General features: G+C 40.7%; 2 protein-coding genes across 2 annotated transcripts; one reads left to right on the plus strand and one right to left on the minus strand.

Annotated features, from left to right (window-relative positions):
- Positions 1 to 11,712: 11,712 nt before the first annotated feature.
- Positions 11,713 to 110,233, plus strand: ube2f (ubiquitin-conjugating enzyme E2F (putative)). Its single transcript, XM_034208767.1, has 10 exons — positions 11,713 to 11,925; positions 15,122 to 15,295; positions 16,953 to 16,982; positions 21,778 to 21,843; positions 34,882 to 34,949; positions 40,853 to 40,923; positions 41,224 to 41,281; positions 61,621 to 61,653; positions 63,543 to 63,605; positions 107,292 to 110,233. Exons 2-10 carry the CDS (start codon positions 15,181 to 15,183, stop codon positions 107,340 to 107,342), a joined length of 555 nt encoding a protein of 184 aa, XP_034064658.1. The 5' UTR covers positions 11,713 to 11,925; positions 15,122 to 15,180; the 3' UTR covers positions 107,343 to 110,233.
- LOC117541560 lies at positions 54,554 to 56,110 on the minus strand. Its single transcript, XM_034208765.1, has 2 exons — positions 55,802 to 56,110; positions 54,554 to 55,513 (listed from the first exon to the last, which is right to left on the minus strand). The coding sequence occupies exons 1-2, from the start codon at positions 55,933 to 55,935 to the stop codon at positions 54,952 to 54,954; spliced, it is 696 nt and encodes a 231-aa protein (XP_034064656.1). The 5' UTR covers positions 55,936 to 56,110; the 3' UTR covers positions 54,554 to 54,951.
- Positions 110,234 to 144,179: the final 33,946 nt, after the last annotated feature.

A 144,179-nucleotide genomic window follows, 5' to 3' on the forward strand; every position in this document is an offset into this window, starting at 1 on the left:
TAGTACATGTCATCACATAAATCAAGCTGCCTACCACTTCACGATACCTCTTTTGATCAACAGATTCACCTTCATTGTCAAATTGTTGTTTATACTCGCATGGAGTCGATCTTGCCTTGCAGTCAGACATGTCAAACCTTTGCAATATTTTCATGATGTACCTTTTCTGGTTCATCTTTATTTCACCACCTGTCTGTGTGAAATCAATGCCTAGAAAGTTCTTAAGTTTGCCAAGATCTTTCATCTTAAATTTGGCTCCCAAAATGTCTTTTACATTTTGGATTGTTTGACTGTTACTTCCTGCAATGATAAGATCATCAACCCAGATTATCAAAAATAATCCTCTCACCTTTAGATGTTAGTTTACTGTAAACACAATGGTCAGCCGGATTTTGAATAAAACCATTTTCACTTAGATAATCATGGAGCATTTTATTCCAATTCCGTCCTGATTGTTTCAGACCATACAGTGATTTGTTAAGTTTACAGACCAGTTTCTCCCCCTTCTCTGACTTAACCTCAAATCCTTCAGGTTGTTCCATAAACAACTCACAGTCTATAGGAGCATGTAAATATGCCGTTTTAACATCCATTTGATGCAATTCTAAATCATGTTGTACTGCGATTTGCATTAGACTACGTACAGATGTCATATTTGCAGTTGGAGAAAAGGTTTCCTTATAATCAATACCAGACACTTGACTATAGCCTTTTGCTACATACCTGGCTTTGCATGTTTTAACTGGGTTCTCTTTCACTGTGTAAACCCATCTGCCCCCCACTGCATGTTTACCTTCTGGCAGTGTGGTCAGGGTAAATGTGTCATTTTCCCTTAGTGAATCCATTTCCTCCTCCATAGCTTTAGCCCATAATTGAGAATTTGGTGATGTCATAGCCTCCTTCAATGTTTGGGGCACATCACAAATAACTCTATAACAGTAATCAAGGGTTAGTTCTCCTTGGTCATCAGATTCGACTTTACACTCATAATCCTTCAAATATTGAGGAGGTTTTCTTTCCCTTTGTGGATAAGATGTACTCTGGAAATATTGAGGAGGTTTTCTTTCCCTTTGTGGATAAGATGTACTCTGGAAATATTGAGGTTTTCTTTCCCTTTGTGGGTAAGATGTCCTCTGGCTACTTTGGCCTTCACCTGTCTGAAAGTTATCACAAATCTCAGTCTCATTTTCCTGTGACTCTTTTGGGATTACATTTGCCTTTTCAATTTTTGGTAGGTGGTTTACAGCTCTCCTCATACTGAAATCTTCATCATCCGTTTCCTGCTCTGTTTGAGTCTGACTCTCAATGACACTCTTGGTGATGAATTTGACCAACCTATTTTTGAGTACTTTTCCTGTGTCAGGATAAAACACCAAATAAGCAGGGCTGTTCTTATCATAGCCTACAAAAATACCCTTTTCAGATCTTGAATCCAACTTTTTCTTGTTTTGCTTGTAAGCATAGCATGGTGACCCAAATGTTCTCATTTTTGAAAGGTTAGGCTTCTTTCCTTTCAACATGTAGTATGGAGTCTGTCCTACACGTTTGTTGTAACACCTATTTCGAATGACAGCAGGTGGTTACTCACATGACACTGACTGAGTTCTCAGAGTGAGCCAGCAATGATCCCTTTATTAGAACCAGCTGTGTGATTGACAGATTGACAGATATGACGTCAGCATAAGAGCATTCAAGAGATGAATCGTTCACAACAGTTCAACAGAATATATTCATGTTTCAACCGCACCATTCCTGGTTCATACGCTGCTTTGCCTTTTTTTTTTTCACATGAAGCAGAATAATTTAAAAAAGTCCCTTTCTTTGTCCGTGTCCTTGTTTTCATCTGCTATGGAATCTGCAAGCTTGCTGGTCAGTTCAGAACCTTGACCAGTTCACAGGGAAATCTGATATCAGCCACATTTAAGAAGACAATGAGAACAACCACACAGATTAAATTGTTTCTGAGAACTACATCATAATTGAGAATAACACTTCAACCCGGAGAGACGTGATGTAAGAATTACATATTTATTGTTTACACGTCATATGAATGAAATTATTGCCATGATAGTACAACAGGAGAATGTAATGGTGTTTGGCGATTAGGCCCCCGGTTTGCAGGATAATCATTCAGGAGGGAAAGCACCGCTCCGATGAAATCCCCGGGGTCTAGACACTGGTGGTGGTGATGAGTAGGTGAGACCAGTCTGAAGGAGGAAGGTTTAGCTTTGTCCTGAAGGAGACGGGAGGCGAGAGGGGTGGAGGCGGGTTGCGTGTGATCATCTGCAATGACAACTGACAGGGAGGAAGAGCAGGTATTTAAGGCATTTAGCATGTGCAGCGATTGGCTGCTGAGGCGTGACGCCCTCATATTTAATGAGGGGGGAAGGGAGCCATAGAGTGACGTGTGAGTGACTCGAGTTAGGTCTTCCTTATTGAACTTGCGCTAAAGCTTTCATTTCAACCCGGAGAGACGTGATGTAAGAATTACATATTTATTGTTTACACGTCATATGAATGAAATTATTGCCATGATAGTACAACAGGAGAATGTAATGGTGTTTGGCGATTAGGCCCCCGGTTTGCAGGATAATCATTCAGGAGGGAAAGCACCGCTCCGATGAAATCCCCAAAACCAGTGAAGTATGAATACTGAGATGAACTGAGTTGCTTACCTTGTGGGGTGACTGGTGATCTGGGGAGGAGAGATAATAGATTAACACGTATATGAGCGACACTGTGCCGGAATCACTGCCGGAGCTTACTGGTCATGCTGAGACTCTGACTGCCGAAATCAGTGCCGGTCTTATCTGAAAACGACCTGCGGGTCGCATGCCTGGCCAGCAGGGCTTGACTACGCCGAGGAGCGAGCGGTTTCGTTTTGTAACGGTGGCCCAACGTCCACGACACCGAAGTGTACGGTAGCCTTCCGCTACGACACCGAAGTGTACGGTGGCCTTCCGCCACGCCTGACTTCGCAGGCTATATATATATATATATATATATATATATATTTCTCTTTATTCTTTTTCCTTTGTTTTGTAACTGACACCGAAGTGTACGGTGGCCTTCCGCCACGCCTGACTTCGCAGGTTATATATATATATATCTTTTCTTTACTCTTTCCTTTGTTTTGTAACTGACACCGAAGTGTACGGTAGCCTTCCGCCACGCCTGACTTCGCAGGCTATATATATATATATTTTTCTCTTTATTTCTTTTTCCTTTGTTTTGTAACTGACACCGAAGTGTACGGTGGCCTTCCGCCACGCCTGACTTCGCAGGTTATATATATATATATATATATATATATATCTTTTCTTTACTCTTTCCTTTGTTTTGTAACTGACACCGAAGTGTACGGTAGCCTTCCGCTACGACACCGAAGTGTACGGTGGCCTTCGGCCACGCCTGACTTCGCAGGCTATATATATATATTTTTTTCTTTATTTCTTTTTCCTTTGTTTTGTAACTGACACCGAAGTGTACGGTGGCCTTCCGCCACGCCTGACTTCGCAGGCTATATATATATATATATATATATATATCTTTACTCTTTCTTTATTTCCTTTGTTTTGTAACTGACACCGGAGTGTACGGTGGCCCGAGTCCACGCGGACTGCAGGAAATACATTTTACACTGATGCGTTTGAGCAAGGCCTGGGAATGAAATACCTGTGTGCCGGAGATGAAGCCCGTTACCTGTAGTTGCGGCGTGAGACGAGACATTATTCCCTGTGGGCGGGGCCCGCGGAATTAGGACAGGAATGCAGTTTTGAATATCGGGAACCTTAGTGAGACATGTATACTTGTGAATGTGTTTGAGCCACCACCAGTTATATGTATAACTACCATAGTTAGGGTCTGAGAGATCTTTGGGAAGCCCGTACGGCGCTGATGTCCGGACGAATGAAGGTTGTGAAGGCGGAGGAGGACCACTGTCCTAGTTGTTGTAGGGATGAGGTAGAGAGACCTTGATTAGCAGCAGAGGTGGCTGCACCTATCCTGAAGGAATGCCCGGGTATGATATGGGTGATAGGCTGGATTTAGTGAGAACTTGCTTGGGTAGAAATTGACGGGGCCATGACCCTGCGAACCACTCTCCCTGGAAGAAACCCCCCCAAAACCCATGGATGGGCGGTATCCGTGAAGACCTCATTGAGTCAGAGGAACGCACGAGGCCATCGTAAAATAAAGTAATTCCGTTCCAGTGGGCGAGCAGGAGGGACCAGAACCGAAGGTCTGAACGGCAGCCTTCGTCTAAGAAAACGCAGTCATGGAGGTTGTCGACCGCTGATGCTGCGTCCAGGAGGCGGGAGATGAACGAGCGCCCCTGGGGGATGACGTGCATGGCGAAGTTGAGGTGTCCGAGAAGGGAGAGCAACTGTTGTTTTGTGATAACTTGTTGCTCGCAGTATGACTTGGTGATGTCCTGGATGCGCTGCGATTTGTCTGAGGGGAGAGACGCCTTCATGTCTATGGAGTCGAGGATGATGCCTAAGAACTCTAAGCGTGTGACGGGACCTAACGTTTTCTCTTTGGAGAGAGGGACACCTCACTCCTGAAGCAGTGTTTAAGCTTGGCCAGTGAGATCCCTGAGCTGTCCTGTGGCGGGTTTATGGGGAGGAAGTCGTCCGGTAGTTGAAGGACGGAGGGGATTCTGACGATGTTCAGCAGGATCCAATAGAGCGCTTCCGAGAAGGAATTGAAGATGCAGGGGCTGCTTCTGCACCCGAAGGTCGTGCGAACGCGAAGATAGAGTTTGGACTCCCACTTAATACCGAACAAGTTCCACTGAGACGGATGAATGGGGATGATTTGAAGGCATCGGTAATGTCCGCTTTGGAGAGCCGAGCTCCGTGCCCTGTGAACTTGATCATCTTTATTGCATTATCCACTGAGGCATGGTGAAGGGAGAACTGATCTGGAGGGATGATGCTATTGGCGCTGCAGAATGGGCCGGAGCAGGGAGCGGACAGATCGAAAATCAGCCTTTTATTTACGTGTGGCTATTCCGATGGGATTTGAACAGAACACTGAGAAGGGGGAGGAGCTAAAAGGACCGATTATATATCCTTTGAGAAGTTCTTTGTCGATGAGCTGGGAAACTATGTTGGGTTCTTTAGCGGCTGACTGTAAGTTTCTTGCTACGAAAGTCACTGTGGGAGATGGGAGGACCCCTACCCTGAAGCCTTGGGAGAGCCCTGACGGGAGATAGTCAACGAACACGGAATCTGTAGATAGCGCAGCTGCTAGCTGAGGGATGTTAATGGGAGTGGAGGGGTGATATTCCAGAATGTTTTATTTTTTTTTAATGTGTTGATGTTTCTGGCGCAGAGCCACTGTGACGGCCCGTCCACACGGTGGCGTGCGTTACAGCTTCCAAATGCTTCTGCCCATTCACTTTGAATGGGGTGACGTCACTTTTAGTAGAACTGTATTTTGGGAAGCGACGTGGAGCGTTTGCTGGCGTTGCTTGCTTCAAAAAGTTGAGCAATGTTCAACTTTTGGCGCCTCGGCAGAAGCGTCAGCCAATGAAATCCCGTTTATGCAAATCTGCCGGTACAGCGCTAGCCAATCAGACCGCGTGTATGTTGGGAGAGACTACGCAGGTAATTCCTCATATTCCAAAAATGTGAGGGAAAATTCATTATGGCGGTAGTGAATCACCCGGTGCTGTATGATCAGTCTCTGTTCGTCTACCGGGATACAAACTGCGAGGCATGGAGGGAGGAGGCAGAGACAGTGGGTGAAACTGGTAGGTTTTCGCCTGTTGGGGATTTATTTTTATTTTTTTTTTTTTTTCCAGTTTACTTAGTTTTAACATTGCTATTGCTTTGTGTGTCGGGGGCAAGAGATTCATGTGATTGGTTGTTGCTGCTGTGCGGCCCAGTAGCGTAGGCAGAAATTTACTTTAGGGTGGGCCTGTAAAAATATAGGGTGGGCCAGATTTTTCTTCTGCGCATCGGAAACTAACCACGATCCCGCCGGTACCGGTGGCAGATTACTTTTAGAATACTTCCTTTCCTCTTCTTTTTCTTCCTCCCTCCTCTTCTTTTTTTTTCTCCTTTTCCTCTTCTTTTTATCTTTTCCTCTTCTTTCTCTTTAGAATACTTTCTTTTCCATAACAGATGGGTATGTTTTGGTGAACGGGAGACACGTATTTTACTGTTTTAATGGCTTATGAAGAGCACGAACACAACATTTTAGTGTCATTCTTGACAGCTCTCTCATCTGCACCGTACATAAAAAGAAAAACTCACCCAGACTGCATTCTTTGTACCGTCTTAAAACCTTTCCTTGGAAAAGTGTATGCATTGTAAGGTGTCCTTGGGTGCTTTGAAAGGCGCCCCTAAATAGAATACATTATCGTTATTATTTATTATCTGAAACGATGTAATCACTTTTAAAACGTTTCCCAGTTACTTGCCCCATGCATTCGGCAGCAGCAGGCCATTCAGTTAGATTTGATCCCGTTATGAATGTCATCATTTCGACAATAAATAAATGCTACATAAACGTTATCTTCCACGTTTTATCTAAACATCTCCGTTTCTACCTTCCAATATGTTTTGAAAGAGAACTCTCTCTCTCTCTCATCTGCGTGCGGGGCGGGGCCTCACGGACACGCTGCATCTCTCGCTCGCAAATACGCTGCAGCGCTGTGCACACGGTTCTGCCGGTAATGAATATTACATTGTGAGGAAACTTTCCACCAATAATTCCAATAAGTATTCACTTCAGGTTTACGAAAGTAACTGCACTCAGTTTACTCGTTTTTTCAAATGTAACGCCAGCTGAATGTACTGATTTTTTTTTTTTTTTTTCTTTCTTTTTCTTCCGATTACGTAACACCGTTACATGTATTCCGTTACGACCCAACCCTGTGTAAGGGTCGAGTGCAAACGTTTTCGTTAAAACTAGTACCTGAGTGCAACGGAAGTTGAAGCTCCTGTGGCGGAGTCTTCCAGAGCCTGGAGGCGAGCATCGATAGCTATCATGGAGCTAGCCAGGGATTGCAGGGAGCCGGCCGCGCTACTCTCCATAGGGGTGTGTGACGCTCCCGGACTGGCGAGCCTGAGAAGGGGTGGATTTTTTGGAGGGGGACGGGATCCTGGAGGGCTCGACTTCCTGCCCTTTTTTACCTCCGCGGCTGCGGCCTCGTCCTGCTCTCTGGGAAGCTGGCTGGAGCTGCTGCCCCGGACTGGGGAGCTACGCTGGAGACCTGGTCCGAGAGCTATCGCCGCTGAGAGAGAGTGAGGCCTGGGGCTGTGGGAAAGCCCTGCTGCAGGAGCCGGGCGATGAGGAAGTCTTCCTCTGTTGATAAGCCGCTGTGGGGAGCCGAACCGGGATCGGAGACTTCCAGAGAAGGTTCGTGTTCCGAATTGTCCGAGTTGGACATCTTGAGCTAGTTGTTTCTTACGGTTTTTCTCACGAGAAGCAGTATTGTATTGCAACTACCATTGCGTGTGATCATCTGCAATGACAACTGACAGGGAGGAAGAGCAGGTATTTAAGGCATTTAGCATGTGCAGCGATTGGCTGCTGAGGCGTGACGCCCTCATATTTAATGAGGGGGGAAGGGAGCCATAGAGTGACGTGTGAGTGACTCGAGTTAGGTCTTCCTTATTGAACTTGCGCTAAAGCTTTCATTTGTAGGAGCCAGGAATGGCAGAGTGGGGGATTCTGTTGTACATTTAATAAGGGTTATAATTGTTTATATTTTGTCATGGCTTTCAATTCTGCCCTTTAGGCTTTAGCTTGGAGAATCACTAAAAGTTCAAGAAAATAAATGTAAGTGTGTTATTTTTCACATTGGTTTAAAGCAGATTATGTGTCTATTACTTTATGATACACAAAATAAGAAAAGCATCAACAAAAAATTGCAGAAAACACCTGTTTTGTTTTACATATTGTATTTATATCCTGTGATTGTAGATTTGAAAAGGGTAACTGATAGCTATACATTTATATTAAGGTCACCTATTTACAGAAAGTGTTTCGCAATACCATTATATGGGCTTCAAATGGCACATTTCGTTTGATATTAAATCTATATATTTATATAACAAATAATGGAATATGCATTATTAGAAATGTAAACAACACAACCTCATATTTTTTTATGATTAATAATATTGCATGACCTTTTTTCATCAGTGAGTGACTAATAAAACCCTAATATTTGTATAGCCCGCATGCAAACAGCAGATGTTTTCATTACTTCAGGAGAACATTTTTCAAGTCATCATTGTTATGCAGACATCAAAGTTAAAAACTAATTTAACATTTTTAAAAAGCTGCCCAAAAAGATAAACAGAAGTCTGAAATCCTTAGGGTGCATCTTCCGTCACTTAATTACTCCCCATTGGGTAGAGAAGCACGACAGTCTTTTCATATTACCCTCTTTACTCTGCTGTCGGGCTCCGAGACACAGAAGTGACAGAAATATTTTATTTCAAAGTGAATGCCTTTATTTTCAGTACTGTGTTTTCTATTTATTATAGTCATCTGAGGAGAGGGTGGGGGATTTTCCCAAAAAGTGCCCTTCCTGTAGAATTCTTATGATCCCATCTGGATTTATGACATTTTGTTCTCTATTCTGCTTAACATTTTGAGTATTCAGCTGATCCAATTTAAATGTAAGAGTTTATCTGCTCCTTTTTGTTACAACTTAAAACCCGTCCTACAAACAAATCGATACAGATGCTTGCTTTGTCCTTGGTCGGCATCCATTGAATTACAAAAGCAATATATAAAGCACAGCACATGAAGAGAAGTGAGTGAACATAACACGGTGCTTGGGGGGGGAGAATAAGAAACTCAGAAAGCCTGAGGGCCAACACCTGTCTAAATATATATAGATGAAAAACAATATAATTATCTGCTGTAAGATTAATAGACTCTTCTTTAAAAATAAACTTTGTCTAACCAAGCAGGTCACCTAAGAGCATGTTCTTGTTTACAGTGACAGCCCTCCTGCCCCTCGGGTCCAAAACAATTGGCTGAGTGAATCACAGTTTTGTCAAAATACTTTAGGGGGAGAGGGGGTTTGCTCCAAGAAGTCGATGAGCTGTTCTGTCAAACTGTGAGGCTTTGTTTCCCATTTTGCAAATGGTGCTATTTTTAAGGCACGATGTCCATGTAACAGCGACGTGCAGTCAGGGGAGGCAGGGGAGGCAGAGCCTCACCTGTCATACTCCAAAGTAACGGAAAAACAACTAAAGAAAAACGAAATAGTAATAATAATAAAATGTCTCCACTGATCTGTGTTGTAAATGTGATTTATGTATGATTCCAATCGCTTTTTATAGTCAAAATCAGCAAATTGGCCGAGCTCCGCTACAACTACATGGGAGCGATGAGGAGGGAGGCAGGGACGAGCTCTGCCTCACGTAAGCCCACAGTAACCGGCTGGAGCGCGGGCACTAATGTAGCGCGGGCACTTATTTTGTGAGCGCGCTCAAGCCAGTTACTGTGGGGTGAGGTGAGGCACAGCTGAGCTCTGCCTCACCTCAGAATGCGTCACCCCACAGAATATGTCTGGAAAGCGGGCCCTAAGTGCATGCCTGTTACCATTGATTGATTGATTGATTGAAAAGTTTATTAACAGCTTGTATATTGGGTACAGTACAGTACAGCTCAAAACATACAATTGTTAAGGGGATGCAGACCAGAGAAAGACTTTCGTCTTGTTTACATCAGGGTCCCCCATTTCCAATTCATCATATCATTTGAGACATATTTGACATACAGATGGCTTATTTACAATTTACATTATTTCACACACAGTGACGTCACGAGCTACCCACAATGCAACACGCGCCATATAAATATATATAAATGCGCCATTTTCCTGGAGGTGCTAATATCCTGGAAGTGCAAATATAAACAGCTAGCTAACTAGCCAGGCAGAGCGCAGTAGGTTTTTTTTCTGAATTAACGACCGAAGAAATCGCTGCATGTCTTTGGATTACATCTCTGGACTTGAGGTGTGTGCTTTAGGTCGTTACCAGCGTAAACTAGAGCTGTGTGGGTTGTTAGAGACTGCCTGCAGATGTATGGAAAAACGACAGTGGCCTTCGTCGATTTTGGCTGCATCTACGTCTAATTTCTGGAAACACCAGGTGAATACCCCACTTGTCACAATAATATTATCATGCCACTGCATATATGTGGTATTTTAGAGTTGACTAGATATTGATTAAGGCAATAGACTATGATATTCAGTACAGGAAGCTTAGCAACACCTAGACGGTGTACGGGTGTTTGCACCTCGCGTAAAACGGCGCAGACCGGAAGTACGGTGTCGTGCTCGGCCCAATACCCGTATGTGTGTGTGAAAGAATACAGGTGGTTTTTTACATACAGATTGCTTATTTACAATTTCCATTTTAGATGAAAACCATCTCACTGTATGTCACCAATGTAATGTTTGTAGATCCCTTTATTACATTTATCCTCGCCATCCATAGTCTCTAAATAACTTATTTCACGTATATGATATTTAGGCCCGCTGGTCTCATCATACAACGGCAATGAAAAAAGCACCTGGAGAGGCAGCCATAACCTCTGCCGCACTGAAGGGGGCGCACGTGAGCCCACATGTTCTTGTTGCTACTGTTATTCTACGCAGAGACGGTAACAACAAACTAGACTTTTGTTTTGAAACTAGAGGGAGATAAGGAGGACTTTTACAAAAATGTAATGGAGATTGTTGTCCAGAAGGATAGCATGGACTTCATCTTCAAGTCAAGGTAAGACCACAATTGTAAAATGAACATGGGATCTTACTAAGAAAGAACAATCCAATATTTATATTTGGGGTATCCTTTTGTTGAACAGTCTGTTTAAAATGAATCGAAGCATCAGACTAAAAAAGCTTTTGAAAATAACCGAACATTTCGATTAAGGTCAAAATATAATATTTGTAAATCTGACTGAAAGAGTCAGTGCCTCACCAGCCATGAACGTCACCGCTCGTCACTGCCGTGTAATAATGGGTGGGTTAAGTATGTGGATACCCCTTCAGCATTATATTTAATCCTTTCTAAAAGTAATGTAATTTTATTGTGAATCCGAGAAGATGTTATTACTATTAGATAACAGATGCTACAAAATGCTAAAAGACATATTATAGCACAGCTACTGTTACATATATTTTACTAATACAGATATGATCCATTACGGATCATTTCACCAATAATTGAAAAACAGTACACACACAAGGTGTAGCACAATTCTAGAAATGTTTTTTAGATATATGTTTTTCATTACTTTTTAAAAATAAATGAACAGCAGGAGACATTAATGTGTGATTTTGTGAAGCACTACACTGTTATTCAATATTTCCCACAAATAATCACCAACATTATTCAAAAGCATATTTTAAAATTATTCAAAAGCATATTTCTTGACATATATATATATATATATTTTTTTTTTTTGTTGCAAAACAGTAAAGTCCATAAATAATACATTGTATAATTTAAAATAAATATTTTAAAAAAAAATTACGTCATGTAAACGTTTACTGAAGTTACAATTTCAATGCAGGCATTTTAATTATAGCATATTATTTTTGCAATGTTTTATTAATTTAACTTTGTATTTTCACGATAGCTGAAAATGCTAGAACAGAACTATCTGCTATGCGGAACTGATTATCAGCCGCCATGTCTACCCGGACAACAATAACAAACGGCATTCACTGCGCTTCCGTTGCCCATGACACCGGAGCGAAGTTCTGACAGCTGATTTCCCAATCAGTTTAAATCCACTCCGAGTCCCAAATAATCACTTTTTAAAGTTATTTACAGTCCGACGTGCCTCCTATAACCTCCGGCTGGAGTCGCAGACAGCGCCTTGAACCGAGGAGTGCGGATTATTATGGTGTAGCAAGGGGCGCTAGCTCTGAGACAGAAGGTAAAACACAGCGCTCAGAAAACACACAAGCTAACACCGACTAGCACACATACTTCATCAATAACTCGCGTGCGACTTCACTGAATCAAAACGAAGTGACATATCCTCGTGCACTCAAGCACACGTGCGGAAAATAAGCCTTAGCTGAGACTGTTTTAAAGCTTGGACATAGTGTTTTAGCTAGCTGTTATTAGCTGTAGTGTTAGCGGTTTGTTATTGCAGTGGGTTAACGAGTTAAAAAGTAAAGTGACGAAGCTATAACTTTACCTATACAAGTGTTTACATTAGCATTCATATTAATTTTAGCTCCGCAAAAGGTGTTGTCGCGAGGAATACGCACTTTTACGTGTTTCAGTATCGAGTTAGCTGTACTAATTTTGTCCACCGTGAGTTACAGGGTGTATTTATTTACAGAGCAACTGCACTTAACATCACTCTACCAATGTATCCTTTATATTGGTTATGTAAATAAGCTTAACATACTATTCCAATGTGTGTACACTTGTGTGGTAGAGCCAGGGTCTGATTACACAGCAGATCTTTCATTACTGTATTTGCTAGTTGTATAAGCCTATTTCTTGCTTCTGCTTCATGGCTCTGCCCCTACCCCTGCAGCTACTTGACTAACATCCAGGTACTTTGTGTCAGTGACTGACAGCTCAGGCTGCTGGGCTGTGAGTCAGACTCAGTGACACACATTTGATGGCTCTCTGATACCTGATGCCTTCACCCTTTGCTGCTTCTGCTCCCCAAATGAGCTCCCCCGGTGCTCACTGGTCACACAGTCATCAGAGATGTTAGTGATCTGCTCCCCTAGAAAGGTTAAAATACCTTCTGCTGGACTACCACCTGCAATGTTAAGTGTAATATTGGGCAGAACAATTAAGGAAACAGGATAATAACGCAGATGTGCATTGAGTGACTGATACAAGCAGTGTGTCATACAGTACATTTCTTTGGAAGAAATGATGTCGCAGCACCAGGCAAAGAGGTTGCAGACTTCTTTGAAAGCTTGAAATTCCCTGAAAGTAGCGTTTTAAATGGTCATTTATTGGTGATTGTATATGTTTACATACTGTACTGTATCCTGTTTGTTTCTATTTGTCTTTGTGTCCTGATCCATTTATATAAAAACCTGTCTGAAAATTGATGTCACAATGTTTTTTTGGGTTGTGCAACCAGTAGCCAATAACCAACCAAGGTAACGCCCATCTTATCACCTGAGTCTCCTCCTAGAGAACCATCGTGTTCTTTTAAACACAACACTCCTCATAGGGGTGTGGCAGTTAATTTGCAATTAAAGCTACAGATACTGAATCAGCACTTTTTAAACAAGGCTGAAACAGAGGGGATTATGGGATGCTGCAATGAGTACATGACGTCAAACCAAACACTTCACAGACATGTTTTGTATTTATCTGATAGCTATAATATATTGTTGAAAAAGAGTATAATAGGGGACCTTTAAATGATTCTGTTATTAATTAATTCAAAAATAATATATACCATATTTTGATACATTATCTTTCCCAGGCTTAACCTGACATAGTTTTACAGCAACTTTCAGCACATGTCAAGCTTTCAAAAACATTGTTTAACAGTAAGACATTTGCAAGGTGTGAATATTTTCATCTTTCAGTTTAAAATGTCAAACATACAGTATATGATGGCTTCCTGCTTAGTGTCTAATAGGGAAGTTGGAAGATTCATGATGTTGAAACACTCTTGTCCTCCATTACTCTGCTGTTACCGTTATCTGCTGAATATCATGCAGTGTGGCCAAATGGCTGTTAATTCTATCAGTTCTGATGCTTGTCACTGTAGGTTGCCTTCTGCCAGATAAATTACATTTTTACGATATGATATTTTATCTCTTTTCCGGCAGATGGTCTAAATATAACTCTTTAAACATATATTGCATCCATTTTATTTGTCGTAGAGAATAGAGAAAATGGTTATTGCTGTGTGGTATTGATCGCCTCAGTTTCTAGCTGCATGTAGTCTCATATAACAAGTCCATAACTCTTTTGGCACCACACGTCTTTTCTTAACGGGGAGTCCTAATTGCAATTGACTCCTCTAATCGATGTCAAGCTCTCAATTATACCACCGTAATTAAATGTTGTCATAGCTGTTAGTTTATTGCTATAGGAAGTAAAGGAAGGAGTATAATGAGACCTCATTATTTCCCTGTGGCTTGCTCGTTAAACACTTGCTATTTCTGTCCCTATTACCCCTTTGCCTATATATGAGACCAGGTTAGTCTGAATATATGCATGATTGAAACGCTGAAACTTAATGTAGAATTACAACATGATGTGATTTTAAGATCTATAAGTTAACAGCTATGCTTTGGCCTTATAGTATACAACATACGATGTACCTGAAAGACCCTTTCCTTGCTCTATTGTTGTTTTCATCCATCCAGCTTTGAAGTATCTATATCTGCTTAATCTGTGCAGTGTCATGGGGGCTGAAGTTGTCAAGCTGTCGAATCAAGACCAAGCCCCAAGGCAGAAAGCAGGGCTTTGAAGTACATTTTCTTAATAACAAAACAGTGGTACTGCAACTTCTGTGATATCATAGGGTCAAAAAAGACTCCTTCCCCTTGAATAACAATGTGAAAGGGACGTCTGTATATCAGCATATCATTATCTTGAGATAAATCATCTTCACAGTACGAACTCTTGAAAAGCCCTCATTTCAATTATTAGGTTCTAAAGTTGTGAAATGTGCTACAGCTGAATCCAGTTATTTTCCAATAATTGGACTGAGCCGAGACCGACTGTGACTGAGTGGATTGGAGCCGGGCCTAGGGAAAACCCAAGTGCTTACGCTGAATGGGCCCAATACATGCAGAAGATCGCTGGAAGGTCCATGGAAGATCCCTTTTTTTCTTGGGAGAGAAGAGAGTCAGGCCATTTTACATTAATTTGCCACTGCGAATCTTTCGCTGGAATGAACGGGCCATGCCTCTAACGCTGTATCCAGTTGTCTTTATACATCTATGGTCTACTCTAGATAGACGACAAAATGAAATGAATAGAATAGATTTCACAGTTTACCTTGTGTGCACGTCTTTGTAGTAAGAGAGTAAGCCAGAAGAGATATTGAAATGATTTTTGAAACTCTTTGTGTTTCCCCCCCTTTGTTCTCCATTGACTGATGTATTCTCTATGTTCCTTCTGATTGTCAGGCTTTTTAGCAGCACAGTGCAGCGGTGGGCAGACCGAGGCAGACCACAGCAGCGCAGCCATGCTTACGTTGGCCAGTAAGCTAAAGAGAGACGATGGAGGGAAGACGGGCCGTGCCTCCGGGGCCTCCGACTCCACCCACAGGGTCTCCATCAGGGACCGCCTCCTTACCAAAGGTACCGGTATTTTGTCAGCTCGAATAATGAAAACAAAACAGACCCATATTTGGGGATTTACTCCTGGTCAATAACGTTTTTTTGGGTTGTTTTCAATACAGGAATATACATTTTCACGCTCCTCTTCCTCCATGAATGTTCAGTTCATTTTTCTACATTTCTATTTCTCCCTTTTCATTTATTTTCACTCTGTCCATGGCCTCTTGCTCCGTCTGTTTTATTTATAGGTATTTCTAGTTGCCTTGGGAAGCAGCTCCAACACATCTGCCTCCTCTCTCTGTCCTTTTACATTTTAAAGGACTGTCCTTGTCCTTTTCAGTTTTTAGCTCTATTGTTTTGTCTTGCCTCATGTTTACTCTCTTCTGGATTATCACCTGTATTTGTTTTAGTCTATACATTTACTTAAACAGATACTCCATTGGAGCGACTTAGGCCCCGGCCACACGAGGACGCAATCGGCTAAACGCATAGGATTAACGCAAACGCAATTGCCATAAAGCTTCCGTCCACACGCAATATTCACCGGATAGTGTCTGTCCACACGAGACAGCTCCGTTTAGCTCCAACCGCTGGAGAAGCTGCAGTACATATGCCGAGCCTGTACGTGGCGCTGTAACTTCCTCCACAAAAGCAGCGAAGAAGCATGGTTGTCATGGTTGCACTTCTGTTTATTCTCCGCGGTGGGGGCCGAGGGAACCGGGCAGAGTTTTTCGCCAATCAACGTGTATTAAAGTTTAAATCTTCCGTCAAAATTATAAAAGTGCCGGTCAAAGGTCTTCTTTGTTATTTATTGAGCTTTAAAACAAATGAATAACGAATCTATATAATATAATAATAAAATACACGGAGCCTCTCTTTTTCCTCCCTCTCTTTGGACAGCGTCAGTGTCTGTTTCATGCAGCAGCTGATCCAGTAATGAGTGACCCGGCCGACAGTAAAAATAAACATATTTATAACTAGTTTAGGTAGTTTGAGAGGTGTCTCCGTCCTGTCAGATTAGACTTCACTCGCGTTTATGTCCATATCGAGAGAAAAATAAATAATCTGAATTCAGTGTGCAGTTTACTTTGACGCGGGGGTGAGCAGCAGAGGTGGGGAGAGGCGGGGCTATTGCGTCATCATTATCAGAAAATGATCGTATAGGGCGTACACACGGAGCCGTTTGACCCCCCAGAGCGTTGCGTATGCTGTTCTATCCACCTTGGGACCCGTTATCGTTTCCGCAGTCGTTTAGTGCCGTATTCAGTCGTCCTTGTGTGGCCGAACGGTCTATATGACACTAAACAGTAACGTAAACGACCGTTTTCGTCCTCGTGTGGCCGGGGCCTTATTTTTCCTTAGGTACTGAGGTAAGGTTTTGGTTAAAGGTCAATACAGTTCTTGGACAGGAAACTGCTTAATGAGCTGGCTTGGGACCAGCACTTCATACAAGTCAAGCTAAGGTTGCCTGGCTTTTAGTCATTTCTGTTTGAGTATAACACCATAATACGTCTTGTGAAAAAAAACCTGACCTCTGGTGCATTTTTTGTTTTACTTGTCTTTCCTGCTCTTCCAGGAAACACACTTGTTCTATTATCTCAATCTGTTTTGAAAAAGCAACTGATACTGTATCCGTTTGTCGCTCCTTAATTATGATTCTTTCTTTATCTCTCTACAGAAGTTTCAGAACTTGAAGCCCATCTCCCTAGTAAGTATGCTATTGTTATTGAATTATTATGTTTTTTATCGACCAAGAACAAAGAATAAAAATACAAAAGAGAACATATTATACTTGCCAGATTTGAGCTAATAGCTAATTACCATCTGCAGCCCCTGGTCAAGTGCGTTACCCGTTACATGCACACTGATTTTTCTTACAGTTTGTTGAGTCAGACACATTCTTTCTGCTTTTTCTATCAAAATAGCACAAACTTTGGAATGTATCACTTCAATACACTACATTTCAGTGGCGAACCGTGTCTATCACAACTGGACCTTTTGTAGACACACACACACCCCGCCGCCGCCGCCCCTCCGCGGCATTATAATGTCCGTCTTTTCACTGAATTGTCGTCTTGAAAAGGGTACTCACAACAATTCCGCAACAACTTCATCTTCACCTGTTGCACTTCAACGTTAAAAACAATAAAACGGCATGAATTGCTTCGTCGCATTCATCTAGAATCCTCTGTCTCGAGCCAGTTAACTAGCGGGCCTTCTAGAATACCCTGGAACCGAGGGAAACTCTGAAAGAATACGCCCATTGGCTACAAATCAATATATGATTGGTTGATCAAACTGTCAGTCCAAACGTACGCTCTCATTCAGTGCAACGGCCAGGGCATTCGATCAAGGATGTAGAATACCTTGGTTGAAGGATATTCTACCAAGAGACCCAGAACAAGATCTGATTGGTTGCTTTCTTTTCTAACACAAAACCACTGAAATGCGTAGTGCATGGTCCGAGAAGGACAAACAAATCAACGTAACACTGTAATATTACAGATCAACAACACAGATCACGATTCTCATTTATTCATTTTATATACATTTTATTTATATAATTAAATCAATTTTTTGTTTGTTTTATCTGAGTGTTCCAGGGTATTCTCTGAATACCTTGAAGGCCCTGACGGTTCGCCACTGCTACATTTACTATCAGCACTGATTTGACCTCGACAAAAAAAGGTGGGAAACTTATTTTCTAAAATAGGCCTTATATTGTTTTGCATTTATCTGTCCACGTCCACATTTTTTATTTAAGGCTATTCAGTCTGAATTATTGACTGATCAAAAAAAATACATAGGATATTAGGGGTGTAACGGTATCCGTATTCGTCCCGTACCGTCACGGTTCGGACGTCACGGTTCGGCACACGCAGTCACACGACGAATACGCCTTTTTTTTATGAGTGGGAAAAAAGTCTGTCATTCAGGGCAGTATCCACTACACTATATATAATCCAGGGGGCGGTATTGCGCCTAAAAGCTGTTTGCCAGCCGCCCTTAAACAACAAATGAAGAACAAGAAGAAACACAACAACAAAACGAACAAAATACAAGAAGAAGAAAAGTTAGTATGGCGATTTCAGATAACACAGGAGCTAGAACCCACCTGCTTCTTTTAAATCAGCTGTGTGGGAACATTTCGGGTTCCCTGTGGACTACAATAACGATGGAGTGTACGAGTGGTGGATCGGACGAGGACGGTGTGTCGCCGTTGTTCTACAGTGGTGCGGTATGCTAATGGTAACACACGCCAAACATGCTAAATCATATCAGAAGGCATCACCCAGATTTGCCAATCACCGGAGCCCGGCAAAAGACAACAGCAGTTCAACAGCTGATCCCTGCTGTTTTTATAAACCAATAGAAATGAAAGCCGTGAGACCAAAATAAATAACGGAAGCTTTTGGCATATGTTTTTCAACGACTTAGCGCTCTTGAAACACTTTCTTATTATTTATGATGTCATATTTTCAAGACATTCTTTTTAGCTTGACAGCTTGATGAAACCTTTTTGTTTGACATCAGCCATTATAGATAATATGGCCATCTGAGTGTACTGTGTATGGTTTGTTTTTAACTGTTTAATACAGTTCATTATTCAAAAAAGAATTCTTTATTTTTAAACTGAAACTTGCACTACTGTTCAATCATAAATAACAACAAACCTGGAATTATGCATTTGGGACTTTTTTTTGCTTTTTCTTGTTGTACCGAACAGTACCGAACCGTGACCTCCAAACCGAGGTACGAACCGAACCGTGACTTCTGTGAACCGTTACACCCCTATAGGATATACAATGGTGCAGTGATGACGTATTTTTGTAGGCTGATGTTAGTGAAGTTAGCATCGCAACCTTGACAATAAACAATAGGCGCTTTCACACCGCAGTACTTTTCCCACAAAGGTTCATCAAAACTTAGTTCATGAGAACTCTTTAGTTCTCATGAACTAAGTACAGATCGCGTTCACACCGGAATAAGTCCCTGGGGGAGGATTAGGCAAATGAAGTGACATCACTTCTTCTTCTTCTTCTTCTTCTTCTTCTTCTTCTTCTGCTTTGGGTTTACTGGCAGGCCGCAAACAACTTCACGGCGTATACTGCCACCCGAAGTCCCCGGCCGGAAGTCCCCGGAGTTGCGGACTGGCTTCAGTAGAAGCTGCTGGGACTCTCAGCAGCTTCTACTGAAGCCTTCCGAGTAAATCACCAGAACGCCGACACCTCCTCATCTCCACGCTCCCATGTTTTCTTTTGTGTTGCCATAAGTTAGTCTCTCTTCGTTTGTGCGCTGGGCTAATGCTAATGCTAATGCAAGGATAATAAAATGGCGGCTTCACAAAACGTTTTGGGAGTTTTACGGGGCGTGGATTGCAATCCGCCCAGCCAATCAGAAATAGGAACCTTTTTCTCCCACGAAAGAAAAGGGGGTAAAAAGGTTCTCATGAACTCATTTTAGTTCCGGATTTCGGAACTATATCGGAACTAAAGTGGGAAAAGTACTGTGTGAAAGACCGGGTGAAAGACCCGGTGTGAAAGAGCCTAATGGGATCTTTTGGGGGGACATTTAGATACTAATCACAATATTTGAAGCGTAACTGCAATAACCTAAAGAAAAAAGCATTTAATGTCCGACGTCATGATGTTTAGTAGTTTTCGGACATTCACAATTGGGGTATTTACTCACGTATTTTGTCATAAAACAAAATGTGAAAATGTCTTAAGACAAGAGACATGGAAGTGGTAAAAATACTAACTCTGTTCTGGGTTTTAACAGTCATGCCTGCACTACTTTACAGTATAACTAATTGTAAAGAGTAATTTCATCAAACAACTCTGATTTTCCAGATCACCCGGCTCTTCCACATAGATGTTTTCTGTATTGAGGCTTCACGCTTGTTATACTTCTGGCCTCAGGATGTATTTGATCAAACAGACTGTGACCCCCAAACTGCTATTTAGTTCTGATTTTTAATTAGAATGTATATTAAAGTTTATCGGATCTTCGTTGCTCAGTTGTCTGGTTATTATTATGCATGAGGGCTGAATTAATTATCATTGCTTTGGCTGAACTCAGCATGTTGGCTGTTGTTAGTGGTCTGATGAGTTTCCTCTCTCAGCTGAGGACCATGAAATCCAGGGAAGTAAACACGTTACTGTTACGGATCCCACAGTGTTGATGAGAAAGTAAGAAGAAGACTTGCTCAGCTGGAAAAATTATTTTTTGTAGAAAAGACATGTGATAATATTGGATCAAAGCTAATGTTTGCACCTAGTTACTACAGTGCTTTTTTTTTTCTGTATGGTTTTCGTTTATCAAAGCAAATGAAATCAAACTTTACTTATACAGCACTTTTCATACACAAAGGTATGGAAGAGGATTAGGGCCAGATGTCAAATAAAATTGAGATCTAACCAAAAGTGATTTTTTAAAAATGATTTATTTTCCATGATTCTGACTTAGAAAAACATTTCAAAAAATGTCACAATTCTGAGATTATAGTCGGAATTCAGATTTTTTTTCATTTAAATGTGGTCAGATCTCCAAAACCATCACATGGGGCCCTAATCCTCTTCAGTACACAAGTAACATGAAGTGCGGTACAACTTAAACTTACGGTATAATGAAAGTATTAATAGACCTGACAGTTCTAGATGGTTCATAGGTTAAAAGCTCATTTGATAAATAGCTAGGACCAAAACCATTAAGAGCTTTAAAAACCAACGGAAGTATTGTAATGATTAATTTAAGGTTAGTTCATTTTTATAGCACACACAGGCAATTCAAAGTGCTTTACAAAACGCAATGACACGCTTTGTATTGTAAATACAGTTGATGCTAAAAGAGGCACAGGTGTTAAATCATCTGAAAAGCATTGGCAAATATATATGTTTTCAAGCTTTAAAACCCTTTTAATGCCATCAACCTGCAGAAGAAAAGCGACTGATTAATTGTAATCAAACAAATAAACACAAACTTGGGGCATGGAACATGCATACATCTACTCAATAGTCTTGTTGCAAACTCTATTCCGATTGGTCAGTTAAGGTATTCTATGGTCTGTTATTTAATTGAAAAGGACAAAGTTGATTTGATCTACGTTGTTCCTTTACATTTATACCACACACGTTATAGAAGTCTCACTATATGTGGTAGCCTTATGTATCATTTTAAACTGTGGATTCAGTGAAAAGAGCTGATGTAATGTTGATTTAGTAAAAAAATAATTCTAGCACACGATGTCATTTGTCTAGGGTGCGGTACATGTGTTTGAACAGCAGGGGGGGATGTGGTGCCACATGGAGACCCCAGGCATAAATCCTGCTAGCTGTGATGACAGAATGAACACAGTGGCTCGAGATGGACTTTAATAAAAATACAATAAATTATTGATGTTGGTGTCATTATTTGACACAGAGAAAAGTAATGGTTGATCTTCATGGAGCTACTGACCCTTGACCAGACTAACTAAACTCCTGTCATTTGTTTTTGTTCAGGTACATGCAAAGCCAGTTTCCCAGATGAGGACAAGCTGCATCATTTTCAGCTGGCAGTGTCACCTGGTAAGAGAAACATCATCCGTCAGTCCCTTTACACACATAACTGCTCCCTAATGAGAAAAATAGTGAATGTCAGTTTCGTTTCCACCCCTGCAGTGTTAGTATTGTGTGCACTTATTGCAGCAGTGTTTGTGGCTGCTTACTAGTTTTGTGGTTTTTAAACACATACAAAAACCCAAATAGAATCAAACATCACATTCAATGGTTATGATACACCACACTTATATATATATATATGTTGTAGGGAAACCCAGCATGGAACTTGAACCAGGATGTTGACACTTAAATGTACTGGTCAAACACTATAAAAAATGTAATATTTGTTTAATGTCGTAAAAATAGCTTTTCAGTTTTTTATACTAATATCACGTCATTTGGATTCGATTAGAATCACAATACTTTATTTATCCTGGGGGAATTCGATTTTTGTAACAGTTGTTCCATTTCTAAATGAAATAAAAGTATAACAAAAAACGGAATAATATAAACGTAAGAAGTTAAAATACGAATTTCTTAAAAAAAAGCAATAAAATAAAACATTTCATATATAATAAGAAGTTAGAGTAAGATGTCCAAAAAGTTCAAATGAAACTGCTAAAAACTTTTTTTATAAACATAAGAAGTAAAAGTTAAACTGTGCAATGGTAATGGTACAATATATAAAATGTATATTACAATATATAGAGGGGTATAGTATTATTACATTACACTGTATTTAATTGACTAGTATGACATAAAGGGCGGCATTCTGAAAAGTTGATTCATCATTGGAGACGACTGAGTGCTTTTTTCCACCAAATTCCTGCACTTTTTCTTAGTTATGTCATTGTACAGAGGCTAAACATTTACAAACTAATTCTAAAAATGACCTAACCACAAATCTACCGGAGGGCAGCATAACGCCGGGCGGGAGCGTAGAGCAGTGGTTCCCAAACTTTTTGTGCCCAAGGCACACCAAAGGACAAGTACAAATCTCAAGGCACACCTATTGTGCAAAATATCCCTTATAACACGTGTTATCACTCATATCATGTAAAATATCTGTAAATGTGCATAATTATTTACTAATGCCAAATAAAATGTGACAAAGACAACTATATTATGAAATATTTTAGAAATTAATTTGAAACTTTATCAAATTAGGCTTCATCAAAGCAGCAACACACTCATTTAAACCAGACAGGTCACAACATTAAAAATGAGGCAAAGGAAATTCAGCACAGAGAACTGTCAATTGAATTGTCAAAAAAAATTGTCAAAGAAGCTGCATTGTCCATGGTCCTGAACTACAAATTATAAATTATAAATGTATTACTTTAAAAAAAGTTATATATTACACTACTTCGTTACTATCTACATAAAGTAACTCGTTACTTTACTCGTTACTTTACTCGCCGAGCACGTACGAACTGCGCATGCGTGAGTGGATATAACTTTCCTTACCAGCAGGCGGCGGTAGTGTGTATTTGTCATTCAAAACAGGCAACAACCGGAAGACAGAGAAGAAGAACAGACTATGTGATATAAACAAACAACAAATAGCTGTGCGGTAGCTTCACCTTAGCATGTGTTCTTTGCAGGTGTTTGACGTGGTGTTTCCAGCAGTGGATAACAGCTTCTGGCCTGGACACAGTTTGCACCTCACCGTCACATTCCTGTCTATTCTTCGGACGAACTCAAAATAATGGGCATACCTCCACCCCTCGAGAGTTATCGCTGACTCAGCCATGTTTATGCAGCACTGCACGTGGAGATGTGGACGCGCAAGTCGCACAGATTACGTACATATAAACCTACAAAGTACTGATATAGTAAATTAAAAAATAATTATTTTTGTGTAGTTGTATATTGCAATAATAACGTATGGTTGTCACAAAATCCCACGGCACACCCGGACTTGCCTCACGGCACACCAGTGTGCCGCGGCACACCGTTTGGGAACCACTGGCGTAGAGTAACGGCCCGTCCACACTACAGCTTCGACAGTTTCAAAAACGGTTTCCAACGCGTCTGCCCATTCACTTTGAATGGGGTGACGTCACTTTTCGCCGAACTGCATTGTGGGAAGCAGAGCGGAGCTTTCCTGGCGTTTCAGGCTGCAAAAGTTGAGCAATGTTCAACTTTTGAAGCTTCTGAAGCTTTCGGTGGAAGCGTCAGCCAATCAAATAATATGCCAGTCCAAGCTCTAGCCAATCAAACTGCTGCTTGTGTGTCAGGGGCGGGAGATTCATGTGATTGGTTGTTGGTCGAGCTTCAGACACGCTCAGCTCCAAGCTTTTTTTTAAGCTGTAGTGTGGACGGGCCGTAAGACAGCCTGACTCGTGTCTGTTGTCAGCTCGGCTGCTCTCAGCTCAGATGCAGACTGTCAATGAAGGCTGCTAAACTGCCATTGAACCAGACGCTGGAATGACCTCCTCCACTGCCGTCCGCTGGGATTGACTCTTCAGCCGACAGCGCTGTCAGCAGAAGCAGAATCAGAATCAGAATACCTTTATTAGTCCCACAGAGCGGACATTTGCAGCATTACAGCAGGAAAGAGCCACAGACAGCTTAGTGTTGCATATCTTAAATGCGTTAAAAAAGTACTAAGAGAAGAGAGGCTCTGTGGTGTGTGAGGATTTTAAAACTCAACTGTCACCACTCTTTTTACTTTCTCTGATGTGTGTGAATCACAGGCGATGAACAAAGGCATTAGAACTTGGGTCTTTTAGCTAAAAGAGACTAGAGGGTGATATAAGGGTTTAGTGGGGGGCAGCAGTTCTGAAGTAAAGAGTATGAAGAAAACACTTCAGTACTTACAGTATGTGAAGTGTTTATAAAAAGTAAAATATCAATCAATTTTTATTTATATAGCCCAATATCACAAATGTTACATTTGTCTCAGTGGACTTCACAGTTTGTACAGAATATCAGTATGACAATACGACACCCTCTGTCCTTAGACCCTCACATCGTACAAGGAAAAACTTCCGGAGAAAACCCACAGTTTAAAGGGAAAAATGGGAGAAACCTCAGGGAGAGCAACAGAGGAGGGATCCCTCTCCCAGGACGGACAGACGTGCAATAGATGCTGTGTGTAAATTGAAAAGATAATACATTTGAAACATAGGTAGTCCAAATGTTTGGAAACGCATGTGTGTATAATAGGAAGATGAATCCACGAGGATATCCATCCAGGACCTATGATCCAGGACCACAGCCACGATTCAAGATCCAGGGCTCGCGATGCAGGACACAGGACCGCAGGATCATCCATGACTCCGGATCCCGGCGTATATAGACACCAAAAAGAAAGAAATTTGGGGAAGCTGGGTTAATCGGAACATGAGAGTACACAGGTATAGACAGAGAGAAGGAAGAAGTAAGATGTCCCCCGACAAACTAAGCCTATATCAGCAAAACTAGGGACTGAATCTAATCAGCCCTAACTATAAGCTTTATCAAAAAGGAAGGTCTTAAGCGCACTCTTAAAAACGGATAGGGTGTCTGCCGCCCGAACACAAACTGGAAGCTGATTCCACAAATGTGGAGCTTGATAAGAAAAGGCTCTGGCTCCCATTGTACTTTTAGAGACTCTAGGAACAACCAACAACCCTGCATTCTTGGAACGCAATGCCCTAGTAGGACAGTAGGGTATAATGAGTTCTTTAAGGTAAGATGGCGCCTGCCCATTAAGGGCTTTGTAGGCGAGAAGAAGAATTTTAAATTCTACCTGTGTTCTATAGGGAGCCAGTGTAAGGCAGCCAGAACAGGAGTAATGTGGTCCCTTTTCCTAACTCTGGTTAGTACACGAGCTGCAGCATTTTGAATCAGCTGAAGCGACTTGACTGACTTCTTGGTACACCCTGATAATAAGGAGTTACAATAATCCAGCCTTGACGTAACAAATGCATGGACTAGTTTCTCTGCATCGTTTTGAGGCAAGATATGCCCTAAAATATTTATAGATATGACAAATTAAGAACCACAGGCACATTACGTTTTGTGTTTATATAAATATTTAGTATTTTATTTTGATGTTTGTATGAATATTTAATATATATGTATAAATGTATATTTATATCTTTTTTTTGTAATCTTTATTATTTTGCCTAAAATATGAGAATTTAAAATAAATATAATAAAAACATATTTATAGCTATGACAAGCACTAACCACTGCAGGCACATGATGTCTTATGTTTATATAAATATCTTTATTTTATTCTGTATTCATTTATTTGATCTTTAATTTAATTCAAAACATTTAGCAAAACAATTATTATTACATATATTCAATTCAATTCAAACCTTTATTTATCCAGGTAAAATCCCATTGAGATCAATGATCTCTATTTCAAGGGAGACCTGCAGCAGGAGGTTCCACAATATATATATTCAAATATTATTTTCTTGATTCTGACGACAAACTCGAGGATAAACTTTTACAACAAATGTGAGAAGTGGAAAATAAATTCTCATTTTAATGCGGCACAGTTCTCTGAATACTGAGTGCTCAGCAAAATATTGTCTTTTTATTTTTCTTAGCCTCAGCCTCCAGGGAGGACATGCAGCCACAACCACTGCTTTCTCATTGTATGCAGGGTTTGTGTGTACACATTGTTTGGGAGTATGTCATTTATGATAGAGTGGGGGGGACTGCAGATCTCAGTAAGCCAATTTGTGTCTTAAAGTATTCCCTTGAAAAGGCACTCCAGTCTTCTCTGGGTATTTTTCGACGTTACTGCAGCACCATCATTATTCCCCACGTCCAATAAGCTTTGCTCAGCAGTGTTCCCAGCTAAATGGGCCATCTGTCGAATACTGTACAAACCGAGAAGACTGGTGTGGGACTAGCCGAGTCTCTGGAGGCTGTTTTACCACTTACTTCCTGCTATTATAAAATCTATTAACACCGCTTAGACCAGATAGAAATTCATTGAGGATAAATGTGTAGAATTGTAAATGTTAAAGATTGAAATCATTATTAGGTTTAGATATGATAACAAATATTTGAAGAATGAAACAATGTTCGCCTCATTTTGCTGTTGGCCTTTGTTTTCTCCAAATTAGTTTAATGAAACCGTAGAGCGGAAAGTCAATATTTACTGGCATACGTGACTGAAACAATCCTTAAATAATACAGCCATTTAAGAAGCTTGAGCTACCGTATTTATGGTGTTTATACTATTTTAACTTACATGTGTTTTAAGTTTGAGCTCATTTTAAAAGAGCAAATCCCTTTTATTATATTTTGTCTTTTCTTGTCTTTTTATATAGTTACTTAGTTAAGTACTCAATTCTGATTGGTCAATTCAGACATTTCAGTGGTTGTTAATACTCGCTAACACACCGTGGCTTTGGATCATGGGACTATATTACTGCAGTCATATCAATCCGCAGAAAGAAGTTCGGTCAATGTAATGCCTGCTGTGGATAACACACATTAGTTTTCATTCATCAGAAACAATATGGAATACTTTTTGAATATTCACTTTTATACTTGTGGAGAGCTTGAAGCTTTGGATTGATGATAGCTAAACTGTCCCCAGTAAAGAAAAAAAAAACAACGCAAGAGAAGGAAAGAGGTCAACAGACAGAGCAACGTCAGAGAAATCAAAAGGATCAAAAGGAAGTAAACACTTAAGGGAACACCGTATGCGTTCTGGTTTAAAGACTGGTTCATGAAAATAAAATCCACTGTTGCCGCATCTCCAGCTGTTGGTTGGCCGTCGGGCTCCATGATCGTCCCGGTGTTTTATTTTCATTAATGACCCCCTCTTCCCACATTATCCGTTACTTAGAACAAGTGTTTTGTTGAGCTCTAAGAAAGTTCACGCATTATATTGTTTTCATAAAAATGTTCTACAATTTGAATTGAATTTATTATGGCAAAGTTCTTGATATGGCATTTAAAGCTGCATTTTGAATGGGTGTCCTATTGTTTCAAGAGAGTTACTAAAGTCCCTGGCCTGCATAATTTTTTTGCCAACTAAGTTGTTTTGACATTTTGATGCTTTGGTAAGCGGTAAATTAATTGAAAGTTATTCTAAAGCTATTCTAGGCCATGTTTGTGAGTGTGTGAGTTAAGTGCCAGTTAGTGTGTATATCTGTGATTCATCCATCTTCCTGCCACCCGAGTCAAGACTGTTTCTCCAGCTTAGATTTCACAAAGGTCTTTGTAAGCAAAATCTGCAGAGAAAAGCAAAGATCAGCAATTAGAGACGCGGGTTCGGTGTCATGTTCTTAAAGAGGAGTTGATAAGGATATTGAGTTCTCAGAGAATGACACGCTCAATTATTCAGAGCCTCTGTCTCCCTCTTTTCACTTCCTTTCACTTGTTCTTCTCTGTTTATGTGTTTCTGTTCTCCCTTTGTTTCATCTCTCTCTTTTGTTCTTTTCCTTTTGTCTGCTCTGTCTGTTTCCCCTTGACTGAAAGCCAAGCAATACTGTTTTAGCACAGTTTTTTTATACTACAGCCTGGCACTACGCTACCCTTGAGCTAAAGCTAAAGGATCAAATTACAGTGTTAGATCCAAACGACCTACTGTATGTGCATATCAAAAGTGCATTGCAGGAATGAGTCCTTATACCTGGAAAGGAGATGGCTTTCCCAGTTCACTCGTCTTAGAGTCAACGTCTTGACTGTTTTTTGGGTGTGAGGGAGAGAAACTCCCTCTTGGGGGAACTTTGGGATTTTAGCCTTTGCAGGCCATTTACATGCACAACAATCAGAATCGGTTTAAGGTGTAAACATACAAGGAATTTGCTTTGGTATATGATGTGTGTACAAAGACACAAAAAGAAGAATATTTAGCAAAAGAAAATTAAATACAAATAGTACTGTTATAACAGCTATTTAAATCTTCCAAAATGCGATAGTCATTGACATTGTGATGTTAACTTAAGGCTTACACAATATGTCATCACTGCACCACTATATAATAATATTAAAGGGGACCTATTATGCTATATTTGAAAAATATATTGTAGGGCCATACCTATACAAAACATGTCTGTGAAGTTTTTTGCTTAAAATACAAAACAGATCACCCATTGTAGCCATGCCTTCTACTGCTCATACCCCTCTATTCCAACCCTGTTCCAAAAAGGCTGATTCTGTGACCGTAGCTTTAAATGGAACAGCTGCTGCTAGCCACGTCCCTTTGTAGCGTCACGCAGCTTTCCCCTGCTAAGAGAGTTTTTTACCGGGAGAAACTCAGCTAAACGCTGCCGTGATTAAATGTCATATTATGCTCCAAACCACTTCAAGCATTATTTCTGAAACAGTATGGAGCTCAAATGTTTCTCTCTCGCAGGGTTTACCGCAAGGACATTACGTTACACATATTCTCTCCAGTACAGCGATAGCTCTGAGTGTTAGCATGCTTGCTAATGTAAACACAGACCATATTACTCCCAAAACACGACACGCATTGTTTCTGATACAGCACATAGCTTGACATGTTCTTTCTTAAGTGTTTACCGCTAGAACAGTGCCATTATATATAACAGCTTTACTCTAAGTGCCTCCTGCAGACATCCTACTGAATACACAGACACACAGCTGCGAGAGGGGATTCAGCTAGACGACTGTATACGGAGACGATAGGTTGGGACGTGTCAAGTGTGCCACATTTCACCAATGACGTCATAGGAGCCAAATCCTGGATCTGCTCGTTTGCACCCCCGTTTTTTTGTTGTTTGCTTTTTAGAGATGTGGAGGAAAAGAGAGAGGGTTGTATTTTCTGAAACTGTGTGAGTCTCCTTACACACTGGGGACACATATGTATTTATAAAAGACATTAAAAAGTGAATTTTGCACAATAGGTCCCCTTTAACTAATATGCTGCAACAGAAGCCTTTATGTGACCTTTCAAGAGGGAAATAGAGTCAACTAAATTATTCTCGATTTTTCTTCCAGCTGGTAGAGAAAAAACTAGAACACATTTCTAAAAACACTAATCAGTTACCATATATCACTTGACAACTTCTTCAGGAGGAAATTAGGTATCCAAAAATATCACATCAATGTTCTCTCAAAGACCGAAGATGCTAATTAGAACGCATTTTTATTTGCCAATTTCTAATTGAAGTGAGACTGATGGCTGAGAGCAGAATATTGTTTGATTGTATTGTTTTACACTGTGTTATGTCTAAATATTTAACCAAAAAGTTGTTTAACTAACATCAATCTAACATTTGTTTGCTACATAAAAAACAAACACGGAACAATATTCTTCAAGCTCAGATCATCTGGAATGTCTCTTTAGTTACTCCATTTAGATTAGTTTCCTTTTCCCATGCAAACGCTCTGTGTCGTGACCCCTCTGCTCCGGACCCCTGTGTCTCTGAGGAATGGGGACAGCAGCAACACTTTGGGGTGAACACGTTCTCACATCATTGTTTCGAATATTAGAAAAACAATTATGAAGACTATAGACATGCAAATTATATTGTCTTTGAGTTTTAGTTGTGTTGTTGTCCCCATTGCTACAGAAACCTGCAAGCGGTTACAAACAAAAATAATCATTATAAATGGCCATATTATAAGAAAGGAAGGAGTGTTACATTTATGGCAAAATGCATAGCCCTAGTTTAGTCCTTCTTTTATACACACAATGACCTCATTTTGGCAACAAAAAAAAGCACATAAAGAAAGACTCAGTCAATACTTTGTGTAAGGATCTTAGGTAGCAATCTTATCTTACAGTTATTTGAAAAATATCTGTAACACCTTTGGTTCTTCTTGCAAGTTGTGAAGTTCAAACTTGTGTTAACAGCTTTTCCACAGAGTGACGATGTGTGTCATGTCTGGGCTTGGGTATTCATACGCTTATTATAGTTATATGGCTTTGTAAACCTTCAAACTTGAGATGAATTATGCTTTAGTTTGTCTCGTGTCTTTCTAAAACAGACTCCGCCTTGGACACACTTTGCCTTGGTCTATTTGTGGATTCCCTATTTTGGAGCAGAATCAAAAGCATTTACATTTTGGCTTGCCAAATGGACGCTTGGCCAAAAAAAGGAAGAAAATAATAGTAAGATAATTACCCCCTACACATTGGGGTTTCAGTGATTATGCCATTGTTGGAGGTTGGTGGTGCTGGTGGGGTTGTTTTTCTGTTGGAGGACAGCTAATGAGGTTACACAGGCGGTCATCAAAAGTTCATCTCTGCACAGGTGTGTGCATGTACGTGCTCATGTGACAGTTACAGTACAGCTGTATGGGTAAAGCGTGTTTTATAGCCATGCTGCATTTCAGTATTATTTGTATTGCAGAGTTTCCTGTATTGGGATGCCCTCAACGTCCTGGGAAATATACACTGAACAAAAATATAAATGCAACACTTTTGTTTTTGCTCCCATTTTTCATGAGATGAACTCAAAGATCTAAAACATTTTCTATATACACAAAATAACCATTTCTCTCAAATATTGTTCACAAATCTGAAAAGATCTGTGATAGTGAGCACTTCTCCTTTGCCGAGATAATCCATCCCACCTCACAGGTGTGGCATATCAAGATGCTGATTAGACAGCATGATTATTGCACAGGTGTGCCTTAGGCTGGCCACAATAAAAGGCCACTCTGAAACGTGCAGTTTTGCTTTATTGGGGGGGTCTGAAAAACAGTCAGTATCTGGTGTGACCACCATTTGCCTCACGCAGTGCAACACATCTCCTTCGCATAGAGTTGATCAGGTTGTTGATTGTGGCCTGTGGAATGTTGGTCCACTCCTCTTCAATGGCTGTGCCAAGTTGCTGGATATTGGCAGGAACTGGAACACGCTGTCGTATACGCCGATCCAGAGCATCCCAAACATGCTCAATGGGTGACATGTCCGGTGAGTATGCTGGCCATGCAAAGTATAAAAATAACAAAAGGTAAAAAGGTAATATAGCTCCTTATGTAGGACAACTCTCTGATTGTAATGGCCTTATATTGTCAGTACCACAAAATACAGAAGCTTCCTTGTTTGTTGCTGTTTTTCCAGATAAGCCGTCCCATTCGGTTTTGCTTTTAATAATGGATTCGTCTTTAAGAAATCTGTCACAAACCATAATTACCTGTCATCTCCAATCAAGCCTTCTACCATCACTGTACTTCCTTGTATTCCTACAGGGGACATCACAGTTATGCTAATACATCTTGGTATGATGGCTGATTTCTTGCTCAGATTTTTTTACTTGGATGCACTTAAGAAGGCAAAATTGTTTATCCAGACAAAGGCTACATTTACATTTTAAAGGTCCTCTCAGACTGCTTCATATTGTGGGTCTTTCAATTGAACGGTAGGATTTGTTTATTGTGTAAAAACCAAGCAGATCACCCAAATTATGTCGTGATGCATATTCGGGTGATGTTCTTGAAACTGCCTCTTAGGTATTTGAGTTGTTCCTCATTTACAGTGAGTACAGTGAGCACTATTCATCCCGTAGCCGTACCTTTAGCAAATGCCAACAAATAGCCAAAACTAATGGGAATTTTGTGCCTTGCATTCTTGGACAAATATTTGGGTTCGCTTCCATTAAGCAACTAACTAGCATCTTTCTGTTTGGAATTGTGTTGTTTTGCGTACTTCTGTACTTAAAGTTGAGTTGAGTGCATATGGCAATATCAGTGTGTATTAGTACAAGTTGAGTGTGGATAACATTATAATATTTGATATCCTTGTGATTTTTGTTCCACTAAGTACTGCTATACTGTTGTGGGATGAACGTTTTGGTTTGGTTACTGTTAATTTAGCAATATGTAACAGGGAAACACCAATGTAACGGCCAATTGGGCTTATTCAGAGTTAATGTGATGAAAGGCTGAAAAACAGTTGTACTTGTTTTCCGAAAAACATAAGCATTTGTATCTGGCTCAGCTATATTGCGAATCTTGGCATTGTTTTGTTATCGGCTGAGAAATTTCACATTGGTGCATTTCTGGTTGGTAAAGATTTGGTTATTGAACAAACTCTGCTAGCTAGCTTGTCAACTGTCACAGGTATGCAGGGCTGTGCTGGAAAAGACTCATTGTTCCAGTAAACTGAAGACACTCATTCATTATTTCTGACCTCTGACTGACACTTTTAGTCAGTAGATGCTTTCTGTCTGCTGTCTTTCTTTCGCCCTTTCAGTTTGTTACTTTTTGTTATTCTCTTTTTTTATATCCATCCAGCCCTTGGTTTGGATCTGTAGCGGTTTCTTTTGTGAACCTTCGTACTGCCTAACTGCGGTATGTCTTTTTCACAGTGTTTCACTCCCTCTATCTCTGCACATTAATAATACAGGGAGGACTGTTTGTGCGGTCTAATTCAATTGTACCTCTGTCTTTGTTGCAGTGAATGGTATCTGGGAGGGCGGTAGGACAGCTCTTTTACAAAGCAGGCCTTATCTCAAATTGCTCAGTGTTTGAGAACACAGACGATAGTCGAGAATGAGAATAGAACAGCATGCCAATGCTAAATGGGTGTAAATAAAAATGTTTCAACTCAAACACAACTTTTAAGTGCTATTGTTACCGTGTCAGAGCAATAAATAACCATTTTCTTTTGTACATTTGTATTGCATTATGTTTTAAGGTGTTTTTAATATGTTTGTGTTTTTGTATAACTACAGTATGTAACCGAAGTATATTTTATAGTCCATTTACAAAAGTTCAGCAAGGTACTTTTAGACAAAAGGTGCAAAATTGGATACTGGCTGCTCAGTTAATAGAGTACATAAACAGGTTATGTCATTACACAGCTTATTTTCAAGGACTTTCCCTTTCTGTCTATCTCTCTCAGGATGTCACGAGTATCAGTCCACCTGTGTGAGGTCTGATTAGTCCACTTATTTATTTTGTCCAAAACTGATCCTGTGTTAATTGGTAAGTGCTATGTTATTCCTGTCCTTTTCTGACAGCGTGACACAATAAGATCACAGCTATCCAACTAATTAAAGTCCCCTCACATCCCATGTCCTCTATGAACCTTTAATTGGCTTGAAAGGCTACAGGTAGGGAGAGATGAGGAGAGTGGCTGATAGAGAGAGACAGCTTGCAAACCTAGTAGTAACCTATCGAATAAATTGCCACAATTGACTAAGAAAAATCGTATCTTTAATGTGGGTAAAAATATCGTACTTGTTTTTCTTCTTGCATATGTGTTTTCTCTTCATAGCACAATCTTGAAACTTGTCAGATATTGGCCTGAGGACAATTTGACCGGTTGAATACCATTCAAATATTGTGGGGGTTCCGATGTAGCCAAGACTCTATTTGCGATGGGCCTGTACTTTTTTTATTTGCGGATTAGCAAAAGAAGAACTGAGTTAAAAGGCAAAGTCCATGACCAGAGTTTTTCACAAGATGCCATTTCACACTCAGTTAATGGTTTATCTTTAGCCAATCGTTACCCAATTGTTGTCGGACAGAGCCAATGTTGCTTGGTCTGAGATTACATTTTGATCTGCACGTAACCAAAACCCGCTCAAACATGATTGGTTAATGGGCTGCTGCCTAGCTCACTTGGTTGAGCAGCAGCCCATTAACATTCCCCTCTACAATCTACCTTTCTAATGATGACTAAACTGCAGACACATATCTTAAAGAACAGGATTGGTCTGTTCCCAATGAATGTGGTGTACTAGCCTAGGTGTGAAAGTGTGTGTGTTCGTGTAATGAAGTCCGCCATTGCGAGATTGAAATGGAGGATTAAGCCATGATTATGTTTGACCTTCAGAATGTTTCCATTGAAAGGTCAGACATCAGGTCTTTACTCCCCTGAGATAACTTCCCAGGTTAAGATTTACTTCTCCATTTGCTGGACTATCTCCGCTGTCTTCTTTCATGTTTGAGTTCAGATGCAACTTCCTTCATATCAACGACGGCCGTCACACGCTTCATCTTTTTTTTATTCTATACAAATGTGCTTTACAATTTGTTGGAAACCTGACTTATGTCAATGGTTAAAGCCCTCTTTCCATTAGCATTTGTACATGAATGATTGTCATTAAACACAAACTCTATTGTTGTGTGTTCATTATTGAAAACCCTTCTCTTCTGTTTTTTTACTCCATTTCCTTCCAGATGAGGGCTACTACCAAAGTGGAAGGTTTCAGTTTGAAATAGATGTCCCAGAAGCCTATAACATGGTGGTAAGCGTTCCAATTATCTCTCATCATTTTGGAAAGTAATAGTCTGTGCTGTATTTTATGCATATATGCATTTGGCAGCAGCCTCCTGTGTTTGAATAGAAACGTCCAGATTTGCTTTGCATGAAACATTCTCCAGCGCAGTAGTGGTGCCCTAAAAATCTAAATGTAATGTGAAATGTAAGCAAATGGCATTAATATCACATTTCCTTTCAATATAATTCATAAATGATATCAAAGTAGTGGCATTTTCTTATCTCTTAGTGGAAGGACTTCAAATAACCGCATCATATTTTCCACCTGACCTTCATGACTTGCGTGTTTTTTTCTGTTCTTCTATTCATTCGTGCCTTTATCTCACCGTGCCAGTGTGTGCCTGTGTGTGTGGGGGTATCTTTTGTTTGTGTCCGTATGTAACCCTGAACATGTATGTGTGCCTTGTATCTCAGTCTTTTGTCTGAGCCCTTTATCACACACAGTTTCTCTCTGTTCATCCATCTGTGGCAGTTTTATGACACCTGCCACGGACTGATAAATAATAAACGTTCATTCATGAAAGGTTAATCGATTCATAATGTTGGCCCCAGTGGCTTCAAGTAGAGAATTACACAACTGACTGACTTTGGGTAAGAGAATATGACTCAGATGGTTTCAGAAGCACTCTTTATCAGTATATGACCTGTAATAAAGTCACTTTTAAAGCTGTGTGAGGGTTTAAATGGCCCAACAAGCACAACAAATCAGTCATCTGCCTGGTTTGAAGTCTTAGCTCACATTACAAATATCCATTCCTTGACTTTTCTAAACAGTGTGTCATTGATTTTCCTTCAGACTTACAGGCTTTAAGTTAGGTCTGTCATGTAATTGGGTTTCTATCCATCAAGTTAACATACGTTTTTTGAGTTTAGCCGTTACACAGCGCGGGAAGTGCCCAGAACTGATGGAATACAATAATAGCAATGACTAATAATGACTCGGAGATAATCTTAATTTAGAATGGATCAACTGAACAATTAATATGGGCTGTAAATACTATCTGGATTTATTTGAGATTTGGAAAAGGGTGCCAAAGTGAATTGACTTTATTGAAATATGTGCACAGTATAAGAGATGTTGCAGTCTGTTTGTTATTAGGATTTAGTGCAAATACATTATGACCTAGTTTGTACTGCAGCACGGTTTCATTCAATTACAGGTTGAGGGTGTATTTCAACCAAAGGAAACCACAAGATCGCAATAAAATGCATTTGCATGTTGAGAAAAATCAAAACAACCTTTTTTCCCTTGCCTTTTCCCGAGGTCTGTCACTATTATTAACATCCTATGTACTTTTCATTATCCCTGACAGAGCTTCCCTGTAGTTAAAGGAATTGAACATTTTCAGATTACATGATTAATAATTATACTCATTTCACATGGGCACCTTTCACTGTTAAAACATAGTTAGAGAAATCTCAGCAGTCCAAAGAATGCATACATATATTTTCTGATTTGAAAATAGTCCACATGTTCATGTTATTCTAAATGTACAGACATTTTGATAACAGGTAAGATGGCTTTATATCATCAAACTTTGAAACTGAGTTAATATAGAAACCTTGTGTGAATTCTAGGCAGGGCCGTTTCTTCCTATATGCGGACTATGCAGGGGCATAGGGCCACTAGGGGGCCCCCAAGCTGAAAGTATTTTTTTTGTATTCATCCGAAAAACAAAAAAAGTTTAATTCATACACACAAAGATGAACAATCCCCCACAATAGTAGAAGCGGGAGGGCTGAAGCATAGCTTGTGGAAAGTAGCCCTCCCGTGCATCATCCTAATACAGCGGCATTATTGCGTCAAAAAAGTATAGAAATGAAGGAGTACAAAAAAATTAAGAAAACAAGAGAAAAAATTAAATAAAACTTAGGGCAGGAAAAAAATAAATGCATATATATATATATATACGAAAACTAGATATAGGGTCATTTTCTGCATATTTCAATAGCAGTTTCAACTATCTTTTTTTGGAAATTAAAATACTATGTATAAATATATACATAGGTACATGCACTTGGCAAATGAATAATAATAATAATATATGCATCATTGCATATAAACATTGTGAACACTTATTTTCAAGTGACCTTTTTTACATTCATATGTTCACGCTGTGGTTTGGAACTGCTTTTGAATGTTATTAGGCATTTTGTTATGGAAAATGTTGTGCATAATCAGTACTGTTTTAAGCTGTACTATCTCAACACATTTTAATAGATTGAGTTTTTTTAAATATGGGAGTTGTGTGTTCATATTTACCAACACCACAGACTTTTTTTTGGGATGTTATTATTTTTTGTAGATTTGTTGAGTACGTGTTTCCCCATATTTCGGAGCAGTATTAAAGGTAAGGGAGAAATAGACTGTTATAAAGAGTATATTTTCTTCAAGAATGTTCTTAGTATGATACAAAATACCTATTGTTTTTGACAGTTTAGTCTGTACATAATTTATATAGTGCTTCCAATTGAGTTTTTCTTCAACAAGCAGTCCTAAACATGTACATGCACCAACTTTTTCTATCTCTGTATTGCAAATCCGTATAATGCAGTCATTTCTACTCTCAGACTTTGTATTGAATAACATGTAATTTGTTTTGGCCACATCAAGGGATAATGTATTAACTGCAAACCAGTTACATAGTATTTTTAATTCTGCATTCACAATTTTAACAAGATCGCCAAGATTATGATGGGAGCAGATAATTCAAAGTTCAGGTTCAGCCTCAATATATTTGGGGAGAATTAAAATGAGCCGTCTTTATTTGCAGACAGCCAATCCCCCTCCTGTGAGTGTTCGGTGAAGCATTATGCTTACAAATCCAATGTAGGATATAAACACGACTAAACTGCAATGATAGCAAAACTGTGGCTTGGGTTTTTGGGGTAATAAAGTCCAAATCAGCCTATGTATCTGTATGATTATTATTATTTTTTGTTTTGTTACTTCCCATTGTAAAGCGTCCTTGGGTTTCGTGAAAGGCGCTATATAAATTGAAATTATTATTATTAAATCATCGTTGGGCTGACAGCTGAGAAAATGCTGCATCTCTTGCATTTATTGACATAGAGGAGCCTTATTGTTTACCTTTTTAATATCATTTTTTGTAATTTTCAATTGCTTGGTTTTCGTGAAATTAGCCTGTTTTCCTATTAAAGTGTAACAGATTGATGCATCTCCACAGATCATCTTAAAGGTCCCATGTCATGCTTTTCCGGTTATTACCCGTCCCCTTGTGTGTTATGAAGGTTTTTATGCATGTAAACGGTCTGCAGAGTCAAAACCCTCAAAGTATACCCTGTAGCGAATAAAACTCTAACACAGAAAATATCTCCCCAAAACGCCTCGTTGGAGATACGTCACTGTCCATTGATTCTTCCGGGTAACTCATGATGTCATGCGTTACCCGGAACCAAATGGACCAATCCGTGGAGCCGTTACGTTACGTCCGCGGAGCCGTTACGTTAAGCCCCCGCTGATTGGTCCAAATTGACCAATCCACGGACTTCCTCACACACACACTCAGTGCATGCAGCTCTGCTGATCTCTCCTCCCTGGCTGCAGGCTGATAACAGACAGTTGGGATCGCGGCGAAATTCTCTCTGCAGACCCATTCTCACAGCGTTTATCAACCTTTTTCTTACTCAATATCAAGCCACACTTATTGTTTTTACTTCGGCTGTAACTTTGTGTGTGCTCAGGGTGAGTTTGGCTGTGTTTCGCTGTGTATCGCTAAACAAGGAAACCACACCTCCACGGAGCTCAGCTCGATTCACAACGTCCCAACCAATCAGAGCACACTGTGCTCACAGGGAGAGTGGGGGCTGGAGCTATTGGAGCTACAACGAGCCGTTAAAGGCAGAGAGTGAAATTCAGTGAATACACGTAGTTTACAGAGATGCTGTATAAGAAACCAAAGTGATTTTGGAAAATTGCACAATATAAATCTATTCTAGTAGACCTCAACAATGGAATTATGATCAGTGGAAATGGCCATGACATGGGACCTTTTAAAGGCTTCGGAATCCCCCCCATTGTAGTCAAAACTAGGGCCCCCAAACAGCATCTTGCATAGGGCCCCCAAAAAGCTAGAAACGGCCCTGATTCTAGGGGTGTAACGGTATCCGTATTCGTCCCGTACCGTCACGGTTCGTACGTCACGGTTCGGACGTCACGGTTCTGCACATGCAGTCACACGGCGAATACGCCTTTTTTTTACGACTGGGAAAACAGTCTGTCACTCAGGGCAGTATTACACTATATATAATCCAGGGGGCGGAATTGCGCCTAAAAGCCAGCCGCCCGTAAATAACAAATGAAGAACAAGAACAAAACACAACAAAACGAACACAATACATGAAGAAGAGAAGTTAATAGCTACGGCGAGTTCACACAACATACAGGAGCTAGAACCCACCTGCTTCTTTTAAATCAGGTGTGTGGGAACATTTCGGGTTCCCTGTGGACTACAACAATGATGGACGAGGACGGTGTGTCGGCGTTATTCGACAGCGGTGCGGTATGCTAGTGGTAACACGTCAAACATGCTTAATCACATCCGAGTCAGTCTCAGTCCCCAGCGAGAGGGTTTTCTCGACGGCAGGTGACATAGTTACCGCCAACAGATCTGCCCTCACTGCTGACAACGTAGACAAACTCATCTTTTTGAAGAACAACTTGAAAATAGAGTAAAGCTTGAGTACCTATTTAGGCATAATGGCCTCACACACTCACAAGTTAATTACACATGTTAGACATTGCTCCTAAAGGTACAGATTTTATTTTGTTTTATATTTATCATTGTATTTATTTTATATTTTGACATCAGGAGATGTTATACAGTTCTGTATTGCCTTTTATTGATTGTGATTGAAACACTTTCTTATTATTTATTTAAATATTTTCAAGACATTCGTTTTAGTTGTACAGCTTATTGAACCTTTTTTGTTTGACATCAGCCATTATAAATAATATGGCCATCTGAGTGTGTGTGTGTTACTGTTTGTGGTTTGTTTTTAACTGTGTAATACAGTTAATGATTCCAAATGTTAGAGTTCCTTATTTTCATACCAAAACTTGCACTACTGTTAAAAAAAATGCCTTTGGGACTTTTTTTTGCTTTTCCTTGTTGTACCGAACCCGTACCGAACCGTGACCCCCAAACCGAGGTATGAACCGAACCGTGACTTCTTCGAACCGTTACACCCCTAGTGAATTCTTTTTTGTAACCTGCAAACTTACAAACAACAGAAAAAGCCCCAAAACATAGTTGGATATGGAACATTTATTGCTGATAGGCATAAAAGCCTTCATGTTGACCAACAAAAAATAGTAATCTACCTGGGAGCGCTGTTGTATTTGGCTTAACATAATTATCAACAAAAGGAGAAATTGATATTTTGTCTTGTTACATATTCTTTGCCATTTGTCTATCTGAGGGTGCCTCGCAGGTCGATACTAAACATGGGTTTGATGTTTTTAAATTGCATAAGCACATCATTGAAATGATCAATGAATTGTTTTGTAGAGCATTTGACTAATTATCCACGGAGAAATGGTAACTTTGGTTATCACGATATTACGTATGTTGGATGAATGTGAATCTTTTTGCTATTCTAAAAAGCACAATTTTTATCTTTTTATGTCGGAGTAGCTTACAAAAGGCAGAACATCTAGGTGTTAATTCTAAAACTGGTAAAATACTAAAAGCAAAATGCCCATGTACATATACTTACACGTCTATATACACTACTTACTAGCAGCAAAAGCATTTGTTTTAGCTCCATTTTCTCATTTCTGTAAATACTTGTATTGTACAAAGATTATCTGACCCCCATAACAATTGTGTTTCTTCACGTTATTTCCAGCCTCCTAAAGTGAGATGTCTGACCAGAATATGGCATCCTAACATCACAGAGAACGGAGAGATCTGTTTGAGGTAATGCCTTGCTTCTATTATTCTATGCTACATTCGTCCTGCTAGGAAGTTGATGGAAAAAGCAAATAAAAGATAGTATTCCCTTCGCTAGATATCCATTTCCCCCTGCAGTCCCTGAAATTGGATGGACAAACCCTTAGAGACATTCAATAACATTCTCGCAAATGTTACCATTTTCTTTGTGATTTTATAAACGGTATCTTGGAGTTTTCTTGGGAAACACATTTGGCGATGCAACAACATTTCCTTGGTAATACTCACAAATGTTAAATGTCTGTGTTTCTCTTTATTTTATTTCAGCTTATTGCGGGAGCACTCTATCGACGGCACAGGCTGGGCCCCCACTAGAACATTAAAGGTACATCATTTGCATTTCATTCAAAAAGAAAATGTAACTTTCTTTCAGAAGAATCTTTAAGCTTAAGGTTTTTTTTAATAGGGACATTTTTTATCTAGAACATGGAACGTTAATGTAGCATGAATTCATCTGTCTTTTTTAAGTTTTGGCTGAGGGAATGACGGGACTCGAGCACCTTTTAGACAGAGGGTGAAAAGAGGTGCTGCAGCACAGGCAGTATGAGAAACTAAAGCACTTTTGGATCATTAAAGCGGCACAAATTACAAATATGAACCTGAAAATGACCATAATAGGGCCCCTTAAATGTAAACATTAAAGGGGCCAAAATCAAAACCAATAGTCCCATTTGCTGGTAAAATACAAAGGAAACACAATGGAATCACAAGATTCTTAATAAACCTGTGTCCCTAGAGGCTTTAGTTACACAAACGTGATCTCAAATCTGTGGTCTTGTAAAAGTGTTTAAAATGTGTCAAAATCAAGAAGAAGTCATGGAGCTATTGAACAGAGTTGTATTGTTAACAACCGTCTACATTCAGTGGGTCATTATACAAACACTTTAGAACTGATTGCAACAGCCCTCAAAATGTGGCTTTTTTATTATCAAGGCCTGACACAATGGGGGTGTGAGAAATATTGCTAAGGGCTGTTGAAAGGACTATGGAATATCTTCAGGACACAACAATAACATTTTGCGGAGCTGTGCAAGGTACATTTCCCAATGGAAGGTTTTTCAGCTGCATAATAAAGAGTGCCTCGACTTATTTTACCCTTCCAAAAATTGAGCACTTTCTGCAAGAAACATTTGCCGAAGTTCAAAGAAAGTACGCAACTGCTATCCCTATTCAAGATTTGATTATAATTATGTTTGATTAAAACTACAGCTTGGAACTGAAAGTAGTGGTACGATGAAGCTCTGTCTCACATGTTTAATTCTGACTTCAACATTCTGGTCCAATCGGCACCTATCTGTGCTTCTCAACAGGGGCGCAAAGCTAGATCAACATTCCTCTCGATCACTGCACTCGGATGCAGTTGTAATAATGAACATATGTAAATGCATGCATAATGTGTGAAGTTAGGGTTAGTGGAGGGACAGGGATTTTTTTCAGAGCTCCCTTGTCTCCAGTACTAGATTTAAAAAGTCTAGAGGGTCATACAGTAAATCCTCTTGGTGCCTTTGAGTTTCCTGCCAAGACTGTAGTTCTTGTCAGGATTTGTCTTATCCCCTAGGGTTGTCCTCTTAAGGTTCTATCCCTCTCCTTTCGCCTTGTTTTTGCTGTCTGCACACATTAACGTACTTGAAGGGTCTTCTCTATATTCAGAAAATCTATTTTCTCTTCTATTTCCTGTGCGTAATGATGTACATTGTTTACATAACGAGAGAATGCAATTCCTGAAGAAATCGCTAGTGGGAATGCTTTATGCTGAAATATAATGTGTAAGAAGAAAGTGAATAATCAGGAATATTTGGATAACTGAATGGTTTCCATATGAATGAATATTATGTTAAAAAGTAGCATGAAACTCCAAATGTATAAATAATGTTAAAGATTTAAGGCTTTGAATGTAGTATGTTATTCGTAGGAAAAGTTGAAAATGCAAAAAGAACTGGTGAAATAGTAACATTTGGCAAATTTTATTTTCAAAAACCAGAACATGGGGGAAAAAATTATATAAAACGTTTCAAATCAATTACTAACAAATTATATTCAGTAAAAACACGAGTGAAAAGGTGAAAATCTGTCAAACAATACATGAAAAAAAGGTGAATGGGTGAACATAATTAAAGTCATTTGTGAAGTGATAAAACAACTATATACAGAAACTATTGATACAAATGTTGTAATAAATATTAAAAAATCACTCAAGTGAATAAGTTAAAAACAAACAATATATAGAAACATTTCACATCAATTGCTAAAGAAAATAACAATCTGAAGAACAACAAATCTAAAATACAGAAACTATTCATATCAATTAAATAAATCAAACAAGTGAAGAGAAAAAAAACAGCAACGTTTCATATTAATTAAATAATAGCAGTCAAACCAGAAAAAGACACAAGCAAGCATAAAACAAACAGTTTTACTATGTATTTCATGCATGTCACATATGTATATTTTAACAGCTAATACAGGTCCCAAAGATTCATTTTGCATATTTAGAAAGTATGCAAAAACACAAAAGTGGCAACAGATAACCCACAAGTACCACTACAGTACACCACAAGCACTGCAGCACAAGAGTTACATGTTTAATTAAAGTCTGAAGTTAGCATTAATAACTGGCTGTTAGCATCCTTTGGTAACTAAACAGGAGTAGTCATACTGCAGTTAGCTGCTATAAACAACATGACAAGCTTGGCACTTTTCCCATTAGCGCAGTGTGCTAACGTTAGCATGTTAGGGCTAAGACTGGATAAGCTGCTAAGCTGTATCCTTTAATGTGTAAATTAATATCAGTTATCACGCCAGTAAACAGTCTATGAACAAACTGAAACGGTGTGTTATACTTTTAAAAAGTGTTCATTTGACACTTTAAAGTTCAACTGTTTAGGGAGAGATGAACTTATCTAGCAGCTAGCAGCGTTAGCCAAATACCGCAATGCTAACGGGCTAAGGCTGCTAGCAGCTAGCAGCCTTAGCCCGTTAGAAGCTGTATTCTTTCACACAGTGATGTCACGAGCTACCCACAATGCAACGTGCGCCATATATATACAAATATATATAAATACGCCATTTTCCTGGAGGTGCAAATATCCTGGAGGTGCAAATATAAATAGCTAGCTAACGTTACCAGGCAGAGCGCACTAGGTTTTTTTTCTGAATTAACAACCGAAGAAATAGCTGCATGTCTTCGGATTACATCTCTGGACTTGAGGGGTGTGCTCTAGGTCGTTACCAGCGTAAACTAGAGCTGTGTGGGTTGTCGTATTGCCCTTACAGACTGCCTGCAGATGTATGGGAAAACGACCCTCGAAAGTGGCCTTCTTCGATTTTGGCTGCATCTACGTCTAATTTCTGGAAACACCAGGTGAATACCCCACTTGTCACAATAATGTTATCATGCCATTGCATATATATGGTATTTTAGAGTTGACTAGATATTGATTAAGGCAATAGACTATGATATTCTGCTTACACCTCGTGTGAAATGGCAGATACCGGAAGTACGGTGTCGCCCTCGGCCCAATACCCGTATGTGTGTGTGAAAGAATCCTTTAATGTGTGAATTAATATCAGTTGTCACGCCAGTAAACAGTCTATGAACAAACTCTAACGGTGTGTTATACTTTTAAAAAGAGTTAATTTGACACTTTCAAGTTCAGGTGTTTATGGATACATGAACTTACCTAGCAGGAGTCAGAGCAGAATAAGTCTCCCGGGCTTGGTGTGACGCATCTGCTATTATTGATGCGTTCAAGGACACTCAGAAATGCTAAAGTTACAGATGAAGAGCGCTGGAAAAGAGACTAAATTAGAGTATTTTTTGTATTTATTTTATATATTTGTTTAATAATATAATTTGTTTAACTCCACAGTGTACACATGTGAGTGGTCAGGATCCATTATCAAAAACACCGTCATGCATAAAGACTGACATGCAGAAACAGCCTTGAACCATGTCAGTTGGAGTGATGACATCATCGTGTTCCATGACACCTGTTAGAGATCAAAGGTTTCCATTGTTCTGAATGAGAGATAAACCTCTTACATGTGAACGTTTTGTGGAAGAACTGTAACAGATATCTGTGAAATTTCAAAACGTGAAGCATGTCAAGGAAGCTGAGTATCTGAAGTGTAATTTTTGTGTAGTTTCGGGTTAATAATGTGGCCTTTTTGGCAGTTTAACTAAAGGTGTGCGGCTGCTACCGTGAGGAAATATCTGCCTGAAATTACAATGGGCTTTAATGGAGGAATGTTGAACGTTTTTGTCACTTCATGCCCTCAAGAGGCATTTTGTTGAATTGTTTTGCTTAATTATTTGTCATTTTTCAAGCTACGAGATGTTTTCCTACGTTTGTCTTGAAAAATTATGTCTCAGGAATGTAGGGTTTGGGAATTATGGCAGTTTAAAAAAAAATATGAAGGCAAATTTCAAGATTTCCTACCCTCTAGCTGTGACATCACGCACTCTAGTTAATGTTAAAATCTGAAGAAAACCTCTAAAACAAGGTCTGAACAATGTTTAATATTTCTAAAAGTAAGAAACAGATTTAAAAGTTGTTTTACACGAATAATGTCAGAAAGATGTGTAACATTTTAAAGTTGGAATGAGGTTTCTGAGTGAAAGTATGAATGAACAGTTAGCAGTTGAAGTCGCATGAAGATTTGTTGAAGTCTGAAGATTTCCTCCATTGACTTCAATGTTAAAAATGTGATGTATTATGGGATGTATCTCTGGAATTATGAAAGTTATGAATGAGAAAAGTAATAGCCATCGATTCCCGACCGAGCTGAACGTTTTGATGTTTGAACGGAGTTTCTGCGATGTTCAATGCGGGAGGAGAAGCGCGGCAAAATACCGGCGGAATAATAATAAACCTTTCGTCCGTAGCATAACAGATGGTTGGAATGCTGTTAACAGCATTCCCACTAAATTAACATTCTCCAGCTAGATCAAGTTTGTTTCAGAGCGATGTCCTCCTGACCCTGACACATTATTTTACTCTTCGCATGATTAAATCCCACAATACACCAAAAGGAAATGGGACATTTGCCATGAAAGTGTGGCTCGTAAAAAACAATTGTTTTGTCAAATCTGTTTATTTTTATAAAAAGTCATTTCAGTGGTGCAACTGAAACCTTAGTGTCACATTAACACATTTTCCCCCAATATTTTATATCTACAGTACATTTTGAACCAACTAAGCCATCACACTATGTGTTGATGTCATGTTTGGCATAGAACTTGATCGAACTTTGACACAAGAAGTCGGGCCATTGACCAATAGCAAGTGACAGAGCTTATTGTCAAAGAAATGGGAAGGATGCTATTGTAGCTTACTAGCTAGCTATGGTGCTATATTCAGTTAGGATTAAGATGTGTTATGGAAAGAGCAATGGATTGCACGACATTACCAAGACAGGAGTTTGTTTCGAATAAACGTAATGGCCCGTCAGTGACCAAACTAGGCTAGCAAACTGAGCATTACCAGATTCGGGAAGCTCAAGTATATTCTTCAATAGCATTTTATTGATTTAATTTGTGTGCACTGTAAAAAACAATATACCATCCAAAGTTCTCTAGGGTTCTTCTATTTACTTCCCCAGATAACTATTATGAATACAGCTGAAATGGTTCCTGGAGTTTGCTGGTAGACGATATAAAATAGTGGAATTCGTTGCCATAATAGCAACACATTATACAGTTAGGATAAACCTTCTGTTGACTAGAAAACCCCACATCTAGGTATTGATTTCCACTTTGAAGAAACTTTCCGAAGACCTTTCCACTATATTCTGCCAAAACCAATAGTAAAAACTCTCTCCATAGAAACATTGCTTTCCATTAATTGTATCCCCCTGTACAGTATGTATAAATAAATGAAATGAGAGAATCAATCTTTTTGTTTCCTGGAATGTATACACCATATATGTAGCCAATGTGTTGGTGGGTTGTGATGAGAATATAGTGTCTGTAACCAAGCTGTTATTATACTCAGTTTTTGTGGGATTTGGAATGGGAGCAGGCAGATGTGTCGTGCATTGACTTGCACTCGCACTACTCTGTATTTCATTTTCTTACCCAGATTTCTATCATGGGTGATTATATTATGCGCGTTCATGGTCTTGAATATATCTATTCTTTCCTTTCAACATATATCTGCCCTTTTCTAGCCTCTTCTCTGATCAACAAACATAGCTTATCCAGAACTGTGGCAACACAAATAATTTAAAATATAAAATGTTCTCTTGTCGCAAATAGTTAATAGCATTTCATTGAGAATTCACAATACTCGTAAATACACACAAATAGGTCTATTTATAACATACTTCAGTCTCAGTTTTGTATTCTTCTCCACCGCGGCCTTGAGTAAATGAAGTTGCTGCAAGGAAAGAAGCTTTTCATAGAGAATACGTGCTAATCTTTGTGTTTGTTTGGTTTAGACCAGACCTGAATTTCGACAGTCATATCAAGACAACTCGAAGTCAGCCTACTATCACTTTAAGAACATATCTGGGATTAAAGGATTTATGTCACAGCGGGACTTGGAAAAACTTGGAACCACCATGCATTTATTTCAGTAGACTATACTAGACACAGCTGCTGGAGGCCTCACTGACACTGAGAAAGTGGATCACATGAATCCAGTTTGGAGATCTTTACACTGGCTTCATGTCTTTCAAAGACTCTCGGGTGTTCTGCGACAGGTCTGCTTTTTTTGCCCCCAGAGTCAGAACAAAACATGGAGAAGCAGCATTCGATCATTATGCTGCATATATCTGGAACAAAATACAAGAAAACTGCAGGTCCACTGCAACTCACTTCTTTTAAATCCAGACTGAAGACTTTTCTCTTTTGCTGCTGCCATGAAATCATTTGTAAAACGTTTCCCTCTACTACATTGATGTGGCTGATTTTTTCATGTCCACCATTCAATCCCTGGCCTCTGTGGCTGTGTTTGTTTTGATTTCCTGGTCTAAGTTTAAATGCAGTCCTTTGTTGTTTACTTAGACTCAGATGTGATGTGGTCATATGCGTGCGAGCGGAATCGGGTTCATGTGCGTCAGAGAGTGCAAAACAATCCGCGAGAAAAAGTAAGTGCTAAAGCTGTGAGTCAGAAAGGATTGTGTTCGTTTTTGAGTGGGTGATGATGCCCCTCTTCACTGGTCACCACTCTTCTCCACTTCAGCCACACACACACACACACACACACACACACACACACACACACACACACACACACACACACACACACACACACACACACACACACACACGCACACGCACACGCACACCAACACGAACAGTGCCACATGAAATACCTTCGCAAAGGCTAAATTCCCAAAGTTCTCTCCAGAGGGAGTTTCTCTTCCACACATCCCCCCTCCTGCCTGAAACGCCTTCATTGGACTCCTTTGTTTACTTCCGTAAGAAAAAGACCTCACTATGTAACACTCGCTTATAATAATGTAAACGTAAATTACATGCCAGTGTTTTATGTTTTTATTTTAAATCGTATAATGTCGGACTTTTTTTCCCGTCTGTGAGGAAAATAAATGGGGCTTAGAGCCTCAAAATACTGAAATCTGTATTTTTGAAAATCTTTTTTTCCTTATTTACTCAACAATAACACACAATTATCCTTGTTTTTATTTATTCGTTTAATTCTATAATCTTGGGCTTTTTAGCATGCTTTTTAGCCGTAAATAAAGTCACCGGAAACAGACGTAGGCCTATAAGGGACATTTTGAGGATACACACAAACCCACTGAACAGATTACCCAAGATCCTCAGCTTGAAGCTAGTTGATTGGATATTTAGCCGCAATGCATGTTGGGATATGATGTTAATGCGATATGATATCCGCAAAAAATAAATAATAATAATAATACTTTATTCCGAGTGTTCTTGCTTTTCTCTTTGAAAGTCATCACATAACGACATTGTAATACACAGTTCGGCTGCATTACATATTACACATCTGCTGTAGTTCTTTATTTATAGAGCCCTGATGAGAAGACTTCTGGACAAACAGGAGAACTGCCGCCAAAACTAAATATGTGACGTGGATCATAAATATATCAACAATTAAACAACACCTTGCATTTATTTTCACAAAATACGTCTCCTTGCAGTATCAATACTAATTCGGCTGACTTTTATATTTGATCCAATTGGTAGATAGGTTACATTTACACCATAAAGGTGCACAGCTGATAGAAAGGGCTTGTAGTTTTTAAAGATATTACTGATTGTCTTTGAATATAAGAATGTAAATACTGAGTTGAGAGAATAGTCAGGGAATTTGGGTGATGGGAGACACATCTATGGAATCACAATTTCAATAGCTTACCATTAAATGACGGATATGGCTTTCTGTCTGTGATGTTTTACAAATCAGATATTAATGTGTAGAAGTAAAGCATGAGAAATAGTATAGCAATATCCTGTAAAATTATGTAAAAACATGAATAAAACTACACATCATCAGATGTTATACATACATAAGTGTCCTACACTAATAATACAAAGTTATTATTAGTATGCTGTGTGTACCTTGTGTGCACCGCCTAGTGGTTAAAGCACGTTATTGAATTATTTTTGTTGAATATTGTTATTTGATGAAAACAATATTATGAGTACATACTTTCATAGGGGGAAAGTAGAAGGTCAATGATTGAAGTATAGAATATAAAAAAATCAAGAAGATACTGTAAGTGATCTCTACAATAAAACAGTTTAGTGCACGATGTACAAAGATATTAATATGAGGATGTGCAAAACAGACAAACTAATTAACCTTTATTAACACATTAAAGAATACATTAGTTTAAGGTCTTCTTTCAAATAAGAAAAAAGCTTTGGGGGTATCTATCTACAGATAAATATTAAGCCTGACAAAGTACTTAACGTCTAATGTATTGCTTTCCTGCAATGTTAACTATGTTGAAGCACTTATTTTAACTGATATTATACACATTAATTATACTCTTATGTATGTAGATAGTATAAGAAATGTGCAGAATATGACAGTTTAATGGTGGAGGTACACACATATTGATAGATGTCTTGTAATGCACTGTTGAGGAACCTGTGACCCAAGTTTTTCATTCATTGCATAACTACACCGTAGTTGTGTATGTCAATAAACCTTAGAAAATCTTGAAATCTTGAAAGGGATGTGCAAAATAGCAATTATATACAGTTTTTAATGAACTATTAGTAGAGAATAACGAGTAATTAATATACTTTATAGTGATCTGCAGATAAATGTTTAGTCTTCTCAAGCACCAACTATCAAATATCTCTCCTGATTGTTGGCACTTGACAATCACCTTCCCTGAATTTTACTCAGGTGTAACTAAACTCTGCTTTAAGGGTTGTTTATATTTCACATCATTAATAAGAATCTGCAGAGTTACTAAAGTAAATGTAGTGGAGTAAAAATACCAGGTTAACCTCTGAATTGTAGTGGAGTAGAATTACAAAGTAACAATGAGCTGTCGTGTGGGTATATATTAATGCTGCCCATTATGGATACAAGCGATTTTCACCCATGTAGTAATTACATGTTTTAAATGTGTACACACCAATGTGTTTCCTATCGCCTAAACCTCCAGGGCTGTACACAGTTTAATACTGTCAACTTCTAATTTTTGGAAAAACGAAAACGTCTTTTAAAACTACAATTCCCAGTATAGACGTGCCATAGACAACATGTTGCGAAACACAATAGCCAGCATGTGTAGTTCTGGGGGGGGCGTTCGAGTCCAGTTTTGAATAGTCTGCCGTGGTTTCGTTCCATTTCAAAGAGCTTGACGCTCGGCGTAACCTTGGCGCACTGCCACTCCAACATCCAATCCCAGAGTTTGAAGATTAATCACGGGGTTTGTCAATGGGACTGTAGTCCCAAACGATAGCTGGGGATTATGGGTAGTGTAGTGTCTTCGGCCATCCTAAACTGAAAGATTTTTCGGATATCATATCGCATTAACAACACCACATCTGGCGTCACAGAGACCTTCTGTTACTGTCCTTTCTTCTTAGAGGAAGTACAGAAACACGTAACTGGATTTGTTTTAATGTTTGAGGTGCAATAAACGACACAGCAGCTTTTTGGCATGTTAAAAACTATTATTTTCTGCCTCGCTCATGAGAGTAACAGCTGGCGAAATTACAGCCTCGCCTACTGATTTAAAATGTGTGCTCTACAATGATATTTATAAATGGCTATTATCATTATTATAAGCAAGACAATAAATGGCAAAGATATGTAGAAAATAAACGTATTTAAGTTACGTTCATAAGAAACGTAACGTGGGAAAAAATACGTTTCTTGCTAAACGTAATTGAGAATGCAGTTTAGTTCTGTGGGAACGTAATTTTTAGGAGACAGGGTTGCCTCTGTCATTGCCAACAAAGGGTATTGAAAAAAAAGGGTATCAAAGTATTGAGATGAACTTTTGTTATTGACCAAATAAATAAATTCTTTAAAAATTAGACAATGTGATTTTCTGGATTTTTTTTTATCTCATTTTGTCTCTCATAGTTGAGGTATACCTAGGATGGAAATTACAGGCCTCTCATCTTTTTAAGTGGGAGAACTTGCACAATTGGTGGCTGACTAAATACTTTTTTGCCCCACTGTACATGGCCTGTAGCCTGATATATATTACATGCTTTAAGACAGGGGTGGGGAACCTCCGGCCCCCGGGCCGTATACAGCCCACGAGACAATTTGGTACGGCCCTCGAGGTAATTTATAAACACACGCAAAAAATAAAAAAATTAGAGAAATCTAGACTGCAAAAAAATTAAAAAAGCGAGTGCTTGTTTTTCCTGGCCACGGTCAGGGTCCTTGAACACAACACGAGCATAACGTGTCATCACGTGGTATATGTCTCGTCTGAAAGGGGTGCAGTTCTGACGGAGAGCACAAGAACGCGGCTCCGGCACTTCAGAAATTGCAGTACCCATAAGGAGCCGTACACATGCCGCAGTTTTTGTGTGGCTGTGTCTTTAGTTGAAAGCCCAGTGGCGATCTGTTCATCTGTCATACTGATCATACCGTCAATAACTTTGTTGTTATTAGCATCTGGTTAGCTAGCTATGCTAACGAATATAAGAAGCTTTTTCTACAACCAGTGAGGCACATCTTTATATGATCATTATAGTTATAAAAAAACAAGAGAATAAAGTAAACAGGTATAAAATACTATATGACAGTAAATAACAGTTGTTATTGATGATTTGTAAAATATCCATAAAGAAAAATTAATCTGATATCTGATATCTGGATTAAGAGGTTGCTTTTTCTTTGCACAGCATGAAAGAAAGGCAAAATGAATCTGATATTTTAGTATTTTTAAGCAGAGGTCAATAACTTGTATACGGCCCTCGGAGGATATTGTAAAAATGTAAATGGCCCTTGAGAGGAAAAAGGTTCCCCACCCCTGCTTTAAGAGCTGTATGTGTGTGTTACGGAGTGTCTGTTGTAATTGCATGTGCCGCCAGCAGAGGGAGATGCTGGACTAACACTCAACATCATTGCCGTGTGTGTGTGTGTGTGTGTGTGTGTGTGTGCGTGTGTGTGTGTGTGTGTGTGTGTGTGTGTGTGTGTGTGTGTGTGGTGTGTGTGTGTGTGTGTGTGTGTGTGTGTGTGTGTGTGTGTGTGTGTGTGTGTGTGTGTGTGTGGTGTGTGTGTGTGTGTGTGTGTGTGTGTGTGTGTGTGTGTGTGTGTGTGTGTGTGTGTGTGTGTGTGTGTGTGTGTGTGTGTGTGTGTGTGTGTGTGTGTGTGTGTGTGTGTGGTGTGTGTGTGTGTGTGTGTGTGTGTGTGTGTGTACAGATGATGTGGAAGGCAGAGTAGCTTATCTGACATCTAAATGTTGGAAAATGGTACCTTCTAGCCTGTGAGCTCCCCGTTTGAGTGACTGACTATTCCTTCGCAATGTAGCATCGCATTGGTTATGGGCTGAACTTGTCCTGGAATGGAAATGTTCCGGCCATTTTCCTAGGAGGCCTTTGCGAAAATGTGCAGAAAATGCATGGAAACTGCATATTTTTCAAAATGGCCGACTTTCTGAGGGCCAGGCCAAATGGAAGGCAATTTGAAAGATGTCCGCAATCATAAGAGCAATGTGTATACAATGTGTTGTGCATATTGGAACAACCATATGCGAGTAGTTTGGAGTAATTTGGACATGTAAATTCACTGTTAGCTTACGACCGCCCCGATTGAGCTAGCAACCATTGGCTTCTCAATTAAGCATGATATTGGATAGGGGCTGAACTTGTCCTGGATTGGAATTTTTCCGATCATTCCCCTAGGAGGAGTACGCAAAAATGTCCTTAAAATGCATGAAAAACGCACATTTTAAAAATGGCCGACTTTGTCGGGGGCGGGGCTAATGGAAGTAAATTCAAAATATGTCCGCCATTCCATTAGGATTGTCTGTGCCAAAATTCGTGTGGTTCTGAGAAACTATATGTGACTACCACACAATAGGGGGCGCTAGTGAGCAGTTTTTGTTATGAAATTACGTTTTTCTTTTATATTCGCAAAAATGTCGTGGGCTTTGACGTGTCCCCCAAGTTTTGCGTACGAAGCTCATTTTATGCTATCGCAATGTAAACAAGTGTTATAGGCCACTCCCACATTCTGCATTTGTTCCGAAACTTTAAACGTCAGTTCATAGTCACCCCCAGAGTATGTCTAAAAAAAGATTGTTTAATTTCGTCCATCCGTTCTTGATTTATAAATTGGTGGTGTTTTTGGCACCCCCTATAGTCCAAAATGAAAATGCTTTGCTGTGGCTATTCCCCAACACAGACTGAACGTATGCACCAAAATCTGTGGTGAATGGATACATTGTTGATGAGTTATGAGCATTTATTTCTAAGCCACACCTTTTTGCTAATACGTTTTGATTAATGGCGGCCATATTTATTAACTGAACATACTCATTTCCTGCTGTAATGTGTGTGACCCTCCACCAATGCTGTATACTAAGATTGGTGTTGATAAACAGAAAATGTAAATGTAGGATAATTTTTCACTGTTTTTAACATGATGCTAATTAAAAAAAAACTCAAAGTAGGCGGAGCTTAGGGGTTCAAGAGGACTTTATGTAGAGCAGGTCCACCCGGATAAGTTTGTACAATTTCAGGTCCATCTGACTGACGGTGCGACTATGTACATTTTTCAAACATTTTTCACATATAGGTGGCGCTAGCGAGCATGTTGGACATTTTTAACCCATCGACTCCAGAATGTCGAATTTTTCACCGGCTGTGCCGTCCGTGCATAATTTCGCTGCATGAATGGCGTCGTAAAGCCCTCTAATTCAAGATTTACCAGCAGAGGAATAATAATAGGAATTCTACGAATAACAATAGGTCTTCGCACACTTCGTGCTCAGGCCCTAATAATTCTAAACATTACAATAGGTCTTCGCACACTTCGTGCTCAGGCCCTAATTACACTATTTACAAAATACACATCCTGTAACAGTTGTGAGATATAGCAGCCAGGTATATATTGCATAGCTACTAATGGCATATATATATATATATATATATATATATATATATATTAGGGCTGTCAATAGATTAAAAAAAATTAACTAATTAATCGCACACATTTCTGTAATTAATCGCGATTAATCTATCAATAAATTAATTGCATTTTTCTACTTAAGACTGAAGCTTATAATGAATATTTAGTTATGTAAAATCATCAAATTAATGTAGAATAAACACAGAGAAAGTATATTTAAATTCAAAGACCATTTTAATGGCTTAAGGTGCACATATGCTCAGTACAAATACAAAAAATAATTCAGAAAATTGAACATTGAACATTTTTCACTCCATAGACATCATTTACTTAGTCCTTCTTTACATTCAGCCAGTTACTGAGGCAGACCAGTTTGTTTACGTTATGAGGGGACAAAGAAGCTCGCTTCTTTTGTACAATGTGGCCTGAGAGTGAGAACAACCTCTCACAAGGGACGTTTGGTTGCAGGGGTTGACAGGTACTTGCGTGCAATGGGTGCCAGCCTGGCATGTGCTCCCTCTCTCTTTGACCACCATTGTAGTGGACACCCCTCTATGTCCATTTTTGGCTCTGCTTTGTAGCGATCCAGACAATGCTCTATGGACTCCTCCTCATCATCTGTATCTGAATCAGAAGAACACAGCAAGATGGACATCCTCCTCCTCTTCTTTGGTGACGGCTCCTCTGTTGTCTCAGCTGGTGGTTGTTGTGCATGTGTCTCTCTCATCATCAGGTCGCGTACTGAAGCCCACACCTCACTCCGTTCATCTTTTGTAAGGCACTTAAGGTCTTTAAACCTAGGGTCAAGGGCAGTAGTGATCTTCAGCCATTTGAGGTTGGTGCTATCCTTCCGTTGAGCTAGGTCTGTGGTAAAGGCCTTCTTGAACCTCAGAACATAAACTGGATCATCGTCTGAGGGCTCCATAACTCTGAACAAGTGGCGTAAGGCTGGCAAGACCACTGAACAGGAGACATACTGCTCTCCCCCCAGCAGTTCAGTCACATATCTGCAATGAAAAGCACAAGGTGTTAAACATTTAAGTAAATCTTTATTAACAACACAGAGAACCAGTGCACGCACACACACACAGGTGTGAGTGAGTGAGTGAGAGTGAGTGAGAGAGAGAGAGAAGCATACACACACACACACACACAGGTGAAAGAGAGAGGGAGAGAGAGAAAACAACATACACACAAGATGGAGAGAGAGGGAGGGAGAGAAAACGGTACACATATACTGTACACAGGAGATAGGGAGAAAGAGAGGGAGGAGAAACAAGAAATAAATAACTTACCTGCAAGGTTCAAGTAGTTCCTCCAGCTTTTGCAGTTTGGCAAGCTCTGGGTCAGTCACCATGGCAACCTTGCTCTTTTGCTGCGCCAGGGTAGTGGTCAGTGGAGATTTGTTTCTCTGCATCCTCTTTACCATCTCCAGCGTAGAATTCCATCTTGTTGCAACGTCCTGAGCAAGTGATTCTTGCTTAAGTCCGTGTGCAACTTGCTCTTCGTTTAATTCCTGAGCGTTAGATGGACTATGTTTAAAGTGCCCGACAATCTTGCGACATTTGGCCAGAACACTTTCAAATCCACTGTCTTTAAGTGAGACTGTGACCGTTCTTTGCATGCAGACTGTGGGCCATGCAAGGCAGGTGTTCAAATGGAAGTAGCCTTGCGGCAGCTACCATGTTACGAGCGCTGTCAGTGCCGAGTGTGGTCAACTTTTCCTTGATTTCCCATTCGTTTGCAACATCCAGAAAATGGTTAGCACATGCCTCTGCATAATGTCGCTCCTCGGTTTTACTCACAGTAAGTGCAAACGACTGCAGAGTCCAGTCTTGATCAATGAAATGCGCTGTGACGCCTAAATAATTATCGTTGTTGACAGACGTCCAGTGGTCACCTGTGACAGCGATGTGCTTTGCTTGCTCAAGCATGTTTGTCCGCTGTGCCCTCTCATCCTCATACAACGTGTGTATTCTTGACATAATGGTTCCTCTCGAGGGTAAATTATAAGAGGTATCTCCCGATGCAACACAAATTACTTCTCTCAGTCCATCATCCTCTACTGTGCTAACTGGGCGGCAGTTTTTAACTATCCAAGTAACCAAGGAATTGGTTAACTTTTCACTTACAGGTTTCGTTATTCGCCCATGAGTGCCACACTCCTGTAGTGTAGACTGGCGAGGTCCCGTGGAGGTAATTTCAGCAGGGTGTTTTGCTTTGAGGTGATACGCTAAAGACGTGCTACTTCTCTGGTAATTAAATTCGGCTTTGCAAACTCTGCAAATTGCCTTGGTTTTGTCCAACGAGCCGTCGGGCAACTTTTTAAAATGAAACTTTCCCCCTAAAAGTCCGCCCTTATCCATCTTTCCGCCATAGACTCTCCTTTAGTTAGGATAGATGTTTGCCCGCGCAAGTGACCAAAGGTTATGGGTCAGCCGCGACCGGAAGTAGTCAGCCGCAACCGGAAGTAAACAAAACCACGTTAATTGCGTTACATTTTTTTAATGCATTAAATGTTTAAAATTAATCGCCAAAATTAACGCGCTAACTTTGATAGCACTAATATATATATATATGTGTATGTGTATATATATGTATGTGTATATATGTGTATGTGTATATATATGTATGTGTATATATGTGTGTATATATATATATATTAGGGATGTAACGATACCAAAAACACACGGTACGATAATATCGCGATAACAAGTCCTCGGTACGGTATTTATCGTGATATTGAATAATAAAGAATAAAAAAAAATTCAATTTTTTTTTTTAAATACAATTTGTTTTACTCGGAAAACGTTTCTTTATTACATAATACATCTGATTTGTAGTAGGATAGCAGTATTTTAAAGTGTCAAAAACAAAGTGACAGTAACAGACTGGAACAAGAAAACCAGTGTTTTTGTACCTATAGTACTACCAAACAAAGTAGGCATTTTCTTTGTGCCACTGCATCTCACAAATAAACAAGGACATTTAATAATCAGACCCTGCAATAAAATAAATCAAGTTTCACTTTAGTTTTTCAAGTAACTCAACTCAAACTCACTAGTCACTCACTCAGCATCATCAGACAGGTTTTTAGGAATATGAGAATGTCCACATTTCCAGGTATTTATAAGCTGGGATGTTTGGGCATTTACAATATCCCCTGCTCTGGAAAAAACTCTCTCGCTTGGTACTGATGTTGCTGGGACAGCAGTGGTCGCGTTAACCGAATATTTTATTTATCAATGACGGAAAAATCTGAAAGCAGTCTGTCATTTTGACAGATTAGAACAAACTCGGAACAGCGCCAACATTTCCCCGCAGCGAGGCTCTGGTGTTATGCCGTGTTATTCATGCCCTCCAAAAGAAAATGATATAGTTTCCAAACCGTACTTTGCCGTACAGATCAACACATGTCTGGGAGGTTTTGCTTTAAGCTGTGTGCGCTCCCGCGAGGTGCATGCACACACGGCATAACCCCCCCCGTTGACAGTTCACGAGCGTGCTCTCTCTCTCTGTTCAGACCCGACGGGTAATAAGGGATTATGACTGACATTTTAAGATCCTGTCTGTCAAAATGACGGACAGCGAAAAAGTCTAACGCCACCTCAGTGGGACGGAGAGATATGCTTTGGCCATGGGTGACAGCAGTGGGTCAAACTGTGCATTGTCTCTCCACCACTTCAAAAACAATACAGTTTTTGCCAAGAAGGTGAGGTTTATTGACAGAGATATACTGTTGGTACTTGTCAATGTCTCTAGGTGTGTTAATGTAGCACTGTAAATACGATGTCCTTTTGTGTTCTGTTGTTTTATGTTCATGTTGTAACCTACTTGCTGCCATGTTGGACAGGTCTCTCTTGAAAAAGAGATCGATGATCTCAATGGGACCACCTGGTTAAATAAAGGTTTAAAACAAAAAAAAGTGTTTTTTAAAAAAAAATATTTTTTTTTTAAAAATCGCGGTAGATTTAGTCAGTCTCACGACGGTATTGGGACGTTTATTTACCGCGATATTCGGTATATCGTTACATCCCTAATATATATATATATATATGTGTTATAGCATAGTCTTCCCAACAGAGCTGGCCAGCTAACCAATCAGAGCAGACTGGGCTCGGGTTTCAGGCAGAGGGTGAAAAGAGGTGCTGCAGCATAGGCAGTATGAGAAAAATCAAGTGCTTTTGGAACATTAAAGCATGTAAACATGTCACAGGAGAGGCACAACATAGAACCTTACATTTGCATAATAGAGTCCCTTTAATTTCAACTGAATATATTTCTCTTTTTCTAAATCTATTTATTTTAAACTACTGTATATATACACTCATAAAAATACAAGTTAATCTGGCACTTTATACAGACAACATTGTAATAAAGGAGCTGTCATGTGAACATATGGTACTTCTTGCCGCTAGTGATGCTTCAACTTTTCAACAACTGAGAATAAAGTAATAAGAGCTGATATTGCTGGTTTCTGGCCCCCTGGAGTTATACACCACTTGAGCTGCAGAAAACGGACAGCTACATTTTTTATCGTGCTGCACTGATAATAATTTCCCCTATTTTAATCTACAGTCTGCTCTCTTTAGCTGTGTTATTCAGTCGGCTATTCTCTGCAAGAGATTTTTTCATTTGCTTCTATAACCGTTGAAAGCCTAATTTCATTATGTAAATGGTATAAATGGAATGAGCGAAAGATAATTGAACGGAATCCCTGAGAGCATGCATTTGAAATTGTTAATCACAGAACCACCTCACAGTTCATTGCAGCAGAAATAAAACTTCCCAAAACAATTTGTATAGCCATCGCTATGTGACTGCTGTGTTTAGTTGGAACAGAGGTTTAGCGTTCATATTTATTTTGACTTTGCCCATTTACAAATTGTATTAAAACTCGACAAGATCCTTGATGTTCAGCCTTGCTTTTTCTTTGGGATACCGAAAGTCATAAGCTACAGTATAAAAAGGACAATTATAATGTCGCTGTTGTTTTCTTTTTCATACACAGAACCCTCATGCCTATAGCTGCTTTCAGGCGTACAGTACTTTAGAGTCCTGCCGTGCATGTTTCAGTGGTACATTAAAGCAGTGGTTCCCAACCTTTTTTCCCAAGAGCCCCCCCAAATGACTCCTGTTGGAAGTTGCGCCCCCCCCCCCCCCCCCCCCCCCCCCCACCATATATATACACCATATATATACACCATATATATACACCAGGCACAAATTGTTGGTATTACATTTTCAGTGTTGGGCTCATTAATATGAATGAGGTCTGTCTGACTCGCACGCACATACACACACACACACACACACACACACACACACACACACACACACTGCACTACACATGCATCATGCAGATTTACTGACTTGTGTGCACACACCCATATGTAGAGACACAGGCACACACACACACACACACACACACACACACACACACACACACACACACACACACACACACACACACACACACACACACACACAAGGGGGGTGGGGGGGGTGGGGGCGCAACAGCGGTAATTAAAGTTTAAAATTCTCAAAATGCTACAACTACTGTCACAAACTGGATGAATGATGTATTTTGTTAAAGGAGGATGTAAGCGTAATTAAGGAGCACTATTGGAGTGACTTTGATGGTTATTGGACTCAGGATTAATTCATTTGGATTCCCGCTGTATGCAGAAATTAAAGGACGGCGCAAGTGGAAACAATTCACAAAGGGATTAAACTGTTTAAAACACATGCTCAAAGTAAGCCGGATTTTGCCGATGTGTTTATGTGGATTCAAAAGTCGTAAATAATCTACAAAATGGAGGAGACCAATCTAATCGGAGCAACTGTGACAAATAATCCAACTGAAACCGGCATGGACAATGACTATGTTTTAAAAATGCGCTTATCCAGACAAGCCTGGTTTGGACACTTAACGCGCAGAAGAAACATTTATATTAAAGAAAAAATTATACATTTCTGTCTTTGTATGCCTTTAATAGCTACTAACTTGAATTTGTATTCAAATTAATTAATCAATTATTTTTTATATTTTATTGTAATGTAGAGACAAGGCTTTTAGTGACTGTGAAAGAATATTTTAATCCAAGCTAATTGTGCTTAAAACTTTAGATAGTGAGATTCCTTATTTCTCTTTGTGTTTCTTGAATCTTCTCTTGTTTCCGATGGGGGAGGGTTCCCATTGCTCTGCAATTGGAGACAAAGAGCTCTTGTTTTCACATCTGGCGGTCATTAGAAATGAGCGCGGGTTTCTGTGGTTCCGCCTCTTCTCATGTTGGTGCGTGGTATCTCGCCTTTGTGGCAGAGTTGGCCAGGTTTCGTCTGGACAAGGATCGAAGCTTGGCTACCTCTCCGGCTGTAATAATTATACTCTTAAATAAACTCTCAGTGCTGTGGCTAAAGACGAACCAGACTCCCTCATTTCATCTCAACATTGCTACATTATAAGTTTTCATCACAGTGACAATCATGTATTGCGTTACAATTATATGTCAAACAAAATCTAAATATGATATTTGGCCTCAAATCATCTGAGGCCTGGCGTCCCCCCTGCAATCTTTGGCTCCCCCCCAAGGGGGGCGCGCCCCCCAGGTTGGGAACCACTGCATTAAAGAGTCCCATGGCTCCTGATGCTAGAAGATAGAGGGACTTGATGGTTTTTAACTTATATATTTTGTACCGATGTGCTACTGCTTTGTCTCAAGGGAAATGTCTGAGAAATTCTGCAATCCTTGTGAAGGTCAAATGCTGGTTTACTCGCTTTGTTTTACATAGTATATCTTTGGGGTATTCCAGGATCCGTGTTATAAGACACAGATACAAATGTATCACATCAGATGTATACAGCCAATTGAAATAAATGTTGGTATTATCAGCTAATACTTTAGATAGATTTGGTTTGGGTAAAAATGTTTAGTATATTCTTTATGTATATGCAAAAACTATATATTATAGTACATATTTTTACTTGCACTCTGTTGCTAACTTTTGTTATACAGTATACAGTAGTCTGTTGTGACAAGAATATATGTGAATTTAAATGTAATACCGTGATACTATTCATTATTAATACTTCTTTCATTCTTCTTTTTTCTAGGACGTTGTCTGGGGATTGAACTCCTTGTTTACTGTAAGTTTTGCATTTCTTTTTATCTATTAACATGGATTTGTTGTTTAAAGATAAACTGCCTAAATATCATAGAGACCGGTTAAATGGCCAGAACATATATCATTTGTGCAGATTTTAGAAAAATAAATGTTAAACCTATATCTTTGAATGCAGTTTTCCATAAAATCTAAAAAATAAAAGGAAAGTATTAATTAGAACCCCCTATCGTTGACACAAAGTATTGAACTGAATCACATGAGTGTGGTATGTAGGTTAAATCAATGATTGAGTCCAAGCACTGATTATGTCGCTCTTTAAACCTGAAATAATACAATCATTTTAGACATTAGGGAAATTGTCTTTCTCATTATGAACAACACTTTGAGACGTAAGGGAAATAGCAACGCATTATGGTTGTGTAAATGCCTCCCCAGCTGGTTCTGGATGTCCCTTCTTGCTCATTCATACAGTGATTCATTACAGATTATTTGGAAGATTAAGATAACAAATCAGATTTTAAGTTATGTTAAAGGACCAACTGTGGAAATGTTTAATCGTTCAGAATACAATTTAAATATAGACAAGCTAAAGGATTTAATTATGTGAAAATGACTGCGAACATGCTTTCAAATATCAAATGGAATGGAGGATATGTTACAATCTTGTTAATGAACAGGACATTTGTCTGATTAATTAAACATTTGGATGCCAAAGCAACCGTAAATAAGCAGCTGAAAGGAATGAGATTATTTAGTTTGGCCCAGATAGGCATACTTTGCTAACCTCAAGCTTGCATAAATCCATTATCGATTAAATTTACCCAGAAGTCATCACTGGCTCTGATGATAATGATGATGGTAATCTGCATTGATGTGTGGTCATGCCCTAAATCTCACCTCCTAATAAGGATACAAACTCTCAGGCCTTCCTCTTCTTTTATCTCTAATAACACTCCACTTGCCACGCTTGTTGCGCATTGTCTCTACGGCAACATCATCATTATAATGCTTTCTTTTTCCCCACTTGCAGAATCCAGGGTGACATTGCAGACTGTAAATAGTGCTGAATGGGCAATATCTTCCTCTGCAGTTGGTTTTTTGGAAACAAAATGTGCCTTACAGATAGGATTATTGACCTATGCAAAGTTCTCTAATAAGAAGACAAAGCGTTTTGCGTTCATGATTAATCACTTTCATGACTCGCTATTAGGGCTGTAACGATATATTGAATATCGCGACATCGCGGTAAATAAACGTCTCAATACTGTCGTGAGACTGACAAAATCTACCGCGATTTTTTATTTTTAAAAAAAATAATAATAATTTGTCATCTGTCAATAAGCCTCACCTTCTTGGCAAAAACTGTATTGTTTTTGAAGTGGTGGAGAGATAATGCACAGTTTTACCCACTGCTGTCACCCATGGCCAAAGCATATCTCTCTGTCCCAGCAACATCAGTACCAAGCAAGAGAGTTTTTTCCACAGCAGAGGATATTGTAAACGCCCAAACATCCCAGCTTCTACCTGGAAATGTGGACATGCTCATATTCCTAAAAGATAACCTTGATGATGCTGAGTGAGTGAGTTAGAGTTGAGTTACTGGAAAAACTAAAGTGAAACTTTATTTATTCTATTGCAGGGTCTGATTATTATATTGTTGACACTTTAAAATACTACTATCGTACTAAAATGCTGTACAAATCAGATTTATTATTTATCTAAGAATTTTTTTTTAACATTTTTTCCTTTATTTTTCAATATCGCGATAAATATCGTACCGTGGACTTTTTATCGTGATATTATCGTACCGTGAGCTTTTGGTATTGTTACATCCCTACTCGCTATTCTTCAACTTTTTCTCGATAACTTTTTCTGTCCTCACGTCGTCTTCTCTCTTTGCCTCTGATCCAGGACCTGTTGAACTTTGATGACCCTTTGAACATCGATGCAGCAGAACATCATCTGAGAGACAAGGTGAGGCTTTACTGACACATCCAGGGCGATTGTCATCTCCGATTCTGTTTTGGTGTCACACATAAAGCGCAACCAGTGACAGCAGCCGATTCACTTGTGAAGCCTTTTCACAGTTCTTAGATATGCTTATCGTCTCAAAATTCATACACATACAACTTCATTTTCTGCTGCAGCTGTCAGTGCGCACTACTTATGTTTGTAGGTAGAATTATGTGATATTGAGAGGATAGGGCTTTTATCTGGTGAAGTAGGATAAAACAAGGCACAGAATGGCTGTGATAGTGTGCATACAACATAGTTAACATTTTTAACAAAATTAGGTGCCCATACATGACTATTTTATTGTATACCACAACAGCACACTACATATTCAAATCAGCAGCCCAAGCAAATTCTTGACTTCCCCCACACTTCAAAAATGTTTTTATATATACTGTATATATTGTGTGTTAACATTATGTTTCTTTTTGTGCTTTTAAAATGGCGCACAAATGAGTTCTAAACCGAAGAATAAGTGCTCTCCCCGGCTCCGATGAACTCAAATTATTTTAAATGAGTTTCTGGTTAGACTTCTTATATAAGGTCTGTGGTTAACAAAAGCTTACAAGATTTTCCCCCAAAAATAGAAAAGAATAACCCACTTGTGATTGCCTGTAGCATTTACGTGTCTTTAAAACGATTGTTGCAAACAAGGGACAAAAAGGAAACGAGTCAACTTCAACACGTCAAACTTGAGTCAGTATTTAGCTTAGCGGTGGAGTTTTAAAGTAATGTAGTTTGTTTATAGCCTAATATTAGCTATTTACTTGTGGCGATTGCATTAATGCTCCAATTGTTATAACATTGTTGGTTATATGTTGCGATTATCCTGCTGAACAAAACATGAAAGTACCATAAATGTGTGTTTATAACAAAACCTATTTTGTTACTATATTTCAAAATTTACTTTTGGCCGAGGGAGCCCTTGCGATGCTTACATCCGGGTCAGCCTTCAAAAATATATCAACCCTGCACCACCTTGTTACGTGGCATAGTTGAATTCCCAGTTCTGATTGGTCAATTTGGACATTCAGTTGTCTACTTTTTTCTCAATAGCAGATGGTTGCTAGAGGAAGAGACTGTAGCTAAGAACGCTCTGATCAGGCTTCCATATGGTTCAGATCAATCCGCAGAAAGAAGTCCGGTCAATTTATCGGTTTTTGACCACAAAAACACATTATTTTTCAGTTCCTTCATCGGAAAACAACATGGATTACTTTCTGAATATATATATATACATCTGAATGCCTGTTTATGTCTATGTGTGATTTTTTAACTGTACATTAGCTATACTTTATCTAGGCCTTCACATCCAGCAATTTCCAGATAAACAATGATAGACTTTAAGCTGTCTGGGGAGCAGTTTAATGCCAGCCTTCCCCAAAGCAAAACAGATTTTCAAGATGTTTCCAAAAGATAAACACCATGGCTAATTGATTTTTGACTCCCCTTATTCACAATTTTCCATTTTTATCTTGTGTATTTACTCTCTTCCATTCAGTTACATCAGACAGTGTCAGAAAGTTGCAGAAAGTGATGTTCTCCGTGTTTTGCTTACAGTAATCCTGAGTTTGCCGACCAAACTAATGTAACTCTGCCGGCAGCCTGCTGAACCAGAGTAATAGTTGTTACTTGAGCCTGGGTTGAGGCGAGCTGAAAGCATTTTAAAGTAGAACATTTTACCTTTGACATTGTGCGCATAGCCTTTCCCATGATGCATTGGGATGGACCCAGCAGGGCGTGATAATGGCTGCCATGCGACCTCATTAGATTTTAACCGAGTTTGTCGGTGTGTGAGAGGGAAAGACAAAGTGAGTGTGCAAGAAATGAGTGCTGTTTTTTTGCAGAGGTATTCTTCTGAATTATTCTCATAATGCTGTCTTTAATCTCTGAGAAGTTTTGAATTCAAATTATTGAAACTTGTTCTGTTCTACTTAAAACATTTTTTTTTTAAAAATCTGTTGAAATGTCATGTTTTCTGTTTAATTTTGCATCGAATATTTCTTAACTTTCCGGAAACTTTCCGGAAATGTTCTGCCCCTTTGCAACCCTAATAAGGCCACTACTGAATGGATTTCCAGGAAGTTTTTTTTCTGTATCAGAAGGTTTTGAAATGTCAATGTATTTCCTCATAGGATCTAAAGGCAACAGGGTGGTTACTGTACTATATATGTGTTCCATCCACAGTGGCTAATTAACCTCACAAAACGTTGGACGTCGTCTAGAACAGGGGTTCCCAAAGTGGTTTCTCAAACTTTTTCATACCAAGGGACACTTAACCAATAAAAAAAACACTCACGGACCATCTAACTCTACAAATATCCAAAAACAATAGGCCTGCTTCCCTGTTAGAGCCAGTATTTTGATTTGATAAGGAAGGCCACCTAATTGTGACGTCTGTAGTCAACGCACTATAAAGGACTACAATTCCCACGGCGCCTGTGCTAACGCCACAGTGATGGGCAACCTGTTGAGAGACGCCATCGAGGAACAGTTTTTTTAACCGTACTCAACCGTACTCGTAACGTACAAGTACCCTTTAAGTTGTGAAGTTATAAGCATTATCAAGAAAGAAAGAATACCTAAGTTGTGTTGTTTTATTTGAGTTTTGCCTATTTCTTTTGAATATTGTAAAGGCCTATTTTTCTTTGTTGCATGTGCAAAAGATTGTTATTTTATTTTTGAGCAAACACATCGCAACATCTTCTAAACCAGGCATCCTCAAAGTCCGGACTCCGGTCCAGATCTGGACCGAACCACAACTGTCTCTGGACTCTGAGCAAATTATACTTTTCATATGTATTATCTGTATTATCTGTGTTATCTGCGAGACATCGCCACAACGCAACGAGTCAAAATGATACGCTATGTCCATAGACTGCAAACAGCGCTCTGCATGTCCTGTTCCACTGTCTGTGTGTGTCTGTCAACGCATTGGTCCAATCACATTCAGCATCCCGTCAGCATTTTTTCCCCCCAAACAATCTGCGAATCAGAGGCACAGTAGGGCGGGTCTTCGCGGAATGCGGGTGGGAAAAATGTGTGTCTCGTCCATAGACTGGTCTCGTCTTTTTCAACCTGTCTGAGTCAGAGCGAGATATTAAAAAAAAAAAAATTCAGAGCGAGAGTTAACAGCTCATCTAGTTCCATCTGTACTGTAGCTAGTAGCCTAGTTTCACCTACCGGGGTGGCAACTGACACCCTAAGAATAGGCCTTGCCACCCCAGCTGCCACCCCAGTTGGCAGCTTTGTTTTGAAAGAAAAGTTGTGGCTCATCGGACATTTATGAGAGAAAGTCTCTAATGTCCGAGTGCAAGTGAATGCAGCACAAGATGCACGTCATGTAACCCCTCCCCCGGTCCTGGCGCGAGCATGGACATATGATTGGCGGCGATTTCATTTGAACGGGACAGCGCAAAACGAGAAGCATTCGGACCCAAGCACTGAAGGAATGAGGTATTTGCGGTCTACACTGACAGAGAAGAGACTGTCAGTTTGGCTGTACTCAGCATTGAATCAAAATGCACTAAAGCTGTTGATCTTAATACGTTTGTGAGGCGTTTTGCTGAACAAGATGGTATTCGCCACATTCATCTGTAATAGACATGTCAACTTAATGCTATGCTCACGGATGAGAATACAAAACTGTTAAGATGATGACCTTACGTGTGTAAATATATATTTTTCTTTGAGGGGGTCTGCCCCCTCAAAAAAAACAGTTTTAAGTCCTGAGAAAGTCAAATAAGACGGTGTGTAAAACTACACTCCCCAGCCAAAAAGAAGTAACCACTTTGATTTAACTAGGCCAGTAGGTAAGGACATTCCACTGCACAATAACTGAAGTATAAAATAATGCATGACTGAAGTGATGGAGACCATGTTGAAGGCAAACAAAAAGAGGAAATAACAGGTAAAATCAAGCAAATCCCCCACTCAGATTCCACAGCAACCAGAAGAACATAAATACTGGCTGGTGATTTGATTAATCAGCTTTGTGATGGAATAAAAAATGCACAGTGCATTTCCTTAGCTGTGCGAGTCCACTGACACCACTGACAATGCTCAGTTGCTGGTGTTTGTGAGTTTTTATGATGAGGCAAAGGGGGAGTTTGTTGAAGATGTGTTGGGCCTGACGAACCTCAGTGGACGCACAAGGGGGCAAGACATTTATAAAGCAATAATGGGAATGATGAATGAAAGAGGGTGCAGCTGCCTTTATTCATAACTGTGCAGCTCTTACACTGCGACTCTGAGGGGTCAAGCACAGACACAATAACAATGAAAACTGCTGCATACAGATTATTTTTGTTTTTGCAACCTCGTGTTAAGAATCTTGTTGCAATTGTTTAAAAGTTTGAATGACCGTAATAAACGGACCTTTGTATTATTGAAACATTTATTTTGGACCTTTAAGATTTGTATTTGAGTACCCCTGTTCTAAACCATCGGAAGGCCAAGCAACACTTCAAACTGTGAGTAATTTAAGGAAAGAAACGAGTTAGAACTGTCTGTTTAAGGCGTCTAGTGGCTTGGTGGAAAAACAAGGAAGGAAGCCACGACATTGTTAAAAACTCTCGTGACGGACAAATCCGTGTGGAATTAAATGGTTACCACCATATTATTATAATGAATGAAATACTCTTGGAAATGAATGGATACGAGTGGATGTGAATCGTGAGTTTACAAATCACGGACTTCATAGTGAACAAGGAAGGACCGCATTGACTTTCTGGATTGTGACAACGTGGCTTTCTGTGGAAAAAGGCTTGTGCCTCATGTTGTGGATGTTGCAATACAGTATAATCTAATGCTGGAAGTGGAATAAATTCACTTATGAATAAAGTGTGGAACTTAACTCAAGGAGCGCATCTTGAAAAGCGCTTTAATAAGTTTGTCTATCTGGCTTACTGCCGCGGATCCAAGCCGCACACTAACAAAGCGCAACATTAAAATAAGGACAGCTGTTTACAAGTGGATGTTTAATGACAATAAAGCATAACAATGGCTGAAAAGGAAAATGTGGAAACGAATGAAAGTCCTATGGACCCAAACGGGAATGAACGTGAAGTGCCCGTGGAAAATGCTGACGTCAGACCAAAAAGAACAATAATACCTACAGAAAAGGCTTTAGAAGATAAGCTGGTGCAGTTAATTAAAAAAAGGAGAACGAAATTGGGTCAAGTCAAAGAGTTTTTAAACTCACACTACTCAGTGCAAGAAATGCTGTCGGAGCAAGAACAAGAAAGTGATCATGTTGACTGGTATCTCCCAAAAATTGCATATTTCAATGAGTTTCAAGATGTGATGAAGAAATGGTTAGCTAGAGCTGCCTCCTTTGAGCATGTGCCTAACAGCTTCATCAGTAAGAAGAAAGGCAGAGGCAGAAAGAATGAAGCAATGAAGGCCAATATCAGAGCTAAAATGGAAAAGCTTGAGCTTCAAACTGATATTGATGCTGCAACAGCCAAAATTAAAACATTGGAAGCTTCTGAGGATGATGACTCTGATCCTGACGCTTGTGTGGGAGAGGAGCAGTATGACACGGGTCAGCCAGATGAAAATGATGATTTCCAGGATGAAGAGAACCAAGGAAAATCTGTGGAGAAGGACAATAAAAAGAGTTTCATATACTCAAATTCAATGAACTCAAATCATGCAGCCCCTAGTGGTCATGTCCAAGTATTCCAACCAGGGCCCACAACAAGGACAGCAGCATCAGCACAGCAGCATCACTCCATCCAAGTCAGACAAAGCTCTCGTACAGAAAGCAATGACTTTATTCAAGTAATGCAGCGGCAAAACGAAATCACTGAAATGCTAATGAAGGAGCAACGCTTAACATTACTCCCATCCAGAGAAATACCCATCTTTAAAGGAGATCCATTACAGTACCTTTCATTCATCAAGTGTTCGAACATACAATAGAAGATAAAACTGACAATTACAAAGACAGGCTGTTCTTTCTAGAGCAGTATACAGAAGGCCAAGCTAAAGACTTGGTCAAAAGTTGCCAATACATGGATTCTAAAAAGGGCTTTTTGGAAGCCAAAAGACTGCTCCAAGAGAACTATGGACATCAACTCTTAATCGCAGCAGCTTGTTTGGACAAAATGTTGAACTGGAATGCCATCAAGAGTGAAGATAGAAAAGCACTGCATTCTTATGCTATCTTTCTTCGTGGATGTTGCAACACAATGGAAGATGTTGAGTTTTTGGATGAAATGAATAGCACATCAAACATGAGAAATGTGATCATGAAACTCCCATTTAAACTTAGGGAAAAGTGGAGAACAACTGCATATGCATATTATGAACACAATAAGACAAGAGCAACGTTTCCAATATTGGTCGACTTAATTGAAAAGCATGCACGCATTGTATCAGACCCCATGTTTGGAGACATACAGGATGTCATGCCAAAAAGGGATATTAAAGTGTACAAATCACCCAGCAATAAGCCTGCGTAGTAGTTTTGTTACTGTGACAAGCCCAGGAGTAAATGAGGAGCAAAAACCTTGCCAAAACATCAAATCAGACCATAAAGGCATTACTGTTCAGAAGCGCTGTGTATTTTGTGCAGGAGAACACACCTCTGAAACATGTAAGATGAACAAAACATCTCCCAATGAAAAGATCGACTGCTTAAAAGCACAAGGAATTTGCTTTGGCTGTCTAACGAAAGGACATCTAAGCAAAGACTGTCAGAAATGAATGAAATGTGAAGTTTGTTCAATGAAACATCCAACAATATTGCACATCTACAAGAAAAGGATTGCACAAAACGACAACTCTGATAAATACACCCAAGCAGCTTCTGTAAGCAGTGCATTAGTCTCTTTAAATGGCAGAAACCACACTGGGGCCGGTGGTCAACAAACCCTACCAATTATCCCAGTTCAAATCAAGTTGTCAAACTCGAACCAGACTGTGCAGACTTACGCATTTATGGATCAGGGAAGCACTGCAAGTTTGTGTACTGAAGCCCTTCAACAAGATTTGCATGCCAAAGCCAAGAGAACAAAAATCCTCTTAAAAACAATGATTTTTTATCAGCTGCCTAAAGTATACACACAAGAGGAAATTCCTGCTGGAAAAGAGCACATTCCCACTCAAGAGACCATAAATAAATGGAAATATCTAAGAGAGATTAAGTTGCCTGAATTGGATTGTGAAATCGGGTTGCTTATAGGAACAAATGCACCAAAGCTAATGGAGCTGTGGAAAATAATAAACAGTCAAAATGGAGGACCCTTTGCTGTTAAGACAGTCCTAGGTTGGGTTGTGAATGGACTGAATCAGGAAACCACTGAATCTGAGAATACTTCATGTGCTGTTGTTAATCGGATATCAGTGACAGATTTAGATGAGCTGCTGGTGCAACAAGACAATCATGACTTTCCAGAGAAAGGTTGTGATGAGAAGAAAGAGATGTCAGTTGAAGACAAACTATTTTTAAAGATCATGTCAGATTCAGCTCAAATCAAAGATGGACATTATCAGCTTGAACTTCCATTTAAACCGAAGAATATCATGATGCCAAACAATCGCAAACTTGCAGAGCAGAGAGCAGAATCATTAAAAAGGAAATTCAAAAGGAACAAAGTTTTCCATGATGAATATAAAACATTCTTGGAGGCTGTGATGGTAAAAGGTCACGCTCAGCCACTGCCCCAAGTGCAGCTCAAACCTGAGAGTGGAAAGGTGTGGTACATACCACATCATGGGGTTCATCACCCAAAGAAGGGCAAGATTTGTGTAGTGTTCAATTGTTCCGCATCTTATCAAAGATATTCATTAAATAACAAGCTTATTCGGGGTCCCAATATTACCAACACGCTACTTGGTGTGCTCATTCGATTCAGACAAGAACAGATAGCTTTCATGGCTGATGTTGAGGGGATGTATCTTTAGGTCAAGGTGGCTCCTGCCGATCAAGATTATCTTCGCTTTCTTTGGTGGCCAGGAGGAGATGTCAGTTTACCTCTCGCCGAGTACAGGATGACAGTACATCTATTTGGTGCCACTTCATCAGCAAGTTGTGCAACCTATGCTCTCACTAAAACCGCTGAAGACAACAAAGATGATTTCTCTGCAGAAGCTGTTGACACTGTCGGAAGACATTTCTATGTTGATGACTGTTTAAAATCTGTCGCTTCTGCTGATCAAGCTGTGAAGTTATGTGAAGAACTCAAGGATCTTTGTGCAAAGGGAGGATTTAATCTGACAAAGTGGACAAGCAACAGTAAAACTGTGCTGGCCTCCATCCTAAAGAGTGAAAAACCCAAAGAGGTAAAAAACCTGGACTTAGAGACCCAATACAATATTCCAATAGAAAGAGCCCTAGGGATACAGTGGCATGTGGAGGAAGATGTTTTCAAGTTTCAAGTCTGCTTAAAATCTCAACCAGCCACAAGGAGAGGCATCCTTTCAACAGTCTGCTCTGTGTATGACCCACTTGGATTTCTTTCACCATTTATCCTCACTGCAAAGCATGTCTTACAAGAGTTGTGTAAACTCAATTGTGGGTGGGACGAAGAAATCCCGGAGGCTCTCAAGAAACAGTGGCAAAGATGGCTCATGGGATTAAAGCAGATAGAAAGCTTCAAGATTGATCGATGTATCAAACCAAAGAATTATGGACAAATTAAATCTGCACAATTGCACCATTTCAGTGATGCAAGCGAGATTGGATACAGTGTTGTCACCTACCTTAAGATGACAAATGAAGATGAAGACGTTCACATATCCTTCATGTCAGGAAAGTCACGTTCCCAAGATTGGAGCTCACAGCAGCAGTACTGGCAGTACGCATGGACAAGATGATCAGAACCGAGCTGCAAATCCCATTATGCAAATCTGTCTTCTGGACTGACAGTACATCTGTTCTGAGATACATCATGAATGAAACGCTAAGGTTTCAGACATTTGTAGCCAACAGAATAAGCCTGATCAGAGAAGCAACAGCAACATCACAGTGGAAATGCATCAACACTAAACTGAATCCAGCAGATTATGCATCTCGGGGATTGGCAGCAGAATCGTTCTTGAAATGTGAGACTTGGATAAATGGTCCATTGTTTCTGAAAAAACCTGAGGACAAATGGCCTGAGTTTCCGGACGCACTTAAAATGGTCAATGACAGTTATCCTGATGATCCAGAGGTGAAGAAGGACAAATTCAACGTGAACCCAAACATTGCAACTGACCTAAATGGCACAAGCAAGCTAGTGCATCACTACTCTGATTGGAGGAAACTGAAAAGAGCAGTTGCATGGTTCCTTCAAGTAAAACATCTCTTGCTGCTTTCAAGTAAGAAGAGGAAGGAAGTTACTTCTACTCAAGCAAAATAACCAAATCGAATAAAGCTGATTGAGAAGGAGATGAGTGTTTAAATACTCTATGAGAGGTCTCACACTCTCTAAGGATAACTTGGATAAGGCTGAAGCAGCATTGTTGTGTTTCTGTCAAAAACAGTCTTTTCCAGAGGAAGTGGAAACTTTGAAAAAGGGGAAAACCTATCAAAGGAAGTAGCACACTGTATAAATTGGATCCAGTGTACGAGAATGAACTGATAAAGGTTGGAGGAAGGCTAAATACAATGGCAATGCCTGAGAAAGCAAAGCACCCAACCATTCTTGGAAAACACCACCATTTCTCTAAAACCATACTTCGAGATATTCATCAACAAGTTGGTCACAGTGGAAGGAATCATATGTTATCCAGGTTAAGACAAAAATACTGGATACCATGTGCCAATGCATTAGCCAGAAAAATAATATCTGAATGTACCGTGTGTAGACCAAGCGGCAAACTGTGGGGTAGAGCCGGGAAGCCAATACGGAAGTGCCACACACTGCAGTTCATATATTGGCCGATAGGCGATGGCTGCAGAAAGGAGCAATTTCCATAGACCCCCATGTTAAAAGGCCCAACTTTACAGCAGAAAAAAACATGTTTCTACCCCTGGCTCCATACATTTTTATTATCGATATAGTTAGATTCCACCTTCATGATTATGGATCTGTGAGTGAATTGTTTTCTAACGCGACCCTTTTATTTATATTAGGTCTTAAAGTTTGTGCATAATTTAGGGCGTGGTCACATTGAGTGACGTCTCTGTCAAGTGCCTGCCGCTGTTAGCTTCTTGTCTCTCTGCTAGCTGCTCCGTGAAGCTAGCTACAGGGACTCTGCCTGCTCAGCTCATCCAGGAAACACAACTTGTAGCCTGCCGTGGTTGTTTGTTCTTCATGCTTATATATCGGACTATTGTGACTTGCTCTGCGGTTAAAACAGACGGTGCATGAATGCGGTAAGTGAAATTCGAGTGCTTTATTTATGTGTTAATGAATTTAATCAGCTACGTAATGAATGGTAAGGCTTGGGTTAGCATGTAAGCTAGTGGTAGCTACATCGGTGCTAACGATTGTAATCGTAGCCTCCAAGTTAAAATCATAGACTGTATATATAAAGGTTAAAACGAAATAGACAAGTGTTAAGTGGGATAATACTGTTGAACAAACGGCTTCTGTTTGAGGTTGATAAAATAAGGTCATCCTTGTAACTTAGAGAGATATTTTATTATGTAGGTAGAACTGTATGCATCTAAGGTTAATTTAAATTGGCTATGCTCAAGTATGTAGACAAGCTAATGTCGAAGTAGTGTATGTGAAATCAACCTCACAATAAGATGTGTGTATATTACAATTATTAATGTCATATTTCAAGATGAAAACTTAGATATTACAATATGGTTGGTTGAGCTGGAGTTCATTATCGAGCTTACACGTTAACGTCACAGTCATCTGAAGAACGAACCCAAACCTTGTTGTTTTTATTAATTGCATTACCAAATGGGTATCAAATAAACAGTAAGCATTGGTAACACAACTTCCAAAGTTACAGTAAAATAAAAAGGACTCGGACAATACACAATCCAACATGTTCAACAGAAGAGAATCAGTTATATTGTTTGTACACATGGTACTTTACATATATATATATATATTTCTGTTTGTTTAAGGTGTCCAGATGATGCAGACAGGCTGGACCAGAGAGTGAGAGACAGAACTGGACTCCTCACAGCAGTGAACTTCAGCACAGGTACAAATACTCTTTTTTCATACTGTACAAAGAATCAAGAAAGATATTGGTTTAAATGAATGAAGTATTGACTTGAATACACTGATATACATTCCATTAAACAATACTAAATACTAGATCACCTACACATCAATTAAGTTGAGGGTTTTTTCCATGCAAAAAGTTACATTTAGATATTTAGCAATATGACTTTGTCAGCTTTCTAATTTAATGTATTGAAGGATATTTAACACATAGTGAGAACTGCTACTATTTATCTCTCAATATTGTCTGTAAAAAACGTGGTAAAAGTTATTCTTTCAGTGAGACAACAGAGCAAGCTTCTACAGCTGCACTACGTTTTGATAACAGTTAAATATTATTTTGATAATAACATATATTTCAATGTTGATGAACTTCATACTGTTCATTCATAATCTGATTGTCTTTGTAGCTCATTGTTGAAATTTAAAAAAAACATTACAATTACAAAATAATTATATCTACAGCCCCTAAACACACAAACACACCGCTTTCATAAATAACACACTTGTTCTGCAATAATATGTTTTATGTTTCCTGTCATTTTTGTTAGGAAAGGACATGCCTGAAAGACACAACATTTTCTCCTTCTCTGAGGGTCAAGAAGAACATCCAAGAGGAACATTAAGAGCTGATGTTATGAGATTTTAAGACTAGTACAGGACATTCACTAAGAAACTACTTTTATTGTGAAAACAGTCAGCTGATCGAATGCAGCTATTTCCACATCTACTCTCCATCCGCTGATTATTTCTATTTGCCTCACTTTATGAGCTTAACAACATGTACCTTGTTTTGCAATGTCACAAATAAATGGGGCCAATCTTCAGTCAGATGTGAATGTGTAATCTACAATTTTCAGTAAGAATAATGGACAAAAGGAGTGCAAATACAATTGATTGAAATGTGAACCAAAAGTTAATCAAATGTTTTAAATAAAAAGCACATATGGACAGAAGGTGTAAACCTATTAAATGTATAAGTAAACACATTTAGTCAAATAAAGTGACAGACTAGGCCTGTGCAGTTGGTATCAGCTTTGCCCAGCATGGGCTCCTTCATCAGCCCTGGTCCTCCTCGCAGAGGAAAGACCCTCAGTCCTCTCCAAACCAACAGACAGGACGTCCATCACACGGAGGTTTCTCCCTGAAGTCTCTGCAGCTCTCTGGACACCACGCTGTCTCAATCCGTCCATCACACGGAGGTTTCTCCCTGAAGTCTCTGCAGCTCTCTGGACACCATGCTGTCTCAATCCGTCCATCACACGGAGGTTTCTCCCTGAAGTCTCTGCAGCTCTCTGGACACCACGCTGTCTCAATCCGTTCATCACACGGAGGTTTCTCCCTGAAGTCTCTGCAGCTCTCTGGACACCACGCTGTCTCAATCCGTCCACACTGAATATGAGAGGGGGAAAATGAAAATAATAAATGCTTTAGACAATAAGAAACATAAAGTTGACTGTTGAGTTGCTCAGTTTTTTTATATTGTCAATACTATTACTGTATAACTAATATCTCAGGTTAAGAGGCACATTCAAATAAAGATTGGTCTTTAAATACATTTTGTCTTTTGAATTGTTTGTCTAAAGTCAAGGATCTAGAACTGGTACTTAGTTTTAATGATACAGTCTGGTTATTATGCTGTTTGGAGGAGGTCTCACAGGTAAGAGCACTAACTAGCTACCATCACATGTACCTTAGCTTGACTGAAATGTATTAAACGTATAGTTAAGTGATATCAAAATATAAATAACTAATGTCATGCAAACATATTAATATTTGCTTGATTCCAGTATTGAATTTAGCACAATTGCATACAGACGTTAAGGGGTTTTAAGATTCTGAAGTATTATGCTAAAAACTCAATAACTTAGATTATTATTTATAGTTTTGCTGAATAGTTTCATGTCCGCTTACCTTAGAAACGTCAAATGTGACGGCAGCGTGCAGATGGGGAGCATGTTAGCTTAGCTTGGTAGCTTCAGCTAGCTCTGGAACTTCCAGCTCGGTGGCAGCAGGTCCCGCCTCGGCTCTGCCTCTTTGCCTTTATTTGGAGAAGGCGGGAGTTGAACTCTGACGTCACTGTTGAGCCGTTAGTGGCCGACTCCGCCTACTAAGGGCTTCACGGCAACTCTGCAGAATCCTATGGGTGACGTCACGGACCCTACCTCCATTTATATATACAGTCTATGGTGCAGACGCATGCATGGAAATGCAGGAGAACAAAAAATGTCAGATCTGCCAAAAGACAGAATTACACCAGACCTACCACCATTCACATATGTTGGAGTGGATTACTTTGGCCCACTGGAAGTGAAAAGAGGACGAAGCATTGTGAAACGATATGGAGTTATCTAGGGCTGTGCAATTAATCGTATTTTAATCGCGATTACGATTATGGCTTGCGACGATTAGGAAAACAGCATAATTGACAAAATACGATTATTTTGCTGGGTGCGCTTTCACCCCTCCCTAAAAGCCCACTCGGCCACGTGGGAGTGACATGTGTTGTGAGTGTTCAGCGCAAGCGAAGATGTCAGAACAAGAGCAGCAACTAGTTAAAAAGAAGGGTCGCGGGGAGATTCCCAGTCGATCGCGAGATGTGTCTAAAAATAGAACAACAATATTCTGTTTTATCGTTAATGTCCTGTAACATAATGTTCCCGTGCCAGAATAATGCACTTGAACGCATCAAAGCTTTGTGATTGGCCGGCCTCACCCCATGTGTCGGGGCGTGGCTGGTGAGCAGTGCACTAGTTCGCTGACTTTGTCCGTGTCAACAGCATGGATGGTCAACAGGAGTGACAGTCCGCACACACACAAGACCGCAATTATGGCAGAAGCAAAAAAGCCCAAAATATATAATTTCCACTCCAAGTGGGAGGATCATTATTTTTGTATCTATTCCAATTCAAAGTCCATCTGTCTCATCTGCAATGCGAGCGTGGCTTTATCGAAGAAGGGTAATTTAGGAGCGGCATTTCAAAACAGTGCACAAACGCTACGAGACGGAATTCCCTCAATTCTGCCCTACGCTCCAAAAGGGGAGGGGCCTGAGAGCACAGCTAAATGCACAGCAGTCCATTTTCACCAGGCCCAACAACAAGAGCAAGGCTGCTACCAGAGCATCTTATCGTGTCAGTCACGTTCTTGTGAAACACATGAAGTCTTTCGAAGACGGCGAAGTTATGAAAGAAGCTTTCCTGGAGGCTGCGACGCGCTTTTGTGGGACAGTAAAAATAACAGCAGCATTTCAACATGTTTTTGATATAATAAAAACTCAATTTAGATACCGTTATTAATCTGCTGTAAGTTTTAGTTTGTTTGAATTTATTCATGATAATTATTGTACAAAATGGTATAAGAATGCAAACATTAAGATCTGTTCTGTTTAAATTGATTATAGTCTATCAGTTCAGAAACTAGTGTTGCTTGCATCCTATTTTAAAGGCATTTCTTTTTATACTCTAATAAAATGCAACAAAAAATGGGTTTGATTCTATTAATGTTGTCTTTTTTATTGCACTGTTGCTGCAGCAGATTACTGTGTAGCTTCAGATCTGAGTTGTCTTATTAGTAAGCCTACTTTATACTTTTGTAGAAACACTATTTTTATATAATGGCAAAGAAAGGGTTCTTCAGAGTCTTTTCTTTTTTTCCTGTGTCATATGTGGCAGCACTGCCACAAGTTCCTCTTCAGAGAGGGTCTTCAGTACAGGTGGCAATATTGTCACCTGCCTGCGCTCATCTCTGAAACCAGACCATGTAAACAGGCTGGTATTTCTTGCAAAAAATCTTTAAGAGATGACATGAGCAGCCCTACCAGCATTTGCCATGGTGACCTATTTGGTCTTAAATTGTAGTTCAACATTTATTTCCTGTTACTTCTGGACCATGACGGTGGGCCAGCCTTCAACGTTTAACTGAGTGGAATATGATGAATATGTTTTACCAAAATGTTGGCTATATGTTAAGGAGTTTTCAGTAGGTTGTGACAGTGCACTGCAACATATTGGATTTCATTTATTTTGGTCTAATTTATTTTTATTTATCATATTAATATATGTTTAGTATGGTTTTGGAAGTGCGCTCCAACACATTTATTGATCTTGTTTATTGGTAAAATATAATTTGTTTTAAAGTTCAATAAATGGTCAATGAATAATCGTCAAAATAATCGTGATATCAATTATTGACCAAATAATCGTGATTATGATTTTTGCCATAATCGCACAGCCCTAGAGTTATCTTTACCTGTCTAACAACCAGAGCGATGCACTTGGAAGTAGCTCATTCGTTAGATACAGATTCATGCATTAATGCCTGCAGACGTTTCATCAGCAGAAGAGGACAAGTATTGGAGATGAGGTCAGACAATGGGACTAATTTTGTTGCCACTGAAAGAGAGCTGAAGGAATCTATAAAAGAGTGGAATCTGAGCAAAATAGAACAAGCCCTCCAGCAAAAGGATGTGAAATGGACCTTCAATACTCGTACTCGTAACCGTACATACAAACCGTACAAGTACCCTTTAAGTTGTGAAGATAAGCATTATCAAGAAAGAAAGAATACCTAAGTTGTGTTGTTTTATTTGAGTTTTGCCTATTTCTTTTGAATATTGTAAAGGCCTATTTTTCTTTGTTGCATGTGCAAAAGTTTTTTATTTTATTTTTGAGCAAACACATCGCAACATCTTCTAAACCATCGGAGGCCAAGCAACACTTCAAACTGTGAGTAATTTAAGGAAAGAAACGAGTTAGAACTGTCTGTTTAAGGCGTCTAGTGGCTTGGTGGAAAAACAAGGAAGGAAGCCACGACATTACCACTCCAACAGTATATAACAGCCTAATAATGACAGCTTACATTTCTCTACATCGCCTCGTTCACACAATAAATCAACAATACAAATACAACTACAGATGATATAAGCATTTAGTTCAAATCTCAGGCTCTCAGGTTTTACAGCTCTTATGAAATGTAGACTACATTTATTACGGAGTTTATTTCTGAGCCAACAGACTCACAGATCGTTGGCTACTGAGAGATATGCAAAATACACCGCATGTAGTACGACACAAACCTCCGCTGTGGATTTTCAAAACAAAATACAGTAAAACTATGGTCGCAGGCCCAAGTTTAACTCTCTGAGGCCTGCATGCTCTGCCTATAAAATAAAAAACGTTTATACAGCCCCAACAACAGCCTCTGATCATCAACAGACTTCATGCAATGCTTCATCGGATGCAAATATTAGATTATAATCTCTATCTCACTCCTAACACATAGAAATCTACTTTCAGCATTGATAAATGTTCATAAAATACATCCATTGTTTGTTCTATATACTTCTTGAAAAGGTGTTGCGCTGGGCTATATCATGAATATCATGACAGTGAAACTTAAAGGTCCCATGTCATGGCCATTTCTACTGATCATAATTCCATTGTTGAGGTATACTAAAATAGATTTATACTGAGCAATTTTCCAAACTCACATTGGTTTCTCATACAGCACCTCTGTATAGTATGTGTATTCACTCTCTGTCCTGAACGGCTTGTTGGAGCTCCTGCCCCCCCCTACCTGTGAGCCCAGTCTGCTCCGATTGGTCAGCTCGGCCACTCTGTTCTGATTAGTCAACCACCAGATAGGCTCCGCCCATGTCTAACAGTGCTTTTTTCGGCTCTGAGCGGAACATCAGTCTTACAATGGCGTCTGTACAGCCGTATATGTTATACGCTAACTAACCGAACTGTACCTATAACTGTTATTTAGGTGCACTTGTGGAAACTGCGTCATGATGCCTACCGAAGTGGAAAACGTCTGTTGCAAAGAAATTAGAAAGGTAGCCTAGCAGCTGACAGTTACAACATTATGTAGCCAGCTAGCTGAAAACACCAACAGTAGCACGCAACATTATTTGCCAAGATATACACTATACATACCCCACACCCTGCAGAACCTCCATAACATGTACAGATTTCATTATAGACCTTTGAGGCGTAGAACGGAATAAGAGTACGTTATTTTTACCTGTAATAAACTACTACTGTGTTTGATGAAAAATAAAATCATGGTTTGCTATATATGAATGATATGTTATAGGAGCAAATAATTCAGGGAAGAAAGGCTACTAAGTATTTCCATCAAACTTTATTTTTAGAAATGTACAAAATGAACATGTGTAAATATACATATATACACTGTATATCAGGGGTGCCCAACCTTTTTTGAACCGAGAGCTGCCAGTCTGCCGAGATCTACCAGTCCAAATAGAGAGGTGTAGCCATTACTGACAGCCTACTACCAGGTAAATACACACTTCTACTTGTATAAAACTGACCTTTGTACGATTAATACTTCATAAAATACTGCAGATCCTTTATCTTACCCCTTTCTAATCTACACACATACAAGTATTTAACTGAAGTTACACAACAGTGTTGTTGATACAGAGTTGGAGTAATATGGGTAATGTTTTCAAGAAACATATTTTCTTTTTTTCCTGTGTCATATGTGGCAACATATGACACAGGAAAAAAAGAAAAGACATTCAACCCTTTCTTTGCCATTATATAAAAATAGTGTTGCTACACAAGTATAAATTAGGCTTACTAATAAGACAACTCAGATCTGAAGCTACACAGGAATCTGCTGCCAAAGTGCAATACAAAATACAAAATGAATAGAATCAAACCTTTATTTTGTTGCATTTTAGTAGAATATAAAAATAAATGCCTTTTTAAAATAGGATGCAAGCAATACTAGTTTCTTAACCTGAATTGATAATAGACTATAATCAATTTAAGTTTGCATTCTTATACCATTTTGTACAATAATTATAATGAATAAGTTCAAACAAACTAAAACTTACAGCTGATTAATAACAGTATCTAACTTGAGTTTTGATTATATCAAAAACCTGTTGAAATGCTACTGTTATTTTTACTGTCCCCCAAAAACGCGTCGGCAGCCTCCAGGAATGCTTCTTTCACAACTTCGCCGTCTTTGAAAGACTTCATGTGTTTCGCAAGAACGTGACTGACACGATAAGATGCTATGGTAGCAGCCTTGCTCTTGTTGTTGGGCCTGGTGAAAATGGACTGCTGTGCATTTAGCTGTCCTTTCAGGTCCCTCCCCTTTTGGGAGCGTAGGGCAGAATTAGGAGGGAATTCCGTCTTGTAGCGTTTGTGCACTGTTTTTGAAATGCCGCTCCTAAATTACCCTTCTTCGATAAAGCCACGCTCGCATTGCAGATGAGACAGATGGACTTTGAATTGGAATAGATACAAAAATAATCAGTGACAATTATATATTTTGGGCTTTTTTGCTTCTGCCATAATTGCGGTCTTGTGTGTGTGCGGACTGAAGATTATGTTATAGGACATTAACGATAAAACAGAATATTGTTGTTCTATTTTTAGACAGATCTCGCGATCGACTGGTTGGGCACCCCTGCTGTATATCATCCATTCCTCCCCTTACAGGCGTTTTCGGCATCTTGCCTATCGCAGCTTTGTAAGCTGGTGCCAGGGCTTTTTAGGACGAGGGATCAGAGTGGTCATCCCATCATGTGTTGTCCGCCAGATACGCCAGGAGTTTCCCGATCTGGCTGGACGAAATCAAATGCAAATCACAAAATATTAGAGAAACTTAGTTGTTTTAGGTCCGTTAGCTTGCCAGCTAGATTAATATGCTAACCTACATTTGCTAGTTGTTCAGTGTAATATCTTAACATCTTTTTTAGGGGGGTGCATATTGTGATAAGCAGGCCTGTCATAAAATGCACCCCCCTAAAAAAGATGGTTCTCTTATTCCCACCCTCAAGATTTTTTCAGGGTATGGTTGTATAACTAGTACCAATGAATGGAGCAAGTTTCGTGAATGTGACCCTTTTATTTTGTAAGATAGCAAGGGGTGCATAACGTGGCAAAAATATGCTGTAACATTTGTAAACATATATTTTGTTTAGTATATGACAAATATGCAAGACAATAAATGGCAAACACATGTAGAAAATAAACGTATTTAAGATACGTTCATAACTAACGTAACGTGGGAGAAAATATGTGTCTAGAAGATATGTCGAAAATAAACGTATTTGAGATACGTTGATAACAAACGTAACGTGGGAGAGATTACGTTTCTAGCTAAACGTAATTGAGAATGCAGTTTAGTTCTGTGGGAACGTAAAATAAGTGACGAATGAATGAAAAATCCAGGATTCGACACCACTACCATCAAAATACGGAGCGAAAAGTTTAACCACAAGAATCAAGACTATATGAGCTACCACTAAGCGACTCACAGTCTGTAAATTACCATTAAAAAAAACCTGGACTTTTAGTTTTTCGTTTTAACCATCGTTTTAAGGTCTTAACGTTTCATTTACAAATGCGCGTTCCTGTGACAAGGGGTGCATTTCATGATGGGGGTGCATCATTTGACACAACACCGGCTCGAACATCTGAAGGAACAGTGTTAACAAGAAATGTCAACCACTGACTTTGTTGTGGTTCTGCCCTCGGTAAGGCATACATTGAAGATTTCCCCTCACAAGACAGGAAACAGACCCTCGTTGGCATGACTGGATACAGTTTTGAACTCAACCTGAGCTTCCAACAGTATATATAGATGTAGCGCTTCATTTCAGACGCCTACCCGTGCGGGTCCGTGATCGGCACGGGGTGGGCCCCTGCTGAAAAGGAAAACCCCCCGAAGGACTTGAAACGCCCCCTTGATAAATACATTTAATTATAGTGAAACCAGCTGCAATGGATCATGGATCCACCAGGGGGAGCCGTGATTAAAAAGCTGCCACACTGGAACTCATGTGAAATAAACAGCTGATCTACAGGTATCTGATATAGCGCATATTTGTTAAGATCCATTTGTCACGGATAGGATCATATTCTGTGCTAAATAAGAGACATGTAATCATTTACTAAACATCACCATGTTTTTATTTAACAAAATAATGTTTAATTCACGTTGGCGTAAGTACAAAACCATCGCTATGTTTTTAGATCAGGAAATGCATCCCGGCTTAAACAAACGATTTTCAATCATCATCCTCACGATCATTTAATGTATCATATGTTCGCGAGTTGAAATTAATGCACTAAATTTAATCCACATGAGTTTACAACAACAAAAATAATCGCTTTGTTTTTATATCACATCCGACCGGAGGAAAATGCAGGGCTCTCACTACCGATCATCCTAATCCCACGGGCAAACAATAATATGTACAGTGTTAATAGTTTACTGTATTATTAGTGTCTAATATTACTGGGGATTTCGGAATGGTACTGGATTTGTATTTATTGTATCGGCTTCATATCGCAATATATTCCCGAAGTCTGAAATGCAAAAATGTCCCACATTAGGGCAATTCACCCTACATTTAATCATTCAAACAAAATCATATTTTGTTTCTTTTTAACGAAATAAATGTGGTTTAATCCACATAATTTACTGTGTTAATTGTTTACTGTAGTATTGTGCACATTACTTTTCGCTGCTTGTTGCACCCCTGGTTAGAAGCTAAACTGCATTTCGTTGTCTCAGTACCTGCAATATGTGCAATAACAATAAAGTTGAATCTAATCTTGAGCAGGAACAAATGTATTTAGGCTACTTAGTACATATCTGACATTAACGATTAAACACATTTGTGCATTCTTTAAACCGAGTCAAGCCGACTCCGGTGGTGGCTCCGGAGGTGTGCACCTGATTGTTTAACTTGAAGGTGCCTGATGACATTTAATCATTCAAACAAAATCATATTTCGTTTATTTTTAACGAAATAAATGTGGTTTAATCCACATAATTATACTGTGTTAATTGTTTACTGTAGTATTGTTTAACTTGAAGGTGCCTGATGTGAACATTTCCAGAAGAACTCTAGCTTGAATGGCCTTTGTATGTATACAGTAGGCCTACAGTATAGCCCAACCATGTACACCTTCCTTTTTTCCCGTCCAAAGTTTGAATTGGATAAAGGTAATGGTTATCGATGGTGCTTTTATAGCCTATTGTATAATAACTGTGTGATTTATATTGCTTTTCAAATGCATATGGCCACCCATTTACACTGCTCTTCCCGTCAAGAATATGAATAGAACTTAGTTAGATCACTTTACATTTCTGCAAATTAATTTTTAATCACACACGTCTCCCCACATCTCCCCGTCCCGAAAATAATAAATAAAATAAAAAGAGGAAACCATTTTCTAGTTCAGTTTTCACCGTTTTATTTAAAATAACTGACATAACAGACACCATATATGGTGTCTGTTATGTCAGGCCTACAGTATACTGTAGGCCTGCCTATCTGCTGCGGAAACCAGGACGAGCCATTTTGGGATCTGTTTTTCGTGGGCTCCTCAGTCTCTCATTTACCCGGCTCCTGATCTTATGCCACTGGTCAATGTTCAGATTTGGGAACCAATTGGAAACATATGACTCAATCTTTTTCAACCTCTTAACGGGAAAAAAGGAAGGTGTAAATGGTTGAATGATGAATAAACAGTGCGGAGGGGTACAGAATACACTAGATATACACAGCAGCCCAGCCTGTGAGCAGTATGAACACCAATGAGCGCTCAGCTCGAGATACCATCGAGTCGAGAGAGAGAATGATATCTGCATTTTCTCTTTTGGTTTGATTAGGACTCATCCTGGGGATTGTGTTTACAAACATTGACCAGACCGTTCACCAGCCCCCACCCCCCATGTTGCCTATGCTGTCCTGTGTTGCAAACTCTTTGTTTAAAACGAATTGGCCATCGGAATGTGTGGAGGAATTCTCCCAAGGGTCACATTCCACAGCTCTCCCCCCCCCACTCCTGTTATCTCCCAACCCCCAGTCTGTAGGTTTGTGTTCGCATATTTCTATGCCATAATTCATACTGTTCCTCTCACGCACATACATTCTCCTTACAGTATACATACATAGGCTATATGAGTCCGTGTATCTACGGACCATTTGTTTTTCTTTATTAAAAAAGTAAATGGAAGAGCGTCTGAGAGGCGTTTTTCACTTTTGCTTTTTACCTTACTAAATGGTCTAATGGTCAGTGGAGCGAGGGGGGAGGCCCGCGAAACTCGCGGAAGTGATTTCAAAACAAAAAGCACTCGTTTGCTTGGAACAAAGAAAACGGCCAAGACACACATTGAGTCCAGAAAATGAATGTTATTACGGGCTGTAAATATAATAAGCCTGTGTCTAAAATTGACAACAGGCTTATTATATTTACAGCCCTTAAGATACACGTTTGTGTTTAACAGCTGACCACTACCATGACGTACTTTGTTTTAGTAGATTTCATGTGAGAGCAAAATGTATAAATATGAGCATTAAAATATATGAATATGAGAACAAAATGCATGAATGTGTGAGTGACAATATATGAATGTGTGCATTGAAATATGATAATATGAGAGCAAAATGTATGAATGTGTGAGTGTAAATATATACGCGTGTGAGAGTGAAAATGTATGTATGTAAAAGGAGAATATATGTGTGTAAGAGTGAAAATGTATGTATGTAAAAGGAGAATATATGTGTGTAAGAGTGAAAATATGCTGCATTTTGAATGTCCGATAGTCCACCATTTCCACCGGAAATATCAAACATTTAATAAAAGTGAAAAACAATGAACAAGACTTAACGTATTAATAATAATTAATTATATTTATTCCGTTTGGATGTAGGATTTTTGACTTTGTTTAGAGCAGTTTGAAAAGCAATATAAATCACACAGTTATTATGCAATAGGCTTTAAAAGCACCATTGATTACCTTTCTCCAATTCAAACTCTTGACGGGAAAAAAGGAAGGTGTAAATGGTTGGGCTATACTATACTGTATACATACAAAGGCCATTCAATAGACGTTCAATATATAGTATTAGTTTATTAGTCCCCGAAGGGAAAATGGGTAGCAGCACATCACAGAGGCATTTAAAAAGTTAAGACAATACATTCTGGAAATGTTCACATCAGGCACCTTCAAGTTAAACAATACTACAGTAAACAATTAACACAGTAAATGATGTGGATTAAATCACATGTATTTCGTTAAAAATAAACAAAATATGATTTCCTCCGGAGTCGGCTTGACTCGGTTTGCATTCATAAAGAATGCACAAATGTGTTTAATCGTTAATGTCAGATATGTACTAAGTAAATAGCCTACATTAGTTCCTGCTCAATATTAGATTCAACTTTATTGTTATTGCACAGATTACAGGTACTGAGACAACGAAATGCAGTTTAGCTTCTAACCAGGTGCAACAAGCAGTAACCCTGAAAAGTATTATCATCTGAAAGTAATCATTATGTTATTAACCCTTTGGAGTCCTGGGCTAATTTGGCCGTTTTCACATACTTTTGATTTGTCTTACTAAACCCCATTAAGAAATGTTTGGCATGTCAATGTTTGGTATCTTTTTTTAAGGACAACCTCACCTATATAACCTGATAGTTAATTATTTCATTTTGAGATACTATATGAACATTTTGGACCCAAAATCACAACAAAAAAACGTAAAAACAGATTTTGAAAATGATATTATTTTTCATATAGGTAACACAAACATACACAACGAAACCATTTAAAAGCTGGAAATATATACATGGGATGTCACTATGATAATGTGAAAGTTTGATTGAGGTAGCATGGGATTTCATTCTGATAAGGCAAAAGTGTTATTATAAATATAATACAAATATATATATATACACATTATGTACAAAAATCAGTTTTTTCTGTCCTTATCTGTGCCACGCTTCAAAGCGGTTTCTGTCAACTACGACACAGAGGGCAACATCACAGGTTCCTCCTCCTCCATGTCAAAAAACAAGCTTAAAGCTTGACTCACATTCAGAGTTCTCTTCATCATAGTTGAATCTTCAAAACTCTAAATCTATCTAACTATATCTAAATTCTCAATGTTTGTCTGTCACTTTACTTCAATCGCAGTCTCCCGCCGTCTCTCTTCGTCTCCCGCCGCCTGTCTTCGTATATCTTCGTCTCTCTCCATTTTCCGCCGTCTCTCTTCGGTTCCCGCCGTCCCTCTTCGTCTCTTTTCGTCTCGTTTCGTATCACTCCGTTTACCTGATTACCTCACCCCCTCCCTGGTAAATACATCCTGTTGAGCAGAATCTACAGTTTCCAGTATTTTCCCTTTCGTAAAATGATAAAATACGGCGAAGATATTAAAATATGTGCTTCCATTATTCATACTTCTGAAATATATCTGTATTAACTTTATATCATCGTATGTCCGTGTTTATTGGGTCTTTTTGCAAGAAACAAAGACTGGCATATAGTTTCAAGCCAGTACTTTCGACAGAAATACACATATACATCCTGTTGAGCAGGATCTACAGTTTCCAGTATTTTCCGTTTCGTAAAATGATCAAATACGGCGAATATATTCAAATATGTGCTTCCATTTTTCATACTTTTGAAATGTATTAACTTTATATCATCGTATCTCCGTGTTTACTCGGTATTTTTGCATGAAACAAAGACTGGGATATAGTTTCAAGCCAGTACTTTCGACAGAAACACACGGCAATGTTGTCCGGACTGTTGTTTTTATGCGGCACCGGCTTGAACAGGTCATGTGATCTGATCACGCCGGCGTGACGGTCGACTCCAAAGGGTTAATATTAAATACATATAAGTCTTTTTACAACTTGTATTTAGAAATACTCTGTTGTAATTATTGATGCATAAATGTGTTCATCCATTCAATGTGGCATCTGCTATAATGGGGTTAATGTATGATATTACTTAATAATACAATACATTATAATATATGATATGATAATTACATTTTAGTTTTATTCATTTCTTATTTCATAGTTTCTCATTATTATTATTTTTATCGCTCATCTTATTTTTTATTTTATTAATCTGTGTGAATCTGTGCTGTCCTGTTTTTCACTCTCACCCTGTTGCTGTTTGAACTACTGAATTTCCCCACGGGATTAATAAAGGTCCATCTTATCTTATCTTAATGTATAAGTTGATTTACTTCAATCTACTGTACTGTGTAAAAACACCCCAACAATATTACAAGAAATATACTGCATAAAGCAAACTATATACTTTATTTGATCTAAAATATTGAAATTTTTTCATTATAGTAGCTTGTGAAAACCATACAGTAACAAATAAGTGATTAAATGCTACAGTATTCAGCAAACACAACTGCAGAGCTGCAAACATTGCAAACAGACTAAGTTCTACAACACCCAGTTGTCTTTGTGTATTTTGTGAATGAAGCGCCATCTCATGGTTAAATCCTGTAATTGAACAAATGGGGAAATTGGGCAACGCCCTCTAGCAATTTGGCAACACCCCCAGCCACTGGGATCCGCTGGGCTTTTGACTGGGACACACCCATGTGAGTCTGATCTGGAGTGCTACATCTGTATGTTCGGCTGGCAGAGGGTGCGGCAATAGCTCTGGGCGTGGCTACTGGGTCGCGATACCCAGGAAGAAAACATTGGAAAATTAGAAATCTCCAACGAGGCGTTTTGGGGAGGTCTTTTTTGTGTTAGCGTTTTACTCCCTACAGGGTGTACTTTGAGGGTTTTTGACTCTGCAGACCGTTTACATGAATAAAAACCTTCATAACACACAAGGGGGGACGGGTAATAACCGGAAAAGCAGGACATGGGACCTTTAAGCTCGCTCCATTGCGGAAAACTTAAAGGGGACATATCATGCTATATTTGAACAATATATTGTACAGGGTTCGTACGGTCATTGAAAACCTGGAAAAGTCATGGAAATTCAAAATGCAAATTCCAGGCCCTGGAAAAGTTATGGAAAATAATATTTTTCCCAAAGTTTTGGAAAAGTCATGGAAATGTAACTAAAGTTGCGTCAAATATAATTTACATTTTATCTAATCACTGAAATAATCTGCGGTTGCGAGCTGTTATGTGCCATCATGACGCGCATGGTGTTATTTTTTAATATATGAAGCGCGAGCTGTGTGCTCGAGTCTTCCTGGATGAGGGTCAGCTACATTATCTACGGTGCGTTCGTTAACTGTGCGGAGTCACTGTGGCACAGACTGCACCGCTGGTGAACAGCTGTTAGAACGGGCCGTTCAGGTGTTCAGAGCAGAGCGGCAGAGCGTGATGTGTTCTGAAACGTTTTTCTGTCGCAATATTATTTAAGGAATCGTTGAGCTAGCTAGCTAGCATACATTATCACTATCTGCTAACGTTAGCTTTAGCCTTCGTTTTCTAATAGTTTTTTTCATAGGCTATAAACAGAGGTGGTATAAGTATAGATATTGTACTAGAGTAAAAGTAGAAGTACTCAGATCTTATACTTTAGTAGAAGTAGGCTTCTCAGATCTTGTACTTAATAAAGTAGAAGTACTCAGGTCTTGTACTTCAGTAAAAGTAGAAGTACCAGAGTGTAGGAATACTCTGTTACAGTAAAAGTCCTGCATTCAAAATGTTCCTCAAGTAAAAGTAGAAAAGTATTCTCATCAAAATATAGTGAAAGTAGCGACAGTAAAAGTAGTCGTTGTGCAGATTGGTCCATTTCAGAATAATATATATGATATGTTTTATAATGATTGATCATCAAAGTGTTCTCAAAGCTGGTAAAGGTGCAGCTAGTTTGAATGACTTTGTATAGGCTACTGCAGGGTAGCTTGTGGATTTACTCCAGGTGGAACTAAAGTCTGATTTAACACTTGATTAGATTTCACATCATTCATCCACATCTGTGAAGTAACTAAAGGGATTAAATACATGTAGTGGAGGAAAAGTACACCTTTTACCTCTGAATTGTGGAGGAGTAGAAGTACAAAGTAGCAAAATATTGAAATACTTAATAAAGTACAAGTATCTCAAAACTGTACCCCCGTATAGTACTACTGAGTTTATGAACTTGGTTACTTTACACCGCTGGCTATAAAGATAGAAAGACTAATGCTGCGTTCAGACCGGACGCGATGCGAATATTCGCTTCGCTCTAAACACTCCCATCACATCGCTCTAGTCGCTCGAGTTTCACCGCGGCTGCCAGCCGTGTTTACTCGCATCATTCAAACAAGACGCGCTGGCTCGGGAGCTACAACTACAACAAAATGAACATATTTTACCGTGATTAAATTGTAATACACGTTTCTAAATGATGCCGACGTAACAACATACTGATACCGGTTAGTAAAAACCATAAATTCATGCTTTGACAAGTCTGCAGACAGACGGCAGGCGAAAAACCTTTTAGAATGCTTGTTTTCTGAATGGAGATTGGGTCGACCAGGCTAAGCTAACGTTGTATATGCTCACTCCACACTCATAACAACGGCCTACAGACATAAATAAACCAGCGACTGTATTCGCCATGACACAGACAGTCTGTGGTTTGTTCTTGTTTAACTTTTGTACAGTTTCTGAACAGATATGAGGAGCTGTGATCTCTGTGTGCTAACTGCTAACAGCTAATGGCTGATGTTTTCTGGTTGAACGTCAGTGACTGCAGGCTGAGATCCTCACCGCTGATTGGCTTCCGCGAGAACGCGTGAATTTGACGCCCGAGTTGAAAAAATTGAACTCTCGCGTTTGACGCGGCCCCCTTCAATCGCCTCAATCGCGTGATTCGCGCCGCGTCCACCGCTTCATGCGCGCCGTCGGAGCGAATTCGCGTCTGATCGCGTCTCTGCATTGACTTTACATGTAATCGCGCCGCCCCCAAACATCGCATCGCGTCCGGTCTGAACGCAGCATAAGCCTTGAACAGAGGCATGAAAATACATTTTCAAAATGCTCAACAGTGCTGCCAAAATGATAAACTGACTGCTACACAATTAAAATAAATGCTTTTATATATTTATATTAGATGTGACTCTTTAGCGTTTCTGTTATTATTACCACTGCTGCTTTAGTTGTTCTGACTGCTAAAATCCTGTTATTCCTCATTTTAAAGCCGATATTCCGTGGGGTCGGGGGGCTCGGATTCTTGTCACCTTTTTCATACCTGATGAGTTTGCATCCCTGACTACAGTTGCTTCAGCGTGTAGAAGCTAGTAAGCCTACTATTTGATTTGTTTTAGATAGGCACTACAGGTTTCATATGCAGACCTTATTTTCCTGTTCCATGTTCAAATAAACCATTTTCAGTGGTAATTTTTTTTTGGTCATGGAAAATTAGGTAAAGGTCATTGAGAAGTCATGGAAAAGTCATTGAAAATCATTGGTGAAAAAGTGTATGAACCCTGATTGTAGGGCCATACCTATATAAAGTATATAAATATAGTTTTTTTTTCAAAATACCAAACAGATCCTGCATTTTAGCCATGCCTCATTTTGCTCTATTTGCTCTTTCCAGCCCTGTTTTTGCAGGGGGCTGATTCTGTGAACTGCAGCTGACCACGCCCCCCTGCAGGAGAGGGGAGCGTGCTTTGAGATCAGCTTCTGGGCTGTCAGAAGAGGTGTTTTATTCTTATAGAAGTAAGAAGAGAAGTAACGGGGCAGAAACCCTCCTTTTTACGCAGCGGTCCAGACATAGACATCAAACGGCGACACATATTCAGTTGCCAGTTACTTTGGCATTAGGGCAGGGATATCTAGATACTTTCCAAGGTTTGACATAATGAATTGTGCTACTTTTAAAGCAAGCAACAAAGTTTTCAAATCTGTAATCAAAAAGCTCCTCAAAAACGCTATCGAAGCAGTTCCTGCCGTTGCTACGTTAGTTCAAACAGTAACAACGGACAATTTTTCTTAGCGGATGCATGTCAATTTAAATCAATACAACTATTTTTTAAATCAATAAAATCATTTTCTAAATCCATAAAAGCATTTCAATTAATATTGGGAGTCATATCATTACTTTGTTGAGAATGTGGCCATGCAATAAGCGGGATAATGTGCACATTGCATAATGTGCCTTCATGCCGATCTAGATCCCTCCGCTTCGGGTCGGGCTCCTGATCAGCCTGTCGGTGTTCTTTTCCCCATAATGACCGCATCGCTGCACATTCACCCTTACATATGATTATATAGAGTCATTATTCATTTGTTTTACAGCAGGAAGAGCAAACGCTTGCCTCGGGGAGGGAGAAAAAGAGCCACAGCGGAGAATAAACAAAAGGACAACCATGGCAACCATGCAAGGGAAGTCTTCTTTGCTGCTTTTGTGGCAGACTACAGCGCCACTTACAGGCCTGGCATATGTACTACAGCGTCTCCAGCGCTTTCGAGCAGCAATGGCCGGCCGTGGCCCAACCTCTCATTCCCCTGATAAGTGGAGAATTGACCACTAAGCGGAGCACCACTATTGTGACGTAGAAAATAATTCAAATCCGGATCAGTTTGTATCAGATCCGTTGCAGCCCCGTTTTTAGAGATTTGGGTATGGAGGAAAAGAGAGAGGGTTGTATTTTCGGACACTTGGTGAGTTCCCTGACACACCGGGGCCACATATTCATGTCTAAAAGACGTACAAGAGTGCATTTTGCATGATAGGTACCCTTTAAATAAATTCACTGGAACCCCCCCCAGTTGACAGGGGTCGCCATTCTCTGGCACTGTTATTTTGAGGGTCGTGCGCTAAAAAGTGTGGGAACCCCTAGTCTAGAAAATGCGTGCGTGCGTGCGTGTGTGCGTGCGTGCGTCCACACATATACCTGTATATCAAACCGTTCAGGATGACACCAAAGTGGAATAGACTTATCGGCTCACAAGCTTCTGCAGCTCCAGCATCAGCTGTGTTTACATGAATATTTTTGCTGAATATAAGCTACTGAATACCTTCTACTATTTTTAGTAACATTATTATCTCATATCCTTATTATTAGAAACCATAGACATGAGGCATGTCAGTATTTGTTTGAAGCTCTATGATGAATACTAAGTTGGGAAATGCCAACACACTGTGATAGTTTGAAACCGTCTGGAGATACTTTTTTTAATACATAAATACTAATGAAGCTTTTCTGTGGCATAACAAAAAAATCTTCCTCTTCTTCAGCAAGTCTGAAGCATTTAACCTATGTTGTCTGTGTTTCCTTAGATATTAAACATTTGCTGCGTACCAATGTCATACTTAATTGTATGCAGGATTTTGGTATGTGGTATGTTTACACTAAATATGGTTGAAACTGCTTCAAAAAATGTAATTATAGCAAAGGATAAAAAAGTGAAATATAAAACTTTCAGACAGACATTTTATACCAAATCGTACTGTTATTATGATGCTTATCGAATCTTGTAAAAGTAGTATTTGGCAAAAAACTTGAATTAACTCATTAAGTTATTTAAAGATATTTTCACAAAAGTATTTGAATAATATATCAAAGAGGGATTTTTGACTGGACATTTTTCCCAAATTGGGATCAATAAAGTATATCTAATTTAATCTTACCCCAGCGCTCCCCAGTTTATTGCATGTAAGTACAACCAGTAATGCGTACTCATGCCATAATTTTTTTAAATGTATGTCTTAATCATTTGAATTGTGTTTTTGATGATACTAACGAAGTAAAGGGATCATAATTCAGTATACAGTATCAGTCGGTACTGATTATTTTAATTGGTGGCAAAAAGACATGGCATCATTATAATAAAATCGTAGGCGACATCAAATCTAATAATGGCCTCAATAAAATACCATAATAAAATAAATAATTATCATGCTTTTATCAACAAACCCAGATTGTTCAACTTCATAGACAGGACAGAATAAAAGGCTTTTGTATTTGATTCCGTTTGTACAGGTGCTAACATATTGCATCAGTAATTGGAAAAATAATGGAAATAAAACTTGTCAAAACAGTCAGGAAATAAATCCTATTATATCTCATATCGTAAATGTACCATACCATATTTTAGTGCAAAGGAGAAATGGACAATCTAAATAAGGGTGTAAACCACAAGTGAAAAAGCTCTTACCCTTTTATACTCCCACCAGCATGAACACATGTTATTATTAAAATGTCAAATGTCTACAAAATGGCCGCAGTCTGAACTGCCAGATAGCAGAAGAGATCAAAAGTCTGACACATTTGCCCCAGTATTTTAATAGGAAAGTGTAATTGTGTTGCCAGTGTATCTGGAACATGTTACAGAGATTATGTTCGTATACTGTAATGTGACTACTACAGTTCACGCATCCCATCATACCCCTTTGTATTTTATATTCTGTAGAGTCTCCATTGATTGTTACTCATCAATGTGAGACACTGCTCTTTCTCTGTCTCTCTGTAACATGCTCAGGCTTCCTTAGGGACCTCAGGTGGCTTAGCCTGTCTAATCAATAGTCAATCATGTCAAGCAGATACACCCAAAAACACACACCATGTACTGCATCCTGATCCTTCTCTGTTTTAATCTTGCGCATTCGGCCGCCTTGAGAAAAAGCGCTTCCACACCACTTTTGTGTGGCTGTTTTGAGCACTTTGAGTAAAGAATATATCAAGTGACCAGTGACGTCATTGTAGAAATTAGAGGGAACGTTTTTGAATGTGTCTTTGAGTTGGAAACTATAATAACAAAGACCAAACAGCATATTAGCAGAACGGCTAGAGTGAGTGTAATTTATATCGTCCTCCTCCCTTTGGATGTCAGATCAAGTCATGCCAGGCGTAAAAGCATGCATCCTCAGGTTGGTGCTCATGATGAAAAATATAATGTCAAACAAATAGTTACAAGGGAGCAATGCTAGTTTGCGACTTGCCATTGCCTTTCTGCCAGAAAAAGGCGCGACGAGGACACAGGCCCTTATTGCAGCAAATGAGGAAGAGACATCCCGGTTTTCGTGAGTCCTACGAGATCCTGTTTATAAACCGAAACAACAGTCTTTACCAATGTTTATAATAGGTTATTATCTTGTTTTTCATTTGACCAGTTTGTAGCCTTTTTACTTGAGCTTTCTGTAGAAGTCGCTGTATTTATGGTTTGTTTATTCAGTCTGGTTTAAACTAGGGCCGGGACCCGATTAAAAAAATTAATCTAATTAATTAGAGGCTTTGTAATTAATTAATCGAAATTAATCGCATTTTTAATCACATATAAATATTTGACCTAAGAACAGTGAGAAGCAATTTTTTTCACATGGATTTTAGTATACCATTAGGCGCATTCACACCGCAGTACTTTTCCCACAAAGGTTCATGAGAATTTAGTCCATGAGAACTCTTTGAACCTGGGGGTGGATTAGGCAAATGAAGCCGCTGACGTTACTTCTTCTTCTTCTGCTTTGGGTTTACTGGCAGGCCGCAAACCACTTCACGGCGTATACTGCCGCCCAAAGTCCCCGGCCGGAAGTCCCCGGAGTTGGGGACTGGCTTCAGTAGAAGCTGCTGGGAGTCCCAGCAGCTTCTACTGAAGCCTTCCGAGTAAATCGCCAGAACGCCGACACCTCCTCATCTCCACCGCTCCCATGTTTTATTTTGTGTTGCCATAAATTAGTCTCTCTGCGTTTCTGCACTGGGCTAATGCTAATAATGCTAATGCGAGGATAATAAAATGGCGGCTTCACAAAACTTTTTGGGAGTTTTACGGGGCGTGGTTTGCAATCCGCCCAGCCAATCAGAAATATAGCTCTTTTCTCACAAGAGAGCCGTACGAAAGTCCCTGCTCTCTAGCAGCTCTCTGCTCTCTAGCAGGGACTTTCGTGGGGGTAAAAAGGTTCTCATGAACTAATTTTAGTACCGGCTCTTTTTGGTGTGAACGCGATAAAAGAGGCTAACGTCCACGCTAGCTTCCACGCTAGCTGCTATATGTTTTGCATTGAGGTGATACTTGAGGCTTGATGTGCTGCGGTGATATGCGAATTCCTTTTTGCATAATTTGCACACAACCGTGCTCTTATCGACGCTTCCATCCGTCCGTTTTTTAAAACAACATTTCCCACTGTTGTTCACTGTGGTTTGTTGTTGTCTGAAGTCATGAACGTTAGTTGGTGCTCCAGTATAATCGGTACGCCTGAAACTCATCCAGTGAGAAACGTTCCGCGGTGCAAAAATAAGTGCGATTAAAATGCGTTCATTTTTTTAACGCGTTAATTTTTGTGTAATTAATTAATCTTAATTAACGCGTTAAAGTCCCGGCCCTAGTTTAAACATGTGTTTTTACAAAAGGCATTGAAAAATGTCCTTAAATAAAGCTGCATTCTTACCCAGTACTGTCAGCTCCATACTTAGTTTTGTATCAGCAGCAACACAGTAGAAGTGATGACAATCTGTGAAAGTGTGTGCAAGGCACAATGTTTGAGTCCTTTAATTGGAAATATGCACCTTCGTGAAATGCAAAAATGTAAAAGAAATGCCAAAAATATTGATCATTATGGTCTTTTCTAACCAGGTCAACATATAAATAGTGCTGTAACCTGTAGCGCCTCATTATGCAGTTTGCCTGTCCTGGCAGTCTGGCATCTACAGTAAGAGTCAGGGAGGCAGTGGATGTCAACAGGACAACAGGAAAGACTGAGGCCATGGTGTTGTTGATGCAAAATAGAGTCAGAGAGCAATGCAAATTCGGGGAGGAGGGAAAGGCACATGTTAACTCCTTGTCACAACAGCTTCTTCCCATTCTTTCCCGAGCCCTCTCCTCTGCAGTGTTCATCTTGAAATAGACGGTTAATCCCTACATTGTTGAGAGTAATAGGTCACAGTAATTATCCTGTCCTCTTACACTCCTATGATTGCCTCTCAGCCATTCTATTATCTGATTGTGTCTCACTTCCTGTCAAACTGATACTTATATGGCTCATGAAAGATGAAATGTAAGGAATAAGGCTGTGACGCTTTTAATAGATGTTTTGTTTTATCATTATTTGGACTAGCTTTTCTTTTATTTCGCTTTAAAACACCGCCATGTTTAGGTCTTTAAGTGGCAGTTAATGACACATGACTAGGGGTGTAATGGTATACGTACCCGTACCGAAATTATTCGGTACGGGCCCTTCGGTTCGGTACACGTGTGTACCGAAGTGTACCGAACGAATATAACGTTAAACGTAAAAAATTGAGAACGTGAACAACTTTTTGGAAGCATCTCAGGTGCTGCGTTGCAGCATTCAGAGTAATTTGCTCACATTGGGCTCAACGCGTCATAGAGCGACCAAGTCATTTAATTGGACGAGAGGCATACTATGAGAGCTGGTCACAGGGATGCGTTCAAATTTAGTCAGTAATTTGAAGAACTGTCGAAATGGCGAACGCAGATAAAGTTGAGCTCAAAAATCCTCCAGCATAATTGAAGTCTCCGGTTTGGGAACATTTTGGTTTCGCAGTTACGTACAAGGATGACGGACAAAGACAGGTGGACCGAACCAAAGCTGTTTGTCGGCATTGTTCAACTGAAATTGGTTACGCGGCTGGCAATACATCAAACTTGCACACTCATTTGAAAAGGCATCACCCGAACGTGAATATCACCGGTACCAAAAGAAAAAAGACTGAAGTGCAAACCCAACTCCCGCTAGCATTTAAGCCTCCACCACTCGCAAAAAGTTCAGACCGAGCCAAAGCTATTACAAACGCCAAATATCCTTATGTTGCCATGTTAGCAAAGCGCTACCTGGCTGTATCTGCTACCTCTGTCCCTAGCGAGAGGGTGTTCTCCACAGCAGGAGACATTGTTAGTACCAGCAGATCTGCCCTTTCGGCAAGCAATGTGGACAAGTTAATTTTTCTTTAAAAAAACAATGACAAGCAAGTCATAATGTCAAACTGGCTGCTTAGGTACTAGTACAGTAGCCTACAGTTCAAATACAGATTATTTCAGTTCATCGAAATGCTGCACCTTAATGTATACTTTTATTATATTTTGTATTTATTTGAGTGAATATTCACAGTTTAATAATAATTAAAAACCCAAAACGAATAGTTTATGTTTTGTGAGTAGGCTACTAGTAGGCCTACAGTACAGTTCAAATACAGATGATTTCAGTTCATTGAAATGCTGCACCTTAATGTTTATTTGATTATATTTTGTATTTATTTGAGTGAATACATTATTCAGTTTAATAATAATTTTAAAAACCCTAAAAATATTTTGTTTTGTGATAATTTGTTCTGATGTACCGAAAACGTACTGAACCGAACCGTGACCTAAAAACCGAGGTACGTACCGAACCGAAATGTTTGTGAACCGTTACACCCCTACTAGGGGTGTAACGGTTCACAAACATTTCAGCAGATCTGCTGGCACTAACAATGTCTCCTGATGTGGAGAACACCCTCTCTCTAGGGACAGAGGTAGCAGATACAGCCAGGTAGCGCTTTGCTAACATGGCAACATAAGGATATTTGGCGTTTGTAATAGCTTTGGCTCGGTCTGAACTCTCTGCGAGTGGTGGAGGCTTAAATGCTAGTGGGAGTTGGGTTTGCACTTCAGTCTTTTTTCTTTTGGTACCGGTGATATTCACGTTCGGGTGATGCCTTTTCAAGAGTGTGCAAGTTTGATGTATTGCCAGCCGCGCAACCAATGTTAGTTGAACAATGCCGACAAACAGCTTTGGTTCGGTCCACCTGTCTTTGTCCTTCATCCTTGTACGTAACTGCGAAACCAAAATGTTCCCAAACCGGAGACTTCAATGATGCTGGAGGATTTTCGAGCTCAACTTTATCTGCGTTCGCCATTAATTTTCGACAGTTCCTCAAATTACTGACTACATTTGAACGCATCCCTCTGTCCAGCTCTCATAGTATGCCTCTCATCCAATGAAATGACTTGCTCGCTCTATGACGCGTTGAACCCAATGTGAGCAAATTACTCTGAATGCTGCGACGCAGCACCTGAGATTACTTCCAAAAAGTTGTTCACGTTCTCAATTTTTTACGTTTAACGTTATATTCGTTCGGTACACTTCGGTACACACCTGTACCGAACCGAAGGGCCCGTACCGAATAATTTCGGTACGGGTACGTGTACCGTTACACCCCTAACCCCTACACATGACACATGTTTTAGTTCTTAAATGTGTGTATTTTTTTAAGCCAATACAAGTTCATATAAAAGACAATGAGGAATTGTAAAATATTTCAGTATAGAATTCCCAAAAACCTGTGGAATCATACATCTTCAGGTCCACGTGAATCACAGGTAGTTTTATTTATCTTTACACCCGGGAACAACTTCCCTTTCCCAACCACTTATCAATAACATCTCATTCATACTGTAACACATATTTGCAAAAAAACTAAAAGGTATACAGTACAATAAAATGCACTTAATACAATGTTGTAAATATTAAAACAAAATGAAGAAAATGCTCCAATAGACTAAAGTGAATTGCCGTTCCCAATCCAATAAATGGCGACTGACCAAACTTTTGAATACCTTCGCCCCCCATCGGTATTGGCCCTCTGTCCAATTCTTGTGAATGTGATATCTTAGAATCACTTGGAGGGAATTTAAAATGTTATATATATATATTTCATAAATTTGGTCTCGATAATCTCAACAATTATACCATGAATCTTTTATGGAACACCCTCTTTAGCTTCTTTATCAGTAGCGCTGAATGAAAGTTAAAACAAAGTCATTTTTTAGACATGCTCAAGCTATTACGTTTTTCCTCTGGAATGGTACTCTGAGACCTCCATCAAGTCTAATGAAGCATTCTCATCGCTCCTTGGATGGTTCCATTTCCCTCGTTTTAGTAATTACATCGACATTAGTGTATTCATGAGTTTCAGGATAAAATCTCTATCCAAGTTTATGTGACCCAAGGTGTCATTCAAATAGAAAACAATTTTCTTACCAACACCATCTTGAACATAGCAAGAAGGCCATATCTCAAAGTGATGATGAAACACAATTAAAGGTCCCCTATTATACTGTTTTTCATCAATATATTATAGGTCTCAGATATATACAAACATTTCTCTGAAGTGTTTTGCTCCAAATACCAAACAGATAATTGCAGCATCCCATAATCCCCTCTGTTTCGACCCTGTTTCAAAAGTGCTGATTCTCTGTCTGTTACTTTAGATGAAAATAAGGAGCCACTCCCCACGCCCCTCTGAGAGATATTTGGTTAAAAAACACACGATGGTGCTCTAGGAGGAGATTCAGGTGATAAAATGGGGGGAGGGGTTACCTTGGTTGGTGATTGGCTAATGGTTACACAAGCCAAAAAATCGTTATGACATCATAAAGTGGCCAAAATCTGATCAGCTCATTTTCAGACAGGTTTTTATATAAATGGATCAGGACAAAAAGTGAGCGAATATTTTTTCCTGAAACTTTCAGAATCTCTTTACACAGAGGGGACACATGGTTATGTATAACAGACTTGGAAAAGTGGACTTTGCATAATAGGTCCCTTTTAATGCATCTGCCAGCTTCCACCAAGTCTCATCAAATTAGACCAGCAGTTATTTTTGAATCCTGCTGACAGACAGATAGACAAACCAAAAACATAAACTCCTTCCACAGTGTGGAACTGAAAGCTTTGGCAACTGATGCAGAATTACTGTTCTGGACCCGACCCAGATGTGAAGGGTCTTTGACATTTTTACTAAACTTACAGAATTCAGAATTCCTCAGTGTGTCAAAATCTCTACTGTTGAGTGTCTCATGGCCTCCACACCTCTGTATCTCTTAGCATCTCTCTTCTCTATTCCATTTATTATCTTCCCTCTTCACATCTTTCCACTCCACTGAATTTTTCCCTCTGCAATCTGTTTACCTAACACATCCAGGGGCTTTCCGTTGCTTAGTTCTCAACTTTTAGATGATTTTAAAAGAACCATTTGTACCCACAGGGTTTAATTTGCATCTCTTTCCCTCTGATGAAGCTAATTTTAGGAACTTGCCCAAATCGCAGCAGGAAAGGAGAGTTAATTGCCTTTCATAGTTGAAACGGAGCCAAAAAAAGAGCAAGCTGTAGCCAAACAAAGTTTGTAATCGACTATACATAGTTTGCTTGGAGTCTTCAAACTAATGAACGCCAAAGTAATATGCAGTCTCACCCAGTTGTTTTGCTGTAACAGAGAAAGTGGGGTGCAACAAAAAAACTAAACAATCAAGGTTAATTCATCTTTTGTGTGAGACGGCATTTATAGGGTTGTTACACTTATCTTTCAAATGTTTGTGTGATACACCAATTAGATTTACTTTAGTTAGTATTTAGTTTTTCCTACACGTAATGTATTAGTCCTAATAGCTTGTTCACACTGGACTTTTCACCTTGCGTTACTCAAACTAATTTGCCCACGGCAGGGATATCTCTTTGTTTATACCTAAATGCCAACAATGTTTCCTCAGCTATAGCCAAAATAACCTTTTTTCGCTGCTTTATGCATGTTTTGGAAGTACGAGATACTGTAAGTCAGGAAACCAAATACTGTCATGTCTGAGTTCACAACATCATCCAGAGAAATACACAGCTTAGTGAATTTCACAAGGCTAGATTCACTGTCTCTAGCAAGTCACAAGTCGGCAGTTGGTAAATGAACCCAAAAAGAACATGATCTAATTGCAATATAAATACTTAATTGATACATTGACATGTTTGTCCACAAGATGGCAAGCAAAAATGTTGAAATTGTTGTTTTTGAATTGAGATCTGATCAACAAGGGCTAGCCTTAGCTAACATTGTAGCTTCTCCGTCAACATTCAAAATAACATGATATACGTATTAATAAAGCAGCGACTTGTAATCATAATTCAATCAGGAGAGACGGTTTTGATGTAAGAATACATATTTATGGCCAGGAATACACGAATGAATGTAATGGTGTTTTGGCGATTAGGCCCCGTAGTGCAGGAGTATCATTCGGGAGGGGAAAACTCCGATCCGATGAAACCCCGCCGGGGTCTAGACACTAGTGGTGGTGAATGGATAGTTGGGTTCGATCTGAAGAGGAGTGGCTTAGCTTGACCCTGGATTGGGGTGGCCGAGGGTTGCGTTGAGTCACCTGAAATGACAGCTGACAGGGGGGAGAGCAAGTTTAAAAGGGTTAGCGGAGCGCTTGTGAGAATAGAGCGAAGTGATTGGTTAAGCTGGGGAGTGACGCCCCCGATCACAAATTGAGAGGAGAGAGAATAGTAACGTAGCATAGTAAATGAATGAGTAAAGAAGGTCTTCCTGGTTGAACTTGCACTGAGCTCCATTAGTCTCTATGCAAATATGACAATCTGTAGAGTTCTGGGTGCCGTTGCCCACAACAACCGCAGATGTTTTGTTTTTTTCATTCACATCAGTGACGACCGGAGAAGGATCTCAATGCTGCATTGGCTTTTGCTAGACCGTGTTATGTGAAAGGCGTCACTTGCTTTTGCGTTGAATGAATGTGCGTCATTCGAGTCACCACATGAAAAATTCTAATCTCATTCAAGTCTGTCTTGGACATCTCAATGGGGTTAGGTTGAAAACCCTTTTTATAATTTTTGTCTGTACGTGTGTTTGCTGTACCCTTCATGTCAATGTGGTCTAATTGGAGCAAGCCTAAGCTTCACACTGTTTGGACAACCCCGCTGTTTAAATTAACTCCCTCCTTGCTGGTCTACCTGCATGTGCCATCCGACCTCTGCAGCTCATCCAGAATGCAGCGGCTCGCCTGGTCTTCAACCTTCCTAAATTCTCCCACACCACGCCGCTCCTCCGCTCCCTTCACTGGCTTCCGATAACTGCTAGAATCCACTTCAAGACAATGGTACTTGCGTACCATGCTGCGAATGGATCTGGCCCTTCCTACATCCAGGACATGGTTAAACCGTACACCCCAGCACGTGCACTCCGCTCTGCATCAACCAAACGGCTCGGTGCACCCTCGCTGCGAAGGGGACCCAAGTTCCCATCAGCAAAAACACGTGGGTTTGCTGTCCTGGCTCCAAGATGGTGGAATGAGCTCCCCATTGACATCAGGACGGCAGATAGATTGCACATCTTCCGGCGCAGACTGAAAACTCATCTCTTTCGACTCCACTTCGAGCGATAGAACTATTAACAAAGCACTTATATACTAATAAAGGGCTGGCTTATCTAAAGCCAGTTGACAGTATTTTATTTTTACCTTTGCTACCTCACAATTTGCTAACAGATTTGATTATACATACCTGATATAAAACCTTATTAAACATTTGAATCTCTGAGTCTGAACTCAAGTGAATCAAATCAGATTATTAGAAGCTTCTACATGAAGAGAATGATGGACCAATTTTCAAAAAAACTTGCCTTTTTACCCATATCGCCACTGCACCTAAAACACACCACAGTCCCTGCACCCAAAACTCAGTGTTTTCCACCTGCCGTTGCACTTGTGGCATTACAATAGGGCCTAAAGGGAGAGCTCCCTCAGCAGCAATAAGGCCACTCCATCATCCTGCTGTGGACAGATTCTCAAACTGGTGTCATCACTGCTGACGTTTTTGTCGCTGGCAGCTTTTCAGCATTCCTTTTCTATTTTCCACACACACACATACCATGCCTCCTCTTCCTGTCTCTCTGCATCATTTTCTCTCCTCTGACTCGTGGTTTTCCTCACGTTCTTTGCTTCCTGCTCACACACAGAAGCCCCAGCAGTGCGTGCGTGACATACCACTGGAGCTGTGGCGTAAATCAGCTGTCAATCTGATGTCAGTGTGGGACACTTACATTTAATGTTGGACAGCAGGACATGCCAATTAATGGCCCAGACCCCTGCACTGATGGATGGGTAATAGGAGCCAACACGTAGAAATCAGGCCAAGAGAGGGGAGCTGTAAAGGGGTTGTAGGCTAAGAAATGTTAGAAACTAACTATGATATCGCTCAAAAATACAAGGAGCACATTTTTATTTGAGCTAAAAAATAAATATAATGGCTGTAACGGTTTATTTATTCATGCAAACCGTCACAATATGGGGGTCATGACCCAGGGCACGCAGCCGCACGCAGAATAAACCCTTTTTATAGTGATACATGTAATGCAGAACCAAATTTCACATGTGTAGTTTCCCCAAGACTTGCATGAAAGGCAAACTATGGGTAGGGGCAAATACATGGTGAAGCTCGGAGTCCTGTCTGCTGGTTTCAGGTCAGCTACACACACATTCAATGGCATCACCAACATGTGCTAATCTGTATCTCCTCTGCTTTTCAGCAGCCTTTAGATGAGAACTTTTCATCACTATTTTAATTAGATTGTATAGCCTATTGTGGCCCTGTTGCATTTAGTTAATCAAAATCGACAGTAAAATGTTACTTCTTCTCCCCATAAAGAAGATTTTGTCCATCTGAAACTTGGACTTCTGTCTCTTTAAAATACATAAATAGAAATGTGTGTTTATGCATTTCTTTCCCACCGTTCTGAATGATGACTTCTTAATCGAGTATGAACTGAACCGCGACTTATTTTGCACCATTACATCCCTACATATTCAAGTGCATTTCTAGTGATGTATAGTATAGTATTTGTTTATTTGACCCCGAGGGGAAAATGGGTTGCAGCACATCACAGAGGCATTTAAAAAGATAAAACATACGTCACTGACAACAACATAGACACAGATTAAAAAGAACAGACATACAAAAAAAAAGATATCGGCAGTCATGACAAGGGGCCTAGGCCCTCATTTGCGATGGGGGGGGGCAGGGCCTCCTACCCATCATTGATTAATTGATTCAGGAGTTTGATGGCTTGTGGGACGAAAGACAGCCTAGATCTGTTATTTTTAAACAGAGGGGCACGATATCTCCGCCCGGATGGCAACAGTTCAAAACAAGAGGCGAATGGGTGCCTCAGGTCACTCACAATATTGTGTGCCATTTTTAAAACTCTGTCCTTGTATAAACGTTCTATACTAGAAAATGAGATTCCTGTCAATTTACTGGACAATATTATGGCCCTCCTAACTGACTTTTTCTGTGCCTCAGTGGCTTTGCCGAACCAGCATATGATGCCGAAGGAGAGCACACTTTCAATAACAGCATGATAAAACATCTTAACCATTCTGTTGCCGACATTAAAAGACAATCATTTACGTAAAAAGAACATTCTTTGTTGAGACTTAGCATTTACTTTCTCAGACCATACATCCCATCTGAGCTTGTGGTCAAGCACGACACCAAGATACTTGTACTCAGTGACACATTGTATAGGCTCCCTATTTAAAAGAGTAGGGTTGGGGGGATTGTGCTATTCTAAAATCAATTTCCATCTCCTTTGTTTTTGAGGTGTTTAGAAGCAGGTTTGACTTATCACACCAGTTGATAAAGAATTCAAGAACAGACCCATGCTCCTCTTCCTCATCAAATAGGAGGCTGACCAGGGCCGTTGGGAAAAGTGCTAATGCAGGAGTTGGTGTATAAAAGAGAGGATAAGACACATACCCTATCCAGGTAGTTATCATATCGGAAAGTGCCATGCCTATTCTATTCTAACCTACTGAGTTCTACAGCTGAGGAAGTCAACGATCCAGGCGATCAGACCAGATTCAAGTGAGAATTATTCAGTTAAAATATTTGCTAAAATACTAGGCTTGATGGTGTTAAAAGCCGGTGAGAAATCGGCAAATAGGATCTTTACATGGGCTTTTGGCTTCTCGTGTGAAAAGTAAATGGAGATGTGGGACGCAAGTAAACTATTAGATGCATGGGTGAATGCGTTAAACCCAAGTACATGTTTTCTGGAATGACTTTGTGGTGGCCCTGGGGAATTAAGCAATATTCACTTAAAATATATTTACGCAAACATGTAATCCAAAATCTAGAAATGTTCTGCATTAAAGCCACAGATACTGCATTTCAAAGAAAAAAGCTGCTGCAGTTCAAATGAACAGCCTTTAACAAAATGTACGTTATTGAAATATATCCTGTCTGATGTGCTGTATTAGAGAATATTAAAACTGAAATGTCAAGTGGATTTAGACAGTTAAACCAACAATGTGTTTCCCAAACCGCCAAAGGGGTTGAAGACATGGATGTCTTGAATTGTTATGCAGAGCCAAGGAAAAGTAAGAGTGCTGTCAGAAGAAATGTAACCAGGAGGGATGGGTGACAGAGGAGTGGGTACCATATGGATGGTTCGAGGGGATGGAAGGAAGGCCAGGAGGGTCATGATAAAGAGGAGGGGGAAATATACGAAGGGGTGGAGAGGGCACGCATGACTAGAAGGGATTTGGCCGTGGAAAGTCAACTCCAATGACAGATATCATAAATAAGATGTAGGCTAATGTGGATGTAGACGTCATCTACACAAGATGACATATCTTCAAAATGTAATTGTGAATGTAAAATAAAGGCCAGACAAGGTGATACAGGCATTACAAATGAAAATCAGCTAAAAAAGCACACAGTTTTATACTTTTGTTAAGATATTTTTATATTCCTTGAAACGACTAATTACTACTAATGATGCAATTTGTGAGAAGTCAAACAATTTCAAACTATATTTTACTTAATGTCTTTTAAAATAGTGGATCACATTATCATCATATTATCAATCATTCTTGCTTTTCTTCCAATCCCCCCTCCTTTACAAATGTTTAATATCTGGCTTTTTCATCTCACTGTCATTTGCTTTTATTGTTTCTTGTCTCTAATCCAGGAGGATTTTCGGAATAAGGTTCAAGATTACGTCAAGCACTACGCCAGATGATAGAAGCACCGGCTACCTACACCAGCCTGCACCAACCAACCAAACTGCTCTACCTTGCCTCTGCTTGCCTCGGCCAACTCGCCCAACGTGAATCGACAGCTGACTCTTACCGCTCCCCCTCCTCTCGACAACATGCCCTGCTGCTCACCAGATTGCAATAAACTCCAACCTGCAGGAGCGAAAATAAAAATAAAAAAGATGCGTAAAGACTTGTATACAGAAGAAAATTATGCTTTGATTTGTACTAATCGATTGAGCGTTACAATGACCACAATGTCTGTTCATTGTGACAAGATCGCAGAATGACGCCGCCTCCCTGAGGTGTCCCTGAGCCTGTCGGAAACGAGCCATGGCAACGACCGGCAAGGGATGTGATGTATCACCGGCACATAAAAATAAAGGCAGTCATGCTCAGCTGTTTAAGACTAATCAAAAGAAGGAATATTTGTTGATATCAGTTTCTCCGTTCCAGTGCCTGCTATGTTTGTGTCGCTAAAGAGAAAATGCATGAGAGTTCACAAACATATAAATACGCACAGTGTCACATCATGTAGTAAAAGCTTAACACATACATCCAAGTACTTAATACACTTATTCACACACACTAGAGTCGGAAAGACCCATTAGACAGCATGTGAATGACCACATCGTCCCATTTTGTTGTCATTCTTCTTGCATGTACACACACAACGCTCACATACATGCTTTCTTTTTTGTGTTTTCAGCTCAAGTGGGATAAAGTAAGACTACTAGAACCACAGCCAAATGTATTGTACTGTTTTCAGCTTCTGCTCTCCTCATTGTCCTTTTTTTGCCTTTTCCTCCCCCTGCTTCTCTTTTTCACACCTACACACTCACATGTACCTGGGAGGGACATGACTTGTCGCTCTGAATTTAAATGTGGTTTAGAAATGAAACAATGACTATGAGTTTATAGGACTGATGTGATTTAATTTTACATTTATACCCAATAAACAGTGTAGGAATTGTGTCTTTTTGTACACAAGTCCCCAAGTTTATTGGACACATTGTAATGTTATATGTGACAAACAATGTGAAAGGGATTGGTCGTTGATGAACCTACAGGGAAGTATCACCTGCCCCTGCAGCTCCTCTCAGCGTAATAGTAAAACTAAGCTAATTGTTTTGCTATCTAGCGCAAAGTTTGACTGTTTTTGTTCACTGTCACTGGTCTCATAGTGTCGTTTTTGGCTGTTTTCAGCAAAAAAGCTCCAACAATCCTACAGTACAACAGCAGAAAAAGACTGTTGGTGACTAAAATGTGGTGAAACAAGTGAAGCAATTAGCAGCTAAAGAGCCAGATATCATTAGTTTGGTCCACAAGTCTGACGTATGTCGTTCACCCAACATATATGTGAACACCTTTTTAAAGAAATAGTTCTTGTTTAAAGTCAGCACTTTTACCTCACAGTTATTGTTTCATATAATTGTCAACATGCTGCAGTACAGAATAAAATACATTACTGTGCTAAGACGTATTGACTGCACAGAAGTTAGCCCTGGGAGACCAAAGCTAATGTGTAGAGTGTCTTTACTTAACGACAGTAGGCCTACCCATTCTGTCCTTCTCTTTGTCTATCTGTATCAAATTATTTCCCCAAAAATGTAAACTGCATTATCAATGTTGACAATGTGGACCTGTAGTCAACTGCAAAGGTTCATGAGGAGAGTAAGAATGGGAGCGAGCTAGCAAGCAGACTGGTAACATGCTATCGAGTGAGTTTACAAGCTAACTAGCTAGCTCACAAGTGAGTGTTTTGTTACTCGGTGCGAAGGGCTTTGTTATTATTTGTTATCGGGTATGTGTACTACAATGTGGAGAAATTAAAGGTGTTGCCCTTGTAGTACAGGTTTAGAGGAGGGAAAGTACACACTCTGTAGCCAGTTAGCCTGTTTACGCATGGAATAGCTTACTTGCTACAAAGCTTGTTAGCTTGCGTAGGTTCTGCTATTCCACTGCCATTGTGGATTTCTGGCCATACAACTTGTGTAAGAGAAAGAAAGTGACCGTCACTCAGTTAGCCAGTGAGTGTTTGTTAGTGTGTGTTTTGCTCGGCCCTGGCTAGCATTGTGCCTCCAGTTTCAGTCATATCTCAGAACATCAACACTGTTCTTCTCACTCTATTCAGCTTTGTGTTCACACTTCTGCATGAGGCAAAATCTATGTTATCTGGCAGTGGTGCATTTTACTAAGGATGTCAGAAATGTACTTGTTTAAGATTGAAATGTTATGTCGGAGGTGTGTGTGTGTATAAAGATTGAAATAATGTTTGTTGAGCTTGTGTGAGTGGGCAGTTAATGTATGAGGTGATGAAATGATGTGAGTTGTTAGCATGCTGTCCCCCTGTCTTGGTCCTCTTTTCTTTTGGTTTTTCTGGCCCTCGATTCAACATCTCAAATTATCAGTTATCTAAGTTAAACAGAAGAACAGATGATACTGGCTAAAATAAAGGGGCTGAAAATATGACAAACACCAGGACCATTGAAAGCAAATATGAATGTGGGCGTTCAGTGTTATCTTCCATCATGGTGTTGGTCTATTAAAATGTTGAAGGCTAATGTAACAGTCTATCAATAAGAAGCCATCCTGTGAAATCAATATAAAAATGAATATTGTGGTAGTAGTTGCCTACTGGGTATGGAAGCCCAACTGTGCTTAATCTTAGCCTTACTACTCTGATATGTCATATGTTCTTTATTTTTGGCAGTTAGTGTTTTTTCCCAGAATGCTATCGGGAGATGCGTCTGCTTGGGCTAACTCAATCTTTGGGCCATGGGAGAAGATTAATAATCTGTTGTCTCAACCTATACTTTCTCAGATTGTATATCAATTTTTTAAGATATATTAAAGAGAATATAGATAAAACAAATGTGTCTTTAATGTTTGTTCATGTGTTTCTTTCACTTAAGTCATTTTAAAACTGGCAATAAATGGTTTCAAATGCTCTAATTCTCTTCCTAAAGCCCAAAGCAACATCTTCTAATTGCTTGTTTTGACCAAGTGTCCCTAAAGATATCCTGCAGGATTATACAGGATGAAGGACATCTGCTTCTTGGACATTATGGATCCATTATTGAATGCATTAGCAATCTAAGACCATCTAGCACCACTTAAGCATCCTTGCTCTCTTTCATCTCAGGGGGATACAACAGTAAGACCACAAATGTGTAAGGGGGATGTAAAAGCTATTTTCAAACATACAATGTGTAATGCTCCCACTGGGGGGCTCTCAATCAAAACAGTTGCAGTCTTTCAGGTTAAAATATATTTAAGGCGGATATTAAGGATCACAATGCTGGCACTAAAAAAAAAGCCGTTATGGGGAAGAGTCTACACTTGGGGGTTTTAACAACTGGATGGATCTCTGACGTTGAATCCTAAACACCTCGGTCATCCCTTGACTTTTCATCTAGCGCTTCTGAAGTGAATGTGGCTTTGTGCGAAATATCTCAACAACTAGCTTTGATTGTCCCAAAATGTGATACACATATTAAAACGTCAGTTTTCTTTTGCAGGTTTAAGCCACATTTTATTATCAGCAGGCAGAGATGGAGTTATCATATGATCAAAGCTCCATACTTGATGACAGCTGAAGCCTCTTCATGACATCGATGCAAATGGACTCCACTGAAGAAGACCATGGGATGTAGCAAAAGTTCCAGAAGAAATCCAGTAAGTGTACCATGAGTTAGGATTATTTTGTCAAATGCCCCTTATTTCCCTGCTCTTCACCAATCTTGACGTGAGGTATACTCAACCAGGTGAGGGGTACATCCACATGCACTCAATGTTTTAACTCCTTGTGATAGCTGTCAGACGTTAACCACACAATGCCTACATCTGCCAATCACCCACACAACACGCCTGGAGGAAACGCAATCATACTGTACATTGGCCCTGTGGGTATATTTACTTATGAATGAAGTGTGTGTGTGTGTGTGTGTGTGTGTGTGTGTGTGTGTGTGTGTGTGTGTGTGTGTGTGTGTGTGTGTGTGTGTGAGTGTGTGTGCAATGACAGCTCACAGACACAGCCAGGTATTAAGATGGTTGAATGCTATAAATCATATTTATGTAGTTCTTCTTATGTCCTGGTTGTAGCACACTTTCCTGCTGCAGATCCGAAAATACCTTCTGAATCAGACCTACAGTATTTAATCAGCCTCGATTAATTCAAGTATGTTTTCACTTTCATTAAACAGACTTGGGGAAGAAGTGATAATATAATTGAAGAGTTACGAAAGTTGTGTCCCTACACAGAGTCCCAGTGGACAGCCACATTAAAGAAGTGAATAATGGCTGTAAATGATGGGTCATTTGTCACACAAATAGGCTGCAGTCAACACAACTGTAACTAGGGAGCTTTGTGACTGGTACAATGGGATTAGTTTTAATCCTGTAATTAGATTTTCCTTAGGAAATAAAAGCTACACATTTAGATGGCCCTAATATGCTTTCTGGGGTTTTCCTTTTCCTGTAGTGTGTTATATATGTTTTTGTGCATATAAATGGTCTGCCAAGAATAAAATCCCTGTGTTCCCTTCAGAGGGAGTTTCTCTCCCACACACTCCCCCCCCCTGCCTGAAACGCCTACATTGGACTCCTTAGTTTACTTCTGTAACACAGTCGAGGCACAAAATACAATTATGAAACCTGAATATGAGCATAATAGAGCCTTTTTAATGTATCCTACCTCATGTGTCTCCCTTTAAAGGTACATCCAAAAAGTGAATTGTGAAATAAATAAAAGTTACATTTTTCAAAAGCACATATTAAGGCAACTAAACATGTCTGTAAACTATCCATATTTCAATGCAAATGGGGAGATTTCTGACATATAAAGGATTATTTAATTGAGCTGCAGATGAAAGCCTAAAGTGGTGTCCCTGCCATCTATCTCAACATGGTGGACAGTACTAAAGCTCAGTTATCTGGCCAACTCCTTTGTATTTTATGATTCATTTCCTGAGTCATTTCCTCATGTAATCTCATGTGGCAATCATTGGGAAAAATGATATGGTATTTTTGGTGGAGTTCAGTAGAGCTGGAAGTTTACATGATTTCAACTGAAAGCACAACGGAAGAAACAAAATACAATGAAACCCTTTTTTGGGATGCATGCACATCTTTGTGCATGACATTTTGAATAAATAATACAAATGAGAACACTACTTTATTTGCACAAGCAATTATTCATTAAAGAAGATGTTGAATTACAAAAAAACACACATTCACAATTTATGCTAGGTTCATGCCATCACTTTTCAACTTCCTGCATTTGTTAATTTGCATTTACTATATTTTCCTGACTGAGTTGTATTTGGGTGGACAAAGACTGTTCTTCAACAGTAGTTTAACTAATCCAGGTTAACATGATCTTAATGCGTTAAATTATCCAATTAAATGTAAGAAAGCCAGCTATTTTGTATAATAATCATCCCAAAGTTCAGTTTTATAAAAGACACAAAGGTTCTCTTTTCGTCTGTTTTATTTTTCAGTCGAGCAATTGCTTCATTTTGAAAGAGTTCTGTGCTTTTTAAAATCTACATTTAATAATTAAGGATGTTATTAAGAGTAGATAATGGATTGGGAAACATGATCAACACTTATGAGAGCCTCCTGCAGGATGCACAATCATGCGAGACGAGGGTGGGCCTGGATAGAAAAACTACACTTTCCCCAGGAACAGCAATCATCTCTGAGGTCACATTCTCTGAGGAGGTGAAGGTTCATCCTGATTAAACTGACTGTCAGAAGACGGATGCAGGGGGTCTTGGAGACGGAGCCACCAAGTACCAGGACCTGGTCCAACAATGGACAAAGGGTGGCAGGTCCGGCTATTTCCAATTAATTAATTGGCTGAAGGAATTTCCCGGCACAGTCAGATCAGAAATATGCTTACAGCTCTAGGAGTGCATGAAGTGAGAGTTAAACAGCTGCTGGCAGGTTGGGTGAGGCAGAGGAAACAAACACTTGGCTCTGGAACATGGGGGAAGAGTTGTGCTGTTAGCAAGGGGGGTGGGAAGTGACTGGTCATCACTGTTGACCCGCCAACAGGAGGACACTGAGGTTCGGCATCAAAACTTACAACAGCCAAAAGCCACAGTCATAAGAAAATGACTGAATGCGTTAGCAGCTATGAACCTAACAGTGATCTACTGATTGCATTATTTTAAAGCTAATATAACCAGAACAAATCTGATATGTTGCATTACATTTTATCCAAAGCAACTTTCAATTAGTGTAATAAACCATAAACTCAACAAAAAACCTGCAGGTACAGTACATTTGCTTCTAATAAGCCAGACCGTCCTGCGTAAGATTCAATCCTGCAAAGATCCACAAGAAAAGCACAGTTAAGGCATTCTAAACAATTATCATTACGAATTCTCTGTAATTTCCAAAACTGACTCAAATGTCAATGTCTTTGGAAATGGAAAGTTTCAATACAAGTGTACACAATGACTAATGATGATGAAATGTAATCATTAATTGATCAGTAGTTTTCTTCTTCTGGTCTGGAGTATCGGAGGTATATTAGATACTTTTCATTTGAATCTGTCTTTTACATCATACCCTTAAAGGTGGGGTATGTAATTTATTTTAGAAACACTTTTTGTTATATTCCATGGAATGCTCTTAACATCCCGATAGCAATGAATATCTTAAGTGCTTTGACACAAAATCCATAAAAAAACATCATCTGTGGAAGCCGTAGTACTGTAAAAAGCACGACCAATCATTTTAGCCGGCCCGGTTAGAGTAACTGGATGGCCTACCTGCCTGTCAGCCTTCCATCTGTGCACAAACTTATCTCATGCCCTCATTGGTCATGTGCGCATTCGTGTGTGTTGGAGGAGGGGCTCTGTGAGGAAGTGGCAGATTTTTTCCGATTGTGTATTTTCAAATTCTAGCGCACTCGCACTAAACGGCTCTGAGTTAAGGTTGGTTATTGTTGGGGAAATATTTTCCAAGGCCCATAACTTTTACCCAGTTTATCAGTTTGTGCTGACCTCGCTGAGTTCAGGCACCTGCAACCTTGGCTGCTGTGCTCTCAGTGTTCTGTCTCCCTGTTCCTGCCTGTTGGCTTCAGCTGATAGAGGTGTTATGATTCTATCTTGTTATGCACAATGTTGATTATTCTCTCTGAACTAGCTAAATACATGGGTCTGGGGTAGAGATCTTCAGAATTGATTTGGCATCTCAACCTGTCTCAACTCGTGCACACGACATGTCTTGTGAATTATACGGCCCAAGCTCCAAATAAACCGTCAGTGTTTGCCATCAAAGTTCCAGCTCTCCTCGTGTCTCTCTGAGTCCTGTTTCCAATTGCTTCAGAAGTGTCCCTCACAGTTATAGCTACCTTTGAAGAAAAACACACACACACACATACATTCCCTCATTTTAAGATTCAAAGCAGTCTTTCCATCCCCACATGCACACTGAAAACAGTAGGGCAGCGAATGTAATCAGAGAATGTAATTGGTCTTTGTCACCATCAACTGGTGTGTGTGTGTGTGTGTGTGTGTGTGTGTTGAAGTACACCACATATTGGAGGATCAGCAGGATCATTATCTACCTAACCCTCTCTCTTTCTGCTGACCCGCAGATCATGTTATTGTCATGGCCACTGCCCCGCTTCCAATTCCCTTTCCTTTTTTTCTTCTTCTTTACTGTGGTGATGACAGCAGCAGTGTTCCTGAGCTCTTTCAGTTCATTCTCATTGCCTTTGTACAATTGAATAAATATATCATATGTCAGTCATCCCTGAAGCCAGGAAGCATGAGATGATGTATCCACTGTCAAAGGTTCATCTTTATTCCTTAATTCACTGTATGTGTTTTTTTGGGAGTGTGTGTGTGTGCGTGTGTGTTTTCTCCATCTGTGTGTTTGTTGTGTTGACCTGGTGGGCGTTGTGTGCCAGCTGCTTATTTCTCTGCTGCTTCCTCTCCCATCGCTCAGCTATATGCAAACTTCATCTCATTCTCCATGCTGGCTGATCCTGGCTGTTTGCAAGCTGCACCTTATTTCCTCAGCTCTTTATTGCTTCTAACTGAAATGTCACTGTGGAAATACACAAGGCCATAAATGTATAGGAGAATGATGGGATTCAATGCAGAAATTGCACAGGTCACACCTCAGTTCCCATCACTGGGTTGATGTGTTGTTGGGGCTGACAGCAGTGTCTGAATAGGTCACGGAGTGAGGTGCTATAGGTTAATTGCAGGGACAATTAAGCTGGATATTGCTTAGGAAAATATGATACCACATGACCATATCATTTGTCTATAAACAGATTCTGGATTTATATGCATGCAACAGAACAAGATAGATTTCTGGTTTCCGTTTTTTGTATTGACTACTTAATTGTATCCACTGTTTACTCTTTGGGTTATCTTGGCGTTAGGGCTAGGGTCAGAAGTTGGTGTCAATAAATGCATGTAAACTGATAATAATAATAAACACGTTTTAATGGTTCAAGTGAAACAAGTTCTCATTATTCAGGAAAAGGCATGGTTTTAATATTATTAGCTATTTACAGACTTTGTAGGCTTATAAACACAAGAGGCCTAGTTCTCCTTTATTATAATTTGCTAGATGTTTACGATTGGGCATTGTGACGACCCCTGCCTCACTATCTCTGGTGGTGGGTATGCGTGTGTGTGGCCCTTTAATGACTCTCCCTCTGTGTGTGCTCACGGGAATTGAGGACACCTGGCGGCTGGAGCCAACCCTGTCTCCTAAAAATTACGTTCCCACAGAACTAAACTGCATTCTCAATTACGTTTAGCTAGAAACGTATTTTCCCACGTTACGTTTGTTATGAACGTATCTCAAATACGTTTATTTTCTACATATCTTCTAGAAACATATCTTCTCCCACGTTACGTTCGTTATGAACGTATCTTAAATACGTTTATTTTCTACATATCTTCTAGAAACGTATTTTCTCCCACGTTACGTTCGTTATGAACGTATCTTAAATACGTTTATTTTCTACATATCTTCTAGAAACATATCTTCTCCCACGTTACGTTCGTTATGAACTATCTTAACTACGTTTATTTTCTACATATCTTCTAGAAACGTATTTTCTCTCACGTTACGTTCGTTATGAACGTATCTTAAATACGTTTATTTTCTACATATCTTTGCCATTTATTGCCTTGCTTATAATAATGATAATAGTCATTTATAAATATCATTTTAGAGCACACATTTGAAATCGAGAATCGGGCTCGATATATGGTTAAATTAAAATCAGTAGGCGAGGCTGTAATTTCGGCAGCTGTTACTCTCATGAGCGAGGCAGAAAATAATAGTTTTAACATGCCAAAAAGCTGCTGTGTCGTTTATTGCACCTCAAAGATTAAAACAAATCCAGAGTTACTTGTTTCTGTACTTCCTCTAAGAAGAAAGGACAGTAACAGAAGATCTCTGTGGCTTCAGGATTGATCGCCGTTCAAATGACAGCGTTGGTTTCCCCAAAAGTGGGCGGGGCTGTAAAGTGACGTTTTACTATCATCTATTATTCAAAACCATTCTATTTATTCTAACGTAAATTACATGCCAGTGTTTTATCTTTTTATTTATTTGTTTTTATTTTAAATCGTATAATGTCGGACTTTTTTCCCGTCTGTGAGGAAAATAAATGGGGTTTAGAGCCTCAAAATACTGAAATCTGTATTTTTTAAAATCTTTTCCTTCTAATTTGTTATTCTTTTATAAATAACACACTGTTATTTACTCAACCATAACACACAATTATCCTTGTTTTTATTTATTCGTTTAATTCTTTAATCTTGGGCTTTTTAGCCATAAATAAAGTCACCGGAAACAGACGGGACATTTCGAGCGAAACACACCACAAACCCACCGAACTGATTACCCAAGATCCTCAGCTTGAAGCTCGTTGATTGGATGTTTTAGCCGCAATAAACGCTGGGATATGGTGTTAATAAGTTGTGATATCCGAAAACGAAAAATAAAATAATACCTAATTCAGAGTGTTCTTGCTTTTCTCTTTCGAAGTCATTACATAACGGCATTGTAATACACGGTTCGGCTGCATTAAATATTATACATCTGCCGTAGTTCTTTATTTATAGAGCCCTGATGAGAAGACTTCTAGACAAACATGAGGAACTGCCGCCAAAACTGAATACTTGATGTGGATCATAAATATATCAACAATTAAACAACATCTTCAATTTCTTTTCACAAAATACGTCTCCTTGCAGTATCAATAGTAATTCGGCTGACTTTTATATTTGATCCAATTGGTAGATAATAGGTTATATTTACACCATAACGGTGCACAGCTGATAGAAAAGGACTTGTAGTTTTTAAAGATATTACTGATTTTCTTTGAATATAAGAATGTAAATACTGAGTTGAGAGAATAGTCAGGGGATTTGGGTGATGGGAGACACATTTATGGATTCAGAATTTCAATAGCGTACCATTAAATGACGGATATACCTTTCTGTCTGTGATGTTTTACAAATCAGATATTAATGTGTAGAAGTAAAACATGTGAAATAATATAGCAATATCCTGTAAAATTATGTAAAAACATGAATAAAACTACACATCTTCAGATGTTATACATACATAAGTGTTCTACACTAATAATACAAAGTTATTATTAGTATGCTGTGTGTACCTTGTGTGCACCGCCTAGTGGTTAAAGCACGTTATTGAATTATTTTTGTTGAATAATGTTATTTGATGAAAACAATATTAAGAGTACATACTTTCATAGGGGGAAAGTAGAAGGTCAATGATAGAAATATAGAATATAAAAAGTCAAGAAGATACTATAAGTGATCTCTACAATAAAACAGTTTAGTGCCGGATGTACAAAGATATTAATAGGAGGATGTGCAAAACAGAAAAACGAATTAACCTTTATTAACACATTAAAGAATACTTTAGGTTAAGGTCTTATTTTAAACAAGAAAAAAGCTTTGGGGGTATCTATCTACCGATGAATATTAAGCCTGACAAAGTACTTAACGTCTAATATATTGCTTTCCTGCAATGTTAACTATGTTGAAGCACTTCTTTTAACTGATATTATACACATTAATTATACTCTTATGTATGTAGATAGAATAAGAAATGTGCAGAATATGACAGTTTAATGGTGGAGGTATGCACACATATTGATAGATGTCTTGTAATGCGCTGTTGAGGAACCTGCGACCCAAGTTGTGTATATGATCAATAAACCTTAGAAAATCTTGAAATCTTGAAAGGGATGTGCAAAATAGCCATTATACAGTTTTTAATTAACTATTAGTAGAGAATAACGAGTAATGAATATACTTTATAGAGATCTGCAGATAAATGTTTCATCTTCTCAAGCACCACCTATCAAATATCTCTCCTGATTGTTGGCACTTGACAATCACCTTCCCTGAATTTTACTCAGGTGTAACTAAAGTCTGCTTTAAGGGTTGTTTATATTTCACATCATTAATCAGAATCTGCAAAGTAACTAAACTAAATGTAGTGGAGTAAAAATACCAGGTTAACCTCTGAATTGTAGTGGAGTAGAATTACAAAGTAAGCTGTCGTGTGGGTATATATTAATGCTGCCCATTATGGATATAAGCGATTTTTACCCATTTAGTAATTACATGTTTTACATGTGTACACACCAATGTGTTTCCTATCGCCTAAACCTCCAGGGCTGTACACAGTTTAATACTGGCAACTTCTAATTTTGGGAAAAACGTCTTTTAAAACTACAATTCCCAGTAGACACGTGCCATAGAGAACATGTTGCGAAACACAATAGCCAGCATGTGTATTTCTCGGGGGGCGTTCGAGTCCAGTTTTGAATAGTCTGCCGTGGTTTCGTTCCATTTCAAAGAGCTTGACGCTCGGCGTAACCTTGGCGCACTGCCACTCCAACATCACGGGGTTTGTCAACGGGACTGTAGTCCCAAACGATAGCTGGGGATTATGGGTAGTGGAGTGTCTTCGGCCATCCTAAATCTCGAAATGTCCCGTCTGTTTCTGGTGACTTTATTTACGGCTAAAAAGCCCAAGATTATAGAATTAAACAAATAAATAAAAACAAGGATAATTGTGTGTTATTGTTGAGTAAATAACAGTGTGTTATTTAGAAAATAATAACAAATTAGAAGGAAAAGATTTTAAAAAATCTAAACCCCATTTATTTTCCTCACAGACGTTTATACGATTTAAAATAAAAACAAATAAATAAAAAGATAAAACACTGGCATGTAATTTACGTTAGAATAAATAGAATGGTTTTGAATAATAGATGATAGTAAAAGGTCACTTTACAGCCCCGCCCACTTTTGGGGAAACCAACGCTGTCATTTGAACGGCGATCAAGCCTGAAGCCACAGAGCTCTTCTTTTACTGTCTTTTCTTCTTAGAGGAAGTACAGAAACACGTAACTCTGGATTTGTTTTAATGTTTGAGGTAAACGACACAGCAGCTTTTTGTCATGTTAAAACTATTATTTTCTGCCTCGCTCATGAGAGTAACAGCTGGCGAAATTACAGCCTCGCCTACTGATTTTAATTTAACCATATATCGAGCCTGATTCTCGATTTCAAAGGTGTGCTCTAAAATGATATTTATAAATGACTATTATCATTATTATAAGCAAGACAATAAATGGCAAAGATATGTAGAAAATAAACGTATTTAAGATACGTTCATAAGGAACGTAACGTGGGAGAAAATATGTTTCTAGAAGATATGTAGAAAATAAACGTATTTTAGATACGTTCATAACGAACGTAACGTGGGAGTAAATACGTTTCAAGCTAAACGTAATTCAGAATGCAGTTTAGTTCTGTGGGAACGTAATTTTTAGGAGACAGGGTTGCTGGAGCTAGCCGGATAAAGGACTGGACCGGATCTCGCTCTCGCTCTCTCTCTGGCAGGAGGACGCAACGTGAAGAGCAGTCACGACCAGCTGACCTCTTGTTTCGCCTGTTTGTGTCCTTCAGCAGCAGCCAAATAAACTATTTTTTTCTATTCACGCTCTCGTTTCTGTCGCGCGTTTGTTGTGGCTGAGAGCCCAGCCATGACAGCTGGGGGCTCGTCCATTCCTGTAAGGTAAGCTGGTGTTGGGAGTTAGTTCATTATTTGTGCGGAGTTTCCGGTTATAGCGACGGTTCCCTTGGGATCGTTGGGCAGGGTGTTTAATGTTGTGGTGAAAGTGGCTGAAGCCTCGGCTTGGAGGCATGGCCGTGGTCGCAGTATTGTTGCTAGCTTGCTAGTCGCTTTGCTGGGCCAGCGGTCTCCAGTGCATAAGTACCCGCCGCAAGTAACTACATGAAGACTAGGGAGGAGATTATTTAGTGGGTGCCGCAGTTAGTGGGGGAACTCCAATCATTTATTTTTGCTTTTCGTCTCAGTGTAAGCTCCGGTGTTGTGTGATAGTATGGCGGATGTAGACTCATTTATCAGGGCTCCATCTCAGGAAGCCCTTGACAATTTCTCAATGGAGCAGCTGCTCGTTATTGCTGAACATTTCTCGGTGGAAATCGTCGGCGATAAGAGGCTAAAACGCACTATAAAAGACTCTATTGTGTCGGCATTAGGTGAAACGGGAGTGTTTCCGGCAGTGAAAAGAGGTGTGTTGTTAAAACGATAGTTACGGCTGTAACTACGGTTCTATGAGTCCCGGATGACCGCCAGAGGCGGTGCTTTAAGCACTGGATATGTCCATTGCGCGCATGCGCAGCTCGAGTACCAATAACAACAAAGTCACCTGTGACCCACGTGACACCGGCTATATCAGCCGGTGTCGTCAGAGGATCTGTTCCCAGAATCTTCTCGCGAGCACACAATAATTCTGAGTGACAGGGAACTCTGGCGGTCATCCGGGACTCATAGAACCGTAGTTACAGCCGTAACTATCGTTCTATTTCGTCCCTACTGACCGCCAGAGGTGGTGCTTTAAGCACTGGATGACTTATACCAACAATGTCATGAAGAATCCAAGCCCTTGCTCACCACTGGAAACAGCGGAGCTCGGCAAAAGGACCACGCCCAAAGAATGGGGAGTGGCGACATTGACCTGATGACAACTGGAGAATGTGCCAGAAGACGCCCACGACGCCGCGGCGTAGATGGTCTCCAGGGGCACCACCCTCAGGGCAGCCCAAGATGTTGAGATGCTCCTTGTAGAGTGGCATCTCAGCCTGATGGCAGGGGGCGGCCACTGGCCCCGTAAGCCTGTGAGATGGTATCGACAACCCAGTGGGGCAGCCACTGGTTAGAGGGCATAACCTCCTTTAGTGCCGCAAGGGCAAAATCAAGAGTTGCTCCTACTACCGTATACAGGCAGTAGCCTTGATATACGCCCTTTGGGCACCCCCAGGGCACAGCAACTTCGACGTGCCGTACTCCTGAATGTCAAAGCGTGCCAGCTGGGCAGGCTGATTGAAGTGGGTTTGTGGAAGGACCCCGGGCCTGAATGCCACATTTGCCCAAAGGGCAACGCCTGAGAGTCCCACCTCGGGCATGGATCTGTGCATCTGGACCCGGTGACGACATTACCTATTGACGCAGCAACCACTGTAAGTTATATTCTTGTTTAATTAGACTTCTCTGTTTCATTTATTCGACTCTGTATAAATTGTTATTGTAGCGTAAACGGCTAAATCGCGTTTGAGAGATTTTAAATCTCAGATCTGCTCAGGCGAAACCTGCTTTACAGGTCTCAGCACTCAAGCCTGCATTAATATAGGCACGGCCAGTCTATTGTCGCCCATCAGCTGTAGATAGTTAACTAATTAGAGGGCCGTGGCCCTACTGCTGTGAGAACTGAGCAATCAGGCGTCCATTTCGGGTAGCTCTTTCCTGGAGCGTCAGCTTCAGCGTCAGACAGCCGAAGACTGACAAAGACATTGGAGTCCTGCGGGAGTAAGACTGACAAAGACATTGGAGTCCTGCGGGAGTCACGAGGGAGGCAAAGAGGAGGCAAATCCTACTCTGATCGAGCTGGTGTCTTATTTCTCTTTTCTTTAGTTTTCTAGCCCCGCATGCTATAATCATGTGTATTTTCTCTATTCCTGTTCATGTGTCTTCTCGCAATTATCACTGGCCCTGTGTATCTCCTAATCGATATAACCGGCCTGCTCTCGTCTATCCCACGTGCTCCACTGAGATCCAACATCTAGTTTCTGGTGGCCTGTGGAATTGCCAGTCAGCTGTTCCTAAGGCTGACTTCATCTCTGGCTACGCCTCACTGCAGTCTCTGGATTTCCTTGCTCTCACTGAGACCTGGATTACTCCATCCAACACATCCACCCCAGCAGCTCTCTCCACTGCATATTCCTTCTCCCATACACCCAGACCCACTAGCAGAGGAGGTGGCACTGGTCTCCTGCTCTCTCCCAAATGGAGCTTTTCCCTCTTCAAGCTACCTAACTTCACTCCTTCCACCTTTGAATTCCATGCCGTCACAGTAACCCATCCTATACAGTTAACCATTGTTGTTCTCTACCATCCACCAGGCGCCTTGGGGGACTTCTTGGAGGAATTAGATAATCTCCTCTCACTCATCCCTGAAACTGGCCCTCCCGCTGTACTTCTCGGAGACTTCAACCTCCAGACGGGGAAGATAGACGAACTAACATCTCTGTTAACCGCCTTTGCTTTCTCACTGTCTCCGTCCCCACCGACTCATAAAGCTGGCAATGTCCTTGATCTCATATTTTCAAGGAACTGCGCTACTTCTAACCTCTCTGTAAACCCGCTCCACACATCCGATCACTTCTTCATTTCATTCTCTCTATCCCTTTCCAAACATAACAAACTAATCTCTTCTCATCCTGCACTTGTCCGCCGTAACCTTCGCTCCCTCTCCCCCTCTAGCTTTGCCTCGTCGGTGCTCTCAGCCCTCCCTTCCTCTGATTCGTTCCATCTCCTGCCTCCAAACTCTGCTGCAGAAACTCTCCTCTCTACTCTCTCATCCACTCTGGACTCGCTCTGTCCTCTCACATCTCGGCAGGCTCGTCAGTCCCCTCCTGCTCCCTGGCTAAATGATGCACTGCGTGCTAATAGAACCGTCCTTAGGGCAGCAGAGCGGAAATGGTGGAAATCCAAACACCGTGACGACCTCCTAACCTATCAGGCTCTCCTCTCCTCTTTCTCTGCTTCGATCTCTCAGGCAAAAAGCACTTTCTTTCAAGATAAGATCCAATCTTCCTATTCCAATCCTAAAAAACTATTTTCCATCTTCTCCACCCTCTTGGACCCTCCAAAAGCTCCTCCCCCCTCCTCACTTCTGTCAAGCGACTTTGTTACCCACTTTGAAAAAAAGGTTGATGATATTCGCTCTTCTTTTTCTGACTCACCTTTACTCACCGCTGGGTCACCAGACCCTCCTTCCACCAACACACTTACCTCCTTTTCCCCTCTCTCTCCAAGTGAGGTTCTTACCCTCATTACCTCTGCCCGCCCTACCACCTGTCCTCTGGACCCTATCCCATCAAACCTCCTTCAGACTATCCCTCCTGATATTCTACCGTTTCTCACCCATTTCATCAACACTTCTCTAACTTCTGGTCACTTTCCAAACAGTCTCAAGGAGGCAAGAGTAAACCCTCTCCTAAAGAAACCCACTCTCAACCCGTCTGATGTTATAAACTACAGGCCTGTCTCTCTCCTCCCGTTCCTGTCTAAATCACTTGAATGCGCTGTCTTTAAACAACTCTCCTGTTATCTCAATCAGAACAACCTTCTGGATCCGCACCAGTCTGGTTTCAAGGCAGGTCACTCCACAGAAACTGCTCTCATTGCTGTCACGGAGGAACTGCACACTGCCAAAACTGCATCCCTCTCCTCTGTCATCATCCTATTGGACCTGTCTGCTGCATTCGACACGGTGAATCATCAGATACTCCTTCGCACTCTCCAAAAACTTGGAGTTTCAGGCTCTGCACTTTCCCTCCTCACCTCATACCTGAAAGACCGTACCTACAGGGTGACTTGGAGAGGGTCTGAGTCCGACCCTTGTCAATTAACTACAGGGGTCCCTCAGGGCTCTGTTCTTGGTCCCCTCCTCTTCTCCCTGTACACAAACTCGCTCGGATCAGTCATTAGCCCGCATGGCTTTTCTTACCACTGCTACGCTGATGACACCCAATTAATTCTGTCCTTTCCCCGCTCAGAGACCCAGGTCGTTGCACGCATCTCTGCTTGTCTAGCTGACATCTCTCAGTGGATGTCTGCTCACCACCTCAAGCTCAACCTTGACAAGACTGAGCTGCTCTTCCTCCCGGGAGAAGATTGTCCCACTCTTGACCTAACAATCAACATCGGCACCTCAGTTGTTTCCCCGACTCAGACTGCAAGGAATCTGGGTGTGACCCTAGATAACAACCTGTCCTTCACTGCAAACATCGCTGCTACAACCCGTTGCTGCAGATACACGCTTTACAACATCAGGAAGATACGTCCCCAGCTGACTCAGAAAGCAACTCAGGTTCTGGTCCAGGCTCTCGTCATCTCACGCCTAGACTACTGCAACTCCCTCCTGGCTGGTCTACCTGCATGTGCCATCCGACCTCTGCAGCTCATCCAGAATGCAGCGGCTCGTCTGGTCTTCAACCTTCCTAAATTCTCCCACACCATTCCGCTCCTCCGCTCCCTTCACTGGCTTCCGGTAACTGCTAGAATCCACTTCAAGACACTGGTACTTGCTTACCATGCTGCGAATGGATCTGGCCCTTCCTACATCCAGGACATGGTTAAACCGTACACCCCAGCGCGTGCACTACGCTCTGCATCAGTCAAACGACTCGTTGCGCCCTCGCTGCGAGGGGGACCCAAGTACCCATCGGCAAAAACACGTGGGTTTGCTGTCCTGGCTCCAAGATGGTGGAATGAGCTCCCCATTGACATCAGGACGGCAGATAGCTTGCACATCTTCCGGCGCAAACTGAAAACTCATCTCTTTCGACTCCACTTTGAGCGTTAGAACTATTAACGAAGCACTTTTATACTAATAAAGGACTGGCTTACCTAAAGCCAGTTGAGTAGCACTTGAAATGTTTGGCTCTATGAAACCTGATGTACTTATATGATTCTGTTTTCTTCAAGGTTGTGTCTTCCTGGTCGAATGTCCTTATTGTAAGTCGCTTTGGATAAAAGCGTCAGCTAAATGCAATGTAATGTAATGTAATGTATTGTTTATGGAGAGGACATGCAACTCCCCGACTCGCTTCCCTGAGGCTATGGCAAGCAGAAATGCTGCCTTTGTGGGCAGCCATCTAAGCCCCACCTGGGCCAGGGGCTCGAAGGGAGGAGATGATAGGGCGTCCGGCAGCAGAGGCAGGTCCCAAGCCGGAGCCCTCGGGGTGCTAGGGGGACGCTGCCGTAAAGCCCCTCTCATAAAGAGGGACACCGACCTGTGGCACCCCGCCGTGGCGCCGTCGACCCGAACATGTCGGGCAGAAATCGTAACCACATAAATTCAGAGTGGAGTGAGAACGTCCACTATCTAGAAGGGACTGGTGTCTAAGCAACAACGTACATGCTGTCCCCAAGGAACACGCACATTCTTGCCCCCCAGTTGGGGTAGGAAGTGCGTGAGTGCAAGCTGCACAGCCCGAAGCTCTAGCACGTTGACCTGGCGCGCACTCTCCTGGGCAGACCGCTGACCCTGAACGGTCCTGCCCTGCCGCACTGCACCCCACCCTGAGAGACATGCACCTATGGTCATCCCGTCTCCTGGCGGGATGGGATGGCGCCCATGGGCACGCCCACTAGGAGATAGGCCCTGCCCCTCCAGCGTGACAGAGAGTGGAGGCAATGCTGCGACACCCTGACTTCCCTGTGCTTGTGCCACTTGGCGTCCAAGTGAAGGCTGTTCAGCCACATCTGCATGGGGCGCAACGACAGCGGGCCTAAGGGCCCAGCGGCCGAGGCAGCTGCCAGTCTGCCCAAGGGCCGGAGGAACTGAATATAAGGCACCATCTTGCCCGGCCCACGTGGAAGTAGGCATCCCTCAAGTCCACGGTTGAGAACCACTCCACCTGTGCATATGCAGTGGTCAGCATATAGAATGGCAGCACCTTCGGGAATCTGTTGATTCCTCTGAGGTCCAAGATCGGGCGAAATCCGCCGAGTAGAACCCCCTGGGCTAAGCAGAGGGTCTTACTGGCTTGATTGCGTCCTTGGACAGAAGGACGGACAACTCTTGGGCCAGAGCTAGGGCCCCTGCCGGATCGCTGACGACTGTCAATTAGACCCAGCCGAAGGCTAGGGGCCGGAGCTGCGGTCCGTACCCCTGGGTTAAGGTGAAAACCACCCAAGGGACGGAAGTACAGACCGCCCAGTAACTGAGCTGCTGCTGGGAAAGCAGCCGACGACCGGGGGGGCACTGGGGCCCGAGGCCGTCTGGAAGGCGGGCGACCTGGGGCACGAAAGTCATTGGCAGGCCCGCTAGCAGCCCCTACACCGGGCCCAGGCTGAAGGGCCAAGAGGCGACTTCATCATGCCCCTATCGGCAGCTAGCCGATCCACTTTAGAAGACAGCCTGTTTCTAGTCCTTCTATTGGGGGGAGCACACATAGCCATCGCTCCCTCAAGTCGCCGGGAACGGCCGAATTGGTCTGGAGTAGGATGTGACAAGGAGAGGTGTCTATTGGCTGCTGCCAGACATTCCACCTCAGTGATTCTAGCCACTCTGAGCACCCGAGGCATGCAGCTACAGCTCATGCAGGCGTTTACCGTGAGAACCTCCCTCAGATGCTCACATTTCGTCCCCACTGACCGCCAGAGGCGGCCGAGGCAGGAGGGGCAGCGGTTGTGGCCGTCCTCGGGCTCAAAAGAAGCCATACAGGCGCTACATGAATGAGCCATTCTGTAGGTAGCCAGATGCAGCGTAGCCGGGAGCGGGTGCGGGAACACCGCCTTCACCAGCTACCTGCTTAATGGAAAGAGTAGAGCGTTGCTGCTACTCACCGAACAGAAAGAGGGATGTAATTACACCCACGTTACCGGCAGAGGGAGCGGGAGCGAGAGCACTGCCTTCACCTGGCTGGAGTAATAAACACGGCAGTTCAGTGTCTACCAGGAGCGGGGGCGAGAACACTGCCAGCTGAGTTAGAGACGAATGCCAGATGCAGCATAACCGGGAGCGGGTGCGGGAACACAACTTTCACCAGCTACCTGCTTAACTGAAAAACAGGGCAGTTCCGCGTCTACCAGGAGCGGGGGCGAGAACACTGCCTTCACTGGTTGAGTTAGAGACGAATGCCAGATGCAGCGTAACCGGGAGCGGGTGCGGGAACACAGCCTTCACCAGCTACCTGCTTAACGGAGAAGAAACAAGGCAGTTCTGCGTCTACCAGGAGCAGGGGCGAGAACACTGCCTTCACTGGTTGAGTTAGAGACGAATGCCAGATGCAGCGTAACCGGGAGCGGGTGCGGGAACACAGCCTTCACCGGCTACCTGCTTAACGGAAAAACGAGGCAGTTTGGCGTCTACCAGGAGTGGGGGCGAGAACTGCCTTCACTGGTTGAGTTAGAGACGACTGTCAGACGCAGCGTAACCGGGAGCGGGTGCGGGAACACAGCCTTCACCGACTACCTGCTTAACGGAAAAACGAGGCAGTTTGGCGTCTACCAGGAGCGGGGGCGAGAACTGCCTTCACTGGTTGAGTTAGAGACGAATGCCAGATGCAGCGTAACCGGGAGCGGGTGCGGGAACACAGCCTTCACCAGCTACCTGCTTAACGGAGAAACAAGGCAGTTCTGCGTCTACCAGGAGCAGGGGCGAGAACACTGCCTTCACTGGTTGAGTTAGAGACGAATGCCAGATGCAGCGTAACCGGGAGCGGGTGCGGGAACACAGCCTTCACCGGCTACCTGCTTAACGGAAAAACGAGGCAGTTTGGCGTCTACCAGGAGTGGGGGCGAGAACTGCCTTCACTGGTTGAGTTAGAGACGACTGTCAGACGCAGCGTAACCGGGAGCGGGTGCGGGAACACAGCCTTCACCGACTACCTGCTTAACGGAAAAACGAGGCAGTTTGGCGTCTACCAGGAGCGGGGGCGAGAACTGCCTTCACTGGTTGAGTTAGAGACGAATGCCAGATGCAGCGTAACCGGGAGCGGGTGCGGGAACACAGCCTTCACCAGCTACCTGCTTAACGGAAAAACGAGGCAGTTCAGCGTCTACCAGGAGCGGGGGCGAGAACACTGCCTTCACTGGTTGAGTTAGAGACGAATGCCAGATGCAGCGTAACCGGGAGCGGGTGCGGGAACACAGCCTTCACCAGCTACCTGCTTAACGGAAAAACGAGGCAGTTCAGCGTCTACCAGGAGCGGGGGCGAGAACACTGCCTTCACTGGTTGAGTTAGAGACGAATGCCAGATGCAGCGTAACTGGGAGCGGGTGCGGGAACACAGCCTTCACCGACTACCTGCTTAACGGAAAAGCGAGGCAGTTCAGCGTCTACCAGGAGCGGGGGCGAGAACACTGCCTTCACTGGTTGAGTTAGAGACGAATGCCAGATGCAGCGTAACCGGGAGCGGGTGCGGGAACACAGCCTTCACCAGCTACCTGCTGAACGGGAAGAGTAGAGCGGTGCTACTACTCACCGAACAGAAAAAGGGATGTAGCTACATCCGCATTACCGGTAGAGGGAGCGGGAGCGAGAGCACTGCCTTCACCTAGCTGGGTAAAATAAAGAAGCAGTACACGCAAGACGTTAGCCGAGCAGCTGCTGCTAACGATCAAGCGATATCAAGTCAAATAACACACATGTTTAAGACCAGATAACTAGCTTCGAAAGAAGAGAACAGCACAGAGCCGTAGTTACAGCAGTAACCATGGCCAGTGCTCACACGGCATATATCCGTAGTTACAGTAGTAACTATGGCCAGTACTTACACGGCTTAGAACCGTAGTTACAGTCGTAACTATGGCCAAAACTTACACAGCATAGAGCCGTAGTTACAGTAGTAACTCTGGCCAGTACTTGCACGGCTTGGAACCGTAGTTACAGTAGTAACTATGGCCAGTACTTACATGGCTTGGAACCGTAGTTACAGTAGTAACAATGACCAGTACTTACACAGCATAGAGCCGTTTACGGTATTGACTATGGCCAGTACTTGCACGGCTTGGAACCGTAGTTACAGTAGTAACTATGGCTAGTACTTACGGCTTAAAACCGTAGTTACAGTAGTAACTATGGCCAGTACTTACACAGCATAGAGCCGTAGTTACGGTATTGACTATGGCCAGTACTTACACGGCTTGGAACCGTAGTTACAGTAGTAATTATGGCCAGTACTTACGGCTTAGAACCTTAGTTACAGTAGTAACTGTGGCCGGTGCCTAAAAGTGTCAGCCAAACGGCTGCCCACTAGATAATATAATATTGGGAGGATGAAATCCTCCTTAATGGCCACACGCAGAGCACACAGCACACAGTGAAGATTGTTCTCTGCAAATCGTCCTAGTGCTAGGAGTCTAGTACTAGGAGTAGTAAATACAACGATATAGCGCTACTGCAACCATACCATGCGTTTACCGGGAGCGGGAGCGAGAGCACTGCCCTCACCGGCTGAGTTAAATAATTAAGCTTAACAGTACATGCAAGGTGTTAGCCAAGCGGCTGCTGCTAACAATCAAGCAACCAAGTCAGAACACAATGTTAAGACCAGATAATTAGCTTCTAAGAAAGAGAACAGCCCGCATAGAACCGTAAGCCATGGTTACAGTAGTAACTGCACATGCGGAGCACACAGCACCCGCAGTGAAGATGTTCTCTGCATATCATCCTAGTGCTAGGAGTCTAGTACTAGGAGCAGTAATACAATGATCTAGCGCTACTGCAATCAAACCCTATGTTACCGGGAGCGGGAGCACTGCCCTCACCGGCTGAGTTAATAGTTAAGCTTAACAGCAAGGTGTTAGCCAAGCGGCTGCTGCTAACAATCAAGCGACCAAGTCAGAACACAAATGTTAAGACCAGATAATAGCTTCTAAGAAATAGAAAGTACTTACCTTACTCTCTGCATCTAAACGAAAAACGGGTTAAATTGAATGAGGGACACAGCCAAAGCTGGGACTCAAATGCTAATGATAGCTCGGGCACAACGCCAAAAGCAGAACTTTCAAAAGAGCATAAGGGCAACTTTATGGGAGAGGAAGCGGGAACACTGTCGTCACAAGAAAGTCTAAGCCAAACAAAAAATAAGACAGCAATCAGGACAACTTGGCTGGGAGAGGGTGCGGGGACACAGCCATCACCAGCAACAAGCTGACACCAACCTGTCTGTCGAGGCTCTGCACAGCCGGCCACAGCTCCTGGAGGACGCGTTAACGACCCGTAGCTCCGACTGTCAGTCACGAAGCTGCACGCGGCCAGCTGCTTGCAGAGAAATCCCTCAGATCAAACGTTCAAACCTGAACGCTGTAGGCTACAAAAATGTAGCCACGGTACCCTCGCGCAGCGAGAAGATGAAAGGAACAGATCCTCTGACGACACCGGCTGATATAGCCGGTGTCACGTGGGTCACAGGTGACTTTGTTGTTATTGGTACTCGAGCTGCGCATGCGCGCGATGGACATATCCAGTGCTTAAAGCACCGCCTCTGGCGGTCAGTAGGGACGAAATAGAACCACTGTTGCAGGCTAGTTCACTGTCCTTTGAGCAGCAGAAGGAGATGTTATTGTTGCAGCTGAATCATGACAAAATGAGGCATGAGATGGAGGTTGAAAAGGAAATTACAGTGGAGCGGATGCGGCAGGAGACTGAGAAAGCCAAACTGGATATGGAAGGACAACGTCTTTCTATGGTCAGAGATGGTGCGGCGTTGGGTGAGCGGCACGGTAAACAGGTGCCCAGGTCCCATCATCGGTTCGATGCTAACAACTTGCGCTTGTTACCGCAATTTAATGAAAGTGATCCTGACACTTTTTTTTTGCTTTTTGAACGGGTAGCTAAGGCTAGGGATTGGCTGGATGCAGACTGTGCCCTGATGCTTCAGTGTGTGCTCACAGGAAGAGCACAGTCTGCATATTCCGCATTATGTCTGGAGGATAGCTCTAGCTATGTTAAAATAAAATTGGCGGTGCTTAGAGCATATGAACTCGTTCCTGAGGCTTATCGACAGCGTTTTAGGTCCTTGGAGAAAAAACAGGGTCAAACATATGTGGAAATGGCGAGGGATTTGTCGGTTCATTTTAAACGTTGGTTAGCTGCTCTGGACATCACTTCTTTTGACAATTTGGGTGAACTCATGATTTTGGAACAGTTCAAAAACATTCTTCCTGACAACATTGCTACTTATATAATAGAACACAGGGTTACTTCGGTGTCCGAAGCTGCGGTGGCAGCGGATGAGTTTGTGTTACTTCATAAGGGCAGGTTCGAAGGGCGCGCTGGAGCTCTACCCGTTTTTGAAGGAAGTAGAAGGGCTGTTGATGTTGGTTCATTGGGGATGGATCCAAAGAAAGTGGCTTGGGAAAAATCTGAGGATACTTGTAACTATTGTTGTGAGAAAGGCCATTGGAAACCAGAATGTCCGGCGCTTAGAGCAAAATCCAAGGGAGGAAGATTTGTGGGTAAACCAGTTGCATTAGCTGTTCCTGTGAAAAGCTGCTGTGTTAACGAGGTGCTTACGGACCACTTATGGGGATCAGAGGTTTTGGCGTCCTATGATCCTTTTATAAGAGAGGGCTTGGTGTCATTGGTAGGTAGCAATGTCAGAGTTTCAATTAAAATTTTGAGGGATACCGGTGCATTTGACTCCTTTATCGTTGACTCTGTTCTGCCTTTGTCTGAGGAAAGTGACACTGGTGACACGGTTCGGAGTCGGGGGATGGGATTAACGGTTTTCCCTGTTCCTGTTCATAAAATGTATCTTGACTGTGACCTTGTTAAAGGGGAGGTAGCTATTGGTGTACGCCCAGCTTTTCCAATCAAGGAGATACATTTCATTCTGGGTAACGGTTTGGCAGGTGGTAAAGTCTGGGCTGATGTTACCTCTGTGTTGTTAGTCACTGGTGGTCTGATTGAGTCAGGATCTGAGAAGTGCTCTACAGTGATGCCAGACGTCACAGCCTCGTGTGTGATCACACGTGCTAGGGCCAAAAGGGATCATGACTTGCTACCAGATGGAAAGTCAACTGACACAGTGGAGGTTCCATCTTTGTCTGAGTTTTCGGTATTACTTACACACCATGAGGTGGGAGAGGAGCAACGTCAGGATTCTTCGTTGAAAGACCTTTTTGACTGTGTTGCGCCAGTTGCACAGGGGGAAAACACTTCAAGTGGATACATGTTGCATAATGACTTGTTGTTTAGAAGATGGGTTCCTGTGGCTGTTGATGGTGGGGGAACTGAGGTTTTACAGCTGGTGGTGCCAACTAAGTTTCGTCCTCTGGTCCTGAAAGTCGCACATGATGAGTGTGGACACTTTGGGGTTCGGAAAACATATTTGAACATCCTGAGACACTACTTTTGGCCACGTCTAAAGAGAGATGTGTGGCAGTATATTAGAACATGTCATGTGTGTCAGCTAACAGGGAAACCAAACCAGAAGATCAAACCAGCACCACTACAGCCGATACAAGTGGTAAGTGAACCGTTTACACATCTCATTGTGGATTGTGTGGGCCCTTTACCGTGTTCAAAGTCTGGTTGCAAATATCTGCTGACTGTGATGTGTCAAACCACTAGGTATCCAGCGGCTTATCCTTTGAGGTCGATTACAACTAAGGCTGTGGTTAAGGCTTTGTCACAGTTTATTTCAATATTTGGTATTCCTAAGGTCGTCCAGAGTGATCAAGGCTCCAATTTTTCATCTCACATGTTTGCTCAGGTGTTGAAGCTTTTGAAGATTAAGAAGAACCAGTCAACAGCTTACCACGCTCAAAGCCAGGGTGCCTTGGAAAGGTTTCACCAGACATTGAAATCCTTGTTGCGTGCTTACTGTACTGAGCTAGATGGAGACTGGGAGGAAGGTCTTCCTTGGTTGATGTTGGCTGCAAGGGAGGCGGTACATGAAGGTACGGGGTTTAGCCCTAATGAGTTGGTTTTTGGACATGCTGTACGGGGTCCCTTGGCAGTGCTGAAAGAGGGTTGTGTTGACACTGAGCCACCACGGAGCTTGGTGGATTATGTGAACGGCTTCAGACGTCGTTTGGGTGTTGCTTTGAGTATGGCACGGGAAAAGCTGTCAGTGTCTCAAAGTAACATGAAGAAGTTCTATGACCGTTGTTCGGCACGACAGGAGTTTAATCCAGGTGACCAGGTTCTATCACTTATGCCTATTGTTGGTTCCCCAATTCAGGCTAAGTATTCAGGTCTGTACACTATCATTGAGAAAACTTCTGACCTAAATTATGTTGTGGCAACACCAGAACGAAGGAAGACCAAACGCCTCTGTCATGTAAATCTTCTGAAACCCTACCACAAGCGGGAGGTTAACACAGACACAGAGGTGGAGAAGGATAAAGTGCAGCCGGCTGTGGTGGTGACACATGGTTTGACGCATGAGGGAGATATAGTGCCCGAACCTGATGATAGTTGGCTCTGTGGTCGTTTGAGAAATTCGGAATCGCTAGATAATTTAGACGGGTTGTTGTCTCATTTGGCGGCATCAAGACGTGAGGAATTATCAGCATTGGTACACAAATATCTGTGTGTGTTTGGAGACACTCCTTCGCAAACTGACTGGGCTGAGCATGATATTGATGTTGGGGACGCTCAGCCGATTAAGCAACATTTGTATCGCATGCCACCAGTTAAGCGCAGTCGGTTGGATGCAGAGATTAATTACATGGTGGAGAATAAAATTGCTGTCCCATCAGCATCTAGTTGGGCGTCTCCATGTATTTTGGTGCCAAAGCAGGATGGGACACCTAGATTCTGTACTGATCTAAGAAAAGTGAATGCGGTGACAAAATCAGACTCTTTTCCTTTGCCACGGATGGATGACTGTATAGATCAGGTGGGGTCTGCAAAGTATGTTAGCAAATTTGATTTGCTTAAAAGGTATTGGCAGGTCCCCTTGTCTAAGCGGGCACAGGAAATAGCAGCATTTATCACACCATCTGGACTTTATTCATATAAGGTAATGCCGTTTGGGTTAAAAAATGCTCCTGCTACATTCCAACGTTTGATGAATCGCGTGGTGTCGGGTTTAGAGGGCTGTACGGTGTATTTAGACGATTTGGTAATTTGCAGTGATACTTGGACTGCTCATGTTCAGCGCATCGAGAGGTTGTTTGAACGGTTGACGGAGGCACATCTGACTATTAATTTGGCCAAATGTGCCTTTGCAAAGGCCACAGTGACATACCTTGGTCATGTGGTGGGTCAGGGTTGTGTGGCTCCAGTTCTGGCCAAGGTCAGGGCAATATCTGAATACCCACAGCCCACAACCAAAAAGGAACTCCAGAGATTTTTGGGTATGGTGGGTTACTACAGGAGGTTCTGTGAACATTTTTCCACTACAGTGTTTCCTCTGACGGAACTTCTTAGGGCTAAGGTAAAATATACTTGGTCGGTCGACTGTCAGAGAGCGTTTGATAGTGTTAAGTCTCTATTGTGCTCCTCTCAGGCGTTAGCGGCTCCATGTTTTGATCGTCCTTTTAGTCTCCAAGTAGATGCAAGCCAGGTGGGAGTCGGTGCGGTTCTGCTCCAGGTTGACAAGGGGGGGGGTGGAGAGACCCGTCAGTTTCTTTTCAAAGAAACGTAACAGTTACCAAAGGAATTATTCGGTGATTGAGAAGGAAGCGTTGGCACTCATTTGGGCGTTGCAGCATTTCACTGTATATGTGGGAGCAGGAGGACCAATTTTGGTTTACACAGATCACAATCCCCTGACCTTTTTGCATTCAATGAAGTGTCCCAACCAAAGGCTGACGAGGTGGTCTTTGTTTCTTCAGGTTTACAACCTTGATGTTAAGCACATTAGTGGATCCGACAATGTTATTGCTGACGCGCTGTCACGTGCTCCATGGCACTAAGTAGTTGTTAGTTTGACCTTGATGTGTATATATATGGACTGTCATACTGTGATAAATCTTTCTCGCTCTGCCCATGTTTTTTAAAGTACTTCTCAGATACTGGTGTTGCTAAAGGTGTGGCTGGGTGCTGAAGGCGAGGATTGCTGTGTGAAGGTGGTGTATTTCATTGGGGTTCTGGGGGAGTTTCTGTGTGGTTTTGTTTTCCATGACTTTTTCCTTTGGTTTGGGATGGGGTTGGTGTGTGGTGCCGGTGGCCCTGGGGACACCGACTTTAAGGGGGGGGGTGTGACGACCCCTACCTCACTATCTCTGGTGGTGGGTATGCGTGTGTGTGGCCCTTTAATGACTCTCCCTCTGTGTGTGCTCACGGGAATTGAAGACACCTGGCGGCTGAAGCTAGCCGGATAAAGGACTGGACCGGATCTCGCTCTCGCTCTCTCTCTGGCAGGAGGACGCAACGTGAAGAGCAGTCACGACCAGCTGACCTCTTGTTTCGCCTGTTTGTGTCCTTCAGCAGCAGCCAAATAAACTCTTTTTTTCTATTCACGCTCTCGTTTCTGTCGTGCGTTTGTTGTGGCTGAGAGCCATGACAGGCAGTCTAACAAAGATAGGGCTCATTAAAATTTGCAATAATGAAGATCAGTCTTTACTGTATGATAGAATAGTGGCATTAGATTGTACCAGAGGCCACCATATTTTGACTTTTTTTTCCCTATGGAGGGTTTTTCCCCTGGTCTCCCTTAGCTGGCAACCTTTTCCCACTGGCTAGCTAAGGTTGGTTATTTAAAGACTCCCACAAAGTTCAGATTGTATGTCAAACTCTTTCGCAACCACCAAAATATTACAGGTTCCCCCGGTGCTAAATCATCAGACGGATAACAGATGGGTTCTGAGATTGGATGCCAACCAATCAGCTAGATATTTTTTTCCTTTGCTTCTGTTCTTTTTCAGACAAAAAGGCATGTGTAATTTTACAGGATTGGTACTGTCAAGGGGGTTTTGTAATTGTTCATTACGGCTTCATTTTGACCTGAGAGTATCTTTATGGAATGAGTATCACTGTTGGATGGTACGGTGAGCACTTCACAGCATTACACATCATGTACACCTACAACAACATTAAACATACATATGAGAATGAGAACAGCATTACACACATTCAGAAAATATATACATTGATTTGGTAGATGCCATGGTCAGTATGAGATTTGAAGCACGAAAAACAAACACAAAAGCATTTCCTGTTTCCTGCAAATGTTTGAATTCAAAGTTGTCAGATCATGAATATTTCTTTGTTGATGGATTTGTGTGTCTAAACTCTGCAGCAGTGAATGATTTAGTCTTTACCTTGCTGGTTTTATGTATTCGATAAGATGATTGCCTTGTGTCATACAGACAATAAGAGGCCGTTATGTTAATATTCTTTATAGCTTCATTCAGACTTGACAGGATCTTTACAGAAACAGTCGTAGCCTTGCTTGATAACAACAATGAGTTGGAAAATAATAATAGCAAGGAAGAATTGCATTTTCTCTTCTCTCACAGTCTCCATCACTGTTGGAATTTGCAACTGAAGTTTTAAATAATGATCATTGTGAACATTTATGGAGCAATGCTGGTCTTACATGAGTCTAACTTGCAATAACTACAATTGCACTTGTAGAGCATAGACCTTTATAAAAGCCAACACTACATTCTTTTGCTCCTCTGATGGTCCAATTTCCCGAGTTGCGTAGTTGTTCTGACTTTGGTGGGTTCATGAGTCTTAAATCACTATGTGGAAACATCATGGACGCTACAGAGAAGATGTTTGGTATTTTAATGCTCAGAGTGTTTAAATAAGTTATCTGTTTCTGAGCTGTTGTTTCGACTAGATGTGGCGTTCAGGTGCTTTTTCCAAGTTTTCCAATTATTTTCCTGATGTTTCAGACATCACATGAATGCAGCACAAATGCCCTATCTTTCATTGTTAATGAAAGTGAAACATGATTTGTGTATCTGCCCTGTTTTTGGATCAGCTCCAAATGTAATGGGTTCTTCAGTTGTCCAAACCTAACCCTTTCACAGAGTTTCACATTATTCAAGCAAGTTGTTTTTCCATTGTCCTGCTGACAGATGACAAACAAACAATATCTGCATCAAAGAGTAGAGTAGTTGGAGTAGAGGTAATGTTGTGCATGTCAAAAAGGAGAAGTAATTGCTGAAATTACTTATAAAGTATCTTCTACTGTGAAACTGCAAAAGGGGACTCAACCTTGACCATGCGTTGGGGAGGAATTTTCTTCATGAACATTTCATACAAAAACGTTCATACAAAGCACATAAAAGAAAAAAACACAATGTCAATGTCGGTTAATATAATGTGGTTGATTGTGTCGAAATAGATATAGCCGTTTTGTTTTAAACGGCAGTAAAGAATCAATTAACCCAAACATAGGTAGGTTAAAAACACAGCTCTTTTTATTATTTCGAGGTGTATACATGTGTATGGGCAGATGTGTGAATGCTGACACGTGTCTATCTATGATCGACAGTGTGTGTCTCTGAAGAGGGCGCCTCTCTATTTCCTGTGTTCCGCTTCAAAAGCTGCCCACATGCTAGTCCATCCGTGGGAGGCATTTCATTGTTCTGTGAGATTAGCTTGGCAGGCTGCAAACAGTAATGCATTTAGTCATGCCAACTTCTACAGAAGCCCAAACAATGAGTGCACTTCTGTAATTAAATAAAGCTCCATCCGCTCTCTTATTGCTTTGTTGAATTGGAACAAAGTTAATGTCAGATAAACGTACATTTTGACATCGTTATTAGCCAGTCAGATCCCTTGGTGGTGGATGTGAGGCCCTGATCATTGACATGCATGAATCACACTTCAAGTCCCCAAATCACTTCCATTGTATATCCCCCTTGTCAAATGATGCACGTCCAAGTGCTTTAAATGGTGATAGAAGAGGAAGTCTTCAAAACATTACTTATCTGAAGCAGATAAAATGACAGGTTGCACGTTTCCTGCTCTTTTTCTTTCAAACATACATATATTACTTTGAGCACGGTACATATTTATGCACGCCCACAACAAAAATTATGCAAACATACAGTAAAAGAGCATTATCAGAGCCGAACAGCTTGGCACACATCCAGCTGAATTATATACATTGACTTCGCTCTTCACCTTGTTACAGAAAAATACTGTCAGATGTTGTTTAATTGTAAATTCTAACAAAAGACGAATTCAAATACATGGGAGGAATGGAGCTGCTTTCCTTGCCAGCTTTTTATGTTTTTAGTTTGTTGGAGCAAACACAGTGGTGGTGGCTTAAAGCCCACCTCCGCTCCGCGCCGTCCGTTAGATGAGCCTGGTCAGATTAATAAGAGAAGGAGTTCAAAACACCGGAATAAAAGTTATAACAATAATCTGATTTTAATGGTAAAAAACACCAATACAAGTTACAGAGTACTCTGGACTCCCAGTTCTACTGCTCTGCGATACAGATATCGGGACCAGCCAGTCAGAAACAGGGGGCATTTTGCATGAATAAACAACAGTATATATAGACATATTTGGGGCGCAGTTGTGTCGGCTCTTCCGTCCCATTTTACTCCTAAGCGAATCAGAGAGTCCGTGGGGAGGACTTGTGTAGGTTGCTCACTCCCCTAGGTGTTCTTACTGGTTGGATTCACTTCTGGTCGGGTCCAATAGGTTTCCAAGTTTCTTTACAAGCTGTCGCTCATAAACATTTAGCGCTGAGTTTAAACTCCCTAAAGTCTCATCTCCTCCTACCAGGGTTCGAGTTATAAACTGAGCTCTATGGGGGTCTTTAAAACTAACGCATGCACCTTATGCGCGGGTGCACGCACGCGCAGGCGTGCACACAGTCACAGATTGCGCAATAATGTATTGCACACCTTGGAGGTGCAGACTCCAAGTCTCATTAAACATGCTGGAGCTCAGTTCTGCAACTTTCTTCGGAAGCACTTCTTTTAGTTTGAGCTCCGCTTTTTCAACAGCTCGTTTATGAGCAATATGTAAAAAATCGCGGTGTATGTAAAAAGATGTCCGCAAATGCTTCTGCACAGGGCTACTCACACAGTACCATTGGTCCAGGCATCAGTGGCGGTTCTAGACCAATTTGACTGGGGGGGCCACTGGGGGGCCAGTTATTTTCTGAGGGGGGCACAATAAATGCAGGACGAAAAAGAGAACTAGACAGTATGAAGTAATTGCGCATAAGAAAACAATGCAATAGTTATTGGTATTTGTTTCAGTACACTTATTTATTTCAGATAGATCTTAGTTATTACTGTTAGCTTCAGCTTAGGTTATAGTGCAATGTTTGCACTAACACCATATTTATATAAAAATAAAGGCAATGAACAGTTACATCTCTACTTTACATAAGGGTGTCTGCACAATTTCACATTACAGCAACAAAATCCTGTGGTTTTTGGCAAACCGAGTACCAGAAAATATACATTTTTAAAAAAAAAATAAAACGTTTCATTGTTAGGGGTGCCACAGGGGGGTCAGAGGTCAGTGTTAGTGGGGCACTGCCCCCCCCCCCCTAGAACCGCCCCTGCCAGGCATCCACCAAATGCGTTCCATATTTTTTCTCCGAAAGTAAGAGAGTCTTGGCTTCCTTACAGACGAGGCATCCAAGACCACCCTCCTTTGAAAACAGCCAGGGGTTTCTTTCTTTCCAGGATCTCCACTGATTGTGTCCCCAGTTAAGTGGTGGTCCTTCTGTAACAGTACCTCCTGCCTCCTCATGCCGCTCCGCTTCGGAACTTTCTACGTGTGTGCAGGTGGTCCCACATTCAACAGCATCAGGTCCGCTAGCAAAGACAGAATCCTCCGTAGCAGCAAGGTTAGTGCTAGCTGCCACGCTAGCAGGTGCATTTTGGTTGTCAAAAGCTGTTTCTTTGTGAGAAAACCAAAACTAGCCAGGCTTGTAGACCCCGTCGGCGGCAGTGGCCTTTTTTTGGGCGGCATGGTAATCGTCTGCTAGCCTACGGTACTCGTAGTATGTGTGTATCTTGTCAATATATTTGAATGTGTGTTGATATAACGGTTCATTCTTCGGGCGCGCGTCCCACAGCCTCACAGGCATAGATTGCGCAATATTTTATTGCGCACCTTAGAGGTGAAGTGCAGGCATATTGTCATTCAAGAGAGAAGAATACGATGCGTAGTTCTTTTGGAAAACATTGTTTTGTTTGCCTATTTACCTCGTTAACGTACATAATACTCATTACATTGAAAAATGCATTATTTGTGATGAAAATAATGGTTGTTGGTAATGTATATTAGCGACCCCCACAGATGTTTGATTTCACTGGGTCCGTGGGAGCTCAGGCCCGTCCTTATGGGAGCTCAGCTCCCATTGGCTCCCACGTAACTCGAACCCTGCCTCCTACCCTGTCCTCTTCCATCATTTTATTTTTTAGGAACCTCAGATCTGCACAAAATGTTTTCTTGTCTCTCTGTTTGATTCCACTGAGAATCAATCTCTCAGTCTGTTCCCATTGCTCGCGGAAACTTCCGGGAATTGGAACGCCTAAATCACTCTTTTCAAACTCTCCTTCCATGATTGACTTCGTATCTATTATCTGACTAGGTGTGTTCTTGTATTTATTAATATACTGGACAATTATTGTCGTTACTCTTAATGTCCTTATTCTATTTATTTGAATGCCCTGTCCTTAATTCAGACGTGCACACAGTCTGAATCCAACATTCAAAGTTTCTAGCGTGAAACAACACAGAATATTGTTACACACCCTGTTCGCCACCAGAGGGCAGCAGCTGACCACGAATGAGCTTCCTCTGTCTGATGAAGCTCTCAGCTCTGCAAACTTTGTCTCCTGTCGACACTAAATGATACTTCTGCTCTTTCCTCTCAATTATTACACAGATTCAACGTAAAAAATCACACAGAGTTTATTACAGAATTTCCCCAGCGAGTCAGCCGTGCAGGACTAGACTACCTCACGGGGACCTCGCTGGTTCACTTTGCTTTATTTAGTGAGTTAAGGTACGGGAATGCACTACCCGACTCTTACAAAGACTTATAACTCTCTTGGTGCCTTAGGTACAGGATTGCTCTACCTGACTCTACAAACGCTTATTATAACTCTCTTGGTGCTTTAGGTACAGGACTGCTCTACCTGACTCTAAGCACTTTCTTACTAAAATATGTATTGTATTTTTTACCGTGACTAAGAACACTGAGAACGCCGCTGACAACTCTAACGTTTTGTAGTATAGCCAATTACAGATTTTGGTAATCAACAGGTGTCTGCTCACCTTTTGTATAGGGCCCTGGTTTAGTTGTCAGAGGTATCGAGGTGTCCTCCCCTGGACTGAATTCCGCCCGCTGGCTATTGGTGGTCCTTCAAGAGACCAGCACTAATCACATCGGGAGTCACCAGAATTGTAGGAGCAAACACAGTGGTGGTGGCTTAAAGCCCACCTCCGCTCCGCCCGTTAGATGAGCCTGGTCAGATTAATAAGAGAAGGAGTTCAAAACACCGGAATAAAAGTTATAACAATAATCTGATTTTAATGGTAAAAAACACCAATACAAGTTACAGAGTACTCTGGACTCCCAGTTCTACTGCTGTGCGATACAGATATCGGGACCAGCCAGTCAGAAACAGGGGGCATTTTGCATGAATAAACAACAGTATATATAGACATATTTGGGGCGCAGTTGTGTCGGTTCTTCCGTCCCATTTTACTCCTAAGCGAATCAGAGAGTCCGTGGGGAGGAGTTGTGTAGGTTGCTCACTCCCCTAGGTGTTCTTACTGGTTGGATTCACTTCTGGTCGGGTCCAATACAGCGAATCAGAGTTCTGGGAAAAAGTATTTTACTTCTGAACAGAGCGTGAGAGCTTCGGAAGTAAACAAGGACAGAGTCACTTTTTATCTTGCACCTGAGTTCACTCCTTTACTTTTCCAAGGAATATTTCACACAAACTCTATTCTTTCCTAAACAATCAAACATTATACACAGATATATTGGTGCTTTACTTCTGAACAGAGCGTGAGAGCTTCGGAAGTAAACAAGGACAGAGTCAATATTTATCTTGCACCTGACTTCACTCCTTTATTTTCCCAAGGAATATTTCACACAAACTATTCTTTCCCAGACAATCAAACATTGTACACAGATATATTGGTGCTTGAGATTATATTGGCCCCAGAAAGAACCTTGTAAATAATATGTGTGTGTGCTGGTATCTGGGTCAGTGAGTGTAAGTGAGAGGGTTATATATATATAGGATTACTTTAAAACAGTCCCAAATAATACATGTTCACTTCAATACAGTTTAAAATAATACATGTTTACTAGGCCTGTGCATTTTCACTGGTCTCACGATTCGATTCGATTATCCTGTCAACGATTCGATTCAATTCGATATCCCGATGCATCACGATTCATACCAATGCGTTGCATCCTCAATTTTCTATATTACTGCACATGGCTTATTTTTCATCAATGCATACATGCAGTAAATACATATGAACTCTCTTTTTATTATTTAGAAAGTGCTTCAGAAATCAATAACATAAATGTCTTGACATTCATTTATAAACCAAAATAAATGAATTGTATAGGTCTAGCCTCCCTATATCTGTGTGTGAAGTTGTTCCATCCTCAAAAATAATGCTTCTGCAGTCTAGCTGCAGCTTCTAGCAATGGTCTTCTGTTAAAAAAAAGGACACTGAATGTCCTGAATGTGGCATCACACACAGGACTTGAGTCTGAACACATCAGACAACAGGAGTATTTACAATAGCATATACAAACAAAAATACTGCATGTGGGTGCACACTTACATTCTCTGTCTTACTGTTGCATACATCCCATGAATGTATGAGATTAAATTAGCTTCATTATATCTCAGTGATTAAGTGAATAATAAAGTTTATATCGGGTCACTATCAGCCTGTCACTCATTATTTTCAGGGCGGGGTTTGGAGGAACGGAGGAGACGGTGATCGCGGGAGCTTTCTTCCTCCTGCCTTCACAAACTTTAGACACGTATATCGTCTAAAAATTGCTAGAGGACATTCATACTTTGCAATCCAAGACTTCATTAAATCCACCAAAAACCTGACATGATTGTAACGCGATTATTTTTGAAAAACATAAATCCCTGTGCCGCAGCGACACGGAGTGATTCAGAGCGGGTCCTTCTGCTGTTGGTTCTGGACTGGTGGTGTTGGGTTGGTGGATAAAGTAGACTACTCCGTGTTTGGTGTTGCTGTGCCGCTGTGCCGCTGTCACGTCTGTTCCCTGATCTCTGCGTCACCGACCGATTTGATATTAAAGTGACAGAAAAAAAAACGTTATAGTAAAGCCACGGCCGGAAAATCAGGAAGCAACGTTACTACGCTATAACCGATTATCTTCCGTCACTGCATCGAGACCGAATCGTCCACGTCTGCATCGCAATGCATCGTAGAAACGATTATTTTCAACACCCCTAATGTTTACTTTAATACAGTTTAGAACAAACAAATTAACTTTAATCTTTAATCCCCCTTTTGATCTCACCTCAAGAGATCAACTTATACACAGCATTTGAAACATAACCACTGTCATTCTTTTCTACTGTGTCTGTCCCCCAACATTTATATAAATCCATCAGAAGCTGGGATTTAGAGCACTTTAAACCTTTAGGAACAGTCCACCATAACAACTTCTTATGACAGTGGAGGGAGATCAAAATATGTTAAAAAATTCGTCCTTGTCAGCTGAGTCATCGTGCTCGTCCTCCTCCGACGCGTAAGCCAACAAGGGCATTTGGTACGAAGG

This window comes from Gymnodraco acuticeps, unplaced genomic scaffold (assembly GCF_902827175.1).
Source record: "Gymnodraco acuticeps unplaced genomic scaffold, fGymAcu1.1, whole genome shotgun sequence".
NCBI lineage: Eukaryota > Metazoa > Chordata > Actinopteri > Perciformes > Bathydraconidae > Gymnodraco > Gymnodraco acuticeps.

Bases quoted from the DNA above. Each gene is read 5' to 3' on its own strand.
- ube2f (XM_034208767.1), top strand. From the start codon at position 15,181: ATGCTTACGTTGGCCAGTAAGCTAAAGAGAGACGATGGAGGGAAGACG. The intron at 40,924-41,223 runs GTAATGCCTTGC...ATTTTATTTCAG, and splicing joins AACGGAGAGATCTGTTTGAG to CTTATTGCGGGAGCACTCTA. The intron at 41,282-61,620 runs GTACATCATTTG...TCTTTTTTCTAG, and splicing joins CCCCCACTAGAACATTAAAG to GACGTTGTCTGGGGATTGAA.
- LOC117541560 (XM_034208765.1), bottom strand. From the start codon at position 55,935: ATGGTAAAGAGGATGCAGAGAAACAAATCTCCACTGACCACTACCCTG. The intron at 55,514-55,801 runs GTAAGTTATTTA...TTTTCATTGCAG, and splicing joins GAACTACTTGAACCTTGCAG to ATATGTGACTGAACTGCTGG.